This window comes from Pinus tabuliformis, chromosome 4_1 (genome assembly GCF_031772625.1).
Source record: "Pinus tabuliformis cultivar Carrire ecotype Pingquan chromosome 4_1, CPIR1, whole genome shotgun sequence".
Classification (NCBI taxonomy): Eukaryota; Viridiplantae; Streptophyta; class Pinopsida; order Pinales; family Pinaceae; genus Pinus; species Pinus tabuliformis.
This window is the reverse complement of record NC_142303.1, coordinates 737,409,754-737,553,932: the sequence shown is the minus strand read 5'-3', so window position 1 is coordinate 737,553,932 and position 144,179 is coordinate 737,409,754.

Here is a 144,179-nt window from a genome sequence, read left to right as displayed (position 1 = left end):
TCATTATATTATGTATTGTTAGCTGTTTCTAGTGAACCAGAAAGATATGAAGAAGAAAAGTAGATAGAAACCAGGAAGAAGTGGGAGCAAGCCATGGAAGATGTTATGAAACCAGCTCACAAAAAGATAGAAAAGATAGATCAACACCTTAGAATTCAGCCTCTTCGAGGGGGCAGCCTCCTTTACATTACACAAATGAAAAATTCTTTGATGATACAAATGACAAGACCTCATTTCTATATATAGGAGTCTAAGGGGTCATAATATAATTAGAGCTGACATTACAATAACAATGTAAGGGCACAATAATAACAATAGTGGGCTTATATGGGGCACAATAATAACAATATGGGGACTATATGGGCACAACAATATAATAAGGGGGTTGTACTAATAACAATAAGTGGTTAGACTAGTAGTATAGTGACCTAACATGCCCCTCTCCTTCAAAAAGTGTTGTCCTCAATGCTTGAGTAGTTATTGCTACTTCTATATAAAATTCTTGTCCTCCCATGTGGAATCTTCAGTGGGTAAGTTCTTCCACTTGATGAGATACTCTGAAATTGATCGATTTCTTATATGTCGGGTTCTTGTTTCTGTTACTACTCTAAGCTCCAATATGACTTTTCCTTCCTCGTCAAGTTCTGGCAATATTGTTTGAACTGTGATCTTCTCCAACTTTTGAATGAGTGGCCACACTTCTTCATCCTTCTTCCATTCATACCTTGCTTCGTTTATCCAATCTGGTTGGATAATAGAAATGGCGCACAACAATGCTTCCACATCATCATCCTTTCTTGAGAGTGAATTTGCCACAACATTTTGCTTCCCTTTTTTGTAGATGATTTCAAAGTCATAACCCAACATCTTTGTGACCCATTTTTGTTTCTCTTTATAGGATAATCTTTGTTCTAAAAAGTATTTAATACTATCACGATCCGTTTTTACCTTGAAGTGTCTTCCCATTAGGTAAGGTCGCCATTTCTTAAGTGCGTGTAGTATTGCCAACATTTCCTTCTCATAAATATCTTTCTTGAGTGACATTTGTTTGTATTTATGTAACCATAAAAATACCCAATCGCCTACATCAAAAATTCTTTCATTGTGATGTTGATATGCCTGTTGTTTCATTCGATTCTGCACCAAAGTGGCGTTATCCTTTAAAAGTTAGAGGACTTGTTGTTGATGCTCGATGTGATATTTCACTACTTGAATATTTTTCTTCTTGAGATGTCCTTCTATATTGAGAGTTTGAGGAGTGGTAATTTCTTCCAATGCACTACAAGATATGGTCGGATTCATTTCTTGATGCTCTATGTGATCTTTCACTTCTTGAACATTTTTCTTCTTGATATGTCCTTCTATATTGATAGTTTGAGGAGTGGTAATTCCAGCCATTGCATTACGAGATATGGCCGGATTCATTTCTTATTTCTTGATGTGGTCTTTCACTTCTTGAACCTTTTTCTTCTTGATATGTCCTTCTATCTTAAGAGTTTGAGGAGTAGTAATTCTTTCCAATGATTTACAAGATATGGTCGGATTCATTTCTTCTTTCTCTGGGGTTGGTTCCTGGTGTATATACTCTTCTTTTGACGTTTCTTGATCCTTTTCTTCCTCCTCTCCACAATCAATGTAAAATAATTTCTTCTCAGCACACTTATGACCTTTAATGTATTTGTTATCACAATTGTAACAAAACCCTTTTTCTCATTTTTCTTCCAATTGTTGTGGTGTAACCCCTGTAGGTTGTGGAAGGCTAGGAGAAACAACACTTCCATCTTTATAGTTGTGAGGGGTAGACTTCCTTGTTGCCATAATTTTTCTTTCCACTTTGTAACAAAGCCCTTTTTCTCTTTTTTCTTCCAATTGTTGTGGTGTTACTCTAAATAAGGTGTTGCTCTTTGTATCCTCATAATGTGCTATCATTTCCTCCGTGAAAATTGACCATGTAACAAGTTGTTTACGAGAACAAAGCCCTTTATACCATAAAAATTGATCCGGATCTAAATATGAAGATGCAATACATACCTTTTGTAATAGTGGTACACCATGTAGATCAAAATATTGCTCCATCTGTAGTATCCAATTTACCGGATCCTTGCCATCAAACTTCCTCATATCACCTTTTCTTGATTTTTGGAGCTCGATCTTGAAATGACTGTAACTCTGTACTTTTAGATCTCTAAGTTCTGAAATTTCTTCCTGCGGTAGCCCTATGTGTTCTATTTCTAATCCCGCAAGTCTGATCAATATTGGATTCTGCAAGGAAGTGTTATGTCAAATCGCCCATGATGACCTGATTACAGACTGGTTAAGTAGAGCAAACTTGTACAAATTTCCACGTGTCACTATTTCAACCTTAGTACCTGAAACTAATATACAGATAACTAAGGAAAGTCCTCTTTTTGAAACTTCTGACGAAATTTCAATCTGTTGCTCAGAGAGAAAGTTATGACAATTTTCCCAAGGTGATATGTTTGGAATGTAATTCAGTAGTCTGCAAAAACTCTAACTTCCTTGGATTATATCTCCAAAAATATAGCGAGACAGGATCTGAAATTCGGAGCCGAGGTTCACAACGATGTCTTCTCAAATGGTTTTTTTTTAGCTTCTAAAACTTCGTAGTGAAAGAGTGATAGTGGAAATTCCACGATGACCTGTGTTAGATGAAATTTTGGAGTTTGCCAAAACCCTAACTTCCTCAGATCATATCTCTGAAAATATAGCAAGACAAGCTTTGAAATTCAGACCTAAGCTTTAGCGCGAGTTCTTCTCAAATGGGTTTTGTTTGAGCTTCTGAAACATCGCAGAAAGAAATTTATAGCGAAAATTCCACGATGACCTATTTAGAGCAGCGAAACCCTAGAATCAAAACCTTTGATACCAAATGTTATGAAACCAGCTCACAAAAAGATAGAAAAGATAGATCAATGCAAGAGAATTCAACCTCTTCGAGGGGGAACCTCCTTTACGTTACACAAATGAATTTTTTTTTTATGATACAAATGACATGACCTCATTTCTATATATAGGAGTCTAAGGGGTCATAATATAATTAGAGTTAATATAACAATAATAATGTAAGGGCACAATAATAACAATAGTGGGCTTACATGGGGCACAATAATAACAATATGGGGACTACATGGCACAACAATATAATAAGGGGGTTGTACTAATAACAATAAGGGATTAGACTAGTAGTATAGTGACCTAACAGAAGAAGAGATGGTGTCCTTGATGCATAACTAGACTTGGGACTTAGTCAAATTGCCTGCAGGTAAAATAACATTGTAGAATAAACTGGTTTATAGGTTGAAGGAAGAAGATGGAGGTAAACACAGGTATAACGATATAATTGTGGTGAAGGGGTTTGGAACAAAGAAAGGTATCTACTTTGAGGAATTTTTTTCTCTTATTGTTAAAATGACTTCAATTAAAACTATTTTAAGTCTAGTGGAAACATAATATTTGCATTTTGAGCAGTTAGATGTAAAGACAACCTTTCTCCATGGGGATTTGGAGGAAGAAATATATGCAACAACCATAAGGGTATGAGGTCAAAGGGAAGGATAAGTTAGTTTGAAAATTGAAGAAGAGCTTGTATGTCTTAAAACAAGCTCCAAGGCAGTGGTCTCTAAAATTTGACAGGTTTGTGTCTGAAAAAGGTTATATTGGATGTCACTGTTGGCTTGTTGGGGCCTGACCCAGGTTCAGAGTTAGTTAGCCAAACAAATCCTTGTACTACTGGCCCTTTTGGCAATAGTCTGTGGAGCGCGAACTGAGGTCTCACCCAAAGTAGTATGGGAGGGTGCTAGAAGCAGGGTCCCGCACCCTTGAGATGTTTGGGAGGTACGACTGGTCCTCTGTTTGTTCCTTTGCGCAGGTTTCTTCGCGAACTTCCCGTTCCTCATGGCCTGATACACTGCCTTCACGTAACCCTAACCAGGGGTTGTGCTGCGATTTGCGCTAATACCCACAATCTTACTTATATTCCAATGTTAATTAATTACCTTCGTCTACTTGAATGTATTAAGTTATAACTAGCAATACAAAACATTCATACAGGATTGCGTAGTAAATAAACAGTATACTTGCAAATTATATCCAATCATGCATTAAACCTAGAAAATGTACATAGAATTATAGCAAAAATTCTCTTTATTGATTCTCCCAATGGTTAAAGACTCGACCTGCCTTGCGCGCTCAACCGCAGGGGTCTGCGCACTCAGCTGCGGACTACTAGGTCTCTGCGCACTCAGCTGCAGAGCCTTATCCTACTCTATGACCCACAAACACACTTCACACTTCGATTCAATCACTTAGACTTCTCATGCTTTTCTTCCATTCATTATTGGTTATCTTTTACACTTAGAGCCTCGCTCTATTTATAAAATCCCATGGTTCGCGGACCATGGGTAGGTCTATCCAGCCGACATTACATTACAAAAACTAGGGTGGACAACCCTGTGACTCTATTATACTTTCACGCCTCGTGCCCATAATTTTCGGAGCTTTTACAAAAAGATTCGGTCAAAACTTGGGCTTTAAGCCCCAAAACATGCCTTTGGGGGATTCCATGCCCAACAGTAACTCTGACCATTGTGTTGATCTTAAATAGAAAAATGATGGCATCTATGTTATATTTTTATTGTATGTAGATGACATGCTTGTTGCAGGGTCTAACATGCAAGAAATAAATGTGCTCAAAATAAAATTGGAAAATTCATTTACAATGAAGGATTTGGGTGTTGCGAAACAAATCCTTGGTATGAGAATAACAAGAGACATGAAAAATCACAAATTAACGTTGTCTCATTGATCCAGGTGGATATTGGTGGCCACCTACCAAGTCCACTTGGACCCGCACCATTTTTTCTTTCAGCTTTTCAGTTTCCTTAATTGTAGCACAATTTACTCTTTTTAGTAGTTTTTTCGAGTCCTGAACTTCTGGAGCCATTTTGAGGCCCTAAATGACGTTTTTTGGGAAATATGAGGGTAACATGAGTCCATTGACCAATGTTTCTCTTCCCAAAGTTGTATTTCTTGGATAGATCTTTCTAACGAGATATTATGCGCGTCAAATGAAGATTGTATGCCAAAGTTACGACCCGGGGAAGTTGATGTACCAATTTACCCAAATGGGGCCCATAATTTGGCGTTTCATCTTCTAGGGTTAGGTTTTTGGATGTTTAGAGTTTTCCATTGTTTCTCAACAATAAATAGGTCCTCAAGCCTCATTGTAACACAGTTTAGAGGCATGTAGCCGCCACATCTCTCCTCAGAGATAAGCTACCATCGCCCGAGCTAGTTTATTTCCATTTCTGTTTGTAAGCATATTTCAGTATTTTACAGTAATGAAATGAAGTATTATTTCTGCTGCATCTTTGTATCTATGGTTATCTTTGTAACTTGTTGCATTCCCATTTAAATTCGGATCAGTGGTATTAGAGCGGTATGCTTTTTCTCTATTTTTCTTTGCATGTTCCCAACGAGGTCGGGATATAAGGAGTTAGCGCTTGAACTGGTCGAACCTTAGCAAGACCAACCTCACAAATCCAGACGGCCTCCCATGGCGGATGAAAAGAAAGATGAGGGGTAGGAGAACCTATCAAAATATTGCTCGAAGAAGCCCTTAAGCGGCAAATGAACGCGATGATGGACAACTTTTCCCAGATCCTTCAGCGGCTACCCAGAGGCGACGCATCGACTTCCAACAGCTACTCTGGAAACGTCACACCATTTAAGGTACAAGTTAATTTTGAAATCCCCATCTTCGAGGGTCAAATAGACGCAGATGCTGTAGATAAATGGTTAAATATGCTAGAAGGGTATTTTTTTGTTCATGATTTTTCGAGTCAAGAAAATATTATTTTCGCTCTTCTCAAAGCAGCCCCCCACGTCAAGGACTGGTGGGAAACCTATTGCGAGCAGAAGGATGAAAGTATGAGCTCACTATTTTTAGCCGCACTCACTTGGAATTTATTTCAGACTTCCATCATGGAGCAGTACTACCCTGTTGGAAGCTATGAGGATGAATACATAAAGTGGACCACGCTACGACAGGGAAGGGACCAAGACCTGTCGGAGTTTACCAATATTTTCCATACCCTTCGCACAAAGTTGGGTATCAAGGATTTGGAGTAGCATTTGGTACTCAAATACCGCAACTGTCTACACAAGTACATACAGGAAGAAATAGAATTCCTGAACATCTCCTTGCTCAGATATGCCGTCAAGGTCGAGCAAAAGTTTAAACAGAAGAAGCGAGACTTTGGATCTGCGAATCTGAAGTAAGGGAAAGGTGTCCCCAAACCACAGAACAAAGGACAAAGCCAAGGTGGGGCGGCCCAAGACAACCCGCCAAATCTGCAAGCAAAGAACAACGCTGCGAAGCTGAAAAAGGACATGGGAAAGTGGTGTGAGTTCCATAAGAGCTCCACTCACAACACAAGTGAGTGTCGGGCCAAGCAGTCACTAGTGGCCGAGCTAAGGGTTTTAGAATCAGATGCATGTTTCGACTCTGAGTCAGAACCTGACAAGGGGAATGACAAAGGGAAGCAGATTATCGATGCAAAGCCCAACGCCACCGTTGCCACCACGAAGATCCAGAAGGAGGAACCTGAAGATCCAGAGGAGGAGAAGCGTCTCTTCCACTTCGAGATATGGGTAAAGGGCTCCCCGCTACAGTTAATTGTCGATAGCGGGAGCCAAAAGAACCTCATTTTGGTAGAGGTCACAAAGTGGTTGGGCTTACCAACCACAACACATCCACAACCGTACACCATCGGGTGGCTTCACCAAGGACGAGATCTTCGCGTAAGCCAGCAGTGTTGCCTTCCATACAACATCAAGCCCTTCACGGATGAGGTGTTGTGTGATGTTGCTCCACTTGATGTTTGTGATGTATTATTAGGACAACCATACTTGTGGAAGTGACATGCTATGTGTGAATCAATGCCCCGTGCTATTATTGTTACTTTGGGAAATAAGTTGTACAGGATACAGGAGGTAGCACCGCCTACCACCATCTCTTTGGTTACTGCAAAACGATGCAGTAAGCTCATTTCCAAAACCGAGAAATTTTTTTTCCTAATGATACACCCTCAAGGAAAGAAGAAGATGGTTTCCATGACCTCTAGACAAGGCCCCTCTGCACGACAACTACAGATGGACAAGGTCATGGAGGAGTATGAGGACATCTTCACGTACCCCGCAGGGGTTTCTCTGCACTATCAATTTAAGCACTCCATCAATCTGACCCCAGGTGCACCACTGCCCAATGGACCAATCTATCAGCGCTCTATTCTGGAGAATGATGAAATCAAGAGGCAAATTCAGAAGCTATTGCAGAAAGGTCACATCCGTCCGAGTTCATTACCTTGTGGGAGCCCAATCGTGTTGGTACAGAAGAAGGATGGGACTTGGAGACTCTGTATTGACTATCAGGCGTTGAACAAGATCAATGTCTGTAATAGGTACCCGATCCCATGGATTGATGACCTCCTGGACCAACTGAAGGGGGAAAAATATTTCAGCAAGATCGATTTGAAGTTAGGATATCACTAGGTACCAATCAAACCCTTCGATGTGTGGAACACTGCCTTCAAAGCCAAGGAGGGCCTTTTCAAATGGTTGGTTATGCCTTTCAGATTGATGAATGATCCTGCAACCTTCATGAGGCTAATGGATGACATCTTGCATCCATTCACCAACTCATTTGTATTGGTATACTTGGATGACATCCTGATCTTCAGCCAGAGTTGGGAAGAGCACCTCCACCACATCTGACAGGTTCTCCAAACACTACGGCAACACAAGTTATGTGCCAATTTGGAGAAATGCATTTTTAGCATGACCCAGGTTCAGTATCTGGGATACATTATTGATGAACGGGGGGTGCATGTGGATCTAGCCAAGATCCAAGTCATTTGGGATTGGCCATCTCCAACCACTCTGACAGAGCTCCACAACTTTATAGGTCTTGCCAACTTCTATCGCAGGTTCGTGTTGGGATTTTCTCATATCACTTGGCCCTTGAGTCAAGTCACCAAGGGAGGAGCGAAAGCAAAATTCTTTTGGTCTGAGTCTCAATAGAAGGCATTCACAGAGTTGAAAAATTGCCTCTGCTTGGCACCAGTGCTCGCATACCAAACTTGCAACAACCATTTGAGGTCGAGAAAGATGCCTCTGACTATGCTATTGGGGCAGTCCTTACTCAACACGGGCATATAGTGGCATATCACAATGAGACAGTTTCAGACACAGTTCGAAAGTATCCCACTTATGACAAAGAGATGTATTCCATTGTATAGGCTTGTCGACAATGGAAGCATTACATTTTTGGGAAGGAAACGGTCATCCACAGATCACCGACCCCTACAGTTCATACAGACCCAAGGGAAATTACAGAATGATCGCCATCAGAAGTGGTCCAAATACCTACAACAGTTCCATTTGAATATCAAGTATAAGAAGGGAAACACCAATAATGTTGAAAATTATCTTAGTCAATCACCGATCATGGCGTTAACCACCATGCGCAGCTCTTGTGGGCACGAGACTTCTGATTGGCCACTTCTCAACAAAAGTGACCTAGAATTTGGCCATGCATACTAGACACTCTTGGAGGGCGAACATGTTCCAGATTTTCACCTCCAGGATGCCCTGTTATGCCACCTGGGTCACCTTTCTATTCCTTCAAGCGAACATGCCAAGATGATTTGGGAAGCACACTACAATCAGGCTGCTAGGCATTTCAGGGTCAAGAAAACGGTGGCAGTATTGCAGAAGTATTTCTATTGGCTGAATATTCAACAAGATGTCGAGAAGTACACCAGATAATGTATTGTCTGCGCCATTGCCAAACTGACCATCAAGAAGCAAGGCCTCTATACCTCGCTGCCTATCCCTAGTCGACCTTGGGAATCCATCTCCATGGATTACATGTCAGGCCTTCCTTCTACTAAGCATGGAAATGGCTGTGTTTTTGTGATCGTCGACAGGTTCTCGAAGATGGCCATTATGGCGGCCTGCAAGAAGAATATCGCAACAGAAGCCATTGCTAAACTCTTCTTTGAACGAGTGTGGGTACACTTTGGGATCCCAAAGTCTATCATTTCAGATCAAGACAACAGGTTCCTCAGTACATTTTGGTCCAGCCTCTGGTCGATGCTGGACACCAAACTCACTAAGTCCACAACCTTCCATCCTCAAACTGATGGCTAGATAGAGGTTGTGAACATGATGATCGTACACATTCTGCGCATGTACAACTCAAAGCATCCATGCAGATGGGATGAGAGCCTCCCCTATGTTTAGTATAGCTACAACTGGGCTCTCCACAGCTCGACTAGCCACAACCCTTTTCAGGTTGGCTTGGGATTCCAACCACTATGTCCCATTGATGTGGCCATGCCATTTGCAGCTACTCACGTAGATTTGGCTCATGTCCAGTCCGTAACAGATAAGGAAACAACTTCATTGAGCACATCCAACATATTCACCTGCAGGTCCACGACATTCTAGAGAAATCAAATGCCAATTACAAGCAACGACATGATCAACATCGGGTGCCATACAAGTTCCAGGTGGGAAAAAAAGTCTGGTTGCATTTGTGAAAGGAACACCTTAAAGGAGCCTATCGGAAAATCAGACCACTCCGATACGGTCCATAAAATATTACCAAGGCTGTGGGAGACAATGCATTTGAGCTCAACATTCCCCCATTCCTTTGCATGCACCCAGTGTTCAATGTGGATTGACTTAGGCCATACTTTCCACCATTACTAGACACATCCGACATTGCAGAACAACTCACACCCACAGAGTTAAATCAAGATTGCATGGAACAAGCCGCAACTGATCAGATTGTGGACACACATATCAAGCACACACGCTAGTAGAATATCCAACTGTATCGAATTGTCAAAGCAGGCCAACTCCTTCACTAGGGCAAGTGGCTCACTAGGGACCAAGTTCAACAGAAGTTTCCTCATCTCATGGAGGAACTCAACGAAATGGGGACCATTGCTTCCTAAGGGGGGAGGAATGATCCAGGTGGATATTGGTGGCCACCCACCAAGTCCACTTGGACCCCCACCATTGTTTCTTTCAGCTTTTCAGTTTCCTTAATTGTAGCACAATTTACTATTTTTAGCAGTTTTTTGGGTCCTGAACTTCCAGAGCCATTTTGAGGTCGTAAACGACGTTTTTTTGGGAAATCTGAGAGTAACATGGGTCCATGGACTGATGTTTATCTTCCCAAAGTTTTATTTCTTGTATAGATCTTTCTAAAGAGATATTGTGTGTGTCAAACATAGATTGTATGCGAAAGTTACGACCTTGGGAAGTTGATGTACCAATTTACCAAATCAGGGCCCACAGTTTGGTGTTTCATCTTCTAGGGTTAGGTTTTTGGATGTTTAGGGTTTTCCATTATTTCTCAACAATAAATAAGCCTTTGAGCCTCATTGTAACACAGTTCAAAGGCATGTAGCCGCCACATCTCTCCTCAGAGATAAGCTACCATTGCCCGAGCTAGTTTATTTCCATTTTTGTTTGTAAGCATATTTCAGTACTTTACAGTAATGAAATGAAGTATTATATTTCCTGCATCTCTGTATTTATGGTTATCTCTGTAATTTGTTGCGTTCCCATTTAAATCTGGATCACTCATAGTGAGTACATAGAAAAGGTGCTGAAAATATTTAATAAGCAGAATGCAAAACCACTTAGTACACCTATGGCTAACCATTTCAAACTAAGGACATGTGTCCCAAGACTCAAGAAGAGATGGATTATATGTGTAAAGTTTCATATGCATCAAAATTTGGAAGCTTAATGTATGCATTGGTCTGCACAAGGCCTGATATTAAACATGCAGTGGGAGTTGTAAGAAAGTATATGAACAATCCAGGAAAAGAGCATTGGATGGCAGTAAAGTGGATTCTCAGGTATTTGAGAGGTACCACAAATCAAGCATTATGCTTTGGTGGTTCAAACATTTATCTACACAGATATGTTGATGCAGATATGGAAAGTGATAGAGATAACAGGAGGAGCACCACAGGGTATGTGTTTACTGTAGGTGGAACAACTGTCATTTGGGTTTCAAAACTGCAAAACATTGTTGCACTTTCAACAATAAAAGTAGAGTATGTTGCTGCTACAAAGGCTAGTAAATAAATGATTTGGTTACAAAGGTTTATGGATGAATTTTGAAAGAAGCAGGAGATGGGCAGGTTATACAGTGACAACTAGTGTACCATTAATCTTGCAAAGAACTCAACATTTCATTCCAAGACTAAACATATACAACTCAAGTACCATTTCATATGGTTAGTGTTGGAAGATGGATAATTGAAGCTGGAAAAGATACACACTAGCCAAAATCCTGAAAATATGTTAACAAAAGTTTTAACCAAGGAAAAATTGAAATTCTAATCAATTTCAATTGGTCTTCAAGTATGATGGTGAAGATGAGAAATAACTAGGTTCAAGTGGAGTCATTGTCCAACAAGTGAAGCAACGATGGATTTTATATAACCAATCTCCAAGTGGGAGATTGTTGGGTGTGGAGCTTGGTTATCTTCCTAATTTTTCAGAGGTTTTTGTTGTAGTTGCGTTGAATCCCTGTTCCTAACAGGGTGACAACACCACCCTATTTAATCATCGTCAGGGGGGGTGACAATGAATTTTAAGAGCCCCCTTGGCAGGGGTTCAGGGCAACACCCTCAAAGCTAAAAATAGATGAAAAAATGTCTTGTAAAATATTGTAATTTCAAATTCAATACGGGTTGTTCATTAGGCAGATGATTTGACGGTAGAGGTTATGTTAATTTAGGGTTTTTTTCCCTAGAAGGAAACCCTCAGTTTATATGAGGGAATTGTATTATAACGGTGTATTATTATTTTAATAGAGAGAGAGAGAGGAGGCTATGTGAAAGTGAAGAAGAAATTACAACAGAGCTTCTGTAGGTTGTATATCTTCATTTTATTTGATAATATAAAAGGAAGGACTGGCTGTTTCTCGATGGATGTAGCCCAAATTGGGTTAACCACGTATATTTGTGCCTCTCTTGTTTTATGTGTTTTCTGTGTTTATTTTTCCATAATATTTTATGTGTTCCATTGCTCTATAATATATAATTTTCTAACATAGTTGTGCCAATGTTTGTTTTGGAGCTTCAGATAGATAAAGCCCCAAATTTCTATTGTTCTAAAAGTCTCCATCTGGAATTAAATTGGAAGTAAGACTTGATTCCAATAGAAAAACTCATAAGGAGTATGTCCAATAGTGTTTCTCAATGTGGTACGATATGCCTAAAGTGCCTCTGGAAACCTTTCTTCCCAATCTCTTCCGTGCAAGTGTACAATCTTATTCAATATTGCTTCAAGTAACTTGTTTTTAGATTCCACTTGCCCATTGGCTTGTGGATGATATGGAGTAGATTTCTGATGTTTTATTTGATATTGCTCCATAATTTTCTGCACCAAATTGGTTATGAATTGAGCACTTTGATCTGTCACAATTTCCCTTGGGACACCAAAACAAGTGAAAATATCCTCAAAGGGAAATATAACCACAACATTTTTAGTAGGAAAAGGAAGTGGCTTAGCTTCTACCCATTTTGTAACATAATTTGTACAAAGAATAATATACCTCTTTTGTTTAGATGGAGGGTTGATTAGACCAACAAAATCTCAAGTTCATTTTTCAAAAGGCTCTACAAGTACTTGAGGTTGCAGAGGAATTTTATCTGACTGCATGGGCCTTCCCATTTTTTAGCAAATGTCACATCTTTTGACATATTCCTTGGCATATCTAAAAAGAGAAGGGCATTAAGATCCCATAACAAGGACTTTGTATGCAGTTTTTCTATCAACAAAGTGTCCTCCACATGGTTCATCATGGTAGGATTTTAATATCTTTGGAACTTCATCTTCCAGAACATATCTCTAGATGATTAGATCAATTCCAGTTTTGCACAACTCTCCCTCTATCCATGAGTAAGGTACACCAGCCTTGATAATGTTTTGTCTTTCTTTAGTTGATAACTGTGGGTGAAACTTTCTTGTAGGCAGAAAGTTAGCAATATCTGCAAACCAAGGAGTTTTAGTAGATACTGCAAACATATATTCATTAGGAAAATTATCCTTTTCAGGGGTATCAATATAATCATTTTACATCCTCGAAAGGAAATCAACAACTGTGTTTTCCTTTCCTTGCCTATCCAGAATGGTAATATTGAATTCTTGTAGTAATAACAACCATCTAGTAATCCTACCATTAGTAATTGGTTTATTCATTAAATATATAATAGCAGAAGGATTTGTTTGGTCAATTTAGAGTTTCCTAAATTGCTATATTAATTTTCAATCCGGGAGTCGTAAACTGTTGAAGTGTGGCGCACTATATGTGCAAGATAACCTATTTCTTACTTTTTGTCGTTTTTGGTTTTTATTTTGTTTTTGGGTTTATCTTCATTGATTTCCTAATGTGAGATGGAAATTCTAATAAGACAAGTATGGATAAAAATGTTCAAGGCAATGATGTCCTTTATAATGATTTCCAAAACTTCAAACTTCAAAAGATCTTAGAACATGCAATGATGAAATTAATTCCTAAAAGAAAATGAAAATGTGCCACTATTCTAATTAAACAAACAGTGAACTATTGATCATGAAACCATTATCCCTGCTGCTGTCTAAATACAAAAGAAATGAATTAAGCTACTGTACTCAAAGAAATCCAAAAATTGCAAGTAAAGTAAAACTAAAATCAAATTATATCAGTTCATATTCTGAACCCTCACCATTAGTCTCGCTATGGCTTTCGGAGGTAATCATCAACAACCTGAGTAATCTGATATCTAATTTGCAGAAAAATAGACTAATATCAAATTACACACTCATACTTCAATCCCTCACCATTAGTCTTGCTATGGATTTTAGAGGTAACTGATAATGACATGAGCAATTTAATATCTAATTTGCAGAAAAATAAACTAATATCGAATTACACACTCATACTTCAATCCCTCGCCATTAGTCTCGCTATGGCTTTCGGAGGTAACTGATAATGACATGAGCAATTTAATATCTAACTTGCAAAAAAATAAACTATCAAACTACACACTCATACTTCAATACCTCACCATTAGTCTCGCTATGGCTTTCGAAGGCAACTGATAATGACATGAGCAATTTAATATCTAATCTAGCTAATAAAGCCAATGAACAATCTTGAAATTAACAAAACAAAATTAAAATTAAAAGTTAAGAAAAATAAAATAGCAGAAAGATAAGACTGATTCCATGTCATTAGTCATTGTGGAAACTATATGCAAAAGCCCGGGCTACCTACTATAATCTGGAACAAAGACACTGATCAGCGTTAACAGTAGTATAAAGCATGTAAAATTATGGACAGAAATAAAACGTTAATACCATAAGAAATGCAATATATACACGTGAAGAACTATGGCATAATGAACATAAGGAAACACAACATGAAACTATACAACAATAAACAAAACCTCGGAATGTGCAGGGGTCCTCTGCACAACCTCGGGCAACGACTATCAACCATGAATTGTGCTTATAAACAGAGTCTTCTCATATATTCAAAACGCATTCATAACAACGAAACAGTGTCATGGAACAGTGGGCTTTCTTAACAGCAAAATTACATTTCTAAGACTAACTCCTATGCATATGGAAACGCATTATTTATAGCAAATGTTTACATAACTGATTTCCTAAAAACTGTGCTGACAGAGGACACGTGAACAACAACGTCCAGGGATCTAGCATCATGGCTGCCGTGATGATTAAATCTATTGAGGGTGGCTGTTGGATTCACCTTATGGAGCAGTCCACAGGTGTTGATATGTCCCCAGAGATCTAGGAATGGCCACGAAAGTCTTCACGTGTTGAAAAACAGAGTCCTGTCACTGTAGGACTCTTATATTTGACCACCGCTTAACCACCTTTGACCACGACCTTCTTTGATGAATTCGACTGAGCCAATAGGACTCGGTCCATGTCCACGTCATTTCCAACTTGCCCATGTGGCTCGATTTGCCTGAAGACACCTACAATATAGACTTTAACAAAAAAGGCTGCGGGAAGTTGAACTAGCTGCGGAAAGTGACAAGATTCCGCAGCTCAATGAGCAAAAATCTAATTCAAACAGCAGACATAAAACATAGTTAGGAAACCACTTTATGTTCTCTTTTAAACTCAATATGCAATGATGTTGACAGCTTAGGAGGTCCAGGTAAATGGAAAAAGTCTAGAAAGGTGTATAGGAAAGATGCAAGTTTGGGGCTCAACATACCCCCACTGTGAAGGTGTTGCATGTCCCCATGCAACCAAAATTTTGATCATCCTCCCTTTAGTCCATGTGCTCTGAAACTTCTGCCAATACATCCAGCCCTCTTCTCCTCTTCCTTGGTACTACTACCATCCTGGGCTTCCTCATCAAGCATTTGAATTTGAGGTTGACAAGTGCTGTATTCAACCTCTTACATTTCTTCTTCAATTTCCTGTTCTTTTTCTGCCACAATCCCAGATGTAACATAGTGTTGTCATGAATGATCTTGTCCAATCTGCTTTTCTCCTTTAGTGTTTCATTTTCATTTTTAATATGTCTATTTAAAACCTCCAATTCAAAGACTTCTTGTTTCAACGATTGGACTAGAGCTTCTTATGCTGTGTGAGGCTGAGTGGATGACGTGCTTGGACCTGCAGCTATCTTCTCTAAGGATTCTATATAATCATACATCTTCTGATGATTTGGGTCTACCTCAGGTGTAGCCTTCCTTGGGCTGACCCCAAAATCCTGTTGAGAAGGACTGATTTCAAACTCTGGCCGAGAAGGACTCATGTCAACATCTGGCTGTGAAATGGAAGTATGGTGTGGGCTACGGTCAGGAGAGGTTGCTGGAGGCTTTTCTGGGGTTTCCCCCTCCAAATCAATAAAGTGGGGCCTTTTGGTTTTTACTGTTTTTAATTTCCCTTTAAGCCTAGAGATTCTTCTTACATGCTGTGGACTAGTATCTTCCTCCATACTCTGTTTTCCCTTTTGTTTCTTCTTGGCTGCAACCGCTTTTTCTCGAAGATAAGCTAATCTTTCGGATAGTGTTTGGTGGTCTTCTTTTTTAGAAGGCTCTGAAGTTTGATATACAGCTTCTATGTTTCGTTTCCCTTTTGATTTTTCTTGGTTTCTATCCTTGGTTTTTTCCAGCCTCTCTTCTTGATCAACTTCTTTGGTTTTGCTAATAGGAGGGTCTTGAATTCTTGCACTTTTCTCCTTCCTCCTACTCCTTCTTGCTTTACTGCTCTCAGGTACCTCGGGTGGCTCTTGAAAGTAGTTTCTCACCAAAAATCGTTCCCAGGTGTCCCTATTTTTCTTCAATTGGTCTTCAATTAGAATTTTCACAAGCCCATGATGATACAAATGGGGCTCTATGTCTTCTATATTCTTTTGGATTGTTGTGCACATCTTTTTCAAGCTCAACAATAAAAATTAGGGCAGATTGAGGGTTTGGTTTTCTAAAAAGTTCATCAACAACCGGGTATAATACATATACATTGCCCCAAAAAAACCTTCATAAGTAATGAACTTTTGAATAATTAACAATAAGCTGGCCCACTCCTCTTTTAAAACATGGACAGGAATTCCTCAATTGAATACAGTTACATCCATACCTGGATTGCATAGTATGACTCTCCAAGCCTTCTCGTCAAAGCTCTTGTTCTTGAACCAACATTCACCTTCCCGGGAAGTTCTGTAGCAGCTGCTATGGCTGCCTCGGTGATTTTAAACTTAAGGTCCCCAATTTCCACCTCCTGGCCGTTAAAAGACCTCGCAAAAGCCTTTGTAATCTCCTTATTGTAGCCCTTAAATTTTTGAATGAAACGTAGCCATCTTGCCTTCTTCAGTAAGTCTTTCACTTGCGGGTATCCTTCCAAAAACTTGGGCCCTTCCGGTTCTACCCTCAACAACAGACCCATCCCTCCTTCTGTTATTAAAATTTGTCTACGTGAGGAGGGTTTAGCAGAAGTGAGATGGCTGGGTTATAGGAGTAAACGGAGTTTGAATTTATGGAGAAAACCAGTGACTGTGAGCGAAAAACAGAGGACAGGCAACGGAATTGAATTGGTGAAATGAGGTGAAGGCTTATGTGAGCAATGTAGAAATGCAGCCGTGATGTCAATAGAACAGTAGGGAGAGTAAAGTACATTCGATAGAATTTTGAATTGGGTGGCTGCAGAGTAGACGCAAACACGTTTATGAAACGGCTGTGGATTTTGTGCGGCTGAGAAGAGTCGTAGTCAAATCGACCATGTCCTCATGATTACAGGTGGAGTGTTAAAATGCAGCCAACACAAATTAAATCCGAAGGTTAATCATAAGACCGTTTGAAAAATAAATGCATGGTTCGTGGAGGAATGTCATGGAATGGTTATGGAGGCTATCACGGCAATCATTGCATATAGTGGAGCTCATGGTTTAATAACTATGCAAAAATGTGTTTTGATTGCTATTTGAAAGAAATTTTTACTCATACCTTGGAATTTTTGCCATTTGTTTTCCATTAACCCTTGATCAACTGCTCCTTATTGATGCCTTTAGGTGCTACATGTCTTCATAATATGTCCTCGGTCATACCTGCATTTGCTTTCATGATTATTAACTAACATCTTGACTGTCAATTTGAAAAACAGAGTGGTGGCTGCGGAAACTGACACAACCATCATTTGATTGAATGGAGATGGATGGATGATAATTGACTGAATGAAAGTGGTCATGAAAGAAACTTTTATTGGTGAAATGAAATGAAATGGATGAAATGGAGTGAAATGAAATGAACTGGAGTGAAATGAAGTGGAATGAAATGGAGTGGAGTGTCACAAACCTTGTGAAATGAGAGAGAGAATTTTTAATTTTTTTTGGAAAATATAGGGTGTCAGGTGTTCCTGATTTTCGCTCTATATTTTCTGTATAAGACTCAATGATTGGTTTTCAGGCTTATACACTTTTTTTTTTAGAAACAGAAAGGAACAAAGGCTAGGCTGGTGGAGAGGAAGGATTCTTCTTCACCAGCCTTATTGCAGAACTATCTTGAAACATTTTGACAAATTCCTCTTTTGAGAGTGGCTTATGATAAACCTTTAATCTGTGGCCATTCACAATAAGAGGAGTTTGAAATTCATCAATAGTTTTGATTCTTACCACTCCATTGCTGAAGACTTTGTCAATCTCATATGGCCCAAGCCAATGAGTCTGAAATTTACCCTTGAAGTCTTTAAACTTGGAATCAAATAGCAATGCCCCGTCTCCTTCTTGAAACTTTTTCTCTTTGTTGTATTTGTCATGCCCCTTAGCTCTTTGATACTGAACTAGATCAGTTCTTACGATTGCTTCTTGTCTGATCTCATCTAGCTCATTCAACCGCTCCATTCTATGCTTTTGGGCTTCTGATAGATCCATCCCCAACTGAACTACCATCTTGAAAGTTTTGACTTGAAACTCAATGGGGAGCAGGACTTCTTTCCCATAAACAAGTTCATAGGGAGAATGTCCTGTTGTATTCCTCCATGTAGTTCGGTAAGCCCATAAGGCTTCAAAAAGCCTTTCTGCCCAATCTCTTCTATGTAGATGAACAATTTTGGTGATGATGCCTTCAATAACTTTGTTTGTAGACTCCACTTGGCCATTTGCTTGCGGATGGTAGTAGAATTTCTGTGCTTGATTTTGTATTCTTCCATCAGCTTCTCCACCAGGTTGGATGTGAATTGACTTCCCTGATCTGTCAAAATTTCTCTTGGAACACCAAAGCGAGTAAAAATATCCTCATAAAGAAAATTAACAACTAAATTTTTAGCAGCAGAAAGTAATGCTTTGGCTTCTACCCATTTAGTGACATAATCAATACATACCAATATATACTTCTTTTGTTTAGATGGTGGATTAATAGGTCCAATGAAATCTAAAGCCCATTTTTCAAAGGGTTCGATGAGTACCTGCGCTTGCAACGGAATTTCATTTGAAAGGGTCGGTTTCCCTACTCTTTGGCAGCTGTCACACCTTTTGACATATTCTTTTGTATCTTTGAATAGGGAAGGCCAATGATATCCTAAACAGAGGATTTTATAGGCTGTCCTTTTGTCAGCAAAGTGTCCGTTGAATGGTTCATCATGACATGCCTTGAGGATGTCAGGCATTTCATCTTACCTAACACATCTTATGATCACAAGATCTGGCCCTATTTTAAACAATTCGTTAGAAATCCATGAATATTTTGAACTTTCCTGAATAATCTTTCTTCTTTCACTAAGAAATAGATGTGGAGGTAGTTTCCCTGTAACCAAATAGTTAGCAATATCTGCATACCAAGGGGTCTTAGTAGTTACTGCAAATAAATATTCATAAGGAAACTTGTCCTCTACAGGAGAATCTTCTTTAGTATTCTGGATCCTAGACAAGAAATCAACTACTGTATTTTGTTTCCCTGGTCTATCCAACACAGTAATATTGAATTCATGTAAAAGTAAGAGTCGTCATGTAACTCTGCCATTAGTAACAGGTTTGTTCATTAGATATCTAATCACAGAATGATCAGTATGGATAAAAGTTTCATAGCCTGTTATATAATGTCTAGACTTATTGATTGCATGAACAACAACTAAGAACTCTTTTCCAGTTACAGTATAGTTCAACTTAGTGGGAGTCAAATTTTTACTGGTATAGTAAATGGCATAAGGAACTAAATCCTTTTGACCCAACACAGCCCCTAGAGCTGTATCTGAAGCATCTGTAGAAATATGGAAAGGAAGTTTCCAATTTGGCCCTCTCAAGATGGGTGCTTAAGATATTCTTGTTTTCAAAGTTTCAAATTCTGATTGGCAATCAGGATCCCATTTGAATTCACAGTCTTTTGTAAGTAATTTGAAGAGTGGAGATGCTATTTTAGTGAAGTTCTCTATAAATATTCTATAGTACCTAGTAAATCCCAGAAAACTTCTAACATCTTTTTGACAATTTGGAATAGGTAACTTGGAGATGACTTCAACTTTTGATCTATCGACTTTAATCACATCCCCTGAAATGTGATGTCCCAAAACAATACCTTCAGTAAACATCATAAAGCATTTTTCATGACTCAATGAAAGGTTTGTTTCTTTACATCTTATAAGGACTTTTTCCAAATTCTCTAATGCCTCTTCAAACGAATTTCCATAAATTGTAAAATCATCCATATAAACCTCTACACAATCATGGATTAGATTAGAAAAGATTCCTAGTATTGCTCTTTGGAATGTTGTGGGTGCATTACATAATCCAAAAGGAAGCACTCGGTAAGCAAAAGTTCCCCATGGATAGGTAAATGTGGTCTTATATTGATCTTCAGGTGCTACCTGAATTTGATTATAGCCACTAAAACCATCCAAGAATGAAATGTACTTTTTTCTTGCTAGTGTATCTAATACCTGATCGATAAAGGGCAAAGGAAAGTGATCATTCAAAGTTGCTTTATTCAATTCCCTGTAATCAATCCATACCCTCCATTTACCATTCTTTTTAGGTACTATAACCAAAGGAGAAACCCATCGGCTATCTGAAATTGGATAAATGAAGTTTACATTGAGTAGTTTTTGGAGCTCTTCTTTCACTATCTCCCTAAGGTTTGGATTCATCCTTCTCTGAGGTTGTCTGATTGGTCTACTATTTTCTTCAATGTAGATGTGATGAATGCAAGTCTTAGGTTCAATACCTTTCATATCAGTATAGTCCCATGCAAACGCAGTAGAATGTCTTTGCAAGATTTTGGTTAGCTCTCCCTGTTGTGATTTTTCCAATTTTTTGTTGATATTCAATGTTTTACCTGGAAAAATCTCAATGGTAGAACTACCGAACTCTTCCATAGAGTAAAGAGACATTTGTCTAGATGACAGATACTCAATGTCAGAATCTAACTGAAATTGTGTATGGTCATATTCTGAAGATGTTTCAAAATTTTCTAATGTGTTTAGAATTTGACTATCTTCACTAATTTCAGAAATGGTAAAGACAGGTTGTATAGTGTCCTCATCATCGACCCATTCATTATCTCCTACTTCTGTAATTGCTTTTGCTGGAGGATACAAATTGAATTTCTTTGTCGAACTACCATCAGAAATGTACATATCTCCATATCTACAACTAATGAAAGCATCAGCTGTGGCTAGCCAAGGTCTTCCTAAGATGAGTGGGTACCCTCCTAAATTACTCTTGGGAGTCAAAATCATGAAATCTACTGGATATTCCCAAAAATATAAGGAGACTGAAATATCTTCTAATACACCATCTGGTTTGATAATTGATCGATCTGCAAGTTGCAGTAGGGTAGGTGTAAAAACAAGATTAGGAAGTTTTAGCTGTTCCATAGTCTGTCTACTCATAATGTTGATAGCAGCCCCTAAGTCAATCAAAGTATTTGGAATTTCTACCCCATTTATATGTGTCTTGACAATTGGACTACTGGGATCTACATACTTCTGCATGGTAATTTTTCCCATCATGATATCTGCAATTTTTCCTACCAGGTGGATTCTTCTTGTATCTCTTGGTTTCTTTCCTGGTCTTTTGAGACTCAACTCCTTTATTGTTTTTGCTAGAATATGAATCTCTCTAATGGCTTGTAGCAAGGGAATCTTGATACAAACATTCTTTAATTCATCTAGGAAATCATAGTCAGGCAACAAGATTTGTTTTTCCACCCCTTTGTCAATTTGTAATCTTTCAGGGAAAGGAGGTGTGGATGAAGATGCAGGTTGCTCAACTATAGGAGTTGCGAGGGTTAACTCTTTTTCTTTTTATTTTTGAGTGTTTGAGTTTTGAAGAGATGCTTCAGAACCTTTATTGGCTTTAAGAGAATCTTCCTCAGAAATACTTTGCTTTTGAGCATCTATAGAAGGTTTTTCTAAAACTCTACCAGATCTGAGTTGTACATCATTAAGAGGAACAATCATATAGGTAGGAAATTGTTGTCCTTCTACAATGTAAGCATTCTGAGGATTTTTGTTATTGGGATTTGGCAATGGCCGGGATGGTATTTGATTTGTCTTTTGTTGGAATGGAAGTAGGAATTGAGAATTTGGATTTTGTTGAGAAGGTTGTTGTTGTGGAAATGGCAATGAAAGCTGTGGATTTTGATTTGGAAGTTGTGGAGCTTGTTGATTTTGAAAAGATGGAGGATATTGAAAAATTTGAGGAAATCTCCCATAAGGATTTTGCATACCTTGTACCCATGATTGATATGGATTTTGAGGTTGGGACCAAGGTTGTTGCCAAGGATTCCAATTTGGTGGGGGTTGAAAGTTCATAGGGTTATTAAACCCTTGATTTTGTTGCCCCTGCCAAGGTCTCCTTGAAACAAAGCAGAGAGACTCTATTGAATTTGGATCTTCTTGAAAGACAACTTTGAGCCCAGGAATTTAAGGACAATCCTTGGTCTCGTGGCTTTCCGAGCAAATCATACATGTTTCTACAAATTTTGCATCCAAGGGGCATTCCCTTAGAGCATGTTTCTTCCTACATTTTGGACAAAAGATGGCCAAAGCTTCAGTTTCTGCTTTCTGCTTGTTTTTTATTTTAAGGGTGTCTAGTTGCTCACTAAGGCTCCCTAAAATATCAGTTTTGAACTCATCAAGCATATTGCCAATATCTACCCTACTTACTGATCCAGTTGCGGATTTTTTTGCTCTAATGAGAGAAGGATCTCTAGGTCCTTTTCCCATTTTAGATTTTCCCCTTGAGAGATGGACACATAGTTCTGCTATGTCATGAAGTGGAAGTTGAGAAATATCTCCCTTTCCCATCATGTTTAAAATATATATCCATTCATCTTTAATGGATTTTAATAGAAGGGCTTTCAAGGTCTCCTCATCTAAGTTAGTCATTTTTGCTCTTTTCAGGTTGTATTGAAATCTTTCAAGTAAATCCTCCAAGTTTTCATCTTCTTTTTGCACCATTTTGAATACCTCATCCTTATGGTTGGTGGGCATGCAATAGTCCAGGTATCTGTCCAAAAATGTTTGTTTCATATCATTCCAAGTCCTAATAGATTGAGTGACTAATCCCATTAACCATTTCAAAGCAGCTCCCTTCAATGTTGAAGGAAATAATTTGAGTTTTTGAGAGTCTTCCATATAGTCATAAGTTCGGCACACGACTTCAAATTGAAATAGAAATGTTTCAGGATCCTCACTTCGCAACCCATAAAAGTTTGAGAGGAAAGATGGTGAGATGTTTTTCATTGTTGTACGAGATTCCTCATCAACTATTGGAAATCCAAATGAGTTATCTCCATCCCTATTTCCTCTATTGTTACCTCTACCTCCTCCATTGTTTCCTCCTCCTCTACCTCTACCTCCTCCTCCTAATCCGTTTACTACTTCCTATGTCATGATAGTTTCCTTAGAGATTTCAAAGTCCTCTGGTTCTTCTATTAATGGCGAACGAGGAGGAATTTCTCCCTCTTCTTCTTCAGGTGATTCTACTTCTTTGATTACAATATGTTCCCCTGTAAAAGTGAAGAAAGGTTCTTTTCCTAAGTCAAATTTGGTGGGTAGTGTGGGAGAGTCTCCTAATTCAACTGCTGCCCCTTGAATTCAGGAATCCTAAGGCTAGGAGTGTGAGTTGGAGATGATGGAGGTGTATCTTGTCTATGCCTTGAAGTAGATGGAGTTGTAAAAATCAAACTCTTGGCCCTAGCTATAAACCTTCCCCTATAATCTCTTGCTCTGTGCATGTCATTTTTTATTTTTTCTTCAATTCGGGCTAATAATTCTCTTTGTGATCTTCCAAATCACACTAGGTGCAAGAAGAGAGCATACTCAATAAATTATTGAACCAATAACTCTCTTTTCTGATCCTCCAGATCACACTAGGTGCAAGAGGAGAGCATACTTTGAGAAGTTATCAATTTTTCCCTTCTTTAAATTTTTTTCTCTCTTTTTTTTTAAGAAATTGGCTACCTAGTTACACTTCCCCGACAACGACGCCAAAATGTTTGGTCAATTTAGAGTGTCCTAAATTGCTATATTAATTGTCAATCCGAGAGTGGTAAACTGCTGAAGTGTGGCGCACTATATGTGCAAGATAACCTATTTCTTACTTTTTGTCGTTTTTGGTTTTTATTTTGTTTTTGGGTTTATCTTTGTTGATTTCCTAATGTGAGATGGAAATTATAATAAGACAAGTATGGATAAAAATGTTCAAGGCAATGATGTTATAATGATTTCCAAAACTTCAAACTTCAAAAGATCTTAGAACATGCAATGATGAAATTGTTAACACCCAGGTTGTTCCCTATGACTCCCAAGGGAATACGGCCGGGGTAACCACTAACCAATCTTTGGGTTACAGTTCCTAGCCTAACTGCAACCAGAGAGGGCTCTCTCTTTATGATTTGTCTCTGTTATGATGGTGTTTTAGGCTAGCTATTATGCTCAGGTTTTGGTTTATGTTTTGGTTGAAGGATTTCTTTCAGGTCTTATGATGCAGTGTTTAGATAGTATAATACCATTGGGCAATGGAGTCTGGAGTTGTGAAATGATCTGATACGCTGGATTGGTGGTGTTCAAACTGCAGGGCCTATTGTGTATTTTAAACAGACAAAACTAGATCAAATGGTGATGTATGTCGACCAACAGAAAGCAATTAAGAATTTTCTATTAAGCTGGTGGGTGAAAGTGAGCACACTACACAGGAGCAAAACTTGAATTCCTGTAACAAGGGTCACTGTGATAGATGTATTCTGAAAGTGCAGCAATTAAGAATTACACTTATCTAGATTACAGCTGAAGAAAACATTGATAAACAACACAGATTGAACTCAGGGTACTCAGTGAATAAATCCTGAAAGCTATTCTTTTTCCTTGTTGCTTAGTATTGAAAACAGATAACATATATGGATTTTAACAAAACAACTAATTAACAGAGAGAGATACAGAGACTTATTGTATGATGAAATACACAGGGATCCAGCAGTTATCAACAGACACCAGAACGCATCCAACACCTCAGAAATCCGAGAAATTCCATTGCTTTCTCTATTAACTTCTGAAAGGATTACAGCATAAGAACTTCTTCAGGAGAAATCAACAACAACCCTTGCAATCTTATGCGAAGGGGACTTTATAGAAATGCGTATACAAAATATCTCAGGCATTGGTCATCTGAGAGAGAAAATATCTTCATTATTACGTTCAGAAAGTAGGCAAGGAGTTATTACAATTTTGAATGCAGCGTAAATGCCCTTTATGTCTGTCAGAGGATTGTTTTGACTTTTGAGAGTCACTGAGTCGGTTGCATTACTCTGTTTTAATTCTGGAAATACGCATTTACTTTTGGCTGCGCAGTGCATTCTCGGGTTTGCCAGCTGTGGTCTTCTATTTCTGCTTTGTTGGCCGCTACATCCACTGAGTTGGCTCAGCTTTGATTTATGCTGCATGCTGACTTTGCTGAACTGTGCTTTTTATAAAAATTTGTAATAAAACAGAAATTTGGTGAATGCCTTACTGATTACAAAATTCTCTGTATTGCATCTGTCCACCATTCCTGTGTAGGGAGCTGATGCCTGAGGATGGCCTCCATTGTCTCTTCAGCTTCTGTATATTTGAAAAAAATTTGGGGCCACATCAAACAAGTGATTAATTTCATTCATTATAAAAAATAGATTTTCTATCTTACTATAGAAAACCTGTCCTGTAATAGGCCCTGTGTCTTCTGAAGTGCTGGCCCTCTCATTGATCTGTGCTGAGGCAAAAACATTTACTCTTTTAGCATACTGTTCATGGGTGAATAATTTCCCTCCGCTGTTCAGTAAGCTAGGGAGTCCTCTACTCTGCAATACCTGAAATTTCTCCATGAACCTATTTACCTCTGTCTGCATATCCTGGGTTCTTCTGTCCAATGTCTGCACCAGATTTCTAAGAGTAAGAACCCTCTTGATCATTTGAATAGTCTCAGTTCTATTTGTGATTCCAATGGTGGCTAACTGAGAACTTGTTTTGTGGTTAAGCACATTGATCATTCTTGTAGCAACTTCAAGCATATTTCCTAATAAGGCCCTTGATGTTCGGATTTCCTTCTGTGCCTTTGGGATGAGCTCTAGTTGCTCATGGATTGTCTCGATATATGGCCATTGGTTGTTGATGGATTGGCCAATATTGGACCATATCATTGCTCTGATCTCAGATATGATTTTATCTAGCTTGAGCTCATTCTCAAGCTCCTTGATCCTCTCTTTAAGGGCTTTGATTTCCCTGGCCTTTTCTCCCACCTCTCTTTTTGTCTTATCATGCCTTTCATTGACCTTGGCCAGCTTATCTCTGGTTTCATGCAGCTCTGTCATCTGAGCTTCCAAGATTTGTATTTCATTCTTTAATTTCTGCATGTCTAGGCTCTGTGCCTGTTCTGTACTTGTAGGTGCTGCTGAAGTGGATGTAGCTGTTTGTTCAGTTTGTTGAGGTGGAGGCACAGTGGTAGGAGCAGCATCCTCAAGATTGATGACTTGAGGAGGAGGCTGAGAAGTCTGACCCTCTTGTCTTTGCTTTAGTGCTGCTTGTAAGGCCGCTTGAGTAGCCTCAGACTCTCCTAATTTCTCTTGTGTCTGCAGGAGCTGCTTATATATAGATATTAGCAGATCTGTGGCATCCTTTTCCATCCTTTGTTGGGCTACCTCATCTGTTTGGGGGTGAATGGTAGCTGGGAGCTTGACTTTCTTCCTTAATGCAGCCATGTCAGCATCCCTTAGTTTCAAGATCTCCTGTATCCCTTTGATGTCGTTGGGGTTATGCCCAATTTCCACGATGATGTCCTCTAGGGATTTTATCCTGTTGTCTTTGGCCTGAGATGAAGCCCTCTCCAATTCTAGTTGAGAGGCCGTAGCATTGAGGCTGCTTGTTAATTTGTAATTCTCCAATGTTTTGTCTGCCAAGGAGGCATACACCATTTCACCAGTTTGCTTGTGCAGCTCAATTTTATCCACTGGGTGGATGTCCTTGGCCAGGACCTCTAGATTAGTCCTGAGATAATCTGCAGTAGATTGTGGCTGGAGTGCGGTGGGTATGAAGTGACTCATAGTCAACTTGCCTTCGTCCACATCAAAGGCAGCCATTAATCTTTGTTGGTTGGAGGGGGCCATTTTCAACAAATGGTTATATAATTTGATTTTCATGGGTTCACTCCTTCTTTTGATGTCTATAAACTGCTGTTTGATGCCTACCTCTCCTTCCCTTTGCTAGCTGGAGGAAGTGACCTCCCCTCCCATGATTCTGTCTTGTTCTTGGTGGAAGGAACTGACCGAGGCTTCCCTGCTGGGTGGGCCCATACCCATTGCTTGTCTAATTGCCTCATCATCCTCTGAGAAGTCATTTAATCTCTGTCTCTTCTCCCCTTGGTTGATGGATGAAGTCATGTGTGTTTCTCTGTCCCTTTTCCTACTTAGGTCCTCCTTCTGTGGAGTTTGAAGGACCGAGGCATCAGTAATGTTTTCAGGCCTTGAGTGTTCTATATTTTGGGCCTGCTGCTCAGTGGTAATTGGGGCATCTACCACTCCTTCTTGCTGTAAGGGCTGCTGTGTTTCAGATTGCCCTTCTCCTTGCTGCTGTTGTTGTTTTTGTTGTTGCTGCTGCTCTGCCTGTTCTTTCTCTCGCTGCTCTGGCTCTACCTCCATCACCTGCTCTTTTCCCTTCTCTGATATATTTCCAGCAACTCTTATAGCTTGCTGTTGGGCGGTTGAAGAGGATGCTGCTGCTCCAATTTGTGTGCTCGGCAGTGAGCTGACCTGTGAATAAAACTCAAGGTCAGCCATTTTCTCTAGGTTTCTTAGAGCTCTTTGATTAAGCTCTTCTTGAGTAACAGCTTCTTCTAAAGTCCCTCTCCTCCATTTACTTTGATTGGCATGTTTTTCTATGTGAGGAAGGCTGCAATGATCATAAGCAGACAACTTGTATTTAAGCCTCCTCATGGTAATGAAGTTGTTAGGGTCATAAGGTTTCCATAGGAAGCTGTATTTGAGACCAAGGCCCCCAAGTATTCTATCTGCTTCCTTCCACCCTTCCTCCCTTTCGTTATAAAGGAGATGGCCAAGTTGACTTTTGACCTTTAGCTGTGCCTTCTTACCTTTGCCTGAAAAGTGGAACACATCCACAAAGCCAAACTGCCTGAAGTATTCTAAGGCAAGTAGTCTCATAGGCACAAATCTGGGTAGTCTAAATGGGGGCAACTCACACCCATATATTCTGATAACGGTGTGGTGTTGGTAGAAGTACCAATCCCCAATGCTGTATGCTTTTGATAAATGCAGGAGTCTTTGCATCTCATCTGTCAATCTGGGAGGAGGTGAGCCCAAAAGTAGAGTCATGGCTGGATGAATGAAGTGATCAATGAACTCACAGTAGGTGTATGGAGAATAGAAATTGAGGTGGAAAGCAGATGTCCAGTACACCACCGATCTCAAATTTCCCTATGCATCTTCTCTTTTCATTGGGAAGGAGAACTTCTCATGCTGGAAGTATAGAAGCAAATGATATATGTAGGAAGTGTATTTAAATACCCTATCTCTTGACAGGTTCATCAACTGCTCATGCATCTTGTCAGAGATGTATGTAGCATAGTCATAGCAGACTGGTCTTCTTCCTGGAGCAAACATGAGCATTATGTGCATAACCGTTTCATCCACATATTCCACTGAATCATATCCCAGGATGGGACTGATCATGTCAACAAGGTCCAGGCCCAATTGGTTGAGGTAGACAGAGTTGATGGGAGGAGTTTGTAGAGTGTCAGCTTTGATGAATAACTGGTTAAGCGTTGTAATCTGGGCCTCTGTCATTCTGGCTCCCCCTATTATCAAATCAGCTAGTGATAGAGGGACCAACTTCTTATTTGTTTTGAACTGCAGCGTCTCCCTGATGGCTTCAGGGGTAATAAGAAACAGAATTGCGCCTGAAGAATCAAGCACTGCCCTCTGGGATGCATCATAATACTCAGCACATAAGTGGATGAGTTCTGGGAATTGGTTGACCTGTGGTAGCTTGAAGATTGGGAGAGAGGAATCCCAAATTCCCAAGATGTCTGTCCCATTCTGATGTTTGATTTTAATTTCATTTAGTATTTGGAGATGAAACCTGCTCCTGCTTAGCATTTCTTCTGATATGTTATAGTCTAAGTCAGCTAATGCTTTCCAGCCCAATGCTTTGTGAGGGGCATTCAGAGGAGCTACATTGAGGGCTATAGGAGCCACAGGGGGATCCATGGTTTTTCTTAGGATTCTGTTTTTTCAAGGACTGGTGTTACTATGCAGAGTAACACAAACAGCGCTTTTTCTGAGGAAAATGAGAATTTCTGAGGACAAAGAGTGAATGGGAAGGTTGTAGCGATTGAAACGCTGCTTTTGAGTTAATAGGTGAGTTGCAGACCTGAGCAGAGTTTGTTTTTGAGGCAAATTAGCTTCTTGCAGGTGACTGGTTCACGATTGCGCGAACCAGTAATAAGTTTACGTTCAACTTGCTCAATGTGGCCCTATAAACGTGTAGTGGCAGCTGTGGTTTGGTCTGAATGCTAGTTCAGTGGTCCTTTAATGGTGAATTTTGAGTTTGGAGGTCTGTTACTAGTTATACCCGAAATTCAGTGAAAAATGGAGCTTTAGAGTGCAAATGAGAAGTACCTGTAGAATCTGGTCGGTTAGAACTTGCTAGCACTTTGAGGGATGGACGTTCTAGCGGTCCGGAAGTCTTTTCCACGGCTGGTGCAGGTTTGGACGTGAATTTACATGCATAACAAACAACAAAGCTTGCGCCCAAAAATAGCAAAAAACACGATTTTTGGCATAAATATAACTTTTGGTGATTTTGGCGCGTTTTCGCGCTGACGTCAGCATGACGTCACTGGTGGGGTCAGGGTCGGATGACGTCAGCAGGACGTCATCCGGCCAGGTGGCGGCCTCTGGTTGGTCCACGGGGACAGTGAGATGGCAGGACAAGTGGACCAGTGGTTGAGCGGAGAAATGATGCGACGGCGTACCTGGGGGTGACGTGGGGTGATGGAGCAGTGACGTGGCGGTGAGGTAATACAAGCGGGAATGATAAAATCGGAAACCGAGGAGGTTTCATATCGCACCGCCTACGGTACGGTGGCAGTATGCGTCAGTGGTACCTCCAATGGGCTGTGGAGTGGACGCGTGGCTGCCGCATGACGTAGCCAAAATACGGCCGTCGGGAGATATCGTTCGGGCAGCAGATCGGCTCCGATGCTGTAGTGGCCGTCGGATCTGGAGGAGCAAGATCTAACGGTTGTCGGGAGCTTGACGTGACAGGAGGATAGTACAGTTAATGATCGGGCGTCGGAAGGGGTCCGATGTGATAAGGGCTGTCGGATCTGGAGTTGCTTGATCGGACGGTCATCGGGAAGGTGAAGCGATAACCAAGTACGGGGAAAGGCAGAGGCCTAGTTTAATATTGTCCTGGGGATCTGTGCACTGGCGGAAGCTTTGGAACAGTGGGTTTTCATGATTTTTGTTTGAAAATAGACCCGCCCTTTAGACTTAGGATAAGAGAAAAATGTTGTTTTTTTGATGTTTTTAGCCATTTTGAAGCGGGTAAGGGTAGAAATTGGGCTTTTAGGGGGTTTTCATGTGCAAATGGGGATCAAAAATGAGGGAATGAATTTGCAGAGGACAAAGGAGATTTAGCTTAGGTTTATCAAGATGACCAGGTGCCATCTGATCCCTGACATGGGACTATATGGCTATAATGCCAAGGGGGAGGGATATTTATACAAAATCTGGGGTTTATACACCATGGTGTTAGTAATATTAGGGAAAAGGTGATATAAGGGATCTATATAATAGAGTTAGTCTTAGCATGGATGATGGAAGTGAATGGGGAACAAACACTAAGTTCATTTGAAACTTACTTAGTTTAGGGAGTAGATCAAAATGAAAAGATCTTTAGACAAGAAATGTGGCTTTGGATAAACAAGAATCATTATGAAACCATGATCTTCCTCCCTGAATCTCAGCTCATAGAGGGATGTTAGCAAATGAAAATGAAAGGGGAAGGGGGAAGGTTAGTTATGGTCCTTGCTGCAACTTTGATGAATATGCACACCTTGTCACTTGATAGACTTTGCCTTGGTAATCATAGTCACCATGCCTGCAATGGTGAAGGTAGCCTTTTTCTGCAACCACCACTACCTACCCAACTATTTGCCTAGCATTTTTTGTTTCTTCTTGGAGGGTGCACTTGAACTTGCAGACCCTTACTTGCCTTTTCTTTTCTTTGGCTTTTTCTTTGTTATTTCTATCTACTTCTAACCTTATTGCTCCCAAGGTCCCAGATTAAGCAGTTGGGAGCCTTATTTTCTCTACCTAGGCTATTTGTCTGCCAAGATTAAACAGTTTGGACAGACTTCTTTCTCTAGTCTACAACAGGAAATTGAAATTAAGGCATGATCCAGATTAGACTGTTGGATCATCCATTAGAATGGAAACAAAGCCATCAAAATTGAAACAAGGAGAAACTTTTTACATGCCTTGTGTTTCTAGGAAATATGGGATCTTTGCATAATCAAAGCAGAGCATATTTGGACTTTCCCTAGCCCATCATGAAATATGAAACCTATTGGTATAGGTATCCAACAGTGGCTCCACATGGGGATGGTTTTTCACTTGAAAGACCAAGGACAGCAGGTCAGATTGCCTTGCTCCATTGCTGCCCATATCATCCTTAAAGTTTGCTGCTTTGAATTACCAAATTTCGTGCTTCCCTTCTTGGTAGACTTCTGATTTTATTTGCCTTTTGCTGGTTGGTGAATAACTTGGAAAACTGCATTTTTACAATCTAAACAGAAAATAATATGTACATCTGTATATATACAAGGGAACCTCAGGTTGCACTTATGGGAAATAGTCAAAATAATGCTTCAGCATCCTGCCATTGACAGGACCTTCATCCAAGTCAGTTTCAGTTAGACTTTTGAGGAAGTAAGTGTTGTTACCTTGTACTGCTTGGACAGCAAATGGTCCCCTCCATAAGGAATCAAATTTTCCATGCTTTCCCTTTTCTTCTCTTCTTGCATCCCACTTGAGGACTTTGTCTCCCACATTGAAATCTTCTGCTTTGGTTCTCCTGTCAAAGGCCTTCTTTAATTTTTCTTGTAACCCTTGAACTCTGCTGAACACCTGATCTCTAGTTTGCTGCAGACATATAATTTGATTTATCCTTCTTTGCATATCATTTGGTTCGGCTTGGTTTTCTTGAAGAAGCTTCATAACAGGTACTCCTATTGATGAGGGAAATTTGGCTTCTAGTCCATAAACCAACTCATATGGGCTGGTGCCAATTGATCTTTTGGTTGTTAGTCTATCTGCCCATAAGGCATTGACTAGTTTCTTGTGCCAATTCTTTTTGTTTTCTTCCAGCACCTTTTTTATGATGTTCACCAGGCTCTTGTTAGATGATTTAGCTAGGCCATTTCCTTGGGGGTAGTATGCAGTAGAGTGACCCAAAGTAATATGATATTTGTGGCAGAAGTTTACCATTTTCTTGGATCTGAAAGCAGCAGCATTGTCTGTTATTATTTTGTGAGGACAGCCAAACCTAGCCAGTATGTTGTTTTCCAAAAACTGAATGATTACTGAGTCATTTGCTTGTCTGCATGGGGCAGCTTCAATCCATTTGGTGAAGTAGTCTGTGGCTGTCAAAATCCATCTATGTTGGCCTGAAGATGAGGGATGAATTTCCCCAATGAAATCCAAGCCCCATTGTTGAAAAGGTCTCTCTGTTGCAATGGGTCTTAGGGGAAGTGGCAACAACTGTCTTTTGCCCTCAAACACTTGGCATTTGTGGCATGAGGTAGTGAATTTCTTGACATCAGAGAACATGGTGGGCCAGTAATAACCAGCCCTCAGTATTTTGTCCACAGTGGATTTCCAGTATAAATGTCCACCACAGTCTCCTGCATGAAAATCTTGCATGATATTGTCAGTTTCATTTTCCATTAAACAGTGCAGCAATATACCTTCATGGTTTTTCCAAAGTAAATTTCCATCTATCACACAAAATCTAGATGTTTTCATTTTTAAGAACCTACACTTAGTTCTGGACAGTCCTGGGGGAGCACACAGGTTTTGTAACACATAACAGATGTCAGAGTACCAAGGAGATTGTTCAAAGGCTACATTGATCTTTGGAGTCGCCAGCTTTGTTTCACTGTCCAGCTGATTGATATCTAAGGCTTGAAAATTTGTTTCTGTCATTAATTTGGCCAAGCCTTGCCCTTTTATTAGTTTTGTAGGTTTTATCTCAATGTCAAATTCCAAGATACTGGCTATCCATTTTCCTCTTCTGCCTTCTAAGTTTTCTTGGGTGAGAATGTCTTTGACAATAGGACTTGGCACATATGCTATGACATGGGAATAAAGGATATAAATCCTAAAATCCTTAATTGCTTTGACCAAAGCATAAGCTTGCTTTTCCATGATTTGGTATTTCAGAGGTGCATCTCTAAGGGCTCTACTAAAGAAAGCAATAGGTTTCTCATTTCTTTGGTCATCTTTTTGCAGCAAAACAGCAGCAATAGTATACTGGGAGGCGAAAGAGAAAATGATAAAGTCTCTGTCAAACTGAGGATTGGTTAACACTGGGGTTTGAGTCAAGGCCAATTTTATACCTTCAAAGGCTTGTTTTGCTTCAACAATCCACTTTACTTTTGAATCCTTTTTTAACATGTTGTTTAATAATCTGATTAGTTCTGCTAAGTTTGGGATAAACCTTCTTAAAAAATTGATTTTTCCTAAGAATCCCTGCAACTCCTTGACATTCCTTGGGTGGGGCATTTGTAGGATAGCTTGTATCCTATCTGGATCAATTCTTATGCCATCTTTTGAAATAATGTGTCCTAAGAGTTTACCTTCTTCCAAGCCAAATAATGACTTCTTGGGATTTAAGGAAATGCCATATTTCCTGCAGGTTAGGAAAATCTGTCTCAAATGTTTCAGATGTTCTTGGTCAGATTTTGAAAAGGGTGTAAGATCATCTAAGTAAATGACTAGGAAGTCATGAATCTCTTTTGCAAAAGCAATATCCATTGCTCTTTGAAATGTTGCCCCTGCATTTTTCAATCCAAAGGGCATCTTTACATATTTGAAAGTTCCCCATGGGGTTGTGAATGCAGTTTTGTCTTGGTCATCAGGGTGTACCAAGATTTGATTAAAGCCTGAGAATCCATCAAGCAATGACATCCGTGAAGCCCCCACCACTCTTTGGAGAATGTGATCCATTTTGGGTAAAGGGTAGTTATCTTTGAGTGATACTTGATTTAGATTCCTTAAGTCTACACAAAGTCTAATCTCACCAGTCTTTTTTCTTGTAGGGACTAAGTTGGAAATCCATTCAGAGAATCTGATTGGTGCTATGATGCCAGCTTTGAACATTTTTTGCAATTCCTTTTCAATAGAAGGAAGGAGTATAGGATTGATCCTTCTCAACTTCTGCTTGAATGGTTTTTGATTAGGCTTGAGGGGAATGGTATGCTGAATGACAGAAGTATCATAGGACTTTAGATCCTCATAGCCCCATGCAAAAACATCTTGGAACTCTTTGAAGAGGTCAATGTACTTGGGTTTTTGATCAGGGGGCAAAGAAGCCGACAGCTTTATTATTTTGGGCTTGTCAATGGTACCAATATTGCATTCTTCAATGGCTGCATCTAATGGCTGCATTTTTGGCTTCCTAGGGATGTCATTTGAATCAAAAATGTCCTCTAGCGGGGTAAGGCCTGTTGGAAGGAAATTGTCTTTGAGTTCTATGATTTCAGCTTCAGCGCTGGTCACCTCTTCACAGTCAATTTGGTGAATTTGCTGAATGTTTTCGTTGTTGAAAATGGTTGGAATCAGTAATTGTTTTGCTGTTCTAGGCGATATTGGATGAACCATTTGTTGAAACAGTATTTGTGATTGACTTGCTGACTCAAGTATTTGTGATTGACTTGCTCTGTCAGTGTCAATATTTAATCCTGCAAACTCTTGTTGTAAGGTTAGAAAATTGTTTATTTGCATATCATCCTCAAACACTTGCCATTCTTTGACATTGTTTGGAATGGAGGGTCTGTACTTGACCTCGGCTGTGAAGCAGTTGTTGGTTTCCAGTGGAAATTTGAAAGTGCTGGCAAATGTTGCTAAACTGTGTGCATGGAGATTGTTGCCCCTTGAAATTTTTGTGATAAGGAACTCAGAGAAAGTGTCCAATATTTCAATTACAGCAGACCTGTAAGACCTCAACCTTTTGTCATTGGTGACAAAACTTCCTTTCACTTGTTGAATCACTAGATCAGAGTCTCCCATGATCGAAACCGTAGGAGCTTGTAATGCCTTTACTAGCTTGAGACCTAGTAACAGAGCTTCATACTCTGCCATGTTATTAGTGCATCTAAAGTTTAATCTACAAGCTCTGCCTTCTGCATGGGTTTTCTCTTTGTTATGTATCCAAACTCCAGCTCCTGCCCCTAACTTGTTGACTGAGCCATCAAATTCTAAGACCCACATAATATCTTGCTTGACAGGAGATTTAAAGATCTGTTCATGGGATGGCAATGTAAGCAGGAGTTGGGGTTTCTTCTCTAGCTTGTGTTCTAGGACAGTTTCATCACTTGATTGAAAATCTTTGCCAACTTGAGGAGGGGTAGTGTCGCGTGCTTGACTGATCGATGTTTTATGGGTGGTACTTCCTTGATTAATGTTTTGTTCTTGCATGAGTGTTTTGGTCCTAATGTCATTGTTTGAGAGGCTTGCGTTGTCATTGAAGAGAATGAACGAATCTATGTCTAAATGGACAGCATATACAGGAAAGTTTTGAGGCTTTTCCTCACTGCTGACCATGTATTTCATGAGTGTTTCTCTGTAGAGTCTCTTTGGTTGCCCAAAGACAGAGATGGTGGCATATGACATATCTAATTGCAGGGAGCCTTGGAGTTTAGCTCCCCATGATCTTGATAACAGCATCCCATATTTAGGTGGGATATCAGCGACTACAACATCCATTAGAATGGTTTTGTTGGGGTATTGAACCAGAGACACACATAAATCTTTTATTAGACCTAAACACTTGACTTGGCTGGAGTCAAAGGAAAACAGGTCCTTGTATGGTCTTGTTATATCCAAATTCAATCTTTCCATGACTGCTTTTGGCATGAGGTTATGAGAGGCACCTGAGTCAAACATCGCATTATGCAGTATTTTGTCATGAATATGCAAGCTGACATAAAAAGGTAATATCCCTGTAACTACTGTTTTTCCATCTACCTCTGGGCCAAACAGTAATTCCGGAGTGTCATCTAACACATTTACATCATCTTTGCTATTAGTGAGTTGAAGGGATTTCTTAATCTGTTGCTTATAGATGTCATGCTTGGCTAGTTCTGAGAGGGGAATTGCTATCTTTAGCTTGCCAATCTCTGTGCCTAGGTCAAAAGGTTTATCAGCTTGGGTTTTGGAGTTATGGATAGCAGTCCTTTCTTTGCTCATTAAATCTTCTTGTTGGTTTTCATCTTGACTTTGAGACCTGCCCCTTTCACTCATGTCTTGAGGGGTAATATTTAAATCAGGGTGAGAGGACGATGTTGCCATAGGCTGATGTAGTGGTGACAAAAGTTTGGTGACCTCTTCAACCACTACTTCTTCTGTAGGCAAGTTTGTTTTGTCATTAGGTTCTGTGACTATGGCTCCTTCAGACTGCTGTTTTTCCTTTATCTTTTCAGGCTGATTTACATTTACAGTCCTACTCCTTAGCTTGTATTGTTTATGAACTTCATAGACAGCACTATCATATCCTTGTTTAAAATCAAAGGATTCTCCTGATTTAGTTTGGAATATTTTGATTTCATGATCCTCTTGTGTTAAGAAAACTTGGCTTTTACCATCTAGACCCATTAGATTAATCTCAGGGTCTTCATTGGGTTCAGTTGATGTTGAAGTTTCTGCATAATTTTCTTGGAAAGGGGTTCTTATGTCTTGGTCAGCACTTGTCCTACCAATGTTTTGGTTTTGAGTTCTCCTAAAATTCGGATTTCTAGGAGGGTTGTTTTGTGGTGCTTCCCATGATGACTTTCTTTCAACCGATTCCACTCTTTCACCCAATCTCTTCATGCTATTTAGTATTGCATCCAGCTTTTGATCAAAGCCCGAGGGTTCTTCTTTGAAGGAAGTCCTTTTTTCCAACTTTGCCCTGTTTCTTTTGGCAATTAGGTTAGCTTCCACTGTGACAGCAACCCTTTGAGCTTCTTCAAGGGTTGGAGGATCTCTTTCCTTCAACTGATAGGCCATATCAGGGTCAAAACCATCAGGGAATTTATACAGGGCTAAATCAGGAGGGGGCCTTAAGTTCTGTGGGATAGCATTATATACATTGTTAAACCTAGCACAATATTCCAAAACTGTCTCCTGGGGACCTCTCTTAATAGTGTCATATTCACCAAGTACGTGGAGAGGATCTTTCTTCTTCTCCCATCTGTCAGTAAAAGCTTCGTAAAGCTGATCAGGAGTTGTAATGGAATTTGCATTCAGGGATCTGAACCAAGTTCTAACATCCCCAGTTAAGCTTTGAACAAAAATTCTCATTCTGACACTGTCATCATCTATTTCATAGGTCTCAAAGTGGTCTTGCATCTTCTTAGCATGCTGGATAGCTGTTAGAGAGCCATTTGAGTCAAAATATGAGATTTTGCTTTGATAATCTTGAGGTAAAGCCGCAGCATTAGCTGGTATCTGCAGAGGTGCATACCTGTTAGCCATATTTATGAGGTTTAGAGGGTTAATAGGAACAAACGGGACAACAGGGATCACTGGTATAACAGGGTTAATGGGATGAGTAGCTAGTGGGAGACTGGTTAAAGGAGTATGTGCAGTGGATGAAGATGTGAGAGGAGGACTTTGCGATGTTGATGGTGAACTAGGGGAACTAGGGGTGGACCGGAAGAGAACTTTGCAAGGAGTGGGAATGAGGCTGGGATGATCCGAACTTATATTTGCATCAGCAGGCTTCTCCTGCTTTTGCTGTCTCCTGATGTTTTTTCGGATGGTATTTGGATTATCAACAATGATGGGTGGATTAGGGTCAGGATTTGCCCTAGTATGCCGTGGATTTTTCTTAGGAGCCAGCTTCCAACCTGCTTTTTGGGATTTTGTAGGAAGTTTTATATCTGCAAGGACTGGATGAAGATTTTGGAATGGCTATATATTCTCAGAGCTAAGACGAAGATTCCCCAAACAAGCTCCTCCTTAAAGCTGTTGATGTGATGCAGAAACAGTTCTAAGGCCTCTTGGCTGGTTTCAGGCTTGATGCTAGCTTTGTAAGACAGATAGTAATTGAAAAAATCCTAAGAACTCCCCAGTGGAGTCGCCAATTATGTTAACACCCAGGTTGTTCCCTATGACTCCCAAGGGAATACGGCCGGGGTAACCACTAACCAATCTTTGGGTTACAGTTCCTAGCCTAACTGCAACCAGAGAGGGCTCTCTCTTTATGATTTGTCTCTGTTATGATGGTGTTTTAGGCTAGCTATTATGCTCAGGTTTTGGTTTATGTTTTGGTTGAAGGATTTCTTTCAGGTCTTATGATGCAGTGTTTAGATAGTATAATACCATTGGGCAATGGAGTCTGGAGTTGTGAAATGATCTGATACGCTGGATTGGTGGTGTTCAAACTGCAGGGCCTATTGTGTATTTTAAACAGACAAAACTAGATCAAATGGTGATGTATGTCGACCAACAGAAAGCAATTAAGAATTTTCTATTAAGCTGGTGGGTGAAAGTGAGCACACTGCACAGGAGAAAAACTTGAATTCCTGTGACAAGGGTCACTGTGATAGATGTATTCTGAAAGTGCAGCAATTAAGAATTACACTTATCTAGATTACAGCTGAAGAAAACATTGATAAACAACACAGATTGAACTCAGGGTACTCAGTGAATAAATCCTGAAAGCTATTCTTTTTCCTTGTTGCTTAGTATTGAAAACAGATAACATATATGGATTTTAACAAAACAACTAATTAACAGAGAGAGATACAGAGACTTATTGTATGATGAAATACACAGGGATCCAGCAGTTATCAACAGACACCAGAACGCATCCAACACCTCAGAAATCCGAGAAATTCCATTGCTTTCTCTATTAACTTCTGAAAGGATTACAGCATAAGAACTTCTTCAGGAGAAATCAACAACAACCCTTGCAATCTTATGCGAAGGGGACTTTATAGAAATGCGTATACAAAATATCTCAAGCATTGAGTCATCTGAGAGAGAAAATATCTTCATTATTACGTTCAGAAAGTAGGCAAGGAGTTATTACAATTTTGAATGCAGCGTAAATGCCCTTTATGTCTGTCAGAGGATTGTTTTGACTTTTGAGAGTCACTGATTCGGTTGCATTACTCTGTTTTAATTCTGGAAATACGCATTTACTTTTGGCTGCGCAGTGCATTCTCGGGTTTGCCAGCTGTGGTCTTCTATTTCTGCTTTGTTGGCCGCTACATCCGCTGAGTTGGCTCAGCTTTGATTTATGCTGCATGCTGACTTTGCTGAACTGTGCTTTTTATAAAAATTTGTAATAAAACAGAAATTTGGTGAATGCCTTACTGATTACAAAATTCTCTGTATTGCATCTGTCCACCATTCCTGTGTAGGGAGCTGATGCCTGAGGATGGCCTCCATTGTCTCTTCAGCTTCTGTATATTTGAAAAAATTTGGGGCCACATCAAACAAGTGATTAATTTCATTCATTATAAAAAATAGATTTTCTATCTTACTATAGAAAACCTGTCCTGTAATAGGCCCTGTGTCTTCTGAAGTGCTGGCCCTCTCATTGATCTGTGCTGAGGCAAAAACATTTACTCTTTTAGCATACTGTTCATGGGTGAATAATTTCCCTCCGCTGTTCAGTAAGCTAGGGAGTCCTCTACTCTGCAATACCTGAAATTTCTCCATGAACCTATTTACCTCTGTCTGCATATCCTGGGTTCTTCTGTCCAATGTCTGCACCAGATTTCTAAGAGTAAGAACCCTCTTGATCATTTGAATAGTCTCAGTTCTATTTGTGATTCCAATGGTGGCTGACTGAGAACTTGTTTTGTGGTTAAGCACATTGATCATTCTTGTAGCAACTTCAGGCATATTTCCTAATAAGGCCCTTGATGTTCGGATTTCCTTCTGTGCCTTTGGGATGAGCTCTAGTTGCTCATGGATTGTCTCGATATATGGCCATTGGTTGTTGATGGATTGGCCAATATTGGACCATATCATTGCTCTGATCTCAGATATGATTTTATCTAGCTTGAGCTCATTCTCAAGCTCTTTGATCCTATCTTTAAGGGCTTTGATTTCCCTGGCCTTTTCTCCCACCTCTCTTTTTGTCTTATCATGCCTTTCATTGACCTTGGCCAGCTTATCTCTGGTTTCATGCAGCTCTGTCATCTGAGCTTCCAAGATTTGTATTTCATTCTTTAATTTCTGCATGTCTAGGCTCTGTGCCTGTTCTGTACTTGTAGGTGCTGCTGAAGTGGATGTAGCTGTTTGTTCAGTTTGTTGAGGTGGAGGCACAGTGGTAGGAGCAGCATCCTCAAGATTGATGACTTGAGGAGGAGGCTGAGAAGTCTGACCCTCTTGTCTTTGCTTTAGTGCTGCTTGTAAGGCCGCTTGAGTAGCCTCAGACTCTCCTAATTTCTCTTGTGTCTGCAGGAGCTGCTTATATATAGATATTAGCAGATCTGTGGCATCCTTTTCCATCCTTTGTTGGGCTACCTCATCTATTTGGGGGTGAATGGTAGCTGGGAGCTTGACTTTCTTCCTTAATGCAGCCATGTCAGCATCCCTTAGTTTCAAGATCTCCTGTATCCCTTTGATGTCGTTGGGGTTATGCCCAATTTCCACGATGATGTCCTCTAGGGATTTTATCCTGTTGTCTTTGGCCTGAGATGAAGCCCTCTCCAATTCTAGTTGAGAGGCTGTAGCATTGAGGCTGCTTGTTAATTTGTAATTCTCCAATGTTTTGTCTGCCAAGGAGGCATACACCATTTCACCAGTTTGCTTGTGCAGCTCAATTTTATCCATTGGGTGGATGTCCTTGGCCAGGACCTCTAGATTAGTCCTGAGATAATCTGCAGTAGATAGTGGCTGGAGTGCGGTGGGTATGAAGTGACTCATAGTCAACTTGCCTTCGTCCACATCAAAGGCACCCATTAATCTTTGTTGGTTGGAGGGGGCCATTTTCAACAAATGGTTATATAATTTGATTTTCATGGGTTCACTCCTTCTTTTGATGTCTATAAACTGATGTTTGATGCCTACCTCTCCTTCCCTTTGCTGGCTGGAGGAAGTGACCTCCCCTCCCATGATTCTGTCTTGTTCTTGGTGGAAGGAACTGACCGAGGCTTCCCTGCTGGGTGGGCCCATACCCATTGCTTGTCTAATTGCCTCATCATCCTCTGAGAAGTCATTTAATCTCTGTCTCTTCTCCCCTTGGTTGATGGATGAAGTCATGGGTGTTTCTCTGTCCCTTTTCCTACTTAGGTCCTCCTTCTGTGGAGTTTGAAGGACCGAGGCATCAGTAATGTTTTCAGGCCTTGAGTGTTCTACATTTTGGGCCTGCTGCTCAGTGGTAATTGGGGCATCTACCACTCCTTCTTGCTGTAAGGGCTGCTGTGTTTCAGATTGCCCTTCTCCTTGCTGCTGTTGTTGTTTTTGTTGTTGCTGCTGCTCTGCCTGTTCTTTCTCTCGCTGCTCTGGCTCTACCTCCATCACCTGCTCTTTTCCCTTCTCTGATATATTTCCAGCAACTCTTATAGCTTGCTGTTGGGCGGTTGAAGAGGATGCTGCTGCTCCAATTTGTGTGCTCGGCAGTGAGCTGACCTGTGAATAAAACTCAAGGTCAGCCATTTTCTCTAGGTTTCTTAGAGCTCTTTGATTAAGCTCTTCTTGAGTAACAGCTTCTTCTAAAGTCCCTCTCCTCCATTTACTTTGATTGGCATGTTTTTCTATGTGAGGAAGGCTGCAATGATCATAAGCAGACAACTTGTATTTAAGCCTCCTCATGGTAATGAAGTTGTTAGGGTCATAAGGTTTCCATAGGAAGCTGTATTTGAGACCAAGGCCCCCAAGTATTCTATCTGCTTCCTTCCACCCTTCCTCCCTTTCGTTATAAAGGAGATGGCCAAGTTGACTTTTGACCTTTAGCTGTGCCTTCTTACCTTTGCCTGAAAAGTGGAACACATCCACAAAGCCAAACTGCCTGAAGTATTCTAAGGCAAGTAGTCTCATAGGCACAAATCTGGGTAGTCTAAATGGGGGCAACTCACACCCATATATTCTGATAACGGTGTGGTGTTGGTAGAAGTACCAATCCCCAATGCTGTATGCTTTTGATAAATGCAGGAGTCTTTGCATCTCATCTGTCAATCTGGGAGGAGGTGAGCCCAAAAGTAGAGTCATGGCTGGATGAATGAAGTGATCAATGAACTCACAGTAGGTGTATGGAGAATAGAAATTGAGGTGGAAAGCAGATGTCCAGTACACCACCGATCTCAAATTTCCCTGTGCATCTTCTCTTTTCATTGGGAAGGAGAACTTCTCATGCTGGAAGTATAGAAGCAAATGATATATGTAGGAAGTGTATTTAAATACCCTATCTCTTGACAGGTTCATCAACTGCTCATGCATCTTGTCAGAGATGTATGTAGCATAGTCATAGCAGACTGGTCTTCTTCCTGGAGCAAACATGAGCATTATGTGCATAACCGTTTCATCCACATATTCCACTGAATCATATCCCAGGATGGGACTGATCATGTCAACAAGGTCCAGGCCCAATTGGTTGAGGTAGACAGAGTTGATGGGAGGAGTTTGTAGAGTGTCAGCTTTGATGAATAACTGGTTAAGCGTTGTAATCTGGGCCTCTGTCATTCTGGCTCCCCCTATTATCAAATCAGCTAGTGATAGAGGGACAAACTTCTTATTTGTTTTGAACTGCAGCGTCTCCTTGATGGCTTCAGGGGTAATAAGAAACAGAATTGCGCCTGAAGAATCAAGCACTGCCCTCTGGGATGCATCATAATACTCAGCACATAAGTGGATGAGTTCTGGGAATTGGTTGACTTGTGGTAGCTTGAAGATTGGGAGAGAGGAATCCCAAATTCCCAAGATGTCTGTCCCATTCTGATGTTTGATTTTAATTTCATTTAGTATTTGGAGATGAAACCTGCTCCTGCTTAGCATTTCTTCTGATATGTTATAGTCTAAGTCAGCTAATGCTTTCCAGCCCAATGCTTTGTGAGGGGCATTCAGAGGAGCTACATTGAGGGCTATAGGAGCCACAGGGGGATCCATGGTTTTTCTTAGGATTCTGTTTTTTCAAGGACTGGTGTTACTATGCAGAGTAACACAAACAGCGCTTTTTCTGAGGAAAATGAGAATTTCTGAGGACAAAGAGTGAATGGGAAGGTTGTAGCGATTGAAACGCTGCTTTTGAGTTAATAGGTGAGTTGCAGACCTGAGCAGAGTTTGTTTTTGAGGCAAATTAGCTTCTTGCAGGTGACTGGTTCACGATTGCGCGAACCAGTAATAAGTTTACGTTCAACTTGCTCAATGTGGCCCTATAAACGTGTAGTGGCAGCTGTGGTTTGGTCTGAATGCTAGTTCAGTGGTCCTTTAATGGTGAATTTTGAGTTTGGAGGTCTGTTACTAGTTATACCCGAAATTCAGTGAAAATGGAGCTTTAGAGTGCAAATGAGAAGTACCTGTAGAATCTGGTCGGTTAGAACTTGCTAGCACTTTGAGGGATGGACGTTCTAGCGGTCCGGAAGTCTTTTCCACGGCTGGTGTAGGTTTGGACGTGAATTTACATGCATAACAAACAACAAAGCTTGCGCCCAAAAATAGCAAAAAACACGATTTTTGGCATAAATATAACTTTTGGTGATTTTAGCGCGTTTTCGCGCTGACGTCAGCATGACGTCACTGGTGGGGTCAGGGTCGGATGACGTCAGCAGGACGTCATCCGGCCAGGTGGCGGCCTCTGGTTGGTCCACGGGGACAGTGAGATGGCAGGACAAGTGGACCAGTGGTTGAGCGGAGAAATGATGCGACGGCGTACCTGGGGGTGACGTGGGGTGATGGAGCAGTGACGTGGCGGTGAGGTAATACAAGCGGGAATGATAAAATCGGAAACCGAGGAGGTTTCATATCGCACCGCCTACGGTACGGTGGCGGTATGCGTCAGTGGTACCTCCAATGGGCTGTGGAGTGGACGCGTGGCTGCCGCATGACGTAGCCAAAATACGGCCGTCGGGAGATATCGTTCGGGCAGCGGATCGGCTCCGATGCTGTAGTGGCCGTCGGATCTGGAGGAGCAAGATCTAACGGTTTTCGGGAGCTTGACGTGACAGGAGGATAGTACAGTTAATGATCGGGCGTCGGAAGGGGTCCGATGTGATAAGGGCTGTCGGATCTGGAGTTGCTTGATCGGACGGTCATCGGGAAGGTGAAGCGATAACCAAGTACGGGGAAAGGCAGAGGCCTAGTTTAATATTGTCCTGGGGATCTGTGCACTGGCGGAAGCTTTGGAACAGTGGGTTTTCATGATTTTTGTTTGAAAATAGACCCGCCCTTTAGACTTAGGATAAGAGAAAAATGTTGTTTTTTTGATGTTTTTAGCCATTTTGAAGCGGGTAAGGGTAGAAATTGGGCTTTTAGGGGGTTTTCATGTGCAAATGGGGATCAAAAATGAGGGAATGAATTTGCAGAGGACAAAGGAGATTTAGCTTAGGTTTATCAAGATGACCAGGTGCCATCTGATCCCTGACATGGGACTATATGGCTATAATGCCAAGGGGGAGGGATATTTATACAAAATCTGGGGTTTATACACCATGGTGTTAGTAATATTAGGGAAAAGGTGATATAAGGGATCTATATAATAGAGTTAGTCTTAGCATGGATGATGGAAGTGAATGGGGAACAAACACTAAGTTCATTTGAAACTTACTTAGTTTAGGGAGTAGATCAAAATGAAAAGATCTTTAGACAAGAAATGTGGCTTTGGATAAACAAGAATCATTATGAAATCATGATCTTCCTCCCTGAATCTCAGCTCATAGAGGGATGTTAGCAAATGAAAATGAAAGGGGAAGGGGGAAGGTTAGTTATGGTCCTTGCTGCAACTTTGATGAATATGCACACCTTGTCACTTGATAGACTTTGCCTTGGTAATCATAGTCACCATGCCTGCAATGGTGAAGGTAGCCTTTTTCTGCAACCACCACTACCTACCCAACTATTTGCCTAGCATTTTTTGTTTCTTCTTGGAGGGTGCACTTGAACTTGCAGACCCTTACTTGCCTTTTCTTTTCTTTGGCTTTTTCTTTGTTATTTCTATCTACTTCTAACCTTATTGCTCCCAAGGTCCCAGATTAAGCAGTTGGGAGCCTTATTTTCTCTACCTAGGCTATTTGTCTGCCAAGATTAAACAGTTTGGACAGACTTCTTTCTCTAGTCTACAACAGGAAATTGAAATTAAGGCATGATCCAGATTAGACTGTTGGATCATCCATTAGAATGGAAACAAAGCCATCAAAATTGAAACAAGGAGAAACTTTTTACATGCCTTGTGTTTCTAGGAAATATGGGATCTTTGCATAATCAAAGCAGAGCATATTTGGACTTTCCCTAGCCCATCATGAAATATGAAACCTATTGGTATAGGTATCCAACAGTGGCTCCACATGGGGATGGTTTTTCACTTGAAAGACCAAGGACAGCAGGTCAGATTGCCTTGCTCCATTGCTGCCCATATCATCCTTAAAGTTTGCTGCTTTGAAGTACCAAATTTCGTGCTTCCCTTCTTGGTAGACTTCTGATTTTATTTGCCTTTTGCTGGTTGGTGAATAACTTGGAAAACTGCATTTTTACAATCTAAACAGAAAATAATATGTACATCTGTATATATACAAGGGAACCTCAGGTTGCACTTATGGGAAATAGTCAAAATAATGCTTCAGCATCCTGCCATTGACAGGACCTTCATCCAAGTCAGTTTCAGTTAGACTTTTGAGGAAGTAAGTGTTGTTACCTTGTACTGCTTGGACAGCAAATGGTCCCCTCCATAAGGAATCAAATTTTCCATGCTTTCCCTTTTCTTCTCTTCTTGCATCCCACTTGAGGACTTTGTCTCCCACATTGAAATCTTCTGCTTTGGTTCTCCTGTCAAAGGCCTTCTTTAATTTTTCTTGTAACCCTTGAACTCTGCTGAACACCTGATCTCTAGTTTGCTGCAGACATATAATTTGATTTATCCTTCTTTGCATATCATTTGGTTCGGCTTGGTTTTCTTGAAGAAGCTTCATAACAGGTACTCCTATTGATGAGGGAAATTTGGCTTCTAGTCCATAAACCAACTCATATGGGCTGGTGCCAATTGATCTTTTGGTTGTTAGTCTATCTGCCCATAAGGCATTGACTAGTTTCTTGTGCCAATTCTTTTTGTTTTCTTCCAGCACCTTTTTTATGATGTTCACCAGGCTCTTGTTAGATGATTTAGCTAGGCCATTTCCTTGGGGGTAGTATGCAGTAGAGTGACCCAAAGTAATATGATATTTGTGGCAGAAGTTTACCATTTTCTTGGATCTGAAAGCAGCAGCATTGTCTGTTATTATTTTGTCAGGACAGCCAAACCTAGCCAGTATGTTGTTTTCCAAAAACTGAATGATTACTGAGTCATTTGCTTGTCTGCATGGGGTAGCTTCAATCCATTTGGTGAAGTAGTCTGTGGCTGTCAAAATCCATCTATGTTGGCCTGAAGATGAGGGATGAATTTCCCCAATGAAATCCAAGCCCCATTGTTGAAAAGGTCTCTTTGTTGCAATGGGTCTTAGGGGAAGTGGCAACAACTGTCTTTTGCCCTCAAACACTTGGCATTTGTGGCATGAGGTAGTGAATTTCTTGACATCAGAGAACATGGTGGGCCAGTAATAACCAGCCCTCAGTATTTTGTCCACAGTGGATTTCCAGTATAAATGTCCACCACAGTCTCCTGCATGAAAATCTTGCATGATATTGTCAGTTTCATTTTCCATTAAACAGTGCAGCAATATACCTTCATGGTTTTTCCAAAGTAAATTTCCATCTATCACACAAAATCTAGATGTTTTCATTTTTAAGAACCTACACTTAGTTCTGGACAGTCCTGGGGGAGCACACAGGTTTTGTAACACATAACAGATGTCAGAGTACCAAGGAGATTGTTCAAAGGCTACATTGATCTTTGGAGTCGCCAGCTTTGTTTCACTGTCCAGCTGATTGATATCTAAGGCTTGAAAATTTGTTTCTGTCATTAATTTGGCCAAGCCTTGCCCTTTTATTAGTTTTGTAGGTTTTATCTCAATGTCAAATTCCAAGATACTGGCTATCCATTTTCCTCTTCTGCCTTCTAAGTTTTCTTGGGTGAGAATGTCTTTGACAATAGGACTTGGCACATATGCTATGACATGGGAATAAAGGATATAAATCCTAAAATCCTTAATTGCTTTGACCAAAGCATAAGCTTGCTTTTCCATGATTTGGTATTTCAGAGGTGCATCTCTAAGGGCTCTACTAAAGAAAGCAATAGGTTTCTCATTTCCTTGGTCATCTTTTTGCAGCAAAACAGCAGCAATAGTATACTGGGAGGCGAAAGAGAAAATGATAAAGTCTCTGTCAAACTGAGGATTGGTTAACACTGGGGTTTGAGTCAAGGCCAATTTTATACCTTCAAAGGCTTGTTTTGCTTCAACAATCCACTTTACTTTTGAATCCTTTTTTAACATGTTGTTTAATAATCTGATTAGTTCTGCTAAGTTTGGGATAAACCTTCTTAAAAAATTGATTTTTCCTAAGAATCCCTGCAACTCCTTGACATTCCTTGGGTGGGGCATTTGTAGGATAGCTTGTATCCTATCTGGATCAATTCTTATGCCATCTTTTGAAATAATGTGTCCTAAGAGTTTACCTTCTTCCAAGCCAAATAATGACTTCTTGGGATTTAAGGAAATGCCATATTTCCTGCAGGTTAGGAAAATCTGTCTCAAATGTTTCAGATGTTCTTGGTCAGATTTTGAAAAGGGTGTAAGATCATCTAAGTAAATGACTAGGAAGTCATGAATCTCTTTTGCAAAAGCAATATCCATTGCTCTTTGAAATGTTGCCCCTGCATTTTTCAATCCAAAGGGCATCTTTACATATTTGAAAGTTCCCCATGGGGTTGTGAATGCAGTTTTGTCTTGGTCATCAGGGTGTACCAAGATTTGATTAAAGCCTGAGAATCCATCAAGCAATGACATCCGTGAAGCCCCCACCACTCTTTGGAGAATGTGATCCATTTTGGGTAAAGGGTAGTTATCTTTGAGTGATACTTGATTTAGATTCCTTAAGTCTACACAAAGTCTAATCTCACCAGTCTTTTTTCTTGTAGGGACTAAGTTGGAAATCCATTCAGAGAATCTGATTGGTGCTATGATGCCAGCTTTGAACATTTTTTGCAATTCCTTTTCAATAGAAGGAAGGAGTATAGGATTGATCCTTCTCAACTTCTGCTTGAATGGTTTTTGATTAGGCTTGAGGGGAATGGTATGCTGAATGACAGAAGTATCATAGGACTTTAGATCCTCATAGCCCCATGCAAAAACATCTTGGAACTCTTTGAAGAGGTCAATGTACTTGGGTTTTTGATCAGGGGGCAAAGAAGCCGACAGCTTTATTATTTTGGGCTTGTCAATGGTACCAATATTGCATTCTTCAATGGCTGCATCTAATGGCTGCATTTTTGGCTTCTTAATACCATAAGAAATGCAATATATACATGTGAACAACTATGGCATAATGAATGTAAGGAAACACAGCATGAAACTATACAGCAATAAACAAAACCTCAGCGTGTGCAGGGGCCCTTTGCACAACCTCGGACAACAGCTATCAACTACGAATTGTGCTTATAAACAGAGTATTTTCATATATTCAAAACACAGTCATAACAACGAAACAATGTCATGGAACAATGGGCTTTCTTAATAACAAAATTACATTTCCAAGACTAACTCCTATGCATATGGAAACACATTATTTATAGCAAACGTTTACATAACTGATTTCCTAAAAACTGCGCTGACAGAGGACACGTGAACAAAAACGTCCAGGGATCTAGCATCATGGCTGTCGTGATGATTAATTCTATTGAGGTGGCTATTGGATTTGCCTTATGGAGCAATCCACAGGTGTTGATATGTACCTAGAGATCTAGGAACGGCCACGCAAGTCTTCACGTGTTGAAAAACAGAGTCCTGTTGTTGTAGGACTCTTATATTTGACCACCGCTTGACCACCTTTGACCACGGCCTTCTTTGATGAATTCGACTGAGCCAATAGGACTCGGTCCATGTCCACGTCATTTCCAACTTGCCCATGTGGCTCGATTTGCCTGAAGACACATGCAATATAGACTTTAACAAAAAGGCTACGGAAAGTTGAACTGGCTGCGGAAAGTGACAAGATTCCGCAGCTCAATGAGCAAAAATATAATTCAAACAGCAGACACAAAACATAGTTAGGAAACCACTTTTTTAAACTCAATATGCAATGATGTTGACAGCTTAGGAGGTCCAGGTAAATGGAAAAAGTCTAGAAAGGTGTATAGGAAAGATGCAAGTTTGGGGCTCAACAGGATCTATATGAATGAATGTTTCAAAACCAGTAATATAATGTTGAAAATTACTAATGGTATGAACAAAAACTAAAAACTCCTTTTCTATTGCTGTATTATTTAACCCTGCAGGAGTAAATTTTTTACTTGTGTAATAAATAACATAAGGAGCCAAATATTTCTGTCCCAACACAACTCCTTTTATATGAAGAATCAACTGAATATGAAAAGGGAGAGATCAATTAGGCCCTATTACGATTGGTGCTTCATTGATTTTCTATTTCAATGATTCAAATGCCTTATTGTTGAAAATACAACAGGAAAATATAGTTTTGACTTTGCCTTGGTCAAACTAGATTAAAATTTTGATTTCTATTTCAACAGAATACTTGGAGGTAGTTAACTGAGGTGACATGGCACTTGTCACTCAATTAGCTCAGTAAATTAAAGTTATAGAATCTTGAGTTCAGTTCTACATGATTGATTGCTAATTTGTAGCAATCTATTTTAGTTAATTTGACTTATTGTTAGTTTAACTAGTTCTCATTGTCAGAAGAACTAATGGAGATCAAGTTTTGGAACTGGAAATTCAACCACACTCAGTGATCAACCAATTAATTGATCAATCAACCCAAAATAATTGTTGCATGCAGAGAATTTGAGTTACCCAGTTGAAATGGATATTCCAAGGCAGTGTATTATCAATTGTAGCATATTCCCATGTGTACAGTTGGTGCTTGCGGTCAAAGGTTGACTTAAGGCTATTGCGCAATTCCTTCGTGTGAAATTCCTAAAATATAGGGGAAATTTCCCAAGGGAACAACGCAAGGAAATAGGAGATTGGAAAGGCTTGAAATTGCTTAAGTGTTGGGCCAAGTTCAGTCAGTTAGAAAGAGGGATATACTATACACTTGCAGGGTGTGCTCAGGCTTGAGCAAGCATTGTATTTCTTCTCTATTCCCTGATTAATGCAATTAGATAGTAAGGGGTTTTGAGCAGTTTATTTGCCCTAGATAAATCTTTGTGCATGTGTGATGTTTCCTTTTTCATGTCAATGATTCTTGTTCTAGATGGTGAATTAGCTTCTACATATCAATATAGTAGCTTCAAGTTTTCTGATTTAGTAAATTTCATGTGCAGTATTGAATCTACACATTAATTTCTACACTTATCGTAGTCATAATTCCAAACAAAATCACAATCTTTTGTAAGAATTTTAAAGAGTGGAGAAGTTATTTTTGTGAAGTTTTCTATGAATCTTCTCTAATATCCTATAAAACCAAGAAAAATTCTAACATCTCTTTGGCAAGTAGGAACTGAGATTTTAGAAATCACCTCTACCATAGATGCATCCTCCTTGATTCCATCCATTGAAATATGGTGACCCAAAATAATTCCCTCATTAAACATCATAAAACATTTTTCATGACTTAATGAAATATTTTGTTCTTTTCATCTAATGAGAAATTTTTCTAATTTTTCAAGAGCTTCTTTAAAAGTGTTTCCATAGTGAAATTATTTTTTGTAGACTTCTACGCAATCACAAATCAAGTCAGAAAAGATACCTAAAACTTCTCTTTGAAATGTTGCAGGTGCATTACATAACCCAAAAGGAAGTACCCTATAAGCATACATACCCCATGGACATGTAAAGGTTTTTTTTTCTTGAGCTTCTGGTGGAAATTGAATTTGATTGTATCCACTAAAACCATCAAGAAATGAAAAATATTTCTTCCCTGCTAAGGTATATAATACTTGATCAGTGAAAGGTAGTGGAAAATGATCTTTTAGTGTAGCCTTATTCCGTTCTCTATAATCAATGCACACTCTCCACTTTCCATTCTTTTTAGGAACAATCACTAAAGGTGAGATCCATTCACTATTTGATATTAGATAAATGAAATTCACATTAAGCAATTTTTGTAATTCCTCTCAGATTGGGATTCATCCTTCTTTGAGGTTGTCTAACGGGTTAGAAATTTTCTTGAATGTAAATGTGATTCATACATGTATTAGGGTAAATTCCCTTAATATAAATGTATTTCCATGCAGCCCACGGGGCTTTGGATTGACGGTGAATGGGTGCACTGTTAAGGCACTCCTTGCGATAGGTCACCGGTTCAAATCCCCGTGGGTACTTAGGTTAGTCTTAACTAGAAAAAAAAAAAAAAAAATGTATTTCCATGCATATGCAGAAGAATGATTTTGTAGCATCTTTATCAATCATTTCTTTTGAAATTCTTCGAAGTTATTATCAATATTTAATGTTTTCCCCAAAAAAAAATCCACTAAAGAATTTCCAAACTTCTCCATAGGATGTAAAGCCACTTTAAATTGTCGAGATGATAAATATTCAATATTACATTTCTCTTGAAAACTTTGATCTTGTTCACAATATGAATAAGAATCATTATTATTCATTATATTAAATAATTGATCCTCATCAATTTGTGAAAGAGTAAATATAGGTTGAATATTCTCGAAGTCTTCATTATCATCATCATCAATCCAAAATTCACTTTCTATTTAAGTTATTGTTTTTGTAGGTGGATATAATGTGAATCTCTTAGTATAACTACCATTAGAAATATACATATCACTAGATCTAAAACTTATAAATGTATTAGTTGTAGCTAGCCAAGGTCTACCAAGGATCAAAGGATAGCCTCCTAAAGTATTTTTGGGAGTTAAAATCATAAAATAAATAGGATATTCACAAGAATATAATGATACAGACACATCTTCTAATATATAATCAAGTTTGATAATAGATCTATCTGCTAGGTGCAATAAAGTTGGGATATATTGAAGATTGAGAAGCTTCAATTAATCCATAGTTGTTTTCCCATGATACTAATGGCTACTCCTAAATCAATCAAAGTGTTTGTAATCTCGATACCATTGATATTATTTTTTACAATAGGGCTACCCGGATCTAGATATTTTTGAACTATTGGTTTCCCCGTCATGATAACTACAATCTTTCTTACCAATTCAATCTTTTTAATAACTTTCCTTTTTCTTCCTAGTTTTTTAATGCACAACTCCTTTATTGTTTTTCAAAATATATGTATTTCCTTTATAGCTTGAATTAAAGGAATTTTGATGCAAATATTTTTCCAATTCATATAACATATTATATTAAGGTAAAATTACTTGCATTTCTATTCCCTTATCAATTTTAAACCTTTCACGAAAAGGAGGAGTTTGTAGGGGATAAAATGTTTCTCTACTAGAGGAATTGTAGGAGTTTATTTTTTTTGGTTGTCACCTAATTTTGTAGGAACATATTCCTTTGGAGATGTCTTTTCTTGATCAAGAGATGCCTATTTTTCAAAAACTTAATCCTCCTTGACTTCTTAGATGATAACTGGTGGTGACTTCTTTTGCAAAACCCTACCAGATCTAAGTTGGACATCATTTATACCTAGATGGGCTATCATACAAGCTTGAAAGTTTTGAACCTATATATTATAGATGGGTTGTTGAGGAGATTTATTATTTGGATTCAAGAGTGGTTGAGAAAATTGTTGATTGGATTTTTGAGGAAATGGAGTAGATGGAAAGGGAAGTGGTTGATTTGAAAATTATGGTTTGAATTGGGGTTGAGAAGGTTGTGAAGGTTAGGCAGGATAATATTGAGGATATGACTATTGCAATTGAGGATACTAGGGATTTCTACAATAAGAGTTTTGCCAACCTTGTGACTAAGATGGGTTTTGGGGTTGAGGTGGCCAAGTTTTCCAAGTCATTGGTGTATTCCAATTACTCTATGGTGGTGCATATGATTGATATTGAGCATTGGAATCTTGTGCCATACCTACTTGTCTAGGCTTCCAAGGTCTCTTAGGAGCAACAAAACAAAGTGATTCAACTTGAGTTGATCCAACTTCATCCTGGAAAACGACCTTAAGCCCAAGTATTGAAGGACATTATTTTGTATCATGATTTTTTGCACATATGGCACATATTTCAACACTATCAAGAGGACATTCTCATAAATCATGTTTTTTCCTACACTCGGGACAAAAAATATACAATGCAACATTTTCAACTTTTTTCTTGTTTTGTATCCTTAAAGTATCTAGTTTTTCACTAATATTTCCAACGATATCCATTTTAAACTTGTCAAGCAAATTTCCTAATTCTGCTCTACTTATTGTTCCAAATGCAAATTTGCTTACTCTTGACATGACAAGGTCTCTTGGATTCTTACCATATTTTACCTTTCCTCTTGCAATGTGTTTGCACAACTCACAAATTTCATTAAATGAGAGTTGAGAGACACCTCGTTTGCCCATTAAAATGAGAAGATCAATCCACTCATCCCTTATGGTTTTTAGCAAAAGAGTATTAGTGTATCTTCATCTAAATTGTGCATTTTAGCCCTTTTTATAGTGTAAGGAAATATTTCCACCAAATATTCAAGGTTTTCATCCTCCTTTTGAACCATCTTAGAGACTTCATCCTCAAGGTTACAATGCACATAGTAATCCTTATATTTTTCTAGGAATATTCTTTTCATATCATCCCATGTTCTAATAGAATGTGTTCCTAGACCCATGAGCCACTTAAGGGCTCCATAATTTAGAGTGGATGGAAACAATTTCAATTTTTGAGAATTAAGTAAATAATCATATGATCTACATAATACTTCAAACTCAAAAAGACATGTCTCTGAATCCTCAGTTCTTAAGCCATGGAAATTAGGAATAATAGAAGGTGAGATAGTTTTCATGGTAGCAGTAGTATCTTCATCTAAGATGGGGAATCCTTAAGGATTATCTTCATGAAAGTCTCTATCATATCACCTTACACCTCTAACACCTAGACCTCCTTTGTTTCCTCCTCTACCTCTTCATATACCAGTCCTTAGTCCACCATCTCCATTATGTACTTCTCCTTCCCCTTATCTTTCAATTGTAGGTTCCTCAAAGTTAATATAAGGTTAGACAATAGGTTTGTCTACTTCTTCCTCTAGTTCTTCTACTAATGGTATATTATAAAAAGTTTCCTCCCCTTCTTCACTTGGCACTTCTAACTTCTATCCTAGGATTTGTTCGCCCGTTGAAGAGATAAATATGGCTCCTTCAGTAGGGGATGTACGTTCTTCAACTCCAGCTTCTGTAGATGAGGTTGGTGAATCCCTAGGCTGGATTTCATACCTATGTGCCCTAGGGAGTCTATATCCACCCGCTATGGATGGAATGTGAGTGTTGATGGATGGTGTGACACTACATGGTCTAGCAGGGCTGGTTGGTGCTGATGGTATTACACTACATCCTCTACCTCTACTTACAAAGCTACCCCTAGAATATTGTTCTCTATATATGCTTCCTAAATGATTTTAATATGATTTTTAATCATGCATCTAGGAAATGAATGCATCTAATATGATAAGAAAGTTAAAAAAAAAACCTATATACACTTCCTCGAAAACGAGGCCAACGTTGGGTAATTTAATTATTAGATAAATTACATCATTAAATTGTCAAACCAAGGTTTGTGTACTTGTGAAGTGTACGTGCACTATATATGCTAGGTGCTTATTTTTTATCAAGAAACTAAATTCTAGTCTATCAAATTCAAAAGCAAGTTGCAAATTTAATCTATTCAAGACCTTCCTTTTTCAAGTTTGCGCACATGTTGTCTCTATAAACTTGTTTAAATCAAAAGGAAATGAAATAAAAACTTAATATAGGACCAATAATTGTAAATCTATTTTATCTCACAGAATGAAAACATTATGCCACTGAACTGAATTGAAAAACCAGTTTAATTGACATAATGGAAAATTAATTCTAGGAAACCAAATCAAAGGTCTATGCTACTTAACTTGAATAAATCCATATTACTCTTGAACTGAGATGGAATTATTCTAAATGGTTTTGAAATCAATTCTATTCTAGGAACATAATGAAGAAATCTAACTAAAGAGAAAAATTAAAATGAACTTGAAAACAATGATTCAACTACAAACTACAAGTATTGTAGATTACTAATGTGCACCTTCTCTGATTAGAGAGAATATGAACATTCTCTTTAAATATGACACTAAGTAGAAATTATAAAGTAATAAAATAATCAAGGAAATATTTTTGTTTTTTTTTTGTCTTTTAAATGAATGTTTGACCTACTGCATAACAAAGTAAAAGACTAATGCCTGATGAAGTGAAGTGAAGCAATAAACCAATTTAGAAATCAAAGTAGAATGAAACTAATGCTTGATAAATGAAATGAAGTAAATAATACAACCTCACAAACTCTTTAGGGGGTCCTCCGTTCCAGCTTCAGCATGGTCGAAATTTAGATCAACAAATTAACTCACAAACGCCTTCACAATATAGTAAGAAACAAAGTGATTGTATTAAAACAAAGTCCTAATTTTGTGCGACAATTACAAACTATATCAAAACTTATTAATGTTTTTTTCTTGCAAAGAAATTTATAACATCCTAATCTAACAACTTCGAAGACATTCGAGCCGAAAAACTAGTTTTTCAAATGACATCTAGATATTCAAATGGAAATTGAAAGCATGCTTCTCATGATTTGTTACGATAAGAGAAAATCATGAGAAGATTTCATTTTGACACATCCTCTGCTTTGGATCCAAGCTTTTCTTGTTCAATTCCACGCTTTCTTGTTGATGATTTTGATCACCTTCAAATTATGCATAAAGTTAGATTGTTGAAACCAGAATTGATTGTTAGCTTGACCAACCAATTTATCATGCTCTGTGATCTTCCAGGTAGGCACAATAGGTGGTCATCCATATTCTCAACAATTGGCATCTACCCATATCTCTCATTCTCCTTCTGGGTCGGGGAAACCTGTCTAACCATGGGTTGAGTTGCAGAATTTCTAGTTGGCTGGGGAATTTGTTCATTTCGGTAGCTACATAAATGTTTTCATTAATTTTATTAAGGAAACTAAAAATTATGAGCCATGAATAAATGATTCCTATTAATGTATATGATCATAATTGAAATGACCTGGTAGCTTAAAAATATAGTAAACTAATTATGAAAATATGGAAGTAGTGGTAAAAAGGCTTTCAAAAAGGAGGACAATTTAGGACTTCAACAATTCCTCTTAATGATACAAAGGTATTAGATCTCAAGAGTCTGTCTATAAGAACCTGGAGTCATTCTTAAGTCTAAAGGCCAAACCCCTTTTGAAGAAGATCAAAGTCTTGTATTGATGCTTCAACTTGTCTTTAGTAGGAAGGTTTGTAATTCTCTCTAGGCCAGAGTTTTGATCCTTAGATCAAAATATATTCCATAGGGATAAGAGGCTTGAGAGCCTCAATATGTTATCCAAGAAATCACTGTAACACCCTCCTCCCACATCTACCCAAGTAACCGACCAACCGGGGTAAACATGTAACGAGAGGCCACTATGATATGATTTGACTTCCTAAGTCACATTAAGGAAGTGGCACTGACAGAAACACACCATACAAACCTGTAACCTTTAGGAACCATCCCAACCTTTATGCCAACCATCCCCTCGGTCCCACTGAGATTTTATATCACTTGGCCCTTGGAAGCTCCCATGATATGGGCATGACAACGTCCAGGAGGCTCTGGACGCTCTCATGAAAAGGCATGCCAGTGTCTAGGGAATAAATTACATAGTGCTATGCTAATGTCCCTGAGATTTAAGCCACTTTTTCAGGCCCAAATCCCAGGTCACTACCTAGAATTGAATAAAACTCTCAGAACAACAAGATAACAAGGAAATGGAAATACAAATGAAATTACATGAATAAGATCTTGACTGGACCCCTACTAGCCATGAAAATAATTTCTTTAAACATATCACGCATATGTAATCTACAGGTGTAACAGACAAATCTAAGCATATGGGTCTCAGACTAATCTGAGAATCACTAAGAAGCATTGATGCCCCAACACATTAGCTTCCATTTCATCCATTAGGTCATATATACAATGTTCATTCATTTACAAGTAAAAACATGATGAGAGCCATACTTAGCTACTGCCATAAAAACACATACATAACCAACATAATAGAAACATAAATACCAAGGAAATCACAACCATATGATCCACATATAACCAATATAATACTCATAAAATAACAAGGAGAAATAACCTCATATTATTGATGCAAAGGCCAACTAGTTGTGGGACTTCCACAAACCACCCGACCATAGATATGGCTGAGCCAAAACTCTCTTAAACCAGTCACCCCCGTGCCGTATCCCAAGCATGAATGTGGGATATCATAAAACACATCAATCCAAAACTATCAAGGGCTTCCAAAGGCCAACTGCCTCAACCCATCAAACAATAATTCCACCTCATGGTCGGAAATCACCAAACCATCACTAAATTAGTCTCTATCCAAGCCCTCCAGGGCTCTAGAGCGTTTTTTCCAACCAAGGCTCCAGGACTAGTAACTCAACTCATAGTTTCTGCGGGGCTCAAGAGCATTTGTCCAACCAAGGCTCTAGGACTAGTAACTAAACCCACCAAGGGTTCCAGAGAGTTTGTCCAACTAAGGCTCTAGGAATAATAATTCAACCCAAGATTTTGTTGTTAAAATAGATACCGCAAACCACTGTGATCACTCATCAATATAACCCTACAACCCAGAAGAAAGTGTTGCCACATCTTCAACGCATGTATGATTGCTGCCAACTCAAGGTCATGTGTGGGGTAGTTCTGCACATGATCCTTTAGTTTTCGTGACTCATAGCATACCACCTGTCGATCCTACATTAGGACTCCTCCAATCCCTTTCTTGCAAGCATCTATGCATACCACAAACTCTTTGTCTGAATCTACAATCTTTAACACTGGTGCATGTGTCAACATCTACTTGAGCTGCTCAAAACAAGCCTCACACTCCTCTATCCAATCAAACTTCTTACCTTTTCTCTGCAATGGTGTGATAGGATAAGAAATATGTGAGAAGTTCATGGTGAACCTCCTGTAATAGCCTACCAACTCCATGAAAGGTCTCACCTCATTTACGTTTCTAGGGGCTGCCCACTCCATGATAGCTCTTATCTTTTTTGGGTCTACCACAATGCCCTCCTTGGAGACAACATGTCCCAAGTAATGTACCTTAGTCTGAAAGAAACTACACTTGCTGAGCTTAGCATACAACTGATGCTCTATCAACAATCTCGACATTGCTGCTAAATGCTCGGAATGCTCTTCCTCATTTTTAGAATATACCAATATATCATCAATGAACACAATAAAAAACTTATCCAAATATAGATGTAACACACTATTCATCAAGCACATAAATGTAGCTGGGGCATTATTCAAACCGAATGGAACTATGACAAACTCATAATGCCCATACCTAGTCCAGAAGGCAGTCTTGTAAATGTCCTCCTCTTTGATGCATACCTAGTGATGTTGAGATCTCAAATCAATCTTCATTAACACTGCTTCTCCCTTCAACTAATCGAACAAGTCATCAATCCTTAGCAACATATACCCGTTCTTTATGGTCACTTTGTTGAACTGCCTGTAATCAATGTATAATCTGAGAGTACCATCTTTATTCTTCACAAATAATACAAGTGCGCCCCATGGTGATACACTTGGCCTGATGTATCCCTTATCCAACATTTCCTTCAACTGTAGCTTCAACTCTACCAACTCAGGTGTGCTCATCCTGTAAGGTGCCTATGATGCCAAAGTTTCCCCTAGCACCAACTCAATATAAAAATCTACTTCCTTGTGAGGTGGAAACTCTGAAATGTCCTTAGGAAATACATCCTGGAACTGCGATAGAACTGGGTACCTGCTCAAAACATCTACATCCTCAACTTCCTTACCTTTGTCACTAGAAATATGTACAACAAATAACACACACCCTTTCCTATGACTACACTTGGCTTTCATATTTGTTACCATCCTAACTGATGTGGCCTTCTTCTTTCCCTGTAAGACTCTTGGTTCCCCATTGTCATCCACACACTTAATGGATTTGTAATAACAATCCACCTTGGTTCTATGAAGGTACAATAAATGTAAGCCCAACAACATAATTTATGATCCCAATGGTAATACATTCTAATGTGTTGTGGTAGGCATACCATTCAAATCAAATGCACAAGATCTTACCCAATGATGAACTCGCTTCTTTGTACTTGTATCCAACTGCACTAACCAAGATTTTTAATGCAACTCCTTACTCAAACCACACTTATCCACCAAGTCAGGACTAACATAGCTATAATTAGATCCAGGGTCAATCAAAATAGAAATAACTTGATCACAAAGTTTACCGTCCATCTCAATGATAGATGCCTGATGGTATTCCCATTTGTTATCCAATACTACATAAATACGAGGAACGCTCTGACCAACATCCCCAACAGTCTGTTCCTCCTGCACAATATATATCTAAGGCCTACCACCATGATACTATGGATACCTCTCCTATGATGATCCCCTCCACATGTCCAACACCACACGGGCTCCTTATTCTACTCCTCAAATCGATGTCCCTGTCCTCTATTAGATGCAATGAACTCCTTAGATGGCGCTACATTCTCTTTATTTCCTGTACCCTGAGTTATTGCTTGCTTCTTGTCCCATTTTCCTTTGTTCTTTGGATTACCTTTCCATTCTTGCTTAGTCTCATATCTGTGCTTCAATTGTTCATGAAATGCCTTAGCTTTCAGATGGTATCCTCCAATGATCTAGGCTCATCGAACTCAATCATGTCTTTGAATGCAACCGGTAATCCACTAATGAAACTCTCAATCTTGGCCTTATCCTCTGTGAGGTAAGGCACATACCTCAATAGCTCCAAGAACTCTCTAATGTACTCCTCATGTGTCATTGATCCGATCTTTAGGTCATAGAATTCCTTTCCCATGTCATCAAAGTATCTCTCCGATAGGTATTTATTCTTGAATAACTATTCAAACTCACTCCAAGTCAATTCCTCCTCATGAATACATCTAATATTCTTCACATCTTCCCATCAAATGTCTACTTTACCTCTGATACTGAATTTAACTACTCTGGCTTTCATGTTCTCTGAATAGTCATGCAACCTGAAGAACTTCCTCATGCCAAGCAATTGTGCCTCTTAATCCTATAATTTATTAATCTCTTCATCAAAAGTAGGTGGATTTTCTTTCTTAAACTCATATGGAAAGTATCCCTTATCACTCCTCCTATAAGGATGATAACAATGGCGATCGTAGTGCCTATCTGAACCAGAACTAGAATAGTACCTATGTCCATCACCCGTCCTTTCTGGAGTGTCCAACAATATGTCATCCCTCATTGTATCATCTCTATTGGACCTATGACCACCACAAGACCTACTACCATATGCCCCATTAGTTATGTCCTCCTTCTCATGGATGATCCGACGTGGTCCCTGTCACTGCAAATCTGACAAACTTTGAAGTGTCACTGCATTTACCTTTACTTGTTTCTCCTATGCCTCTATGATTCTGTCATTGTCTACCTTACAACTCCTTATTTATGCCTTTAAGCTTCTCAGTGTGTCTGCTAGATCAGAAGAGTGCCCAACACCACGTTGCTCATCTGATCCAGAGGGAGAGTCTTGAGAATTGTAGTCTACCATCTTGCTTGTCATCTTTGATATTTCTTCCTGCAAGGCATATCATGTCAGCTAAAACAAATCACAATAAACCGATGTACCTTAGTATGGTTCGAGGAGGATACCTCTTCTACAAGATCAACAAACCAATGTGATACATGTATAACATAATCATGACAACATATAGAAACATAACACATAAGCATATAACCATGCAACCATCATTCTAGCTAGAGTCCAGTCACCGATGCATGAGCATGTCGACCACACATACCATTACCTCATGCATGATGACATCAATCGTACCAATGTACATGGACAATGCAGAACCATAAATGTAGATGATACACTAGCACATATTCGGGCAACACACAAGCATAACCATGGACCACACACATGCATAAGAACATAATCAAGCATACGCGGACAATACTTGTAACAATAGGTAGCAACATGTAACCAAGCATACACGAATGATACATGTAAGTGACATATAACAACATGTAACCCAGTCATACACTCATTAAAATTCACTCCACAACAACAACATCAACTTCCACATGGCGACATCACTATAACCATGACCAACACAATGCAGATGTAACAAGAACATGGTCTCACAACACAATATACACACACGCAACCAACATGCATGCATGACAAACACACATCCCATCAAGTCGGAGGGGTGAACCATGCTTTGATACCACTATGTAACACCCTCCTCCCACATCTACCCAAGTAACCATCCAACCAGGGTAAACATGCGACAAGAGGCCACTATGATATTATTTGACCTCCTAATTCACGTTAAGGAAGTGGAACCGATGGAAACACAACATACAGACCTACAACATCAGCATTAGGACCTTTAGGAACCATCCCAACCTTTCTGCCAACCGGCCGCTGGGTCCCACTAAGATTTTAGATCTCTTGACCCTCGGACGCTCCCATGATATGGGCATGACAACGTCTAGGAGGCTCTGGACGCTCTCATGACAAGGCATGCCAATGTCCAGGGACTAAATTGCACAGTGTTGTGCCAACATCCCCGGGATTTGAGCCACTTTTTTAGGCCCAGAGCCCAGGTCACTGCCCAGAATTGAATGAAACTCTCAGAACAACAAGATAACAAGGAAACAGAAATACAAATGTAAATACATGAATAAAACTTTGACTGGACCCCTACTAGCCATGATAAGCATTTCGTCAAATATATCACAGATATGTAATCTACAAGTGTAACTGACATATCTAAGCATATGGGTCTCATACTCATCTGAGAATCGCTAAGAAGCATTGATGCCTCAACACATTAGCTGCCATTTCATCCATTAGGTCATAGATAATTGTTCATTCATTTACAAGTAAAAACATGATGAGATCCATACATAGCTACAGTCATAAAATACATACATAACCATCATAATAGTGACAAATATACCAAGAAAATCACAACCATATGATCCACATATAACCAGTATAATACTCATAAAATAACAAGGATAAATAACCTCATATTATTGATGCAAATGCCAACCATTTGTGGGACTTCCATGAACCACCCGACCGTAGACATGGCTGAGCCAAAAATCTCTTCAGCCAGTCACCCCTGTGCCATAATCCAAGAATAAATGTGGGCTCTCATAAAACACATCAATCCAAAACCATCTAGGGCTTCTAGAGGCCAACCACCTCAACCAATAAAACAATGATTATACCTCATGGTCGGGCATCACCAAACCATCACCATATTAGTCTCTATCCAAGCCTTCCAAGGCTCAAGAGTGTTTGTTCCAACCAAGGCTCGACACTAGTAACTTAACCCACAACTATTGTCGGGTTGCAGAGCGTTTGTCCAACCAAGGCTCTAAGACTAGTAACTCAACCGACCAGGGGTTCCAGAGTGTTTTTCCAACCAAGGCTCCAAGACTAATAACTCAACCCAAGTTGTTACAGTGCTTAAGAGCATTTGTCCAACTAAGGCTCCAAGAACTAGTAACTCAACCCAAGCTAAGGAAACATGAGAACCAACAAGAGAACAAAGGAAATGAACCCTCAACATGATGGTTATCTAGGAAATGGAAAGGCTAGGAAAATCCACTCTCAACCTAGGCATTCCTCCATGCCAGTGACAGATCAGGACCAATAAACCACATACATATGCCATGCATGCCAAAACTAGAGAGTAAAACATACATGCAAATCGGTACTTGCAAGTAAAACCCATCGTAGCTACTGATCCAGATGTCCTCTTACACTTTCCTGCTCTTCCTTTTCCTTCTTGATCTAAAAATCCAAGTATGCCACACCCTCCAAGAGTGCTCCAAGAAATATCTAAGTGTCCAAGAATGAGAGAGAGAGAGAGGAAATGAGAGATCTCCAAAATTGAATTGACCAAAGGTTACCAACTGATCCTCAGAAGCATTTTTATCCATTAGGCCTCTATTTTCTTCATTTTCCATTATTTTCCTTCAATTACATCCTCACGTGTGACCTTTGACCTTTCACCTTCCTTTTCTCCTATTTCCCATTATTTTCATAAATAAATGTGCCAAAAATTCCATTTTTCCTTTGCCATTGCCTTTTCCAGTTTCCTTAGCCATTAACAAACCAAATGAACAACCACACTAGGATGTAATGTGCCAAAAATTCCATTTTCCTTTGCCATTGCCTTTTCCAGTTTCCTTAGCCATTAAGAAACCAAATGAACAACCACACTAGGATGTGTTGCCCAACATTCAGCTTGGAATAAGTGTCCCATCAACCATGGTTATATTATTGCATTTATTATTTTTATTACCTGGAATTTTCACTAGGGATGTTACAATTACTAACAATTTATAAGGCCAAATTTATGTTGTCTTTGTTGTAAGTACTATGTAGATCCAATAATTCAAGTATATTGTCACATTTAGAAGAAGAATGAAAAGATGTTAAGGTTGTGTGCTTGTGTTGAATCTACGAAACTTGAAGTGTGTGGATAGATGGTGAAAAGGCAAGCTGTCTTATTATGGAAGATGCAGTACAAAAGAATTTGAAATAATCTATGTTTAAATATAAATCAGTGACCATAAGCCTCTGTAAATAAGGCCAAGAAATGAAATCATATGATTGTTGATGATCTTGACAAAAAGGGAGCTTGTCTACCTTGTCAATATCTAGTCTTAAAAATGAACCTTCAATTGAATCTATTGCTATGATTAATTCATGTTTTTCTTAGGCAAAAAAGTAGGAATCACTGAAATCTTAAAAGGCCAAAAGGTTCCAAATGATCCATTTAAGCTTTGTGTTGGCATATGTTGAAAGGATTGAATGAATTTTTATATTGATATGACGTCCAAACCTGAATTCTATTCTCTAGATTGAATGAAGGCCTAGTTCTCCCCAAGGTTAAAGGTTGAAGTGTAGTACCTGTGAAGCAAAGATTAATTGGACTAAGGATCATATTTTTGTCTCTCTTAATTGAAAAATCCCTAATCTACTGAAAGATTAGAATTCTATGTTGAAAGCTAGGGTTTGAAAAAGTGAACATTCTAAAGTTTTAAGATAACTAGGGTTAGTAAACCTTAGTAAGAAAAAAATGTTTGGACAAGAAATCCCTAAGGCTTATGGGAAAAACATTAGAATTATAAATTTCTGCTAAGAACATAAACCCTATATATTGCAAGAAATAAATGACATGATGATGATGTCGATGAAGCCGATAAAGTTGCAGATGGATATAAGAATTTCAAAGATCAAGAGTGTAACACACCTCCTCTCATATCTACTGACTTTCACTAGCTTGCTCGGGGTAAACATGAGCTGAGGGGCTACTATTACATGACTGAACCTCCTAGATGACCTTAAGGAAATGGACCAACGAAACAAGACCTTACTGACTTCCCTTAGGTGCTACAAGACCCCCAAGAACTAGCTAACCATTCCAAGTTCCCACCCCATGATATAACTTTCTTTTTAAATGAGCTAGACCCCCAACCTCTTCCATGAAAGGGAATCCAAGTGAATGTAAACATCCAATTGCTCCCACAGGCCTGCTTCCCAATGACTGCTGTCTTTTTCAGGTAGTTCTATGTCAACAACCTTGAAATCTAATCCACTTTTTTAGAGCTAGGATCCAAACCTTTGCCGAGAACTTAATGAAACTTCCAAAAATGATAAATAACACATAGAAACAACCTCTAACACAAACCCTACTCAAGGAATTGACCTAACCCGGTCTAACCATGACAGTAATTCCATCAAACACATGATGAACATGCAATCTACAGGTCATGAATGCATATATGGACATAGAGATTTGAAACTTATCTGAGGTTTACCAATAAGGACTAATGCCCTCTCACAATAGCTACCATAATGACAATTAGGTCATGCATTCATTAACCAATCATTCATCAATTAAAAGGTGATAAGATCCATACTTAAATCTGTCATAAAACCATGCTTATAACCAACATATAACTAGATAATTAATAATGATATGACAACCATTAAAGAAACATAATAGCAAGAAAATTTAATCATAAAATACAAGAGGAACTTAGCTCTTATTGACATGTGTAAAAGCCAACCAAGACAAGGAATTCCACGTACCACCTGAACATAGATTGGGCTAAACCAAAATTTTCTTTCAAGCAATCACCCATGTGCCATATTCCAAGCATGAATGTGGTATCTCATGGCCTAAACCAATCCATAAACAAAGGGAATCTAGAGGTTAAACCACCTCTACCCTCACACTACCGTCATCTCACCTAAACCGATACAGAGATCAAAAAACCAAACTGAGTTTGGATGCCTCAGTATTCCTTCTCCATCCCTTAAGGATTTTTCCTGTCTTCACCCACATGTTGAGGGCTTATCAGAGAAAACCATCTCCACTCCCAACCCTTGGGATTTTCCTAAGACCACCTTACCCAGATCCAAAACCTTCCGACAATCCAAATCTCAACCAAGAATGAATCCCATCACACCATGGCTATCCGGAAATGGAAAGGCAAGGCTAAAACGACTATAGAAACCCAACAAAATCCATGCCAATGATAATAAATAAACAAAATACACACATGCATATACCATGCATGCAAAAATGAGCTAGGAAATCATACATGCAACCTACTACCTGGAAGTATTCCTGCTGAAGCCGCTTGACCCAACCATTCCTTGCTTGATCCTTGCTTTCCTTTACTTTCCTTGTCCTTCCTTTGCGTTCTTCCTTTCCTTCTCCTCTTGGTGCTCTTCTCCTTTTTGACACCAATTCCAAAACTCAACTGAAAAAATGCCAAAACCAAAACTGACAAAGGTTTTGAACTAATCCTCTTAATCCTTTTTATCATTAAGGCCTCTAATTTCTTCATTTTCCTCTATTTTCCTTCAATTTCCTCCTCACATGCAACCTGTGACCTTTCACCTCCTTTTTCACCTATTTTCCCTTATTTTCATAATAAAATGATAATAATGCCTTATATCCTTTTCAAAGCCTTTGCCAATTTCCATCAGCCATAATAAACAACAAGTGATGCCCACTAGGATACTCTGTTATGGAACCAGCTCAAGAAAAGATAGAAAAAATAGATCAATGCCTTAGAATTCAGCCTCTTCGAGGGGGCAACCTCCTTTACATTACATAAATGAATAATTCTTGGATGATACAAATGAAAATACCTCCTTTCTATATATAGGATTCTAAGGGGTCATAACATAATCAGAGCCGACATAACAATAATAATGTAAGGGCACAATAATAACAATAGTGGGCTTCTATGGGGCACAATAGTAACAATATGGGCACTACATGGGTACATAAATATAATAAGTGGGTTATACTAATAACAATAAGGGGTTACACTAGTAGTATAGGGGCCTAACATGCCCCTCTCCTTCAAAAAGTGTTGTCCTCAACGCTTGAGTAGTTCTTGATGCTTCTGTATAAAATTCTTGTCCTCCCATATGGAATATTCAGCAGGTAAGTTCTTCCACTTGATGAGATACTCTGAAATTGATCGATTTCGTAGCTTTCGGGTTCTTGTTTCTGTGACTGCTCTAGGTTCCAATATGATTTTTCTTTCCTCTTCAATTTCTGGCAATATTGTTTGAATTGGGATATTTTGCAACTTTTGAATAAGTGGCCATACTTCTTCGTCCTTCTTCCATTCATCCCTTGATTCATTTATCCAATCTGGTTGGATAATATAAATAGCGCAAAACAATGCTTCCACATCCTCATCCTTGAAGAGTCTTCCCATTCGGTAAGGTTGCCATTTTTTAAGTGCATGTAGTATTGCCAACATTTCCTTCTCATAAATAGTTTGCTTGAGATGTAGCAATAAAAATAACCAATCACCTACACCAAAAAAAATTTCACTATGATGTTGATCTACCTGTTGTTTTGTTTGATTTTGCACCGAAGTGGCGTTATCCTTTAAAAGTTGGAGAACTTGTTGTTGATGCTCGATGTGATCTTTCAGTGCTTGAACCTTTTTCTTCTTGATATGTCCTTCTATCTCTAGAGGTTTAGGAGTCGTAATTTCTTCCAATCCTTTACAACATATGGTCGGATTCATTTCTTGATGCTCGATGTGATCTTTCACTTCTTGAACATTTTTCTTCTTGATATGTCCTTCTATCTTGATAGTTTGAGGAGTGGTAATTTCGAACAATGAATTAAAAGATATGGTTGGATTCATTTCTTCTTTCTCGATGTGATCTTTCACTTCTTGCACCTTTTTCTTCTTGATATGTCCTTCTATCTTGAGAGTTTGAGGAGTGGTAATTCTTGCCAATGCTTTACAAGATATTGTCTGATTCATTTCTTCTTTCTCTGGGGTGTGGTCCTGGCGTATATATTCTTCTTTTGATGTTTCTTGATCCTTTTCTTCCTCCTCTTCATATTCTATGTAAAATAATTTCTTCTCGGCACACTTATGACCTTTAGTGCATTTGCTATCACAATTGTAACAAAGCCCTTTTTCTCTTTTTTCTTCCAATTGTTGTGGTGTAACCCTTGTAGGTTGTGGAAGGCTAGGAGAAACAACACTTCCATCTTTATAGTTGTGAGGGGTACGCTTCCTGGTTTCCATAAAATTTCTTTCCAATATGTCACAAAGCCCTTTTACTCTTTCAAATTGTTGTGGTGTTGCTCTAAAGAAGGTGTTGCTCTTTGTATCCTCATAATGTGCTATCATTTCCTCCATAAAAATTGACCACGTAACAAGTTGTTTACGAGAACAAAGTGCTTTGTACCATAAAAATTGATCTGGTTCTAAATATGAAGATGAAATACATACCTTTTGTGACAGTTGTACACCATGTAGATTAAAATATTGCTCCATCTGAAGTATCCAATTTACCGGATCCTTGCCATCAAACTTCCTCATCTTGCTTTTTCTTGATTTTAGGAGCTCGACCTTGAAACAACTGTAACTCTATACTTTTGGATCTTTAAGTTCTGAACTTGCAACCTGTAGTAGCCTTCTGTGTCCTCTTTCCAATGCCACTAGTTTGATCCAAATTGGATTCTCCAAGAAAGAGTTATGCACAATCTCCCGCAGTGACCTGATTGTAGACTAGTTCAGTAGAGCGAAATTGTATGAAGTGCCACGTGTCACTGTTTCAAGATTTGACTCTAAAAAATATATAAACGAAAACTAATGTTCGTCCTCTTTCTGTACCTTCTTTCGAAATTTCAATCCAATGCTCAGAGAGAAAGTTAAGACGATTTTCCCCAGGTCACCTGTTTTGAATGTAATTCATGAGTCTGCAAAAAGACCAACTTCCTTAGGTCATATCTCCAAAAATGTCGCGCAAAAAGCTCTAAAATTCGGACCCAAGGTTCTGTGTGATTTCTTCTCAAATTGGTTTTTTTTGCGACTTCTAAAACATCACAGAAAAAAGTTATAGCGAAAATGCCACGATGACCTGTTTGGAGCAGCGAAACCCTAGAATCCAAAGCTCTGATACCAAATGTTATGGAACCAGCTCAAGAAAAGATAGAAAAGATAAATCAACGCCTTAGAATTCAGCCTCTTCGAGGGGGAAACCTCCTTTACATTACATAAATGAACAATTCTTGGATGATACAAATGAAAATACCTCCTTTCTATATATAGGAGTCTAAGGGGTCATAACATAATCAGAGCCGACATAACAATAATAATGTAAGGGCACAATAATAACAATAGTGGGCTTCTATGGGGCACAATAGTAACAATATGGGCACTACATGGGTACATAAATATAATAAGTGGGTTATACTAATAACAATAAGGGGTTACACTAGTAGTATAGGGGCCTAACATACTCTTCCCAACATTCATCTTGGAATACATGTCCCATGACCTTGGTCTTATTTTGCCTTTATTAACTTTATTACATGAAATTTTAACCCATGGCTATTACAAACCCCTCCCCCTTAGGGGAACATTGTCCTCGGTTTTCAATGAAACCTACAAACAACAAAACTGTTGTAAACCAAAACATATTGCCCATGGACCTTTACAACCCAACTCGTTGCAATATTTACACTGAACAACCTGCTCAAAAAAAAAACCATCATGACAAACATGATAACATGACAACCGTACCACTTATTGGATATTTATAACACAACTCATTGTGGTATTTACAAAATCAACCATACATACATATGTACAGATACCAAAAACCAATTTTCCTCGACCAGCAAATAATGAAGGATACATAGCTCGCATCTGATCAACCGTCTCCCATGTAGCTTCATCGGGCCCAAAGTGATTCTAGTGCACTTTAACTTGCTTGATTTCTCTATTCTAGAGCATGATTTTTTTCCACTACAATATGCACTAAGGTTTCGACTAGAATTCTCCTTTTGGCTCCATCTCCAATACAGACCAATCAATAACATGACAACATTCTTTATATATCTTTCAAGTAATGAAACATGGAAAACATCACGGACTTTCACTGTTGGAGGTAGTGCAAGTCTCTACATCACTGGTAAAATCCTCTCAAGGGTCTCAAAAGGCCCATAATACCGAAATGCCAACTTCGCACATGAACCAATCCTCAAGGAGATCTTCTTGGGCTTTATGCACAATTACACATGCTCCCCAACATGAAACTCCTTAAATACCTTGTGCTGGTCTACATAATTCTTTTGTCTATCTTGTGCTACCTTTAGATTCTATCTAATAAACTACATTTCATGTTCCATATCTGCCAACATGTCCAGTCCTATAAGTACCTTTTTCACTGGATCACTCCAATTGATGGGAGTATTACAACTCCGCCCATAGAGTGCCTCAAACAAACTCATCCTCAGTGATACCTGATAACAATTGTTGTAAGAAAAATCTACTAATGGAAGATACTCCTCCCACTTACGATGTTGATGCATGACATACATCCTCAACATATCCTCCAAAATCTTGTTGACCCACTCTATTGTTCATCTGCCTACGAATGATAAGTTGTACTGAAGGAAAGCTCTATACCTAAACCTGCAAATAAATCCTTCTAAAGCCTGGAAGTAAACTTGGCATCTCAATTTGACAAAATCTTCTTCAAAACACCATGCAATCTCACTATCTCTCTGATGAAGGCCTGTGCTACCTCATTAGTTGAATAAGTAGTCTTCACTAGAACAAAGTGAGCTACCTTGCTCAACCTGTCAACCACAACCATGATAGAATCTGTAGAAATTCTGATTGTAAATTAACCTGATAATGCAATATAACTAAAGCAAAATACTTTAATCTACTTCTATAATCAAACTTGCGGAAGCTTAATAGATTTGAGCAAGATCAAGCTGAACACATATAACCAGAAGAAGAATCAATGCACATGAAACACAGAAGAATACTCTGGGCAAAGCCTTATCTAAAAACTTCGCTATTTGTATTATCATACAAGTGGAAATATATCAAGATTACACAAAGCTTTATCTCTCACATCTAGCTAGCTCTCAGTACAATCTCTCACTGATGCTCACAGAAAAAATAGACTGCTCATATGCCTTCTTCTCTGTCCTCAAAATGTCAACATCTTGCTCCTCGGTCAAAATATACTGCAACAACATGATCCTCTTCGCCACACAGTCTCTGAGATGATGATACCGGATGTTGATGTGCTTGGACCTATTATTAAATATTGTATTCTCAGAGAGTTTGATACAACTCTAATTATCGCAATAGATCACAGTTGGATCCATCCTCCGATCAAACAAACCAACTAGAATTTTCCGCATCCAGATGGCCTCACATGCTGCCTAACTTGCAACCATGTATTCAGCCTCTGCCAAGCTGAGTGTAACCAACCTCTGTTTCCTGTTGTACCGAGAAACTACAGCTGACCCAAGGTTGAAAATCCCTCCTGATGTGCTCTTCTAATCTGATGGACTCCTTGCCCAATCTGCATCAGTGAAGCCCTATAGCTTCACTCCCTCTCTTCATTTGTACCATAATCCATACTGAGATGTGCCTCTGAGGTATCTCAAAACATGCTTAGCCGCCTTCCAAAACATCTTGGTAGGCTGAACCATTGCTTGACTCAGCTGGTTCACGGCATAGCACAAATATGGTCGTGTGTTCACTAAGTACATTAGTGAACCCACAAGCTGCCTGTACATAGTAGCCTCTACTACTTCTCCTGAATTAGCATCCTCCTTCCTCCAGTTACCTACTAGAGGAGTCTGCATGGGTATCCATGTGGAATCTCCTGAGTATCTCGTTGGCATACTTGCCCTGAGACACAAACAACTCCCCATCCTTCTGCCACACTTACATGCCAAGGAAGTAGTGCATGAGACCCATGTCTTTCATCTTGAATTCTCTTGCAAGGTCCTCCTTGCAAGACATGATCAACTGATCATCACCTATCAATATGAGATCAGAAACATAAAGTACAATGATCAACTGCTTACCTTTCACCATGATGTGGTACAAGTTCGCATCCGCTTCACTCTTTTTGAAGCCCAACCCGGTGAAGTAGTTGTCGATCCTGGTGTACCAAGCACGAGGTACTTGCTTCAATCCATATAAAGCTCTCATGAGTCGACACACATGCGACTCATGATTGAAGGTCTCAAAACCTTCCAGCTGCTCTATGTACACCTCTTGCTCAATCTTCCAATTGAGGAATGCAGTCCTCACATCCATTTGATGGATCTTCCAACCCATTTGTGCTGGTAGTGCCAACATCGATATGATAGATGAGTACCTTGCTACAAGAGAAAAAGTCTCATCATAGTCAACCCCCTCAACCTGTGAGAAACCATGGGCAACAAATCTTGCCTTATGCTTCTCCACACTACCATAAGCAGCTTGCTTTACCTTGTAAACCCAACAGGAATTCACAACTAACTTGTTCTCCGGCCTTGGAACCACATCCCAAACACTGTTACGAACTATGGAGTCATACTCCTCCACCATAGCATCAACCCAAATCAGCTACTGCACTGCTTCCTCAAAGGAAGATGGCTCGGTCTCAACACATTCCCCAACAAGGGCCATGTATCCAGTGTACCTCTCAGGTGAACTCCTCTATCTGCACTGAGAAGATGGTTGTCCCACATTCTCTCTTGCATCTGACAATAATCTGTCAACTTCTCTTGTGTGCTTCCATCCATCTTTGGAGGACTTTGCTTGGGTGGATGTCTCCACTCTTGGATCCTCTGCATGTGGTTGCTCCACATCAGTCTAAGGCTCCTCCTCCTTAGGAACCAATAGTTCCTCCACAGCCTGTAGTTGGAGCTCCCTCTCAAGGGAAACTTACATGGCCTTCTGCTCATCAAACTTGAGATCTCTGCGAACCATTGTCCTCTAACTGGTAGGCAAGTACACCCGATAGTTGTGGGGTCTCAGCTATTGGCTTAAGCTTCTTCTGTGAATCCTTTGTCACATGGTGATATACCGATGAGCCAAAGATCCTAAAGTGACCCACATTTGGTCTCTTACCGGAGAAAGCTTCCTCTAGTGTCTTCATCCCAAGTATATGATGCGGGCTTCTATTCTGAAAATAGACCACTATGTTGCATGCCTCAGCTCACAAATGAAGTGGTAGGACTTGGTCATGCACCATCACCTGTGCTGCTCCCACAATCGTTCTGTTCTTCCTCTTGGTCACCCCATTTTGTTGTGGGTTATGAGGTGCCCTCAACTCCCGTTTAATTACTTCCGCTGCACAGAAGTCCTTAAACTCTTGAGAGACATATTCTCCACTGTTGTCACTTCTCAAGGCCTTGATCTTCTTCCCTAATTCTTTCTCGACCAAAGATTTGAACACACAAAATTTTGAGAAGGTTTGGTCCTTCTTCTGCATGAAATAAATCCAGCATTTACAAGAATAATAATCAATGACAATCACATAATACTTTTGCTTCGCTATGGATGCTGTCTAGTCAATTTAACGTCTTAAATTGCTCTACAAAAATTATCAATCCGGGTATCGTAAACTGATGAAGTGTGGTGCACCATATGTGCTTAGTTAACCTTTTTCTTACTTCGTTGTTTTATAGATTTTATTTTGTTTTGGGGTTTTGTTTTTGTTGGTTCCTAAAGTGTCTAATGCAAATGGAAATCCTATTCTAAGGTTTTAAGAATATTTTTAAAGGACAAGTATGGATAGAGATTTCAAGACAAGGCCTATGTCCCTAATGGTAACTTCCAAAACTTAGTACTTCAAAAGAACTTAAAACATGTTATTGATGGAATTAGTACTTAAACAAAAGTGTAAATATGCAGCTACTTCAATCAAAATATAATGCAATAACCAATCAATGAGCTAGTGACTATGAAACCCAGCATCCTTGCTGTTGTATAAAAAGAAAACTGAAGAAAGTAAAAACTGAACTTAAAGCAACTCAAAGACTGAAAGCAAAACAACTAATTCACACTACTTCAACTCTTCTGATCCTTTACCCTTCAGCTCAATCTACCTTATGGGAAGCAATCATGAACAAGTTAAGCAATATGATATCTAAATTGCATAAAGGAAACTAATCACACTACTTCAATTCTTCTGATCCTTTACCCTTCAGCTCAATCTACCTTATGGGAAGCAATCATGAACAAGTTAAGTAATATGATATCTAAATTGCATAAAGGAAACTAATCACACTACTTCAACTCTTCTGATCCTTTACCCTTCAGCTCAATCTACCTTATGGGAAGCAATCATGAAAAAGTTGAGTAATATGATATCTAAATTGCATGAAAGTAAATGAGCAAAACAAAACTAAAAGAAATAACAATGCTGGAATTAGAACTCAAAAAAAAAAAAATCAGCAGAAGGACAAGATGATTCCGTCATGTCATTAGTAATTAAAAATCTATGTGCATTATTAACCTACAATCAACCGGTTGAACACACTTGCATGAATTAAAATTGCATGAATGAAAAATCTAATCTACCCACTTGAAAGCAATCAAATGACATAATGAAATCAAAGCAAAATTACAAAATGAAATTTACTCTACCTTGCATTCTAATGTGCTCCATGACATCTACTTCACATCTCCTTCCATGTTGAGAACATCAAAGCTTTATTCAAATTCTTCAAAATTACAAAGTACAACAAAGCTCTCCAAAGCTTTCAAAAGCCATCAAGGAAGAACTATAAACTCACAAGCTAAAAAGACTTAAGAACTCCAAACTCTAAGCTAAAGAGGACTAACTAATGAAGGAGAGAGATCTCCTATTTATACAAAAAGATGAGAGCCATTTCATTAATGAGAATCCATGAATCTCTCCCTCTACCTCTAGAGTCCTAATCAAAATAGGAACTGATAAGACACATGTCTTCTTAGAGTTACAATACAATTAGGAGATGTGACACATATCCTCATGATCCCATGATTCTTTCCACTCAAATTCAAATTTGGTCTTAGAGTGCCACATAAAGGTCTTCTAGAAGCCTCCTTTCAACCTACACATGTCAAAAATCTCAACCCATTTGTTAGGTATAAGCATATGCACATTATTTTCTAATTTTTAACCACAAATTCACTTAAAAGGCTTAGAAATAATAAAGATTGGAAAAACACAAAGGTGGCCCAATGATAATGAAAGTGGGATGAATGTGGTGACATAGTAGTGAAATGGAGGTGATATAATGGACATAATAGTGAAAGTGTAATGGAAATGAATGACATTTTCAAGACTCAACATACCCTCCAACTGAAGCTATTGCATGTCCTCATGCAATATATATTACATTAACTCTTTTGATCCTTGAGCTTTGGCTTAACTTTGCATGATATCATTTGATAATTTCATATTTCTGCAAAGTGTTTCACTTGAATTGCAACATGGTTGGTTCTTGTGTTACAACCTTTTTTTTTTTTTTTTTTTTTGCCTTCTATTTTGATCTTTGATCTTTGCATAATGATATTTTGATTATTGTTGCAAAGTATATCTTTATTGGATTGCATGATGGTTGGTTCTTGTGTGACAACCATGATTTTGTTTGTATCCAATTTATCCTTTAAGCACTTTTTCAAAAGCCATTGTATGCTCATAATAGCAATGTAATAATTAATATATGTTGGAAGTATGTGAGCTCCTGAATATGATATGGATATGGCAAGATATGAATATGAATGTATTCCCCCCCAACTGATGGTATTGGCAATTTTATGAAATGAGGAAGAGAAATGTTTTTCCAACAATTATCATTCTAGCTTTTTATGGAATTCTATGGTCAAAAGTTAGAAAATGCCGTACCTTCACTTACCCTTTGGAATGGATAAGTTGTATGTGTAGTGGCTGAAAATTTCTGATCATATTCTTCTTCAAGTGGCTGAACAAGAGGAGTCATGGATAGAGAGATAAGATGACTTTTTATTGCTTCTACTAAAACTTGTTGAATCTGCTCCAAAACGCTGAAAATAATAGTCTTCATGTCTTCAAAACTCATTGGCACAATTCCTACTATGTGAAAAGATGTTCTGATGTCGAACATAGTAGGAAATTTTTGGCTTAGTGGCCATTAATGGATGCCACTAGTCAACACGAGAACTCTCACCATTGATGACAATGAGAGTCAAGATGTCCAAACACATCTTGCTAGGTACGAATGAATTTGCTGATGTCGAGTCACCTAGAAGATCTAACGAACAAGGGACATTAATGTATTCCCATTGTTTGTCAGCATGAGGATTTGCCATTAAGGCATGCAAGCCTCAAGGTGTTTTTACAAAGAACTTAGACTCAAAGGACTATGGACTCAATAATTTGCATTGAAGCAGGGCTTATTTGCGGAATGAAAATGACAAGAAATGGAAGATGAAAATGGAAGATGGCAATGGAGAGTAGAAATGACAATGGGCAATAAGCATATGAATGAGCCTATTGCTTTTATTTGTGGGTTATGAATGGACAAAAAGAAATGGAAAGTGTATGTAAATGTAAATGGAAAATATGGAGTGGAATGAGGTGAATAGTTTATTATGAAGTATGGATGTGATGGATGGATGTGATGGAGACAATAGTATCTGAAAGTTTTTCAAATGTTTGGATCTGATTTTGCATTAGCATATTTCCTCTTTGTTGCTGATCATCCTCTTATGAAACAAATTGGTCTCTTAGAGAGACACCATTCTCTTGTAGTCATTTGTCCTTCCTCCTAGAACCTGCAAAAAAAAACCTAATACTTCTTCTGCAATGGAATGTAAGATTATCAAAGTAGAGAGATGGCCAATCTCTCTAGTTATGATATTTACACACAAAAACTAAGAATTTGTATTAGTGAAACAAGTTCTCAAAGGAAAGATCAAAAGAATTTATACATGATTTGGAATCAGTGCCTCAAGTTGATGTTGCTTCTTTTCAGCAATTTATTTCATTATTTACCATTTCAAACTCAAATGATGGATTTCTCATTGTGTAGATCTTGTTGAGATCTTTCCAATGGTACTTAAATCATAAAAATCTGATTTTGTATGAAAAAGTTAGGTTGATTTGAACAATGAGGTTTTTCTGGCTGCGGAATTAGAGAACAGCTGCGGAATTGGACTTTAGCTGTGGATTGTGCACGGTTCTGTAGCTAAAAATCTTGGATACAAAGTTAATCATTCATCTTTCATCATCAATCCAAAATTAATCAATACCTTCAGAAAAGTGAGCAAATAACTTATTCATTTCATTGATTCAAAAATTATTATTTTTTCTTGACATGCAGCGACTTAGTTTGGCGACTTATTGATAACACACAATTTGACTTCCCTTTGACCGGGGTCTTTTTCATAAAATTTTACTGAATGAATAGGACACCATCCATGTACTGACATCCCCCCAGCTACCCATGTGGCTTGTTTTGCTTGATGACACCTCCAACCTAGAGTTTAACAAAACAGCTGCGGAAAGTTAAGCCAGCTGCGGAAAATTGAATCAGCTGCGGAAAGTGGCTGGAACAGTCAACCATCAAACACATATCCCTAACTGCCCCTTTTATCTAGCTAAAGAAAGTTCAAGTCCAAGTGTGTTCAACTGATTTAGCTCTCCCAATGAGCCCCATCATTTATTTAATTTAATTTAATTTTTTATTTTTTATTTTTTCTTTGATACAAATAAACATTTCAACTATCAAGCAAAAAAAAAATATAGGGTCAAACTGAGAAAAATAAAAAAATAAAAAACTTGCGACTCTTAGACTTCAAGATTTCAGGAAAAGCATTGCATATGCAAGAAGCCACGAAGCAAACATAGACAACACCGCTATGTAATGTTAACTGAATTAGTGGTGTTTGCCACTGGGTTTGTGCAACAAGTCATGTCCCTTCAGAATAGTGTGGCATTGCGAAAGGGGCATAGATTCAACATTTACCCTCAAATTAATGAATCTTTTGAGACAACATGGTACAAAAATCTGATACTTGTGAAATATAGGATCAGACACATTTACAGGGAGTGACTAGTAGTATTCGCTCACCAATCCTTGATACCTTGAAAGAATCAAGGGGCATGACTGAGCAGGGTGTGAAGTAAACACAGTCTTAGCTTTTGTTATTTCAAATAGCACTTTAAATTTTCAATTTACATCATATCCAATCGAAACTCGTTTCCTTGGGCAAAAGCAACCCAATAAGACCTTCATTAGGATATGGAGTAATTTCCAGCATTGTGCATGCCTCCATGGAACAAGGAAGAATAAAGAGTATTCGTGACCAAATAGAATTTCCCTCAGATATTTTAGCAACTCCAGCGCATTCTCTTTGCTTCAAATATGTGATAAATTCTTGAAATCCTTTACTATTGTCATCTCCCATTTATGGAACCAACCGACAAACTACCTTCTTACTTGACGGAGTTTTATGGACACGTATTTGTTGTGAAGAGCCGTATGTAATTGGTTCACAAAATGGAGTTAAACAGTGTCGTATTCAATTCAGATTGTTGTTAAACAGGTGTTGGATTACAAACGAGTGGCATAAGAGTAGAATACCTGGTGGCAAAGGGTGGAAGACGTGGTAGAGGTAGAGTAGGTGCCAGCACAGAGCCGAATTAAATCACTGTCCGCTCATTTAATTGAAAATTTCGTTTTTTTTCACGTGGCAGTCAAAAATGCGCTCCAAAGAACCGCAAATTTCTCCCAAACCGCCACTAATCTCTTCAAACAGTTTCTGGGTTATCTAATTGACCCAGCTGGCGAAAAAACCCATGTTTTAGTTTCTTCAAATTCACCTCCATTTGGTCAAATCGTGCTCTTGAAGTTAGACGTTTTTCTGTGTTTTACGTTTTTCTTGAGTTGCTGCTTTTCGGCTGTGAAATTGATTTCGGAGAGAAAATTTGTTTTGAGACATACTCACAGCATATGAATTTTGATGAGCTTGTTCCATTATTGAAATTCTATTTTCATGAAGAATTTCAGATGGTTGTGGTTTCAGGAATATCAAAGCTACTCCGAGCTATAAAACTGGCCATGGCTGAAGGACAAGCGCAGGGATGTAAGCAACTCTCTATTTCTGACTAATAATGTAGCTATCCAAGGGTGAAATCAACTTCAGAAATCTGCCAGTAAATGATGAATGCCTCCTACAGGAATCAACCTCCAAAAATGCACGATTCGGTCCTTAAACAAGGAGCTCAATCCACCTGAAATAAATTTCAGTGTCTAGAAAGAAATGCCGAGGACCCTTGATGGAGTTAACATGGTTTCTACAAATTTTTATTCACCTCCTCATTATTACCTAATCGTTTAACATTCAATCCCTTGGTTTTTTTTTCATATATACAGTGCATTTTTTTTTATTTTTATTTTTTATTTTTATGTTGCAGGTTTGTTTCAAGCCAAAGCTTGAACAGGGAAGCAGATTTTTTTGTTGAAGCCACAGTGAAAAGCTAGGATTCAAGATGGCCATAATTTTTTTCTTTTTTTTCTTTCTCTGAAATTGTAAATTTTTATAATAAGAATTAATGATTTTCAATTTCAGGCAGCAAAGTCTTCAAGAAAAACATGTTAAAAACAGGACTTTGACTAAGGTCTTAGTGTTATAGACATTTTTGTGCCTTGCAGCTCTAAGCATGAAATGTCCATAAACCAAGGGCTCCTAAGTCCCTAAAAGTGTTGTTCTAACTCCTAAAGGAACAAGGTCAACAAATTACAGCTTCTCCCAGAAGTTCTCCACCAGAAACTGCTCAGAACTAGTCAAATCAGGATCATTTCAACTGCTCCACTAGCCAAGTGCGTTGCATAGCACCTAAGTCCACTAGCTAGGTGCGTTGCAACGCACCTAAATGCACTACCAGAGTGCATTGAGCGGGAAATGACAAGTGGCAGAGTCATTCCACGAGGTGGAGAGACAATGGAAGCTTCCAGAATCTTCTCCAATGACACTTGCCTCACTGAATTCGACCAAGGATGAGTAAGAGGCTCTCAGTCTCCAAGTGGAAGCAAGAACTGACAGAGAGAAGCCACTAATCAATTCATGAGCTGACTCATCCTCCTTGCATACATCTATATATGGATCCCTCATTCCAGAGATCCAGAGGCTGGAATATTGCACATTGCAAGGAATTGTTGTTGGTTTTGAGATACATATCAGAGGATTGGGTGATCTATGCTTTGTTGGGGTTGAAGAAGGGACTTCTTTGCTGGGAGGTTGATGCTGGGTTAGGAATCATCGGTTGTAACTCCTCCTGGATCTTCTTGTATATCAATAAAACTATTTGAGTTTCTTCTCCATGCTTGTGTTTCATTGATGCTTGTTACATTTGTATGGTTAACTTAAATCTGATCCTAAGTTGTTTATGAATATAAACCTATGTCTTTGTATAGTTTCTTTCTTCTGTGATCTTACAGGAACTTGGTGAAGCTGGGCAAGTGAGAGAGCAGGTAGCTGGAAGCTGTCAAAGAGGAGAGAGATTGGATCAAAGGACTAGCGCAAGACACAGGTTGGTTCATCATATTCCTCTTTGTTTATAGTTCATAAAGAAGAATACAATAGTAGTTTTCTCTGTTTGTTTCTAAGGTCGTTGTCACACCTTAGTGGGATAGAGCAGATCTAGATAGACACTTTTCCCGATAACAAAATGGCGACTCCGCTGGGGATCGTGTCTAGTTAGTTTGTTTGTGTTTCTCTTGTTGTTTGTTTCATAAACTTAGAAGCAGCAATCGAACTACATTTGCCATCAAAAAATGCAAAGTAGACATCGGCTGCTTCAATCCATCCACTGGATTTGTTTATGATTTGAACAGCTGATTCATAAACCAATTGATTACCCTTGTGATAGCTCTTAGAACCCCCCTTAGATCTACCTCTAATTGTGTATTACTGATTGTTTTTACTCAGCCAAAAACCATAGATTAAACTGCAAACCATGACCCAGAACCCGGATAGAACTCTCATTTCTGCCCCAGCGCAAGCTCTGTGAAGAGGTTCTGCATTTCAACGCACTTCCCGAGAGGGCTACCTACGCTGAAATGCAGTTTCTCTGTGTAACAGGTGCGCTGATCAGCCTAGCCTTGTGCAGCTGAGGTTCTTTGCTTCATTTTTCCAGTTTTGTCTCTGTTTTTTGCAGCCTGTGATCAGTATTTCACTGTTTCAAACCCCTTTTCCTTACTGATATTCCGCCTCAGTTGTACAAAAGAAACTGTAGATGTTTTTTATGTGTTTGTTACATCATTTACAGTTTTCCATTGCAAAAGTATAATAGTCAACTGTCGTCCTTTGATTTAGATCTGTCGCAAGTGTCGATTTTGATCATAGGAGAAAGTTTATTTGTTGTTGATAGTCGGTTATGCTTTTACTTTTGCCTTTGGCTTGAATTTGTCACTTTCTAGTGTCGAAACGAGTATTTATTTCAAAATCATAAAGTGTCGTAATCGTCTCTACCTTTTGATTTCGAAAAGAAGCTTGTTTGTGTTTGTCACTTGAAAGCAAATTCAGATTTGTACAACAACTTTCTTTTTAGGCATCAATATTAAGAAAGTGAAAAACAAAACACATGCATGTGCATTTGCATATTGGCAGTCTGTTTGGCTTGATTTAGGAAAAGTGCATTTACAGTGTGTTCTTTGCTCTTTGCGAAAAAATTGTGTCTTTCTTTTCCCTTAGTAGCTAGGATTTTCATTGCTGAAAAGAGATAAAAGTTTGTTTATCATCTTTAGATTGCATTTTAGGAATTACATCTACATCTTGTGGTGATCCCAAAAGGCAAACTTCATAAGAAAGATCAACCTAAAATAAATTCAATGAACTTAACAACGCTTTGGAACTTAACGCACAACATTTAGAGGCCTAGGCTAGAGACGTATTCCGGCGTCGTAAAGCCTGGTAACTGTTGTCCTCATTGATGGTTGGGTGATTCCTCCACTTTGAGACGATAAGTGCCAGTACGGACTTGTGCTCCCACGTACCATCGAGTATATATTGAGAGACCCCTATAGGCTTAAAACCTTTATCCATAGGAAGCCGTGTCGACCGCCCTACTGATCGCAATGCACCAAACACAGCATTCGGGAAGATTGACTGTCGTACCGTAAAAAGTATTCTGCAGTTTTGCGATTGGTTTGGTACTCCCTCTACCTAGACCTCCAGAGCAGTCCCTTTCGTTCATTTTCAGACTCCTTAATGGAAAAGGTCCATCTGAGCACTTGTCACTTCAAGCTCATTAAAAATCGAAGGAGACTCGAGTCATCTTTTGTTTTTTCTCGACTCTTAAAAACTGAAAAAACAAGTTGTGTCAAAGCGTGTTAAAATTTATTTTAAACGGAATATTCATACCCTTTTCCTACTTTGATCTTGGGTTGAGAAAATGGAGCCTACCAACCAAGGAATTCCCCTTGGTGGAAATCCTAGTCCCTTCTCCTCTTGGAGAGATGTTGGTGCGCCCCATATGGCCACATTGTCGCTTCCAGGACTGACAATTGGCTTGCCAGTATGGCTCTTCTCAACCAATGTCGTTCAGAACACCACTATTCCTGAACAATTGAATTAGCAATTAGACGAGTCCAGAGTTGCCCACCAGCCTTCTACTTCCTATAATTATTCCTCTCCTCCTTCCTCTTCGCTTGACGGAACTGGTAAATCTAAAAGCCAAGTTCCTAAGGAGAAGAAGGAAAAGAAGAAGAAGGAGCCAAAGGCGAATGGGGGAAAACGAGTGTCGTCTGACGAAAATCCACACACTGCACCGACCAAGTCTAAATCGCCATGTGTCATTTGCAAAGGAGACCACTTTCACAGAGATTGTCCTTGCATCCCCCGGATACTAAGGGACTGGTCTCCTCGTTTGCACAATCCGGTGTCATCAACCTCTAGTGATCATGTTGAAAGCACACCGTCAACTAGTGAAAGTGAAGCCCCAGGACAAAAAGGCAAAGCTAGATTTCCTTGTAAACTGTGCGAAGGCGACCATGCCCTCCACCGTTGTCCCTTCTTAGACGAAGCTATTAGAGTTTTGGATGATCGTGCGGTTTCACCATTACGACTTCCTCCTGGATATAAAAAACTCTTTCCGAGTCCATCACTAGTTGAGAATCCAGCTAGCCGGCTCAGGTGGTCGGCTGAAGCGTCTATCATTGAAGATAAACCAACTGAATCCATACCAGACGAAAGTCAAAAGGTCGAGGCGGCAGTTGACCCGGTCTTGCCTTCAGAGGTTTTATCTTCAGATGATACAGTCACTGAAGAGAACAAGGATGACACCGTCCAAATTCTCTTCATCAACACAGACTCCGACGAACATAGGGGCAATCTACCCGTTCCTTTACCGCAGGAAGGAAGTTCGTCGGAGCCATACCCGGCCGTCTACTCGGTCCCACCTCCAAGCAACCTAGTTGTCTCCTTTGACTGAAATCAACTAGGCAGACCCCACCTACCAGCTAGCATACCATTCCGAATTATCGTTCAAATATATAGAATTGTCATGGCTGGTACCATCATAGATGAGGGGGCTTCTATGAGTATCCTTTCCTCTACTGCTTGGAAAGCGCTTGGTTCGCCATCGCTTTTGCCTGAGATGAGAAATCTGACAGGCTTTGATAAAGGAACCAGTCGACCTTTAGGGATCCTTCCCGATGTGCCCATAACATTGAGAAGAAAGACAGTTCGCATGAACGTCATGGTAGTTCAAGGACCTTTGGATTATAACCTACTCCTTGGACGAGACTATATGTATTGCATGGGAGCCATTGTCTCCTCACTCTTTAGAGTAATGTGTTTTCCGCACGAAGGAAGAGTGGTCAAGCTCGTGGACCAGCTTTCATTTCCCGGATCACGCATAGCAAATAGTCACATACCGTCCCTAAATGGTCTCTTCACGCAAGAAATGTCTCAATCCCCATTCCGTCCTCTCGATGAGCGCGAGTAATTCGGAGGGATATGACTGAAACCCAGGGGGCATGCATCCTGGTCTGCTTCGGCAGGAAAACTTCGGGTATAGAGTAGGTTTCCGCGGGAGAATATGACTAGTCTGTACCCCGTCCGTGATTGGAAGAGGGGTTATTCTAGAATAAGATTCTCTTGTCAAAGTTATGTGAGTTGGCGGGCATCGTCGCTCACCTTTGTTTATCTCGGTAGACATCACCGAAGAAGTGTTTTGTTTGCTGTGTGAATAGAACAATCTTTGGGTAACCTGTAAGAGGTAGTACCCTTCCTGATAAAACGAATGTTTTGTCAGCTCGAATAGAGGGAGACCTCGAAACTCTGTTTTATACCTGGGGGCATGCAAACCTTTTGGAGTGCAAGCAAAGGGCGACTATTTATTTTTTTTAAATTTTTAGGACCTCTAACCCTTTAAACTAGTAGGATTATTCGTCACCTAACTTGCATAAAGAAAGGATGTGGGGCAAAAATCTAAAAGTTGTCGTTTTTATATGAGACATTCTTATCATATGACTGGATTGATCGAGCATTTTTAGCACATAGTTCAAGCTCGTTAAAAAATAAACATAAGACATGAGCAAATGTTCCCACCCGCGTTTAAGCTCATTAAAAAAATGAACTATTCCCCTGTAAATAACCACCGTGAATGAAGCATTTCAGCCATTAAAGCCTTGGTCGTGTTTGCACCGTCACCTCCACTTTTCATTGGCTGATCATTCACCTCCATTTGATTGTTTACCCATTTTGAGGAACAGCTGCGAAGAGTGATTTCACTAGCCATCCTTGTGACACTGCCGTGATTGGAAAATTCCAAACCTTACCTGGAATCAGCTGCTACCCATTTTATCACTCGTTCCTCAAAAGACGAGTCTTCTTTAAGCTCTTTTCAACTGACTCGTAAAATATGAAAAGATTGTCGATTTTTGGCCTTCCAGCTCGTTAAAGCGACAGGAAGTGCCATCCCTTCTCTAGATTTTAATCTTTTTGGACCTGAGGGATTATTGCACAAAAATATCGAGCGCTTGTTTTGTTCGGCTCGTTAAAACAATCGAAAATTCATCCCTTCTATATTGTTTTATACTTTTTCGGACTTAAGGGATTAGATGACGAAAAAGGAATTTTGGAGTTACCTTTACATACCTTTTCAGACTCTCTAAAAATGAAAAGAACTGAGTTATCTTTGTCGTTAGACTCGTTAAAAAAGATTAATAGCGACAAACTTGTCTTTAGACGAGAACGAGTTTCACTATCGCTAGGCTCGTTAAAACATAGCGATGGGTTTGCCCGAAGGGAAAATTATAGAACAAGCATATGTTATCCTCCTCAAGCTTGACAAAAATAAAGAGGTACTGGTTAGCAATGACTGGGGAAAAATTGAGAAGAAAACTCGAAGAATCTTTATTGGTAGCAAGTCGCTCTTGAACATGACACTTCCACTCCGTGCTCGAGTTGGGTTGGGTTGTTTCATTCACCGGTCACATCACCATGGTCTCGCCATACCATCCACATTTGGGGTTAATGCTACCAATCCATCACATAAGTGTCGCCGACATGTTCAAGAGAAGTCATCCAGAAAGGCCACCTTTGTCCCGCCCACTACCATACATTATACTCCATTCTTTCATGACCGCCACCCTGAACCATATATCATCAGATCGTTTTCACCTCCATCAAAATCATTTGCTCACGGATCACTTCTTGTCGACATCAGCTCATTATCCAAGAAGTTGATCTAGGAACACCCCATTCAGTACTTTGAAGCTTGCATGCCTCAATGGCAAGTTTCTCACTTCCGGCGACAGGTATACATCAATGACCTTCGACCGAAAGATTTTGCGTGGTGTTTGACGCCAAGTCCTTTATTCACACCACGTGAATTGTACTGCAGTACCTTGAGGGTCATTATCATTATCGGTGATTCCTCTCGCGCTTGTTAACAGTTTACATCATTGACTGGTAATCAAGCGATGTCTTTCCATGTTCGACTTCAAAACATTTCTCACATGGATCGACTTGTACTTCGAGTGAAGATCGGACGAGATTGAAGACCCCGGATCTAGTTTCATCCATCCGGGCTGCGATATATATTCAGGAAAATAAAGACATTGAAATGTACAGCATTGCAGCATAGATAATCATCCTACCAAAAGGATGATGGCTCTATTAGAATCATCAGTCTACCATCAGACGATTGTCTATCCTATGTACATGAAAATGAATTTATAAAGCTGAGCATGGGAATGCCCGCCTCAGCTAGATCATGAAAACAGTATGAAGATAATGTATTGTATTGTATCTTATTACAGGTCTCCTCCCAGCATTGAAAGAACTTCGGATCCTCCTAATAAATCATTTCACCCGATAAACGGCCTCATAATTTAGGGGGCAACTGTTATAGACATTTTTGTGCCTTACAGCTCTAAGCATGAAATGTCCATAAACCAAGGGCTCCTAAGTCCCTAAAAGTGTTGTTCTAACTCCTAAAGGAACAAGGTCAACAAATTACAGCTTCTCCCAGAAGTTCTCCACCAGAAACTGCTCAGAACTAGTCAAATCAGGATCATTTCAACTGCTCCATTAGCCAAGTGCGTTGCATAGCACCTAAGTCCACTAGCTAGGTGCGTTGCAACGCACCTAAATGCACTACCAGGGTGCGTTGAGCGGGAAATTACAAGTGGCAGAGTCATTCCACGAGGTGGAGAGACAATGGAAGCTTCCAGAATCTTCTCCAATGACACTTGCCTCACTGAATTTGACCAAGGATGAGTAAGAGGCTCTCAGTCTCCAAGTGGAAGCAAGAACTGACAGAGAGAAGCCACTAATCAATTCATGAGCTGACTCATCCTCCTTGCATACATCTATATATGGATCCCTCATCCCAGAGATCCAGAGGCTGGAATATTGCACATTGCAAGGAATTGTTGTTGGTTTTGAGATACATATCAGAGGATTGGGTGATCTATGCTTTGTTGGGGTTGAAGAAGGGACTTCTTTGCTGGGAGGTTGATGCTGGGTTAGGAATCATCGGTTGTAACTCCTCCTGGATCTTCTTGTATATCAATAAAACTATTTGAGTTTCTTCTCCATGCTTGTGTTTCATTGATGCTTGTTACATTTGTATGGTTAACTTAAATCTGATCCTAAGTTATTTATGAATATAAACCCATGTCTTTGTATAGTTTCTTTCTTCTGTGATCTTACAGGAACTTGGTGAAGCTGGGCAAGTGAGAGAGCAGGTAGTTGGAAGCTGTCAAAGAGGAGAGAGATTGGATCAAAGGACTAGCGCAAGACACAGGTTGGTTCATCCTATTCCTCTTTGTTTATAGTTCATAAAGAAGAATACAAGAGTAGTTTTCTCTGTTTGTTTCTAAGGTCGCTGTCACACCTTAGTGGGATAGAGCAGATCTAGATAGACACTTTTCCCGATAACACTTAGGCTGGTTTTTCATTGATCTGATCTGGGTGACTAGGATAGGATCTATGTCAGGACAATTCTGGAGATGCCCATGTGGTCGGTTTTTTCATTGGACACTTGTATCTTTCTAAACCTTGAAACAGCTGCGGAATTCTCAACTAGCTGCGGAATCAGGGTAGTTTCCGCAGCTAAGTTGCAAAACCTTATTAAAACAGAATACAGTGTTTTGAAGACCACTACAAACCATAACCAGACAATTTTGGACAATTTGAACCTATCAAAGCAGTTGAGTTTCATTTTTTCATTTTTTTTTTTTTGAATCAATTGAAATGATGAAGTTTATTTTGTCTCTTTTTTTTTTCTTTTTCTTTTTTTACATAACAATTCTTTTTCTGATCCTCCAGATCACACAAAGTGCAAGAGGAGAGCATACTCAAGAATTATTAATTTTTTTTTATTTTTATTTTTTACATAACAATCCTTTTTCTGATCCTCCAGATCACACAAAGTGCAGGAGGAGAGCATACTCAAGAATTGTTAATTTTTTTTTAGATGTAAGAAATAAGGTCTCCTAATTACACTTCCCCGGCAACGGCGCCAAAATGTCTAGTCAATTTAACGTCTTAAATTGCTCTACATAAATTATCAATCCGGGTATCGTAAACTGATGAAGTGTGGTGCACCATATGTGCTTAGTTAACCTTTTTCTTACTTCGTTGTTTTATAGATTTTATTTTGTTTTGGGGTTTTGTTTTTGTTGGTTTCCTAAAGTGTCTAATGCAAATGGAAATCCTATTCTAAGGTCTTAAGAATACTTTTAAATGACAAGTATGGATAGAAATTTCAAGACAAGGCCTATGTCCCTAATGGTAACTTCCAAAACTTAGTACTTCAAAAGATCTTAAAACATGTTATTGATGGAATTAGTACTTAAACAAAAGTGTAAATATGCAGCTACTTCAATCAAAATAAAATGCAATAACCAATCAATGAGCTAGTGACTATGAAACCCAGTATCCTTGCTGCTGTATAAAAAGAAAACTAAAGAAAGTAAAAATTGAACTTAAAGCAACTCAAAGACTGAAAGCAAAGCAACTAATTCACACTACTTCAACTCTTCTGATCCTTTACCCTTCAGCTCAATCTACCTTATGGGAAGCAATCATGAACAAGTTAAGCAATATGATATCTAAATTGCATAAAGGAAACTAATCACACTACTTCAACTCTTCTGATCCTTTACCCTTCAGCTCAATCTACCTTATGGGAAGCAATAATGAACAAGTTAAGTAATATGATATCTAAATTGCATAAAGGAAACTAATCACACTACTTCAACTCTTCTGATCCTTTACCCTTCAGCTCAATCTACCTTATGGGAAGCAATCATGAACAAATTGAGTAATATGATATCTAAATTGCATGAAAGTAAATGAGCAAAACAAAACTAAAAGAAATAACAATGCTGGAATTAGAACTCAAAAAAAAAAAAATCAGCAAAAGGACAAGATGATTCCGTCATGTCATTAGTAATTAAAAAGCTATGTGCATTATTAACCTACAATCAACCGGTTGAACACACTTGCATGAATTAAAATTGCATGAATGAAAAATCTAATCTACCAACTTGAAAGCAATCAAATGACATAATGAAATCAAAGCAAAATTACAAAATGAAATCTACTCTACCTTACATTCTAATGTGCTCCATGACATCTACTTCACATCTCCTTCCATGTTGAGAACTTCAAAGCTTTATTCAAATTCTTCAAAAGTACAAAGTACAACAAAGCTCTCCAAAGCTTTCAAAAGCCATCAAGGAAGAACTATAAACTCACAAGCTAAAAAGACTTAAGAACTCCAAACTCTAAGCTAAAGAGGACTAACTAATGAAGGAGAGAGATCTCCTATTTATACAAAAAGATGAGAGCCATCTCATTAATGAGAATCCATGAATCTCCCCCTCTACCTCTAGAGTCCTAATCAAAATAGGAACTGATAAGACACATGTCTTCTTAGAGTTACAATACAATTAGGAGATGTGACACATATCCTCATGATCCCATGATTCTTTCCACTCAAATTCGAATTTGGCCTTAGAGTGCCACATAAAGGTCTTCTAGAAGCCTCCTTTCAACCTACACATGTCAACAATCTCAACCCATTTGTTAGGTATAAGCATATGCACATTATTTTCTAATTTTTAACCACAAATTCACTTAAAAGGCTTAGAAATAATAAAGATTGGAAAAACATAAAGGTGGACCAATGATAATGAAAGTGGGATGAATGTGGTGACATAGTAGTGAAATGGAGGTGAAATGGAGGTGATATAATGGACATAATAGTGAAAGTGTAATGGAAATGAATGACATTTTCAAGACTCAACAGATGCCATCGAGAATGGTCCACACACATCAGTATGAACTAAGATTGCTTCTTCTTGACTGTCTCGATCATGAAAGGAAGACTTGGCGTACTTTCCCAAGGTACAAACTTTGCATGTGTCAACTTGCTCAAGTTTACCTTTGGGAAGTTCGGTAGATATCTGCTACATTATCTTCAAGGCCCCATGATGCAAATGACCCAACCGCCTGTGCCAAAACTCGCCAATGTCTTGGCTTTGCACCAATTCGGCTTTCAAACTCAATGTTTCACAATCATCTACCTCTAGTTTATAAAGATTCTTCACTCGAATCTCAATCCTCTTGGTCTTACCCGTGGCTTTGTGTCTTAGGAACACCTTTCCTTTACTGAAGACAACATCATAGCCTTTGTCCTCCAACATTGCAACCAATACCAAGTTCTTCTTTAGTCCAGGCACATACTTCACATCTGTCAAAGTGAGAGGAGCTCCATGCTCCCTCTAAAAAGCGACTGCGCCTACTCCTGAAACACTGTACTTTCCGTCATCACCCATCTCTATGCGCATCTTGAGGTCTTCCTCCTCCAAGGTATTGAATAAACTTTTATCACCGGTCATGTGGAATGAGGCTCCACTGTCAAGATACCAAAAAAAACCCACCATTGATGAAACCATGCATGCGATGAGTGTAAAGTCCATTTCGAACTGAGAGGCTAATGCCTCACCTTCTGATCCTTTCGAGGATCCCTCTTAGACTTCTTCGATGGGAAATTAGTCACATCATGTCCCATCTCGTGATGGTTAAAGCATCTCACTTTAGACTTGTCAACCTCCTTCCCTCCATGAGAAGAATTCGATTTGGAATGGGAAGCCTTCCCCTTCCCTTTCCTTGCCTTACTTACTAAGGCCAGATTTTCTTCATCATCATTCTTTGATGAAGAACCATCTCGTGTGCTACTCCTGATCTCCTCCTGCATCAGATCCGACCACAGTCATTCCCAATCTGGCAGTTTCTCCCTTCCATTCATAGAGTCCTGGTAGCTATTCTAGCTCTTTGGAAGGCCGAGGAGAGAAAGGCTCACCATATCATCATCAACAGTAGTTATTCCCACACTACCAAGCTCATCTCTGCAGGTGGTGACCTTGTTCAGATATGTAGAAATAGTATCGCCCTTCTCCATCTTGATTTTCCGAAGCTTATCCTTGAGCGCCAGTTTCCTATAGTCGCTATTGTTCTGATAGAGGTCCTTCAATGTCTTCCACATTAAAAATGGAGTATCCTTCCCATGGAGACTTGAGACAATATGGTATCAAACTCCCTCCAGGATGATCTGTTTCGCCTTCGCCACACACTTCTTCCATTCAGCCAGCTCTTGTGCATTAGCTGCAGCTGGCTTGGGGTTTTCGTGATCAATGAAATCCTTCAAGCCATTGTCTTCTAATACCGCTTCCATTCTATCCTTCCATGCTATGTAATTCAAGATGCCTTCCAAGGCATACTCGAGTCTCAAGACATAGAACGTCATTGACGAACCTGAAGTGTGAGATGAATTTGATTTGTACCTGCAATCCCGAACTTCAAACTTCAAATTCTCTTCTCCATATACTGTTCACAGCTCTGATAACCTTTGTTCCGATACCATGTAGAAATTCTGACTGTAGATTAACCTGATAATGCAATATAACTAAAGCAAAATACTTTAATCTACTTCTACAATCAAACTTGCAGAAGCTTAATATATTTGAGGAAGATCAAGTTGAACACATATAACCAGAAGAAGAATCAATGCACATGAAACACAGAATAATACGCTGGGGAAAGCCTCAGCTAAAAACCCAGCTATCTGTATTATCATACAAGTGGAAATATATCAAGATTACACAAATCTTTAGCTCTCACAGCTAGCTAGCTCTCAGTACAATCCCCCACTGATGCTCACAGACAAAATAGATTGCTCATATGCCTTCTTCTCTACCCTCCAAGCTCCTATTTCCTTGCGCAATTTCTCCTAGGTGATCCAGCTGTTACCAAGTGTAACACTGATCACTCACACTGATCTTACACCCTATAAAACTGTGCAAATCTCAAGGAATGAATTCCTTCTGCATGGATGAGTTTTGTTTATAGGAAAACTCATGCAATTGATAGTACACCATCCCTGTCTTTAATCTCAACTGGGTCTTTCTCTGAATAGACATGCATGAGTTACTAATGAGAGAATCTTTAGTTATCTGGAGTAAATTAGTTGGATGCATGTATGCATTAACTTACTAAACTCACAATTAGTTCCTCAAACAGTTTGGAACTAATTTAACTAGACTTAACTCAGTTAACTGAGCTAACTAATTACAACTCAAATATAACTCATCATTATCTCCTTAACTAAGGGACAATCACCTTAATTTAAGGGATAATTGTTGCATGACTTCACAAAGACTTCTAGCTTGAATTTCTCCAACTAATTAACTCAAGATGAATTAATTAATTATTTTTCAAGTAGTTGTTGAGACTAAATTCGAATTTTAATTCTTAATTTTAATTCAAGGACAAATTAAAATTGGAATATTCTTGTTGCCATATTTCAACAGAATCATGCTACTTCGATGTCCTCGAAAAAATTGTAATGAAATCCATGGAAATGACCTCCCATTTCCATTTCGGAATAGGAATAGGATGTAACAGACTAGCTGGGTACTTACACTCAGCTTTCACCTACTCATAATCTAAGCATCTAAAAACAAGCTCTATCACTTCCTTCTTTAGATTCAACCAATAATAGAACTTATTCACATCTATCAATGTCTTTTGATATCTTGGGTGACTTGAAAATGGATTGACATGAAAATTCCTCAAGATAAGCTTCTTGAGCTCACTGTCATCCGAAAAATAGATCCTATCCCCGAACCTAACAAATCCATTTGCTGTGAGACAATAGTCCAAATCCGGATAAACTGCACTATAACACCCCCTCCAAGGTCTACCCAAAGTAACCATGCCAACTGGGGTAAACATGAGGAGAGATGATATTACAATCAGATTCGACATCCTACGTCACCTTAAGGAAGTGGAATCGATGGAACATCACATACAACCGTCCAACATCATCAACAGAACCCTAAGGAGACAAGTCATCCACTCTGACAGCCTATCCATGGGTCCCACTGTTATTCTGTAGCTCTTAGGCCATAGTTTCTCTCTTGTTATGGGCAAGGGAGTGGCCAGAAACCCAAATTTTCTCTCATAGGCCTACCTGCCAGTCACTGTGGACCAAAATTGCTATTTCTATGCGAGTGACCCCAAGATTTAAGCCACTTTTCTAGTCTAAAATCCTGGCCTTTGCCCAGAACTTGTTGTAACTTCCAGAATTCATTAAAAACATAATGACAATGATGATCAAACATAAATCACCCTCAGGACTAGGCCTGATCATCCCCAACCAGGACTGACATTCTGTCAAACACTTGGCATCAATGCAACCTACATGTCTAGGATACAAGATAGAGCATAAACAATTGAAACAACTTATGAAACATAACCAGAAGGATCACTTCCTTCTCCATTGAACTACTATATCATCAAGTAGGTCTTACATCCATCCATTTAACAGTTATAAGTAAATACATGAAATAACCATGACATAAACCAGTCCTTCAACCATGCTTATAACCAACATAAAGCCATACAAATATTAGAGATATGAAAAAAATTAATTCGACATATAAATTAGTGCAAAAATAAGAGAACTTAGCTTTTATTAATCATAGGAAAATTCGACCAGGTTCAGGACTTCCACGTACCACCTGATCATAGACATGGCTTAACCAAATCTCTCTTTCATCTAGTCACCCCCGTGCCATATTCCAAGCATGAATGTGGGATCTCATAGAACAACTAATCCAAGAAAAACTAAGGGAATCCAGAGGTTAAACCACCTCCACCATTACCAAACCATGATCACACCAAAACCGGTTCTCCGATCACAACCGAACATAACTTGGAATGCAACCTGAAATCCATCACTATCATTAAGGAATTTTTCGTCTCCTTATCTCTAAGGATTTACCGCAATCCAAACCTGGATCACTAGGACCTAAACCGAGACTACTCCCTTAGGCTTTACCATGTATCCTGCCAAAACTGTTCAAGGGATTCCTAGGCCTTTGGGAATGAACCTTGAGACCACCTCCACCCAGGATTTCGAAATCCATCCAACAATTCAAAAGATCAAAAACCGAAATAACATCTCAGCATACCATGGCATCTGGAGAAAAGCTAGTTAGGTTGAAATCCATTGTCGTAACTCGACAAAACCATGTCACTGACAACAAGAGAACCATACACCAACATGCAAAGCCATGCATGTCCAAACCAACTAGGAAATCACATATGCAAAAGGTTACTTGCAAGTATCCCTGTTGAAGCTGCTTGATCCTGCTTTCATTTCTTTGATCCTTACTCACTTTTCCTTTCCTTGATTGATTTTCCTTTTCTTTCTTGCTTTTCATTTTCCTTGCTCCAAACTAGAGTGCTCCAAGAAAACTCTAAGTGACCAAGAGAGTGAGAGAGAGAGAGAATAATGAGAGAGCTCCAAACTTGAACTGACAAAAACCATGAATTGATCCTTAGAAGCCTTTTTTGGCATGAGGCCTCTATTTTCTTCATTTTCCATTATTTTCCTTCATTTTCCTCCTCGCATGCAACTTGTGACCTTTCACCTTACTTTTCTCCTAGTTTCCTTTATTTTCATAAATAAATGTGCTAAAAATGCCTTTTTGCCTTTTAATTCCTTAGCCTTTGCCAATTTTCCTTAGCCAAAACACACATCCAGTGATGCCCACTAGGACATATTTGTCCAACATTTAGCTTGGAATACGCGTCCCTTACCCGTGGTCTTATTTTGTCTTTATTAACTTTTATTACATGAAATTTTCACTTAGGCTATTACAGAACCCCCCCCCCCTTGGGGAACACCGTCATCAGTGTTAAACCACACAAAAACCTCAGCAAAACCACTGAAAAGAAAACATACTTCCTATGGAGCTTTAGAACTTAGCTTGTTGTAGTATTTATAATGAAGAACTTGCTCAAAAGCAAAACATCATGACAACATGACAAGATAATAACCATACCGCTTATTGGAGCTTTATAACTTAGCTCATGGTGGTATTTACATCCATATACATATACATATACAAATATCAAAACATGAAACCAACATCATATGCCAACCATAAACCAACATCAAACCAAAAATGCTTTGCCTCAACTGACAAATAATGAAGGACATAGGGCCCGTATCTGATTCGCCATCTTCCATGTAGCTTATTCAGGCCCAAAGTGCTTCCACTGCTCTTTAACTTTCTCTATGGCTCTATTCCTGAGCATGAGATGTTTCCATTGCAATATGCATTGAGGCTCCTGTTGGAACTCTCCTTCTTGTTCCACCTGCAATACAGACCAATCAATAACATGATCAATATCCTTTATATAATTCTTAAGCAATTAAATATGGAAAACATCATGGACTTTCACTATTGGAGGTAGTGCAAGTTGATATGCCATGGTCCAATCCTCTCAAGGATATTAAAAGGCCCATAATACCATGGTGCCAACTTGGCACATCAACCAATCATCAAAAATATTTTCTTGGGCTTGATGCGCAAATACACATGCTCCCCGACCTGAAACTCTTTGAACACCCTGTGCTAATTTACATAACTCTTCTATCTATCCAATGTTGCCTTTAGATTCTTATTTATAACCTGCATTTCCTGCTCCATGTCTGTCAACATTTTCGGTCCAATAAGTACCATGTTCACTGGATCACTCTAGCTGATGGGAGTGTTACAACTCCACCCATACAATGCCTCGAAAGGACTCATCCTCAATGACTCTTGATAACCATTATTGTATGCAAAATACACCAATGGAAGATACTCCTCCCATTTCCTCTCTTGGTGCATCACATACATCCTCAACATATATTCCAAGATCATGTTGACCCTCTCTATTTGACCATCTGTCTATGGATGATAAGACATGTTGAAGCACAAATCTGTACCCAAGCCTACAAATAGCTCCTTCCAAAACTTGGAAGTAGACTTTGCATCCCCGTCCTACACAATCTTCTTTGGAACACCATGTAGTCTCACTATCTCTATGATAAAAACATGTGCTACCTCACTGGTTGAATATGTAGTCTTCACTGGAATGAAGTGAGCTACCTTGCTCAACCTGTCAACCATGACCATAATAGAATAAATCTGCCTCACTATCCTCAGAAGACCTGTGATGAAATCCATGGAAATGACCTCCCATTTCCATTCCAGAATCATAATAGGCTGTAGTAAATCACCTGGATGTTTGCATTCCGCCTTTACCCATTGACAGTCTAAACATATAGCCACTAAATCTGCCACTTCCTTCTTCAGATTCAGCCAATAGTAAAACTTCTTCACCGTTGTCAATGTCTTCTAATATCCCGGATGACCCGAATACAATTTCACATGAAACTCTATCAATATAATCTTCTTGAGCTCACTGCAACTCAACACATAGATCCTATCTCAAAACCTCACCAAGCCATCTGTCGTGAGACGATAGTCTGCATCCTGATCCACTGTACATGTACCTGTACCTAAACTTGTACCTGAACATGTACTTGTGCCTGTACTCTGCTGTAATTTGTGCATAATCTCCATGTATTTGTCATCCCACTATCCTGCCTGCAAGATCCTATCCTGTAACTCTATCCCATAGGAGCTTATAGCTGTTGTATGATTTACCTTTACCTTCCTGTTAAGATCTAAGGGAAGGTCTCAGTGCTCGCTTGGCCACTTAGTTGACATGCGAATATGACCAAGTATTGGTATGCCTTCCTCAATATCTTTGTCTTATAGATCTGATTAGTTGTCATCCTGAAACGAGCTAGCTCCTTTACCCAATCCTTCAAAATGTCTCTGGAGTTGTATATGTTGTTGGGCAAGCTGAATGGGGGAGTCATGACAGTCATGGGCTCGGTCATCTTATACATCTCATCGTAATCTCGTGCCCAGAAGGTTGCAAGCTTCGTCCCACTGACACTGCTCAAGGTCATCATCTTGAGGTCAGTGTGAGAGACGATTCAATGAATCATGTCCACGCATAGGAACACGAGGTATCTGCATGCAATCCGGTACAAGCCAGACTTATGAATGTTCACGTACACCTGACGATCTTCAAGGTCTTCCCCAAAAGTACCTGTGAATGTTTCATTCACCTCTTGCCACTTCAGTTTGATGTCCTTGTCTAGATACAACTTCATATATTCATAGATCAGCAAACCAGAGGACACTTGCTCAATTGCTGCTCCAGCTGCCATACCATCAGTGTCCTGAGATCCTGTTCTCTTGGAAGCCATTGAGACAGATGAGCACCTAAAAGATATGGAAACACGCAGCATGCATGGCAAGAAATATGTTAGTGAAAACAAAGCAAATTTGGGGAAGGAAACAACACATACCTGGGAAATTGATGAGAAAGATTACACAAATTTCATTGGGAGGCTGAGTGACTGGCTACCAGAACTACAAAAAATGTATTCTGGGCTATCTAGGAGGCTAGAATGTCTACTGGATCTGTGAAATGCACAATCCAGTTGGGCAACTGGCTGCTGTGATTGCGCAATGCGCAATTCCAGCTGGGAAGGACTACTGGTCGAGGGACAGATTTGCGAAATTTCTTGGGCCAAACAGTCACTGTCCTCTAGGAATGCACAAAACAATCTAGGAGGCTAGTGTCTGGCCAAAATGTGCAAATCTGGAGAGGAAGGTGAGCCTTCCTTCCCCATATTGTGCAATGCATCCTTGGTGAAGGCAAAGACCAGGCCAAGGTTGGCCCGACTCGCTGACGGGCAATAGAAAGCAAGTCGATGAAATGCATGGTGACACCAAGTGATAAAAAATGAATTCAAAACATGAATGGAAGATTCAACAAACAGATCAACATGCATGTGGGTGAGTTCGTTCGCCGGTTGGGCGAACATCCATGCAAAACAGTTTCATGCATGTGACAACAGTTAGATAGCAACAAAAATTGAAACAGAGCTAGGACAAGCTATAATATATGTAAATGACAACAGGCATTCAAAGAAATCAAGCAAACAACACTCACACAAGCGAATACACAAAAAGCAACAGAAATTTTGAAAAAGACAAGTTAAGGCCACTTATCCGTGAATAACTCAGTCGGATGACATGTCGAAGAGTCCTGGATGTGTTGTGGGATGTCAGAGCTCCAAGATAGATGTGAATGAATGAGCTCTGATGCGTTGAATAAATAAGTTTGGTCTCATGACACGCATGCCACAAATCTAGGAAAAAGTGACACTTGGATTGAAACTTCTAAAACAACTTTGCATGTAACCCCCGGCTGATAAAATAGTTACCTAAATCATGGGATGCCTTTTGTATGTTGTCTCTTGCTATTCCGGGAAGATCAAGTCATGCATGCATGCAAGTCAAGTTTCCTTGGTCCTGGGTGTAGTTGGTCAACCAGACCATTCATGCATGTGAGTGCTCAACTACTCGGGAAAAATGTGCATGCCTAGCTTGGAGCTGGGCTGACTTCCCGAGGGGATTGTGCAATTTCTGGGCAGAGCAGCTGACTGCTACCTAGATTTTCGCAAATCCTGGGCTGAACAGCCTGCTGCTGGGAAAAATTGCACAAATCCTGCTCGGAGGGTTGGCTGGCAGGATTGCCCAAGATTGCGCAATCCTAGAGCCCAGCAAGCTATCAGAGAGGATTGCACAATTCCTGGAGGGAAGGCTGGTTGCCCTCCAGGAATGCGCAATTTTCAAGGGGAAGTTGCTCAGCCTGCAACTAGACCAAGTCTGGGTAAGCAGCCTGTGAGGGCAATGGATCGACTGTGATCGACAGGCTACCTTTGTGTGAGGAAAAAATTGAAGCTTGATTACTTGACGAAGAAAGACAAAGTGTTGTGTAAGGTTAGTAGTGAGGCTCCAAAATAGGCTAAGGAAAAATTTTGGTGACACACTCGTATAACTCTAGCTCTCTGCATAGACCTTGTTCGTGAAAAGCAAGTCTAACACCTCCAAAAGTATTGTTCAGTTCTTAGCTCATCTTGTTTTCACACTCACTTGATTGTAAGATGTATCATCTGCCAAGCCCTTGGTCGATTAACACACATTCCAAGCCAAGGCAACACAACTGTTTTGATTGGGGTTGAGGGTTTTATAGGTGTACAAGCAGTATAGTCGTCAGAGTCTTAGTTTCATCTCTGGTGTTTCTCCACTATCAGCAGGCCTGGATAGTACCCCATTGGAGTCACATAGGAACACAAGCATGGCTGCGCTGCCAGCGAGCCTGGTTAGTACCCCGGTGGAGTTACTTGCATCACCTCCCTGTGCAAGAATCATTTCTCTTCTTTTGCCTTATTTATTTTTCATTTTGAATTTTTTGACTTTTCATTTTTCATTTTCACTATGCATAACACTTATCCATTTCAAAGGCAGAAGAGGGATCCCAACTTATTGAGAGAAGAGGAGGTTTTTCCAGCAAAGAAGTAGTTTATTATATCTCTGATGTGTCTGTTGAGGTTTTCCCCCTCACCTTACTCTACTTGACTGAGCTGACAAAGTTTAACCCAAAAACAATTGACTAGAGAAGGTGACACTAGCTAGCGAGCAAGCGTTGTGTTGACACCAAGGTTCACTTTGAAGAGTACGTATTTTCCTTTGATGTATCATGGACTAAGAGTAAAAGTCTCATCATACAGAGGCAAGATGACAGATAATTAAGTAGTGATAATTGTACAAGTCCTCTTGTACTTTACCCAACTCACTTCAAGAGTCACACATGGTTTCATGAAAGGCTAACCTACGAACGAAACAGATGAACCAACAAACATCAAAGCAAAGCAAAAGAATAAGCGAAAGTGAAAGAAAAGCAGGTAAGTAAAAAAGCAAGCAAATAAACACACAAGCAAAGCATATAAATAAACAAGCATTCAAGCAAACAACTGAAAGAAAACACTACTCCTACTCCTATACTAACATACATGGGTCTGATAATGTGAAGTGATACTTCCAATGCATCCACCAGCACATTGGTAGAACCATGTTGGTGAAGGCTTGGTCCACAAGCAACCTAGTGGTGTGAACCAGAAAGCAAGAAATATATAACAATGAAGACAACCACACTTCGTGTTTTAAAGTGCCCACATGACATAAGTGAGTGCAGGAGCATGAAAAACAGTCTGTGGACTTCTCATGGTGTTGTGTGACACTACGTGCAACTTTTAAGCATAATAACACTCTCGACTGTGATATGAAAGCAAACGAAAGAAACAAAGACAGCTTGCGTCACGAACGAGTGCTTGCAATGTAAGACTCCTCCAAAGCATGAGCAATCGGATCATGCAATTCGAGTGGAGGAAGTGGGATCTCTGTGTGAGATGGATCTTCAATGCATACAGATGAGTGATGAGGAGCCTTGGGCGATTGAATTATTTCATGAATGGAAGTGAGACTAACCTCAAGAAAGCAAGGGCCTGACATAACTATCAGCTCAGGCTGAAGTGCCTTGACAGTCCTGGGTGTCTCAACTTCATCATCAGGTAGATCATCATACACCGGTGGCTTCGAATGATCAACTGTGATAGATTTGTGATCGTGATCAAAATTGGAAGCAAATGGATCACGACCGCAACGATAAAAAAATCCATGAATTCTTCGGCATTCTCATGATTAGATGAATCAAACAGAGGGGTAGATGAAAAGCGTACGAACTCATCCTCTGTGTTTCCAGAAAATACAGATGAAGGATCAATTGGATCTTCAATGAATAACTTATCCTCTCTGTTGTCGAATGATGGACTAACATCCGGTGAGTCCTACGAGTGATCAACAACTGGTGCATCCATGAATGAAGACACACATGCAAAATCGTGGATGGTAGGTTCACCAAAGAGGCTAGGAAAGAACAGAGTGGGCTCAGATGGAAGGGAGTCGTCCTTCACCAAGTGTTGATGTTCAAGCTCCCACTCACACTCTTCATGAATGAAAACGCATGTTGGTTGTGCAACACCAACTCCGTCAATGGGATGTTCCTCGTTTACAACAAGTGAAGAGTCTGGAATGAACAAACAAAAGACATCATCATCCAGAGGAACACCTGAGTGCAAAGACAAAGGTCGAAGAAAAGAATGCACATGGGAACTCGAAGGACTCACAACCAAATCTACATGAAAAAGGAGTGGAGTGATGTTGGGAGAGTGTGAAGGATGAATAGGTGTGCAAACATGATCCTCAACATCAATGGGTGATGGTCGAACTATTGAATGATAGGGAGGTGGACAATTCGTTTAGACAGTGCCTGCTCCCACATGAGATTGTGCAGTTCCATCAGCGAAGAAGGTTGAGTGAGGCTTGATATCAAGCTTTCTCTTGGTCTGGGTAGATTTCTTAAGACAGTACTTGAATCGGACCCAGAGATAAGCGAACTTCATCTGGCTCCTCGGAGCTTGAAACTGTAAGTCCCAAAAGCATTTCCAAAAATCAATAATGGATTCATGCGGAGCCCTCTGTTTTTGTAACAGTTTTCGGTCAAGATGGTCTAGATCAAATTGATAGAACATGTCTTCAATAAGATCATAGAAGTGCTCAAATGAGTGCATGGTATCAGCCGTTAGGCTGAGCACCCAACGAAATGGAGATTCGCGAAGTGTGAATGCAAGCAGCAAACCGGCTTGTTCATCAGTAAACTCATCTTCCACATGAATCATGGAAAGAAAGTTATGTAAGTGCTCAAGCCAGGGCCACTTCGCCTTCACCATCGTATGTGTGAGTGGAAAAGAGATCAAAAAGCTTCCTTGAGATGGAGACATCTTCATGATTTGAAAAACACCTCGGGGGAAGAAGAATGCAAGACTCCAAGAAAGATATGCAAAGGTTCAAAATTGGATGAGAGGACTCTGCTTGTCATCAGGCTCTCCTTCTTGCGCCAAAAATGTTGACGATGTTGGACCCACCAACATGTCAAGGGGATCTCCCCGATAAGAAGTCCCAATTAGAGCTCATATCATTTAGTGTAGGAGTCCCAGCAGTGGGTAGCGAGGTAATGCCTTGACCGCAGTGTCGCATAGAGGTAAGTAGAATAACTCTGTCAACAGCAAGGGTGTGATTGATGCAGTGAGTCAAGGAAGTGTATGAGAGGTTCCAACACTTCAAAAGGGGAAGGAGGTGAAGGTGAGTTCCAGGTTGAAAGGGATCAGTCCCAACTCGGCTAGGAACACACAACACAAAGGACATGCATAGATTCCGACAGAGCAGTCCATTCGAATTTGGAAGTCACATCATACAAAGTAAGATAACAAATACAAAACTCATGGATCAGTGTGAGACGTGTGTGACAGTTGTTATAGCAAGGTTCAAGTGAAAGGTCTATCTGATGTTTGGCAGAGAAATCGACACAGATGGTGAAAACATTAACAACATATGCAACACATTAACAATAAGATTCATATAATTGCATGTGAATCAGTTCATACACAAGTACGTAAGTTAAACAACACATATCATTAAAGCAACCGAAGCAGTCCAACTACAATAACAACATATGCATGAAAATGTGTTGGCTCTTATTATATAAAGGAGTGTAAGTCACAATCATACAATACATCCATGTAAACCTGATAGCCCCAATAGTGGAACGTTACAACCACATCCACCTGCTCCTCCAAAGAGATATACTAGCTCCGTGCAAGTGGAGAAGACAAGGCGCGTTACAATACTATCCAAGCTTTCTTCAAAATAGTCTTAGTAGAAGCTTGGCTGACCAAAAGCCTATATAATGAGTTATGAGGGACTATTTATAGCAAATGGTGGAGTGACCCTTGACATTCCCCTTTGTGACCATTCAACTACCCTCATGACTCTTCACTTACTCTATGACTGTTACATCCACTCTTGACACTTGACTTACACTTGACATGACTCAACATTACAATGCACATGTACCCATGTGAATAATGGCTTGGACAAGCCAAACTAGACATCATTCGGACTTGGACAACCATAGAAGTCCAACTGCTCAACATCCTCTTGCTGATCAATAGTGACATATTGATGCCAAGATTAGTAATCCTTGAGAGTGTCCGTGTGTTCTGTTGTGACATCCGTCTGAAACCTAAACCTTGCCTCCATAGCATATGGGTACACTACTCGAGCTCCTTTGTCCAACTCATATGTAAGCAAGTGCATCATTCTCTTTAGTGTGGTCAAACCAACAATGTACTTGCGCATGATGTCTACACTGATAGGCAAGTCTAGGCTAATGGTAGTGCGCATCAACTCATCGAAGTACGAGTCAAACTCCTATTGGACCTGCTTCTTGGTCTTTGCCTAGGTGAGGGTCTCAAGTGATGGGATCACATGAGTGTGCACTATAAACTCCATGCTTTTTAATACTCGTGCATGGGAAGCCTGTATGTTAGTGATTATTTGCGGTAGGTCTTCATAGTTCTGGATCTGACTCGAGATACGTGCTTGCAACTTGATTTCATTGGCCTTCATCATCTTTGGCAAGTGAAGTGGGGCTCTCTTGTACTTCACCGTCCATGCTCGCATGTTATCAACAGTAGTATGTATGTTCTTCAAGATGTGCGAACTCTTCTTGGACATCGTTGTTGCCATCCATGGAGATGAACGACTGCTTGATGCATGGTACCAAACATTTAGTACAATGCTCACATAATTGTGTCCAAGGAAAACACTTCATCTAGTATTTCCTTCTTCAGTTCAACTCGGGTGGACATTTTCACCAAATCTCCTCCTTTCTTGGCCACTTGTAGTTCCTCCGCCATTCGCTCATTCTCAGCTATGGGAAAAAGAACATTTGAGCTAGTGGCTTCGGCATACACTCTAGTTGCATCCGCCAACGCAACTGGATGCTTGTGCACATCAGTCATGATCACTTGCTCTTCAAATTGTGCAGGGGATTTTTGGTCCTCCAAAGTCAGTACTCTCCGAGACTGCACAACTCTGTGATGAGATTCATCAAAGGAGATGTTGTGCATCTCTGCTTCCTGTTGACCACCAAGGATCTCAGTGCCTTCTTGGTCATTCGAGACTTGCTCATCGTTTGGATGCATTGAAGCATGTGAGTCGACCTCTCTTTGGTGAGGCATGAGGTCAGTGTCTTGTTCCAACTCCTACTGCTCCATGTCTACATCCAACTGTTCAAGAGCCTATTCTATCTCATGAGCAAAGTCTTGCCCCTGTGAGGGTTCACCCTATTCACCTAATTCCAACTGTTCACAAGAATCAACTACTTGTACGGGCGTTGCTTCGTGTGTCTGAATGTGATGTGCCCCTGCTGAATCTGATTTTGATGCGCTTCCTTCTCCTGTTAGCGTATCTCTTGTTCTTTCCGGAGTTGCTCCCTCATCTCATGCAACTCCTTCTATGCTTCTTCCATTCTCTTCTTATCCCTCTGCCTTCGAGCAATTTGCTTGTTGCGTTGTTGCCTTTTCTGTTGAATATCCATAGCTACTTGTGCAACAAGTGGATCTACTCGAAACTTGCAACTTTTCTCCTCCTCCATGCTGTCGACAATCTTCCTCTTCCCTTTGTCACGCATAGTTATGTTGGGCTCTGTTGTCTCTGTTGTTGCTGCTACTGTTGGTGTTCTCCGTGATGCTGCTTCATGCTACCGTGCTAACCACTCTATGATGAAACCAACCTGTTCATTGGGTCTGGAGGAATTGTAGCAATACCTCCATGAGTCCTCCTCACCCAATGACATGCCCCATGGATCCAATTGAACTGAACTCTCATGCAGTGATCCTTCACAATGCAATGTGGGTCATACGGGTTGAAGCTTCGGAGGTCGAACGGGTACTTCTTCATCTATTCAGCTTTGACATCCACTTGCTTGATGCTCTGGATCTCATATAACCTGATCCGCAACAGAAGAGTGGGCCAAGGTGCCTTCTTCTTCTGTTGTAGCCTAGTTGTTAATCCTACTGAGATATGATACGCTACTTCCTGCATGACAAGCACGTCCAAAGCAAACTTTGGCAAAACATGTGGAGGCTTCTCCGCACTGAACACTCGGATGAACGTGTCGTTCAGTGAGGCATACCAATCTGCAATACCTAACAATGCCTTCATCGCTTCTTCTGACATGCATGGTGGATCCTGTTCAAATATCAACTGTACACTAGGGGGAAAAGATGGTCGAATAGCCGTATGAAAACTCCTCTGAAGTTGCACTTGGACAATAGCTTGAAATGCGTGCTCACAACAATCTCCGTCGGTGACCATGCCCACTCTAAGCCCGGGAACTCATGTCGGGCATAGACTACATCTAGAATGTAGGCGGACATGTAAATCTCTGCATGCATGCCTTTGGGTGACTGTCGAGCCTTCGTGACTTGCTTCTTAAGCTGATGAGCCAGTATGCTAAACCAGTTGCATGGTCTTCCTTCTCTAGCCAGTTGGTCCAGTGCAACCACCCAACTCTGAGGGAAGGTCTCAGTGCTCGCTTGGCCACTTAGTCGACATGCGAATATGACCAAGTATTGGTATGCCTTCCTCAATAGCTTTGTCGTATAGCTCTGATTGGGGATCATCCTAAAACAAGCTGGCTCCTTTACCTAATCCTTCAGAATGTCTCTGGAGTGGCCTCTGTTGTTGGGCAAGCTGAACAGGGGAGTCATGACAGTCATGGGCTCGGTCATCTGATACATCTCATCGTAATCTCATGCCCAGAAGGTTGCAAGCTTCATCCCACTGACACTGCTCAAGGTCATCGTCTCGGGGTCAGTGTGAGAGACGATCTAGTGAATCATGTTTGTGCATGGGAACATGGGGTATCTACATGCAATCTGGTACAAGCCGGACTTATGAATGTTCACGTACACCTGACAGTCTTCAAGGTCTTCCCCAAAAGTACCTGCGAATGTTTCATTCACCTCTTGCCACTTCAGTTTGATGTCCTTGTCTAGATACAACTTCGTATCTTCATAGATCGGCAAACTAGAGGACACTTGCTCAGCTGCTGCTCCAGTTGCCATACCATCATTGTCTTGAGATCTTGTTCTCTTGGAAGCCATTGAGACATATGAACACATGAAAGATCTAGAAACAAGCATCATGCATGGAAAGAAATATGTCAGTGAAAACAAAGCAAATCCGAGGAAGGACACAACACATACCTGGGAAACTGATGAGAAAGATTGCACAAATTTCACTAGGAGGCTAAGTGACTGGCTACCAGAACTATGCAAAAGGAAGTCTGGGTTGTCTAGGAGGCTGGACTAGCTACTAGATCTGCGAAATGCGTAATTCAATTGGGTAGTTGGCTACTGGGATTGCGCAATGCGCAATTCCAACTAGGAAGGACTACTAGCCCAAGGATAGATTTGTGCAATTTCCTAGGCCAAGAAGCCATTGTCCTCCAGGAATGTGAAAAATGGTCTAGGAGGCCATTGTTGGGCTAGAATGCGCAAATCTGGAGAGGAAGGTGAGCCTTGCTTCCCCAGATTACGCAATGCAGCCTTGGTGAAGGAAAATACTGGGCCACGGTTGGCCCGACTCGCCGACGGGCAACTGAAAGCAAGTAAGTCAATGAAATGCATGGTGACACTAAGTGATAGCAGAAGTGATAAGCAGTCCATGCAAAACATGAATGGAAGATTCAACAAATAGATCAACATGCATGAGGGTGAGGTCGTTTTCCGGTTGGGCAAACGTCTGTGTAAAATAGTTTCATGCATGCGACAGCAGTGAGATGGCAACAAAAAATGAAACGGAGCTAAGACAAGCTAGAATATATGAAAAAACAACAGGAGTTCAAAGAAATCAAGCAAACAACACTCACACAAGCGAATACACAAAAAGCAACAGAAATGTTGAAAAAGACATGTTGAGGCCACTTACCCATGAGTAGCTGAGTCGGATGTGTCGAAGAGTCTTGGTTGTGTTGTGGGATGTTAGAGCTCCAAGATTGATGTGAATGAAAGATCTGATGTGTCGAATAAATAAGTTTGTTCTCATGATGCACATGCCACAAATCTAGGAAAAAGCGACACTTGGAGGGAAACTTCTAAAACAACTTTGCATGCAACCCCAGGCTGCTCAAAAAGTTCCCTAAATCATGGGATGCATTTGCATGTTGTCTATTGCTATTTTGGGAAGATCAAGTCATGCATTCATACAAGTCAAGTTTCCTCGGTCCCGGGTGGAACTGGTCAACCAGACTATTCATGCATGCGAGTGCTCAACTACTCGGGAAAAATGTGCATTCCTAGCTTGGAGCTGGTTTGACTTCCCAAGGGGATTGCGCAATTTTAGGGTAGAGTAGCTAATTGTTGTCCAGATTTGCGCAAATCCTGGGCTCAACAGCCTACTGCTGGGAAAAATTGCGCAAATCTTTCTCGGAGGGTTGGCTGGCAGGATTGCACAATCTTGGAGCCGAGCAGGATGTCAGAGAAGATTGCACAATTCCTAGAGGGAAGGCTAGTTTCCCTCCAGGAATGCACAATTTTCAATGGGAAGCTGCTCAACCTGCAGCTGGACCAAGTCTGGGTAAGCATCCTGTGGTGGGAATGGATCGATTGTGATCGACAGGTTGCCTTTGTGCGAGGAAAACACTGAAGCTTGAGTACTTGACGAAGCAAGACAAAGTGTTGTGTAAGGTTGGTAGTGAGGCTCCAAAATAGGCGAAGGAAAAATTTTGGAGGGTGGTTGTAGCCACTACAACAATCCTTTTTTGCAAGCATATGTGCATATCACAAACTCTTTGTTCAGATCTGCAATCTGTAACACTGGTGTATGTGTCAACAATTGCTTGAGCTACTCAAAACTAGCCTCACACTCCTCTATCCATTCAAGCTTCTTACCTTTTCTCTACAATGATGTGATAGGATAAGAAATCTGTGAGAAGTTCCTGATGAACCTCCTGTAATAGCCTGCCAACCCCATGCATCTACGTTTCTAGGAGTCATCGACTCCATGATAGCTCTTATCTTTTTTGGATCTTCTGTAATTCCCTCCTCGGAGACAACATGTCCCAAGTAGTGTACCTCAATCTGAGAGAAACTACACTTACTGAGCTTAGCATACAACTGATGCTCTCTTAACAATCTCAACATTGCTGCTAAATGCTTGGCATGCTCTTCCCATTTTTAGAATATACCAATATGTGATCAATGAACAAAATAACAAACTTATCCAAATACGAACATAACACACTATTCATCAAGCACATAACTGTAGCTAGAGAACTAGTCAAACCGAATGGAACTACGAAAAATTCATAATGCCCATACCTGGTCCGGAAGGTTTTCTTGTAAATTTCCTCCTCTTTGATGCATACCTGGTGATATCTGGATCTCAAATCAATATTCAAGAAATCTTTTTCTCTATTCAACTAATCAAACAAGTCATCAATCCTCGAAAACAGATACCTGCTCTTGATGGTCGCTTTGTTTAACTGCCTATTGTGAATGCATAATCTGAGAGTACCATCTTTCTTCTTCACAAACAATATAGGTGCACCCCAAGGTGATACACTTGGCCTAATGTATCCCTTGTCCAACATTTCCTTCAACTATAGCTTCAACTCTACCAACTCAGGTGTGCTCATCATGTAAGGTGCCTTTGATGTCGAAGCCGCCCCTGGCACCAACTCAATAGAAAATTCTACCTCCTTGTGAGGTGGAAACTCTGAAATGACCTCGGGAAATACATCCTGGAATTGTTGTAGAACTGGGTACCTGTTGAAAACATCTGCATCCTCAATCTCCTTATCTTTGTCAGTAGAAATGTGCATTGTGAATAACACACACCCTTCTTGTGACTACTCTTGGCCTGCATAATTGTTACCGTTCTAACTGATGTGGCTTTCTTCTTTCCCTGTAAGACTTTTGGTTCCCCACTGTCATCCACACACTCAATGAATTTGTCATAACAATCCACCTTAGTTCTACGAAGGTACAACGAATCCATGCCCAACAACATATTGTATGATCCCAACAGTAATACATTCAAGTGTGTTGTGGTAGGCATGCCATTCAAATCAAATGATAAAACTCTTACCCAATGGTGAACTTGCTTCTTTGTACCTCTAGCCAACTATACTAACCAAGATTATGCATGTAATTCCTTACTCAAACCACACTTATCCACCAAGTCAGGACTAACATAGTTATAATTAAATCCAGGGTCAATCAAAATAGAAATAACTTGATCACAAAGTTTATCGTCCATCTCAACTATAGATTCCTGATTATCTACCTGTTTGTTATCCAATGTTGCATAAATACAAGGAACGCTTTGACAAACATCCCCAACATTATGTGCCTCCTGCGCACTATATATTTGAGGCTTGCCACCCTGATACTATGGACAATCTCTCCCGCGATGATCCCCTCCACACGTCCAACATCACATGGGCTCCTTATTTTTCTCCTCAGATCGATGTCCCTGTCCTCTATCGAATGCATTGCAATTCTTACATGATGCTACGTTCTCTTTATTTCATGTAACCTAAGGTCTTGCTCGCTTCTTGTCCCATTTTCCTTTGTTATTTGCATTACCTTTCCAATCGACTTAGTCTCAAATCTGCGCTTCGATTTTTCATAGTAATGCCTTAGCTTTCAAATGGTCTCCTCCAATGATCTAGGCTCATTGAACTCAATCCTGTCTTTAAATGCAACCGGTAATCCACTAACAAACCTCTAAATCTTGGCCTTCTCCTCCATGGGGTAAGGCACATACCTCAGTAGCTCAAAGAACTTGCTAGTGTACTCATCATTTGTCATAGATCTCATCTTTAGCTCATAGAATTCCTTTTCCCTGTCATCAAAGTATCTCTATGACAGATACTTCTTCTTGAATAGCCTCTCGAACTCACTCCAATTCAATTCCTCCTCATGAATACATCTGAAATTCTTCACATCTCCCACCAAATGTTTGCTTTACCTTTGAGACTAAATGTAGCTACTCTTTCTTTCATTTTCTCTTAATAGTCAAGCAACCTGAAGAACTTCCTCATGCCAAGAAACCATCCCTCTACATCATGTGATTTTTTCATCTCTCCATCAAAAGTAGGTGGATTTTCTTTCTTAAACTCATTTGGAAAGTATCCCCTATCACTCCTCCTGTAAGGATGATAACGATGACAATCATAGTGCCTATCTGAACCAAAACTATAATAGTTTATGTGTCCATCACCTCTCCTATCTGTAGTATCCAACAATCTGCAATATCTCACTATGTCATCACTATTTGATGTGTGAACACCACAAGACCTACTATTATACGCCCTATTAGTTCTGTCCTCCTCATGGCTGATCTGAGTTGGTCCCTGTCGCTACAAATTTGACAAACTCTGAAGTATCATTGTATTTACCTCTGCTTGTTTCTCCTGTTCTTGTATGATTTTGTCATTGTCTACCTTACAAATCCTTATTTCTGCCTTTAAGCTTCTCAGTGTGTCTGCTAGATTAGAAGAGTGCCCAACACCACGCTGCTCATTTGATCCATAGGGAGAGTCTCAGGAACTATAGTCTACCATCTTGCTAGTCATCTTTGATATATCTTCCTGTAAGGTATATCATGTCAGTTAAACCAAATCACAATAAACCAACGTACCTTAGTATGGTTCGAGGAGGATATCTCGTCTGCAAGATCAACAAATCAGCATGATACATGTATAACATAATCATGACAAGATATAGAAACATAACACATAAGCATATAACCATGCAACCTTCATTCTAGCTAGAGGCGAGTCACCAATGCATGACCATGTTAACCATACATACCATGACCTCATGCATGAATCAAGCATACAAGAATGATACATGTAAGTGACATATAACAACATGTAACCAGTCATACACTCATGACAATGCATTCCACAATAACAACATCAACTTCCACATGACGACATCACTATAGCCATGATCAACACCATGCAGATGCAACAAGCACATGGTCTCACAACACAAGAGACACACACAAAACCGACATGCATGCATGACCAATGCACATCCCATCTAGTTCGAGGGGTGAACCATGCTCTGATACCAGTTTGTAACACCCTCCTCCCATAGCTACCTAAGTAACCAACCAACCGGGGTAAACATGCGACGAGAGGCAACTATGATATGATTCAACCTCCTAAGTCATGTTAAGGGAGTGGAACTGAAGGAAACACACCATACAGACCTTCAACATTAGCATTAGGACCCTCAGGAACCATCCCAACCTTTCTGCCAATCAACCCCTGGGTTCCAATGATATTTTAGACCACTTAACCCCTAGATGCTCCCATGATATGGGCATGACAGCATCCAAGAGGCTCTGGATGCTCTCATGACAAGACATGCCAACATCCATGGACTAAGTTGCACAATGTTGTGTCAACGTCGCTGAGATTTGAGCCACTTTTCAGGCCCAGAGCCTAGGTCACTGCCCATAATTTAATGAAACTCTCAAAACAATAAGATAACAAGGAAATTGAAATGCAAATGCAATTACTTTAATAAGATCTTGAGTGGACCCCTACTATCCATGACAGGTATTTCATAAAACATATCACACATATGTAATCTACATGTGTAGCTGACAAATCTAAGCATATGGGTCTCATACTCATATGAGAATCACTAAGAAGCATTGATGCCTCAACACATTAGCTGCCATTTCATCCATTAGGTCATAAATACATTGTTCATTCATTTACAAGTAAAAATATTATGATATCCATACATAGCTACTATCATGAAACGCATACATAACCAACATAATAACAACAAAAATAGCAAGGAAATCACATCCATATGATCCATATATAACTAGTATAATACTCATAAAATAACAAGGAGAAATAACCTCATATTATTGATACAAAGGCCAACCAGTTGTGGGACTTCCACGAACTACCTGACCGTAGACATGGCTAAGCCAAAACTCTCTTCAGCCAATCACCCCTATTCCATATTCCATGCATGAATGTGGGATCTCATAAAACACATCAATCCAAAACCATCTAGGGCTTCCAAAGGCCAACCACCTCAACCCATCAAACAAGTATTCCACCTCACGGTCGGACATCATCAAACCATCACTTGATTGGTATCTATCCAAGCCTTCCAGGACTCCAGATCATTTGTTCTAACCAAGGCTCCAGGACTAGTAACTCAACCCACCAACGGCTTCAAAGCATTTTTTCAACCAAGGCTCCAGGACTAATAACTCAACCCAAGTTGTTACAAGGCTCTAGATCATTTGTCCAACCAAGGCTCTTGGAACTAGTAACTCAACCCAAGCTAAGGAAACATGAGAACCAACCAGAAAACAAAGAAAATGAATCCACAACACCATGGCTATCCAGGAAATGGAAAGGCTAGGAAAATACACTGTCAATCCAGGCAATTCTCCATGCCAGTGACAGATCAAGACCAATAAACCACATGCATATTCCATGCATGCTAAAACTAGTGAGGAGAACATACATGCAGTTCGGTACCTGCAAGCAAAACTCGTTGTAGTTGTTGATCTCGATGTCCTCTAGCGATTTCTTGCTCTTTATTTGCCTTCTTGCTCCAAAAATCCAAGTATACCACACCCTACAAGAGTGCTCCAAGTAAAGTCTAAGTGTCCAAGAATGGGAGAGAGAGAGAGAGAGAGGAAATGAGAGAGATCCAAAACTAAAACTCACCAAAGGTTACCCACTGATCCTCAGAAGCCTTTTTATTAATGAGGCCTCTGTTTTCTTCATTTTCTATTATTTTCCTTCAATTTCTTCCTCATGTGCAACATGTGACCTTTCACCTCCCTTTTCTCCTAACTTCCATTATTTTCATAAATAAATGTGCCAAAAATGCCATTTTGCCTTTGCCAATTTCCTTAGCAATTAATAAATTGATGAACACCCACACTGGGATGTTTTACCCAACATTTAACTTGGAATAAGTGACCCATCAACCGTGTTTATTATTTTTCCTTTATTACTTTGATTACATGGAATTTTCATTAGGGTTGTTACAAAAACATCCTAGTGGGTGTTCATTTGGTTTATTATGGCTAAGGGGAAATTGGCAAAGGAAATGGTAAAAGGCTTTGGAAAGGTAAGAGGCATTAATTGGCATTTTGTTTACGAAAATAAAGGAAATTAGGAGAAAGTGAAGATGAAAGGTTAGAGGTTGCACGTGAGGAGGAAAATGAAGGAAAAATAGTGGAAATTGAAGAAAATAGAGGCCTCATTAATAAAAAGGCTTCTAAGGATCAGTTCACAACCTTTTGTTAGTTCAGTTTTGGAGCTCTCTCTCTATTCTCTCTACTCTCTCATACTCTTGCACACTAGAGGATTCTTGGAGCACTCTAGCATTGAAGAAAGGAAGGAAAAGGAATGGAAATAAAGCAAAGGGAAGCAAAGATCAAGCAAGGAAGAGTTGGATCAAGTGGCTATAGCAAGCTTACTTGCAGGTATCGAGTTGTATGTATGATTTCCTTGCTAGTTTCATCATGCATATGTGTATTTGGTTCTCTTGATGCCATTGGCATGGGTTTTTCCAGGTGTGATAGTGGTTTCATTGTTGCCTTTCCATTAAATTATAGATAACCATTGTGTGATGGGGTTCTTTCATTTGGTTGAGTTGGATTTCCAAATGGTTTCAAAACTGAGTGGGGTGGTCTCAGGAAAATTACCAAAGGCCTAGGAATCCCTTAACCGGTAAATGGTGGGATACACGATAAATCCTGAGGGTGGATATGGGAAATTCCTCACAGTTTAGGTGGAGTGATCCGAAGAAAACCATGTTTGTTTAGGGCCTAGTGATCCCTTGACCAATATATGATGGGATTGTGGTAAATCTTGTAGTGTATGTTCCTTGTTTGGGCCTAGGAATCCCTTGACCGGTAATGGTGGGATACACGGTAAATCCTGGTTGTATAGATGAGGGTTTCAGGCCTAGGAATCCATTGACCTGTAATGGCAGGATACATGGTAAATATTGAGAAGCCCTGGTTGGTTATGTTGTGAGTCCCACATTCATGTTTGGAATATGGCACGGGGATGATTGGTTGAAAGAAGCATTTGATTCATCCCAATCTATGGTCGAGTGGAACGTGGAAGTCCCTAACTTGGTTGGATTTTTCATATGTTAATAAGAGATCTTTTCCTATTGTATTTCATGAGTAAAGATGCTTGTTATTAGGTGGTTTTAATGGTTGTTCTATCATTGTTATTTTCTTGGTTATATGTTGGTTATAAGCATGGATCTATGACATACTTTAGTTATGTCTCTCATCATGTTTTGATTAGTAAATGAAATGTAAATGAATGTATGACCTAATATATTATAATGAAACTACTGTGAGAGGGCACCAGACCTTCTTGATGAATCTCAGATAAGTATGAAGCCCCTATGTTCAGATGTGTATTTATGACCTGTACATTACATGTTCATGACGTGTTTGACAAAGTGCTTATCATGTTTAGGATGAGTCAAGTTAGGTCCTTGTTCAAGTTTTGCATTTGAGGCCTTGTCTTCTTGTTATTTATAATTTCTGATATTTTCATCAAGTTTTGGGCAGAGTTCTTAGTCCTATCCTTAAAAAAGTGGCTCATATTTCAGGGTCGCTAGCATAGAAGTACCTGAAAAAGACTGCAGTGGCATGGAGGCCTTGCTGTGGGAGTGACTGAAGGGTTATATTTCTTGGAGGGATTTTTATGGGAGCAACTGGAGGTTAGTTCAGTTAAAAAGCAAGTTAACTCAGGGGTGGGGCATTTGGAGTGGTTGGCTAACCCTTGAGGGCCCTGTAGCTCCCGAGGAAGGTCAATTTGGTCTTGTTTTTGTCAATTCCACTTCCTTAACTGTACTTGGGGAGTTGAATCATATCATAGTAACTCTTCATCACATATTTACCCCACTGGACCAGTAAGCTTGGGTAAGTGTGGGAGGAGGGTGTCACAATTCCAATCTAAGAGAAATTGTTAAAGAGGAACTACAAAAATTGCTTAATGTGAATTTCATTTATCCGATATCAGATATCGAATGGGTCTCACCTTTAGGGATTGTTCCTAAAACTAATGGAAGGTGGAGAATGTGCATTGATTATAGAGAATTGAAAAAGGCTACTTTAAAAGATCATTTTCCACTACCTTTCATTGATCAAGTCATATATACTTTAGCAGGGAAGAAATATTTTTCATTTCTAGATGGTTCCAGTGGGTATAATCAAATCCAATTGGAACTAGAAGATTAATACAAAACAATCTTAACATGTCCATGGGGAACATATTCTTACAGGTTACTCCCTTTTGGGTTATGTAATGCACCTGCAACATTTCAAAGAGAATTTATAGGCATTTTTTCTGACTTGATTCATGATTGTGTAGAAGTTTACATGGATGGTTTCACTATCTATGGGAACACTTTTGAAGAAGCTCTTGAAAAAATAGAAAAAAAATCATTAGATGTAAAGAATTAAATCTTTCATTAAGTCATGAGAAATTTTTTATGATGTTTAATGAGGGAATTGTTTTAGGCCACCATATTTCAGGAGATGGAATTAAGGTGGATGCATCTAAACTAGAGGTAATTTCTAAAATTTTAGTTCCTATTTGTTAAAAAGATGTTAGAATTTTTCTTGGTTTTACAAGATACTACAGAAGATTCATAGAAAACTTCATGAAAATAGCCTCTCCACTCGTTAAAATTCTTAGAAAAGATTGTGATTCTGTTTGGAATTATGTTTTCCAGAAAGCATTTGAATCATTGAAACAAAAAATTACTGAAGCACCAATATGAAAAGGACCTAATTGGTTTCTTCCTTTACATATTTCAAATGATGCTTCCGATACAACTTTAGGAGTTGTATTGTACAGAAGGATTTGAATCCCTATGCTATTTATTACATAAGTAAAAAATTGACTCCTGCAGAGTTAAATTATACAGTTACAAAGAAAGAGTTTTTAGTTGTTATTCATGCCATCAATAAGTTTCGACATTATATTGTTGGTTATGAAACTTTAATTCATACAAATTATTCTACTATTAGATATTTAATAAATAAAACAACTACTAGTGGTATGATTAGTAGATGGTTGTTATTACTACATGAATTCAATATTACCATTATGGATAGGCCCGAAAGGGAAAATACAGTTGTTGATTTCCTTTCCAGGATGCAGAATGATAATGTTGATACCCTTGTAAAGGATAATTTTCCTTATGAACATCTTTTTTCAATATCTACTAGATCCCCTTGGTTTGTAGATATTGTTAACTATTTGGCTACATGAAATTCCCCCCCACGCTTATCAGCGAAAGAAACTCAGAAAGTTATCAAGAATAGTGCACCTTACTCATGGATAGAAGGGGAGTTGTACCAAACTGGACTTGATCTGATCATTCAGAGATGTGTTCAAGAAGATGAAATCCCAAATATATTAAAATCTTGTCTTGATGAACCATACGGAGGACACTTCACTGACAAAAAAACTGCATACAAAGTCCTTCTTTTGGGATATCATTGGCCTTCTATTTTTAGAGATGCCAAGGAATATGTCAAATATGTGATGGTTTCCAAAGAATGGGAAGACCCATACAATCAAATGAAATGCACCTACAACCTTAGGTACTTGTAGAGCCTTTTGAAAAATGGGCTCTTTATTTTGTTGGTCCAATTAACTCTCCATCTAAACAAAAGAGGTATATTCTTGTTTGCACATATTATGTTACAAACTGGGTAGAAGCTAAGCCACATCCTTTTGCTACTAAAAATTTTGTAGTTACAATTCTTTTTGAGGATATTTTCACTCATTTTGGTATCCCAAGGGAAATTGTAACAAATCAAGGTGCTCAATTAACATCAAAGTTGGTGCAGAAAACAATGGAGCAATACAAGATCAAGCACAAAAAATATACATATCATCCACAAGCCAACGAGCAAGTGGAATCCACCAATAAAGTACTTGAAGCAATCATGACCAATACTGTACACTTGCATAGAAGGGATTGGACAAAAAGGCTTCTAGAGGCACTTGGGTTATATCATGCCACATGGAGAAATACTATAGGACACACTTTGTATGAGCTTGTCCATGGGAATCAAGTTGTGCTTCCAATTGAATACCAAGTGGAGACTTTTAGAACGATAACAAAGTTGGGGCTTGATCTATCTGAAGCTCAAAAACGGAGATTGACACATTTAAATGAGCTATATGAGATTCGACAAGATGTTATACAAAGAACCAACATAGTCCTGTAGCAGAGATCGAGATGGCATGATAAATTCATCAACATCAAGAACTTCAAGCCAGGTAACTGGGCTCTTCTTTTTGAACCTAAATTCAAGGATTTTCAAGGAAAATTTCAAACTCACTGGCTTGGTCCCTATGAGAGAAATATTGTCTTTGATAATGGAGCAGTTAGAATCAGGATTGTTGATGAAGAAAAGATCACCTTTATTGTTAATGGGCATAAGTTAAAGCTATATCATAAGCCCTTAAAAAAAGAAGAACTTGTCAAATATTTGCAACACAATTCTGATTTCAAGTTCGTTGAAAAAGGAGAACCTTCTCCCAATATTCCAACTAGATTGTAATTTCTTTCTTTAATAAAAATGATAATAATAGTATAGACATGAAAACCAACATTGTTGGAATGTCTATACAAAAAATATTAGTTGAAAACCAAGAATTTTTGGCATCTTAGGTTTTCACATCCCCATTTTATTTTCCCATTTTCCTTTTTTCCCTATTCTCTTTATTTTTCCTAATAAAATTTTCCAGGTCTAATAAATGTCTTTGAGACCTGGTTTTTCTTTAAGAATTCTCAGAAGTCATCAACACCAAGAAGGACCATCCACAACAACAAAAACAATGTTTTCAAGCAAAATTATGAAGTTCAACAAAGTAGCTATAAAATTTTCAAATTTCCGTAGCTCCATTCAAATTCTGCAGCTAGTGACAAACCCGCAAAGACTATTCAATTAGTAAGCATCCAAAAGACATCACAAATTTGCAAAATGAACAAATGGCTAAAAAAAGAGGTGTGTACAAAGGATATAAAGTCAATTTTCATTTAAGAAATGATAGATTTATGGGCTTGTATACTAATCTTGGTACACCTTTTTGAATTATGACCATGTACTATGACCTTGATCGCACTCATCATATGATTCTCCCTGTCATAATCCACTTTGTTATGATAAACTCCTTCCACCACATTCAAATGATTTGAAAGATCCCAACGGTCCTATAAAAACGAATCGAATGAGTTCGTAGGAAATAATTAGTAGAAAAGGAGTTACATTTGTATTCAATCACCTATCTATTTTACTCATACCCTGCCTCCATCAATCTCACTCATTATTCACCAATATATCCACCTTTAACAATCCATGTCGATAAAGAGGCAATTCAAGGATTCAAATTCTCTACCACTATGGGTGTCACTACCAGGTTTGAGCCGCATGGAGCAAATTTTCTCAGTGCTTACCAGCAAGCCGAAGACCAGTTGCAGCAAGTGGGATGGCTTCAATTCTTTGAAAAATTAAACAACCATAAAGTGGAGGTCACGAGAGATTTTGCTAGAGAATTTGATGGTGTAGAGGCTGAAGTGGGAGACATAAGGCTGAAAATCTATGAATCATTCATAGTGGAGGTGACAGGAATTCCTTAAAGTGGAGAAAGTTAGTTTAAGAGTTAGAAACTTAAGGATGAATATTGGAAAAACTTCTTGCACAATCCACACATTTCAAAAAGTAATTCCAGTCATGACTCTCAAGACAAAATGGAGGAACCTACTCTTTTACCATGCAAGGTTGCTTATGCATTTTGTTAAAGGAAAAGATTGAATTTTCCCCATTACTTGATGTGGAGCTTGAAGAAAATGGCCTTCAATACATAGAGAGACTCTAGGAATATTGATATAGATTTGTATCACCATGATTTGATAAAGGTTCGTGTTGAAGCTCACTTGAATTCTACGGGTGATAACTGGCAACATTTTCTAGTTATAAATCATTTTGTAGAAATTTCAGAGGAAGAATTACTAAAAACTAAGAAAATTTGACAAAGAACATCTCGAAAGCCTAACCTTGAGGTTGCCATAGAAGAAGAAGAGCGTGTGAGCGGCAATGAACCAGAAAAATGAAATTTTCACCAGGAGAAACAGAGGATGATGCCCCACTCAGTTAGTTTTTGGAAAAAGTTAAATAGGAAAATAAGAAACATGAGGTTAGAAGAAAGAAAGTCAGTGAAAATGCACAAGAATCAAAGGCTACAAAGAAGATAGAAGCAGTAAAAGAAAGTCAAGAAAAGATACAAAGGAAAGGTAACAAAAGAAAGACTACACAAGGAATGCCAGAGTCAGAACAAGAGTTGAGGAGAAGCAAATGACTTTCCAAACACTCGAAAGAGCCAACACAACAAGACCCTACAGAAAATGTTAACCTTGAAGATAAAGATGATATCACCATAAGAGTAGTAATAGAACCCTCATTTTATCAAAGCCCTACAAGAATAACTCCCGAAATTGATCCATCCCAACAAGAAGTCTATGAGTATGTGGAGACTTTGAAGTAGAAAGCGCAGGAGAAGGTAAAATTTCTTGAAGAAACTCAATTTCATGTAGAATTTTCACATGATGATGTTCCTATAATTAACTCAAAAACCCATGCTACTACTTCTCAAGGAAAACTAGATATTGTCCATGCCCTCAAACAAGATATTTATCAATTAGAAGTATTAAATAGGTACATCAGAGAATAAAATGAAATGGCCAAGGCACAAAATGACACTATGTTGATAGTGATGTGTTACTGGTATGAAAAGAACAGGAAGCTTAAATCAAAAAACAAGGTTCTCATAAATAAGATCAAAGGGCTACAAGGAAAACTTCTCATGAGAAAACCCAAATGGTGTATTAATGTGAAAAACAAGGGGATGCCAAGCAATATGGATGTGTTAATTCAGGCCTCAGAAGCAGCAAAGTAGCAAGGACATTTCTTCAGTTTTGAGTTTTGTGAATGGGGACATGCAACATCCTCAGTGTGGGGGAATGTTGGATTCTCGAATTGTCCATAATTTTGACATCCTTTTATCCTTATTTCCATCCATCCTATACTTTTTAATATATATTTACAGGTCATAAGGTCATTTGGATCATCCTCGGGCATAATAAATGGTATCAATAATTGTAGCCCATGATCTAGATTTTCAATTTTGTGAAAATGACTGAAATATCACTTTGGCTACTAAATTGTGACATTTCCATAGCTAACGATAAATCCTACTACTCAATCCATGGTTAGATAGGATGCAAAGACATTCAAGATGAGAAAAAGACATGAGTAGATGCCAAATTTCAAATACATGGACACCCACCTATTGTGCCTACTCAGAATATCATCAGGAGCAATAATATGTTCAGTCAAAGTATAGTTCAACGTTGTTGTGTTTATGTGCATGGGTTTCAGGGAATCGGTTTCAACATCTAGTGAATGTGGCAAACATGGCATCATGCGAGTGAGAATTTGCATTGGAATAGTTGATGTGCAGATAAATATGATTTGCATGATTTTCTACGACAAAGAAAATAATGCAAAATCCATTAATCGAATTCAAACAATATGTGGAAATTCCAGAACTTTCCTTTCGACATCAATTTCTTTAGTTGTTAAATCATAAATAGTATAAATATCATCTTGATTTGTAAATTGAGGTAGTAGAGAATAACAAGGTTCTTAAGAACTTTAAATTTGCAATTTAAGACTCTTCTTTGGCAATACAAGTACTCTATTCCAGACTTCAATGCAAATGTGTTGTTGATTGATTTGATTTGAGCTCATTCTTCCTTGCGCTCAACAGGAGGGTCCCATGGAGAGTTGCAAGATATAGTAGTTGCTTTGTTTTGATTCATTTTAATTCGCATACTTCTGCAATTAGTTTCATTCTTTATCATTAGTTACTACTTGATTCATTCACTTACTATTGATTCCATTGTCACAGGTCGAGCACTCTATAAAGAAAAATACCAAAAATATTTTCTTTATGAGTTTCTTTAGTTAGATTTCTAGTTTAGTCTCGAATTTAAACAAGTTTAATAGTCAAGATTGGTTGCACACACCAGTAATGTATCAAGGCTTGTAGTTGAATCCATTTCTTTAATTTGAAGTTTTAGAATGGTTTTGAATTTGATTTGAAGTGGTTTTCAATTCAGTTCAATAAATTAAATTTTGATTTTTCCAATAGAATAGTTTTCATTTCAAGTCAATAGCATAAAATTTCTATCATTTCCAATTCTTGCTTTTAGAGTAGTTTGCTTTTAAAGTCATTTTGATTTAGCAAGCCTTACACAAAGAACATGCATGTCTCTTTAATGAGAATTGAACTTGAATTAGTCTAGATTTCTTTGCATAGATTAAAATTTAATTTCATAATAAAAAATAGAACTCCTAGCATATATAGTGCACATACACTTCGCAAGTACACGAACCTTTGTTGTACAATTTAATTATGTAATTTAACTATCGATTAAATTACCCAACAATTATATTTCTCTTCTTTGATAATTGCTTGTGTACGTTGTTGGCTTCTTATTAATGTTTATTATGTCATTTTCATTAAACAATTACCGAATGTACAAAAACGTGGAGATCACAAGAAACAAAGAATACATGGTATAGGCTCCAAGCCAGGGAAAAAACCCCACTATGGGGGAAAACCCAGAAAATTCTCTTCTTATAGAACCATATCAAAGTGAGATATCCAAGACCGAAATCCAACCTCCAAGATGCCAAATCAAGCCCTTCAAATCCATGAATCTTAGTCACAGGAAAATAGACTCAATCTATGCCACAAAAATTCACTCTTGTCTCATAGTATCTTCCATAGATGATCCACATCATCTGAGATTATTTTTTCACAGGAAGGTCACATCAATTTTCACAAAAAGACTCACATCAATTTGTAGATGGAAGACCTCGGGAATTCAGACTTCTCTTACAAGAAATTAGCCTATGAATTTGACACACTTCTATCTCAAAATTCATCACAGAAAGAGCACTAAATTTCTTGTCGAATCAGAGGAGGATGTATGCTAATATATAGTTGTTCCAACATGTGAAAAGACACATATATTGGGTGAACCGTCTTGTCATCTAGGAGGTCTAACTTGGCTACTTGGTGAGGGGTGAAGTCATCGTCACCTTGAGCAATGAATGGGGTCAACGTCGCTTCTTGCCCCTCATCAACCAACTTGTACATGTTATTAGTTTGCAACATTGGGGAGATGATGGCCATTATGCTTGGTAATTTCACCCTGTATGAGTTCATAGCTTCACCACGATGCCCACTCGTTCCTAGTCCGTACTCCATTTTCTTCCACTTTACCTATTTATGGAGATCTTCTTCCTTTGGCAGTTATCACCATTAGTAAAAGACTAATTTGGCACTCCACCTTTCCTCGAGGACTTTTTTCGCAAGTGAAAGGGGTTTTTTCCCTACCAATCTTTGAGTTGCATGTTTGATTCAGCTACAAGTTCTTCATTGAGCCTATACACTCTCTATTATTCCCTCATGGTCTTCTTCTTATCTCATGGCTCTGTCATCCTCATCCCCTTTCCCCTTTGTCATCCCTTGTTTCAGTTCCTCCTCCCTACGGTAGTAAATGACTAGGAAGAAAGCACAATGTAAGAGAGGTAGCGGTGGTCGGGAATCACAAGGGGGTTCATGAGCTCACTTTGAGCTAAGTCCTCTGCTTAGTTAAATTACCACCGAACTTCTCAAGAAATACAACAAGAGCTCAAGGATGTGGAAGAAGAGGTGCCTCAGGACCATGATTTTCATTTAGAAGTAGAGGTCTTTGCTGAAGTGGTGGCTTGGGTACCATACTTAGGACACTCACGAGACCATCAAAACCAACATTTGTATACAATTAACTTGTATTGGAAAGTGAATCCCTCCTTCAAAAAATTCTTCTTGAGAGAAATGATGTTAAGGACAACATTGTATTGATGTTCAATGATATTTAGTTGCACTTATAAGATTTAGATAGCAGATCGAATCATATTGAGGCAACTTTGGCACTAAGTTTAAATACATGGATTTGCAATGAAAAAACAATTGCTCTTATGAAAGTGGATAATATTGTCACTTCTTAGTTCTTAATATATCTAGACATGTAAAGTTTTTTGTGTTTTTTTTTAATCATGTAAATATGGACAAACCCTATTTAACTAATTTTTTAAATGTTCGTGTGACATAAATTATCAAAATCAATAATAACTTTAAAACTATGTAAATTTATTGTTAATTAATAAAATTTAACTTAAAAATTATATTTTTATATTATATAAATAATATTCAAATAAATATAATTAAAAAATATAATATATACCAATTTAAATTTATAATTCTGAGAGAATTTTAACTTTGAAATCAATTAATTTAAAAATAATGTAAATATTGTCTTTAATCACTTTGCACATGATTGATTGTGAAATAATGTAAATATTATCTTTAATCACTTTGCACATGATTGATTGTGAAATAAAATTGAGTTGATATTTTAAGGAGAAATTTATTATTTCAAATATAAAATATTAACTTTGCATATGATTGAATGTGAAATAAAATTGGGTTAATATTTTATGGAAAGGTTAATAACATGTCATATATGCTTATAGGCTCTGGAGAGGAGCTGAAAGACTCCAAAACAACCTTGCCTTAAAATATGCCTCGAGAGTACTTATTCAGAGAGTCAATTTTTGTATTATTTTTGTGAAAGTGTTGTAATTTTTGGTTTTGTAAGTTTGGTTGTCAGAGCAATAAAATTATTATTATCTAATTTTAAGGTTTCAGTGAATCTAAATACTAAGTTGGTGTATAAGACTCTCTTGTTTGTGGGACAAGAGATCTATCTTTATTTTTTAGTAGAAATTCTATCTTTCCAATATTGATCCTATAATTTTTTAGGAGGAAATACATGCTCTTATCATTAAACCCACTCAAACTCTAAGTGGACAAAGACTTATCCACACCTATTTCAAATTAACCTAACTTGTACTTTTAGTTAAAAGATCATTCTTTCTAAAATAACAATTTTGTTTTATGGGATAAATGATTTTAACACATTTTCTCAATGGTAACTAGATTTATCATGAACCATCTGCCCCACATAGAATATGCAAGTAACCAAACCATTAGGAGGTGTGTTTTAACATCCAAATATAGAAGGTGGATTAGCGAATGATGGAAATTTAATGCGCAATTGAAATATCCCTTAGGTTTTAATGCTAACACTGAATTTATAAAATGAGAAGATACATGTCAGTTGAGAATATAACAAGGTGGTAAATAACAACTGGGCAGATTTATTTAAATTATTGTATTTTATTTTAGAATGTGAGATTTTCAAAGACAACAAGGAAAGTTATGCATTTAGTGTGACAATTAGCTCTTGGAATAATTTATTTAGTGAGAGGTTATTGTTTATTGCAAAACTTCACAGGAAAATGGCATAAAAGAGAGGTTAGTGTTTATTGCGAAGCTTTACAAGAAAAGGGCAGAATAGAGGTTAGCATTTATTGGGAAGCTTTACAGAAAAAGGGCAGAATAAATCAACCAGATGAAGAGTCCCATAAGTTATCTTTAGCCTCCTAAACGTTAAAATAATTTTCTTTCTTTCTTTCGCAATATTTAACGCATAAATAAACATAACCAAATCCCTAATCACTTCTAAATAAAATTCCATACCCAATTCTAACCACCATAAATTAAATTTTATGCCTAATTTAAGTTGACATTTGGGAAACTAGGGAGGAACAAGACAACAATATGTCCAGATCAGATTTTTGTGGCTCAGATTTGTTAACATGTTAATGGCGGTCTATACGTGGTATTTTTGTATGCCCTCTTTTGCGTACTAAATTGATAATTATCCATTGCCCATGTATCAGATGTTAGATGACCAAAGTTGTGTAACTGTAGTTATCACGTCAACCAGGCCTTACTTCAAACTGTTCATGGCGCTTAAACAAAATCTGGAAACACTGTACAATAAAGATTTATACAATGTGAAGAAAATGATGAAGAATGAGATCTCAGTTCCACTAATACTAATACTAATCCTTTGGCATTATTATTACTGTAACCAGAGTTGCAATTTGATTAAAATACCAAGTTGTTCATATTTGACCAATTGAAACACCCAAGAAATTTTTAGAATATTTCCATATTTTAATAAATTTAGAATATCAAAATTATAATCCAAATAAATAATAAATTGTTTAAATTTGATTGAGAGTTAGTTGCTCGACAAAATAATTAGATGTTAAAGTCATTTTGTTAAGTATAGTCGAAAATTTATTATATACAGTTTACTCTTTTTTGAAAGATTTAGTATTTATTTGAGTAACGATTAATGATAGTTAAATTATCTTTAATGTACTGAAATAAATAATATTTTTATTGCACAAACATGTTTTGATCTGAAAAATAAACACTTTCAACAAAATGTTTTGTATTTATATGTTTGTTGTTTAAAAATATAAATAATATCTTTATTTCACAAAATGTTTTGTATTTATATGTTTGTTGTTTAAAAATATAAATAATATTTTTATTTCACAAATATGTTTTTGATCTGAAAAAATAAACGCTTTTTGAATATGAACAAAATGTTTTATATCTATAGGTTCATTGTTTAAAATATAGTGAGAATCAAAACAACATTATTATTATTATTATTATTTATTTTTAAGGTTACGGTTAAGCCAGACACCAAATTAGTGTCGCATAGTGATTTGACTACTAAGTTTATGAAGACATACATACTCAACCCCTTTGGTTTTGAATCTATGACCTCTTGGGAGAAAAATCATAATCTTAACCATTAAGTCCACTCAAATTGTATGGTAGTTGTTTAAATACTGATTATGAATTTAAAAGTTTATAATAAAACAATTTAATTATGTTAAATTTTGATTATATATTTTAAATATTATATAATTAATTTAAAAAAAAAATTATCATTTAAATAGAAATATGAATATAAAATAAATATTTTAAATATGTTTGAAGTTATTAAAAAAATATTTAATAACATGGATACCTAAAAAAATTGAAAATTGCACATTTATTTATTTTTTGATATAATAGGTTTATTTTATTTTATTTTTGCATATATATATGATAGGTTTATTTTTATTTTTATTTTGTATATATGTGATAGGTTTATTTTTTATTTTTTTTGGTCTTTTATCATGTGAAATAGAATATATATCACTTCAATTCTACTATATTTCTATATATTCAAGTTGTTATATGATATTTAAACTATATTTATATTTTGTTGTTATATGAAATTTAAAAAGTATTTATATTTTTGTAAAAACAATTTATTATTATGGGTTATATTTTTAAAAAAATACTTATATGTATAGAGTCTAAACAGTTATATGTTGTAGTTATAGAATAGATTGATGTATAGAATCAAAAAATTATATGTTGTAGCTATAGAATAAATTGATGTATAGATATATTGTAAACCAAATTTAGCATTACATTTATTTAAATTCTTTGACAATGTCAAATCTAGCAAAGTTTTTAGGTTTAAAAAAAAAAAAAGGAATAGTTATAGCACATGAAACATGACAAAGTTATATTTGAATATTGCACTCTTTTTTTTTTAACTTTGACACAGAAATCATGGCTTAGAAATCATGGCTTTGATTAACCATTCTACTATCCATTTTCCGTATCTAGGTGGCTCATGGTCAATGATACTTTCCTCTTAATGTTTTTTCCAACATGTTGATTGTAAAATGATACTTTTTCCTCTGGATGTTTTTGCAATATACTCTCCATTGCAATTATTCATGGACAATTCTAGTTTCAAACATTGATGGTATTGGTATAATAATATTTTTAAAATTATAAAACAAAAAGTGTGTCTCCATTACATTTCTATCAATACTTCCATATATATAAGGAACATGAGATTATTTATTGAAATATCAAAGATAGAGTAAGAAAAAAAAAAAAAATAAAAAAATTATGTTGTGTGTTTCTCTTATTTTCTCTTTCTTGTTTTCCTTTTTAGATATGTTTAATAAATGTTAGCTTAATATGAATCTTATATAAGTATTCAACTAAATACAATATTTTCCTTGAATAGCTTATATTGTTTGGATTTGTAAATTACAAAAAAAATATTGATAGTTGACATATTTCTAGCAATTTAAATACTTAATGCAATTCTATGTGATTTAAACTATTTCTCTTTTTTTTTTGTCATATTTCAATTAAAATGAATGTAGAGTCTGCTTTTGTATATATATATATATATATATATATATATATATATATATATATATATATATCCTTTGCATAATTTAATATTGGCAAATTGTTATCTTATTTTATTTTGACACATTGTTTTATTGTTCAAAGTATGTCAAGAATATGTACAACTTCCTTAACACTTGAAATTGTTTTGAATATGAATTAGACATTCATGCAAACTTGTTGCTTGCTTAGATTGTCTTTGATTTATCCATGTTAGTACTTTTCACATTAATTGCTACGTGCTATTATAAAATGCTTACATGTTATCGATTGTGCATGTTTGATTGTATTTTTGTGTTTTTCCTCTCTTTTATGAGAGGTGGACAATGTTATGTTCAAATTGCCTTATAGCTTCTACTTTGTTTCCTTTGTCCGAAAACAAGTGGAGTTGTTTGATTAAGCAATAGACAAATATAGAACAGAGGGAAGTTTTATAGTTGTACGACAAATCAATATTTTCATTGCCACTCTACCATATTTTCCCATTGGACCACATGATGATGAAAAATGCTTTTGCACTAAATGAATCAAATTGGAAATAAATCAATCACAAGTTATTTAGATTCAACTTATATAGACTGGAGCATTTTTCATACTATCCAAGCGATTGTCTTTTTTATTCTCTTTCTGTTCTTCTTCACTTTTTCTATACCTCAATTGAAATCTGAGAAGGAATTATTAATCACTTTCACCATTGCTTGAGTTGTTGACATGATGTTGCTTTGCAATCATTGCATACTGAATTGAGTCCTGAATATCTTGAAGAGTTGCACCACGTTAGTGATGTTGATACATATTTGCAAGGATTGTCTACACCTTCTTCTTTCTGTGCTTCTCCTACAATTAGCTTATGGGGAGATGCTTTTTGCATCAAATGGTTCTCTAATTGGTTGTCAGTTCTAGTCAATGTTTGGCTATTTACAAATGGGCAACCTTATCTTCGGTTCAATCAACACATTGATGACTATCAATATAATATTTTATTGCACAACCAAAATCCTATGTGTGGCCACTTTGAACTACTCTTATTGTATTGTACAATAGACAACACACCTTCAATTTATGAATTGGTTGCTCGATGCAATTTTCTATGCCAATGTTACTTTGAATAATATGCATGTTCTCAATTGGAAAAATCCTAGTACAACAAGGGTCTTTGATCTATAGTCATATTGTCAATGACTGCCATGACTCATTTGAATATGTATGTGCACTTGCACCACGGTTTAACATGGTTGCTCTCATAAAAAGTTTGGTGCAAATTAGTGGTTTTGTTTGGAATGACATTAGAGCTATTAAATATTTGCAACACCATCTTGATCCTAGAATCATTCAACAACAACAATGCATCAACAATTGGCAAGATTATATTATTAATTTATCAATGCCACATGCAAATGGACATATAGAAGGAAACACTTTTACAATCCAATGGATATGTGAACTACTCAATGTTAACATATATATTTGGAATGCAGAAATCAAAGATATTTCTCTCAGATTCTATCCATCAAACATTATATCAAAAGTCTTATACCTTATGTGCATTCCATTTTCCATGTCACATATGCATTATTCTGCACTTTTGCAAATAAATAATTCCAATGGTATCAACCACGTTGACAATGAACGAATAACACTTGAATCAATGTCAAAGGAAAACAATTGCAATGTTGCATTTGTTATTGCTTCTAAGAATCTTATTCATAAAGAGACAAATTCTATTACATCTTTCTTTTTCCTAGAGTTCCAGTCAATTGACAAAATAACATTAAAAAAAAATAAGATTTGTCAAGTTGTCTAAAGACCACAAACTATTAGAACAACATACACATTGTTTTTCATTCATCAAGGACATTATCAAAACGATCTTTGATGCTTTCCCTAACAAAAATATTGAGCAATGTGGTCGATTACATCGATTAAAGTCAACAATACGAGCAAAGGGTGTTGTGCTAAATGAAGAACACAAAAAATATAGACAGTAAATTAAAAAAATTGAGATATATTTGCAATCAATCCAAGACACTCCTTATGCATGTTGCATTTGTGACAAATTGCATTTTGCAAAATCTGTGCACGACATTAACACGCTCACATTGTCAACTCTATCTAGTGTTTTTCCAATAACAGAAAGCAAACATTAGAGAATTTTTGAGGTCTAAAATGTGCCTCAAAACAAAAATGTACAACCAAAATCAACTTTATAAGAACCAATAGGATTCAAGATGATGATGTCAATTGTTTAAAAGTGTAGCAAGAAAGTCTCAATTTGACTTTGCCTTGGTCAAATTGAGAAAATTCGAATTTCCACATCAACAGACAACTTGGAGGTAGTTAACTTGTGTGACATGGCTCTTGTCACTTAGTTAGCTCAGTAAATTTGAGTTAGAGGGCTTGGATTTCAATAAAGCATGTGTGATTGCTAAATTTTAGTATTCCATGTCAATTATTTCCAATTGTGTTAAGTTAAACTAGTTCTAACAATTAATGGACCTAGTGGAAGGTCAGTTGTGCAGTGAGATAATAAGTCTAACTCAATGATCATCCAGTTAACTAATCAATCAACTCAAATAGCTAGTGCATGTAAGGAATTTGAGTTCCCTAGCGATGGTGGAGATTCCATGGCAGTGTAACAAACAATTGTAAACTATTTTGAGTGTATAGGTGTTGCATGTAGTCAAATGATCAATCCTTGGGAAATGCACAATCAATCAAAGGAAAATTCCTAAAAAATAGGGCCTAATTCCTCAGGATTTGCGCAAGGAAATAGGGGCTCAAGCATACGCAAAAATTGACTAAGTTTGGGTTAGAGCTTCTCATTGAGTAGAGAGATAGGTCAATCACTTACAGGCTGAGCTTAGAGCGAGCAAGAAATTGTAATACATTCTTTATTCATCTTATTAAAGAAAATAAACTTTAGGGGTTTTTCCCAGTTGGGTTCCCCTAGAAAATAATTGTGCATGTGTGGTTTTTATTATTGCATGTTTGTGAATGTTGTTCTAAATTGTGAATTAAATTCCACAAATTAGTAGAGTAGAATTGTGTCTCTTGATTTTAGATTAAATTTCTTGAGTGATTCCAATTATATCACCATATTTCTACATGGTATTCGAGCAAGATTCACATTAGAACAAGAATTTTGAAGTTGTTCCTTAGGAGGTTCGAATTTGCAGCTTCATTCTTGCAAGATCTCTTCATAGTTGGGAGAATGAACTTCAACGGGCTATGATTAGAGTATGCCTTGGAAGGTAGCTCAAATTTCATTGCATGGAAATATCGCATGGAGGCAGTGGTTGATGACAATGGATTGTTGGATTATGCCAAGACAGACATTCCAAACTAAGATTATATGATGCCTAGAACCTAACCCAATGGAAGAAAGATGTAGCCAAGGCGAGGAGAATAATCTTGGAGGGAGTGTTAGACCATATTGCCTCAAATCTCCATGGGAAAGAAACTCCTTTCGTAATGTGGCAGGAACTGACAAAGCTATTCCATAATAGTTGTGACCATAGAAAACTGGCCCTCAAAGCCAAACTTCAAAATATTAAGATGTGGAAGAATGACATTATTCAACAATATCTCACCAAATTTATACAAGTTAGAGATGAGTTTGGAGGGATTGGTGTGAATGTTGCAGAAGATGATCTGGTGAGCATAACTCTTCTAGGCCTTCCCAAAAGTTAGTATAGCTACCAGGACTCGGTGAATGACAGGGAGAAATTATCGAATTAGGAATGCTTGTGGTCTGATTTGTTACAAGAAGAGATCATGTGAAATACCAAAAATGGAACCTCATCCAAGGGAGAGGACGAAGACAATTTTGCATTGGTTTGAAAGAGAAAGAAGGGAAAAGGGAAGAAATCTCAAACCAAATCAGAATCAAGCCAAGGGGGCAAGAAGAAATACTTGTCCAAAATAAAATGCTTCAATTGTCATTTTTCAGGCACTATGCTACAAAGTGTCCACACAAAAAGTATAGCAAGAAGAACTAAATAGGAGAAGTAGGTGAAACATTGGCTTCATAGTTTGAGCTAGACTTCACCCTTATCGCATGCATGGACAACTCTATGATGGGGAGTGTGTGGTACTTGGATTTTGGTGCCTTGTTCCAAATGACAGGGTGTAGAGAGTTTTTCAGTGACTTGGAGGAGAAATATCTCCATATTCATATTGATCTTGGGGATAATGGAAGGTACAGTGCTACTGGGATTAGTACAGTAACCTTTAAGAGGGAGTCAAAATCCCATCTTCGCCTCAAATATGTCTTGTTTGTTTCAGGCCTAAAGAATAACCTCCTCTCTATAGAAGCCTTAGAAGATTGTAGTTATGATGTAATCTTCAGTAAAGGTAAAGCATTTCTGAGGCACATAGCTACTAGACAGGTGAAGCAAATCAAGATTCATGTGAAGAACCTGTATAAGTTGGATGTGGAAGATTTTTCTACATTAAGAAGTAAGGCAGAGAAAGTACAAAGTCGCAATGTTGAGGAGATCTGGTACAAGAGATTGAGCCATTTGCATCATGGTGCCTTAAAAATTATGCAACAAATAACCACTGGCCTCCCTATAGGATCAATTGAGAAGCAGGATGTCTGCAAGGGGTGTACCTTGGGGAAGTATGAATAATCCACATTCCATGATCGAGACAACAAAGCACATGCAATCTTGGAGAGAGTCCACTCTGATGTTTGTGGACCCTTCTCGACATCCTCCACTTCTAGACATAAGTATTTTGTTATTTTTATTGATGACTTCTCAAGGAAGTGTTGGATCTTCTTCATGTGGAAGAAGGATGAGACACTCTCAAATTTTGTAGATTTCAAGGCACTAGTTGAGAAAGAGACCGATAAGAAGGTGAAGGCTCTTAAGAGTGATAATGGAGGTGAGTATGTTTTGAATGAATTCAAGGAGCTCTGTGTGAAAGAAGGAATTCAAAGAGAGTTGACAACACCCCACAGCCCGCAACAGAATGGGGTAGCTGAGAGGAAGAACCAGAGCATTGTGGGAGATGACACAAAAAAGACCTACCATTGCCTTTATGGGTAGAGGCATGTAACACAACGACCTACTTGCAGAATCAGAGTCCTCATTAGATTCTTGGTATGATTAAACTAGAGGAGTATTTCTCGGGGAGAAAGTTTGATGTGTCTCACTTCAGAATTTTTGGAGCCTCTATTTACTTCCATGTCTCCAAAGATTCAAGGAAGAAGCTTGAGACGACAACAGAGTTGGGAGTTTTTGTGGGTTACATCAATACTCCACACAATTACCGTGTGTACTTACCTTCCCTCATAATGACAATTGTGCAAAGGGATGTAAAGTTTGATGAGGAGAAAGCGATGAGGTGCTCTCTTGAGAGGGAGCTTCAGATCCAACCAAAATAGGAGCTTTTAGCTCCAACGCAAGAGCCTCCAGAAGTTATGGAGCAGCCACAAAAGGAGGATCCGAGAGGAGGCAGAGTGAAGACATCCACTCAAGCATAACCATTCAAAGAAGGTAGAAAAAAACCAGGGAAGTTGATAGATTGGTACAGGATGTGAGGGAGAATATGAGAGCTCCTTCATATTTGTGTAAGTAAAGGAGGTCACCTAATAGGTACACTATCTACATGGCTCTAATGACTAAGCTTGTAGAGACTAATCGATCCTCTTTGAGGAAGCAATTGAGCAACCAGTTTGGGTTGATTATGGTGGAAGAATATGAATCCATCATGAAGAACAATGTTTCAGAACTTTCGGAGTCATTTTGAGGCCCTAAACGACATTTTTTGGGGAAAACTGGGAGCAACATGGGTCCATCGACCAATGTTGCTCTTCCCAAAGTTGTAGTTCTTGGATAGATCTTTCTAATGAGATATTGTGCACGTCAAAGGGAGATCATATGCCAAAGTTATGACCCCAGGAATTTGATGTACCAATTTACCCAAATGGGGCCCACATTTTGGCGTTTCATCTTCTAGGGTTATGTTTTTGGATGTTTAGGGTTTTCCATTACTTCTCAACAATAAATAGGCCTTTGAGCCTCATTGTAACACAGCTCAGAGGCATGTAGCCACCACATCTCTTCTCAGAGATAAGCTACCATTGCCCTAGTTGGTTTATTTCCATTGTTGTTTGTAAGCATATTTCAGTATTTTATATTAATGAAATGAAGTATTATTTCCGCTGCATCTCTGTGTTTATGGTTATTCTGTAATTTGTTGCGTTCCTATTTAAATCCAGATCAGTTAAGCATGCAGCAGATAAAAGCATAGAGAAGTATAAGGCTAGATTTATGGCCAAAGTATTCTCTCAAGTTGAGGGAATTGACTATGAGGAAACCTTTGCTCCTGTAGCAAGGTATTGATCCATTATATCAATTATTGCACTAGTTGCACAAATGGGGTGGAAGATCCACTAGGTGGATGTGAAAACAGCATTTCTCAATGGTGTTATTGAGGAGGAAAAGTACATCGTGCAACCAGAAGGTTTTGAGACATTTGATCGGGATTCGCTTGTGTGCAGACTCAATCGAGCATTGTATGGTCTCAAACAGGCACCCCGAGGTTGGTACACTCGGATCCAAAATTATCTCACTGGATTGAGCTTCACAAAAAGTGAAATGGATGTGAACCTCTATCATATTTTGGTAGAAGGTAAATTTCTTATCATTGTTTTATATGTTGATGATTTAATATTGACAGGTGATGAGCAGTTGATCAACTCTTGCAAGGAGGACCTTGCAAGGGAATTTGAAATGAAGGACATGGGACTCATGCACTACTTCCTCGAGCTAGAAGTATGGCAAGGCGATGGGGAATTGTTTGTATCTCAAGGAAAGCATGCCAATGAGATACTGCAAAGGTTTTTCATGGAGAGTTATAAGCCCATGGAGACACCTCTAGTGACCAATTGGAGGAAGGAGAATGCCACTTCAGGTGAAAAGGTGAATGCTACCGTTTATCAATAACTAGTGGTTTCACCGATGTATCTTATGAACACACGACTAGATATGTGTTATGCAGTAAACCAACTGAGCCAAGCTATGGTTAGGCCGACCAAATTATATTGGAAGGAAACTAAGCATGTTTTATGGTACCTCAGAGGAACTACCTAGTATGGATTATGGTACAAACATACAAAGGGAGTGAAGTTATCTGGCCTCACAGATGTATATTTGGCAAGGAGTCCATCCGACTGAAAGAGTACATCAAGTGGAATTTTCAATGTTGGGTCCACAACGATTTATTAGTACAGCAGGAAGTAGAGGTCTACAGTGCTCAGCTCAGTAGAGGCAAAATACATGGCTGCAATTCAAGCAACATGTGAGGAGATCTGGATGAGAAAGATACTTGTGGGACTATTTAGTCAGATGATGGATCCAATTGTGATCTATTGTGAGAATCAAAGTTACATTAAGCTCTCTAAGAATCCGATATTTTATGATCGATCCAAGCATATAGATATTTGGTGTCATCATTTACGGAACTGTGTGTAGAGGTGGATAATGTTGCTACAATACATTCTGAGAGAGAAATATGGTCAAATTGCGAAAATTCAAATTTCCACATCAGCAGACAACTTGGAGTTAGTTAAATTGTGTGATATGGCTCTTGTCACTCAGTTAGCTTAGTAAATTTTAGTTATAGGGCTTGGAGTTCAGTTAAGCATGTGTGATTGCTAAATTTTAGTAATCCAGGTTAGTTATTTCCAATTATGTTCAGTTAAACTAGCTCTAACAGTTAATGGAACTAGTGGAAGGTCAGTTGTGCAGTGGGACAAAAATCTAACTCAGTGATCATTTAGTTAACTGATCAATCAGCTCAAAATATCTAGCACATGAAAGGAATTCGAGTTCCTCAGTTGTGGTGGAGATTCCAAGGTAGTGTAACAAGCAGTTGTAAACTAGTTTGAGTGTACAAGTGTTGCATGCAATCATATGATCAATCTTTGGGAATTGCGCAATCAGTTGGAGTAAAGTCCTAAAAAATAGGGGTTAATTCATTAGGATTTGCGCAAGGAAATAGGGGCTCAAGCAGAGGCAGAAATTGACTAAGTATGTTCAGAGCTTCTCATTGAACAGAGAGATATGTTATTCACTTGTTGGTTGAGCTCAGAGTGAACAAACAATTGTAATAAATTATCTATTCATCTTATTAATGCAAAGAGGCTTGAGGGGTTTTTCCCAGTTGGGTTCCCCTACAAAAATATTGTGCATGTGTGGTTTTTCTTATTGCATGTTTGCGAACATTGTTCTAAATTGTGAATTAAATTTTGCAGATTAGTAAAGTATAATTGTGTCTCTTGATTTTAGATTAGATTTCTTGAGTAGTTGCAATTCTATCACCATATTTCTACATCAACCATGGGGGAATATTCACCATTTTTGGAGTAAAAAAGTAAAAAGATACAAAAATAAAAAACTACTTTTTCAACTCGTATTTTCAACTTATATTCCTACGATTTTACTCAAATTTCGAGGAAACACTCATTGGATGCAAAATTCAATTCCTCATCCAAGGAGTACCCATGTTGCATACTTTTGATAGACACTACTACATGCAAAAAAAAAAATGTATTTCTCGTTTTCGTTTAGTAAGTTCAATAAAAAGTATGAAACATGGGTACTCCTTGGATGAGGAGTTAAATTCTGCATCCAATGAGTGATCTCACTCGAAATTTGAGTAAAACTGTAGGGAGATAACTTGAAAATATGAGTTGAAAAAGTAGTTTTTTCTTTTTTCCCTCTAAAATTTGATGGTGTAATCTAACTTGCTTTTATTACTTCCAATATTATTTTATAATATTCCTTAGGAGGCCCATTTTAGACCTCAAAAATTCTCTAATGTCCATCAAAATCAATTACCAGATTTGCAAATCTTGCAATGTTGCAGTTCTCAATGGAAAGTTGCGTACATTTGCATCGCCTCTGTAGATTTGTTGAAATCTGATATTTCAATTTTTCAGAGTTGACATCTTTGTAGGAAATATTGGTAGCACCAAAAATGACCTTTGCACAAATAAGGCAACTTGGGTACAAAAGATCACATATTGGGTTAACAGGCACAATTATAAATGTTCCTGCCAGTTTGGACAAAGTTCAAACAACCTTACCTAGAAATATCAATGACTCCATGACAATTGCAATTATGCTAAAGAGAAAAATGGAATACAAATATGCTTATTTGTTAGGAAACATTCGGCCAAAAAAGGTGTTCATTGATTTACATGACTTATGCAACATGGCTCTATATAAAATGAACACATAATAATCAATAATGACTAGCAAAAACACTTTGAGAAAAATATTAAAAAAAAAAAACATGACATCAATATTCCAAATATAAGTCACCTAGAATCACCAAGTGTTGATAGTGATTTAGAACCTAAATCTGAAACACTTGTGCATGACTTTTCATAGGCCCATTTAATCCATGATCTTGATATAAAAATTGTGCGAATTGCACCTTTCGAAGGGTTCTAGCCATTGGGCATTTTTTAAGACAATTCCTCTAAAGAGCTTGACTTCCCGACTTTGTTTTATGGTTTGGCATGACCCATTGATTTCATTGATCGCTTCTTCTACCATCAAATTGCACAATGGAGCTATTGCATATGTATGAGGACTTTTCAACAAACATTACAAATATATTTTTCAAAGAATTCCATACCTTGATAAACCAAGTTTCGAGCATGGATTTCTATTTTCAAAGAAGAGCTAAAAGGAAAAAAACCAGTTGCCAAAGATGTCAAGAATCAAAATAATCTTCGAAGAATACTACAGTCACCAATTGCATATTGTTGTTTCAAAACATTCGCACATCCCCTTACTACTTTGGAACTATAAGAAAAGACATCTTTGCAATGATACATCAGCTTGGTCCACCAACATTTTTTGTCACATTCACTAGTGTTGAGCATCTTTGGAGTCCATTAACAAATGCATTGAAAAAAAAATGTACAGCTAGTGACAATAACTTAGCGTCAAAAAATCCAGAACACATTGATTAGAACTCACCTAATCATTTCTAGTCAATATTATAGACATAGGATCCCATCAATGCGTACTCTAATTACAAAAAACTATGACATGTTTGGAGAGGTGCAAGATTATTTTATTATTGCAGAGTTTCAGAGCAGAGGATATGAACATGACCATGGATTGCTTTAGATTAAAAATGCACCAATATACCAACAATCATCTAATATCGATGTTATTGCATTCGTTGATCAGTATCTGACTTGTGATTCAACATTGTTAGCAAATGAGATTACTGAAATGCAGACACATCATCACACAAAAACTTGTAAAAAACATAGGCATTCTACGTGTAGATTTAGTTTTCCTTTCCCACCAATTCCTAAAACTTGCATCTTGCAGCCTTTGCACAATGAAAACAATGAAAATCAAGAAATGCAAAAAAAACTTGGTTTTCTTCTACACCAGAAAGCCTATTTAAAAAACACAACATTTTATAGTTTCCTAACTAATCTTTAGATTACAAAGATGGAATACATATTGCACCTATCGTATTGCTTAAGAGAAATCCTTATGATGTATGGATAAATGAATTCACAAAAAATATCTTGTCATTTTGGAAAGCAAACATAGATGCTCAATTTATTTTGGATGCCTATGTTGCATTGGCATATTGTAGCTCTTATATGACAAAGATGGATTCCAATATGACATCTGCATTCAAAAGAATCCGAGAAAATTGCCTATGCAATTAAGATGACAATATCAAAACCATTCACAAACTTGGAAATGCATTGTTAAACATGCAACAAATGTCAAGCCAACAAGTAGTTCATATTATTCTCTCATTGCCTCTTTACTCATCATCTAGGAAAACAATTTTCATTAACACTGCTCTAGCTGAAAAATGAACATATTTGCTTAAAAAACACGTTCTATTGCAACAATAACCTAATAACTCTGAAGGAATTTTATGCATGACAATCATTGATAGATATGTCAAACATCCTACTGAACTTGAAAATGTTTGCTTAGCAGAATATGCTTCCTAATATTCAACTACAAAAATAACAACTAGGAAAAAAAAAACGTCCATGTGTCATATGGTTCATCCGATACAATGAACAAAAGGATCCTGAAAACCATTGTAGAGAAAAAATGATGCTCTATATGCCATACAGAGAATCTGAATACACATTAAAAAAATCTAATCAGATATGGGTTGAGACATACTTGTCCCAAAAACACATTAGTTTTTATATTGAAATACAATTCTTTCATCTAATTTTATCATGGGGCAACATTGAACTTCCTTCAACCACAATTGTAAACAAAAACATTGAAATGTATATGCTTCATTTATCATTGCAACATGACAGAAGTGCTTGTCTCATTGAATAATATGATATTCAACTTGAGCTCAAAGAAAATATAAAATCTAAAAAAATGCATGCTAGATATATAAAAACAATTGGATTTGTTGACCATCCTTTTGTTCTAGAGACAGTAGCATATCATGAAATTAGAAGAAAATTGAATGAAGAGCAATAGTCGAACAAAACAAATAGTGCTATGTGTTAGTGTCAGTCTTTCCAGCCTTCCTACAGTGATCAAATGTGCTCTTACAAAGTGATTTTGAAGTGTCAAGGTCAAATTTTGTCATTTCAGTGAGTCTTCAAGCAAAATTTGGTCACTAGGCATTAGGTCTAGGGTTTGCCCAAATGTCAGTCCATGTCACCATTCAGCTGAGTTTATCATCATTCGTAGGGTTGTCATTATCATGTTAGTGTCTAATGAGTCATTTTACACCTTGTTCATGCTTCATGTTGCGCCCAGGCAAGGTCATTTCCCTCTCCTAGGGTTTTGGAGGCAATTTCTCTTGGATGGTCAAATCACCGGCAAAACTTATTTCCTGATGTTCATACACCTTCCCCTATCCTTAAAGTACCTTATCAAACACTTCCCATCCCTTAGATCCGCCAAATTCCTCATTTTTGCACAAACCCTAGTTTCTAGCTACAACCTGGCAATTTTCTAGGTTTGGCCTGTGTTTTGTCCTTTTCGACCCCTTCCCCTCACTCAATCTCTGAGATTCCACTTTCCCCTTCTTCCTAACATCCCTCCCCACTCCACAAAATTTCCCCAAGAATTTAGAAGCCCTCTATCCCCTTCATTTCGCTCCATTTCGACAAAATCCCTTGTTTCACACATCGGGACAAGTTTCACTCAAAAGCTGTTTCTGAGCAATCAAAGATGAATTTTGCAAAACTGAGAGAGGTTTTTGTCCACAACATGACAAGGAATAAAAACCTCTTTCACTTTTTACACAGGTGTCATGGTTTGAGAGAAATGCCAAAAATACCGGCGAGAACGAAGGTGCTCCAAGGGCGGTTGGCCAAAGCACAAAAACGAAGGAAAACGCCCGATCCACTCCAAATTTTGGCCAAAGACTCTTTGACTGAGCATGGTACTTGATTGGGGACTCCCAGCCCAAATTTCAAGAAATTTGGAGAAAATTTTGTCATTTGTGAATTTTTTGTGCAATTTTACAGGTTTTGGCCGTTGGAGTGGTCTCACCCCGCGCGCGACCACTCGGGGGGACAGCTCAGAATGAGAAAAACTTTGCATTTTTGGAATTTTCATGCAAAAATACACTTGCCTATGCATGGGGTCAAGTTTTTATGGAGATTTGGGCCTCCAAAAGCTCAAAATACATGCAAATTTTGACTTTCTGCCCACTTTTTGAGTTGCAGAAAGCTGTCTTGGGAGAAATGACTTTTGAGGGGTCAAATCAACTCCAAATTCAGAGATTCTAGTGGGATTGGAAAGTAGACTCACAGACCTTTCCAATGAGCTATCTTGCACCTGATTTGGACACCAGGAAGGCCCTCAAACACAGCTGCCAATGTGTGCGACCACTCCAAGGGAGGGGCGCGACCACTCAGGGAAATTTCACCATTTTGACCATTTCGGCCTGCAAAACTCAGTTTTTACTATGGTTGACTTTTAATGCTTGTAAATAATGGATTTTTGGATAATTTTCATGGCACATGGATACATTTACTCTCCTTTAACCCTTCTAGAAGTTTCCTTGATGTAAATAGTGAATATTAAATGCATGGATGGGTTACCTAAGTTTTAGAGGCAAGTTGTTTTGACTGCCTATTATCTAGTGCTCAGTTTAGAATTAGTTCAAACTGCTCCTAGGAAGCTGAGCTCGACCCCTAGAGGTGGGGAAAGGAGTTAGATGATCTATATTATGCCTTCTCTTGCTCATTTTCATGGTTGGACTCTTGAGGGAGAAGCTCTATTGTATATTTTACTTGTATCTCTGCAATTTGAGGAAAAGGAAGGCCAGGGTTTTGCAGACATCATTGTGGATTCTTGTGGATTCTTGTGTTGATGGTGTGTTTCCTACTTGTCATTGTAAGTGTGTTTATGTGTTCCATCTCTTATTCTATTGCTGCCAATTAAACAAAAGAAGTGATAGAGTTTGAATTCATGCATGCCATGCTCAGCTTTCAATTTTGTTTAATATTTATGTTTTCCACTGTCTAAAGAGGATTCAAAGTCATTGTTTGCCCTCTTTAGCTCCCTCTCTTTCTTCCTTGATCATCCATCTCAGCTTAAGGCATCAGCACAAACTCCTTCCTTGCCCCAAAGACCCACCTGCAAAAAACTGAGCTCAATCCCCACACCCTGAATTGCACTCCCTCCAATTGCCACCAAAAACCCCAAAAACTTTAAATCAACCCTCCTTATCAGTTTACTAGCCTAATATCAGTGTTCCTAATTGGGTCAACTCATCCTATTGAAAGATCTACCGAGTTTGACCGGAGAGAGCCTTCTCATACCCCGTAGGGCTAGCTACGAGGTGAAATGGTTTGATGTTGCCTTGAAGGTTTACCTTCCTCAGCCTAGGGTGAAATCTCAAGCGCTAACATAGTGGCGACCATACTGGGGAGAACAAACTTGTTTGTGGGTTGATGTGTTTGTTTCATAAGTTTTAGACGGAGCCTGAAGTTACGCCAGGAGCCTTCGAAAACGCTCTTGTTTTACATCAGCGTTAGTAGATAAACGCTGCTTCAGTCAATCTCCGTGAGCTTGTGAATACAACACTTCATTTTCATTTTACCCCAGTACATGTATCAAGTTCAGATCTGATTGTTGATAGTGGACAACGATCAGACACTTGAAAGGCTGAAATCATTCACTTGGCGACTCTAAATCAGTTTTGAAGATCAGATCCAAAGACTCCACTGGAGGATGATCCCGACCAGCAGAAACATGAAAGGAGAATATGGCAAAATCAGGTATTCAAGTTGGAATTTCATCCAAGACATTTTGTTCTTTATCATAAATTATTTCTTCTCTTTTCCCACGAATGTCAAGAAGGCTTTGCAAAGTATACTATGCTTGAGAAGAGATCCTCGGCCTGCAATTGATTCTTTCCCTTTGAAAAGTGTGAAAACCAAAGATTTGCATGCCTTTGAGCTTGATCAAGATCCTTTTTCCGAATTTTGTGATGACCATCTTCAAGTTGATGAACCTCAAGCGACCAAGTCTGATTCTATACCTGCTGTACATACCCCTATACCTTGTAAAATTCCAGATCGGTATAAACCTCTTGTTTTACCTTATGTTCTTCATGCTTTCCCCAAAAACTATGATCTATACTTGCCGATGTTTGATGGTGAATGTAAGAATGTCAACGCTGAGCAACATGTGCAGAATTTTGAGAATTTTCTAGGTCTTTTTGAAGTTGATGAAGAAGATGTTAGTATAAGGCTTTTTGCTCTTTCTTTGCAAGCCAAAGTGAAGAGTTGGTTCAAAGCCCTGCCTGATGCAAGCATCTCAGATTTCCAGCAGTTCGTCAAATTTTTTCTCGATAGGTGGATGATTGGGCAGAACCTTTTCTTGATTGTAGAAGAGTATAACCAGCTGAAGAGATTGCCAGGGGAGACAGTACAACAGTTTTCAGCGAGATTTAACCAAGTTTATTATTCAATCCCAGTTGATATAAGGCCTACTCCTAGATCTGCTCTCTTGCACTATCCGAGTGCCTTTGATCCGGAGATGGAGTTTCAATTGAGAGAAAAGAATATTGCAACACTTCACGAGATGCAAAACAGTGCAGTAAGTGTAGAGGCGCATCTGCTGATCCGAAAGGCAAGGTTGAAGGAAGAAGAGATGAAAAACATAGATCCGGAAAAATCAACATCTCTAGAGGTGAAGCTTGATATTTTGGTAAGTGCAGTGGAAAAGATGATGGAGAAGGTCACCTCAAGAAATGCTTATGATGTTCAAGGCTCGCTGATTGAAGAAGAACAAGTTGCTGATCCAAAACATTTTGTTTCTTATCCTAGTTGTCGTAGATCTGATAATGATTGCTTTGTAGATCACCTTGGCGAAGAAAGAACTGTTGATATGACCTGCATGCTTGATGATATGTTTTATACCGATGATTTGCCTCGGTTTGATCAATATGACGATGATTATGTTCTCCAAACAGAAGCTAATCTTGTAGATAAACCAACAGCTAGTTTGTGGGAGGAAGAGGTTCATTTTTCAGCAGCTCAAATATAATGATCACCCATCACATATCAGCTATGACAGTGACGAGGGAAGTGCAGCAAATTTTGAAGTAAGTGAAGGATCTTTACCTTTTTGTTTTGATTCATGTCAGTTCATTAAAGACAACTTCCATGGAATTAGAAATCAGCTGTCAACAAGTCTTGATCTAGACCATCTTAGAGCCAATAAAAACCTTGTTCAAGTCTTTTCATATTCAGATTTGCAGTCCCCAAATGCCTTTGATTGTCAAGTTGCAGATGAAAGCATTGGAAGTTGACATATTTGATCAAATGATACAAGAAGGTTCCCTACCTTTTTGTTTCGAAACATTTCAGTTTTTGAAGGGTAGATTGAATAGTAAATCATTTAAGGTTGAGGATGAGACAGATGACAAAATTCTTGAGCAGCCTATAGCATCAGATTTGCAACTACCAAATGAACTTGAAGGGCAGATTACAGATGAAGGTATGGCAGCCGACATACATGATTTGATGATGCAGGAAGATTCTATACCCTTTTGTTTTGAAGCATTTCAGTTTATGAGACAGAATCTTTATAAAATCTCTCAAGAACAAAATGAACAGCTAGAAGGATGTCATACATCTTCAATGGATACATTGCAGCAGTCTTTTCAAGTTTTTCATGATCCCATAGCTGATGTTTTGGATGAGGTTTGCAGTCAAAGTTTTTCTCCATTGACCACATGTGAGCTTGAAACATGTGCTGATATGAATTTGATCCGGCAGCCGGTTTCTTTGTCATTTTCAGCAGAGGTCTCATCACAAGGCTCAGATCAAAGTTTGCATTCATGTAATGAGGAAAAGAGAAGTAATCCATTGGATGAGCTAAGTTCCAGTGTGCTTGAATTTCAAGATCCTTATGCAGTGTTTTTGGAGGCGGATAGAGAATTTATATCATTCAATGGATCTGTTTCTAAGTTGTCATGGGAGTTGCCTTTCAGTAGTTCTCTCTTGTTGGTCATAAGTGAGAACTTGCGGAGATTTCAAACAACAGATGAGATACTTACTTGGTTGCATTGGTTGTTTCATTTCACTTGACCAGGTGATGAATGAAACTGTTAGAGTAGGTTTTGATGAATAAGTTCCACTTTGAGCATCATTTTCAGTTGGTCGAGTGTGTTTAAGTATCGAGTCAGTTTTTAGTTGAGTCATGAGTCCTTTATGAGTCAATTTTTAGCCTTGTGGTTAAGTTAGTTTGTGTCAGTTTTCAGTCTTGCATTTTAGCTTGAGTTTATGACTCCATTGCCCAATGACTGTAAGGCACTGGTCTGCTCTCCCAGAGGTCTAAGGTTCTTGGCACCTCCAAGGAGCTA